Source organism: Eschrichtius robustus, chromosome 15, assembly GCF_028021215.1.
Source record: "Eschrichtius robustus isolate mEscRob2 chromosome 15, mEscRob2.pri, whole genome shotgun sequence".
Taxonomy (NCBI): domain Eukaryota; kingdom Metazoa; phylum Chordata; class Mammalia; order Artiodactyla; family Eschrichtiidae; genus Eschrichtius; species Eschrichtius robustus.
In genome coordinates, this window is record NC_090838.1 from 81,717,549 (window position 1) to 81,861,727 (window position 144,179).

A 144,179-nucleotide genomic window follows, 5' to 3' on the forward strand; every position below is an offset into this window, starting at 1 on the left:
CCATGTGCCCCGCCCTCTTCTGACCTGCATCCCTTCTCCCACATTTGCAGATGAGGACACAGGTTCCTAGAAGGAAAGCAACAGACCAAAGGTCTGTTTGCAGAATTAAAACTGCCTTGCAGATGAACTACCCTGTTTTCACAGCTACCTAGTTTCCACTGGTGACCTTTAAAAATGTAAAACAAACATAGTACCAGATTTATATTTATGTGATCAACTGGTTTTCAAAGCACAGATATCAGTTAATTTTTTCTCTTTGCAACAATTCTATGCAGTAGGCACGGAGCCAAGTCACCAGGCACCAGGCCAGTTAGTGGCTGAGGGCTCAGCTTCTAATCCTTGCTGACGAATACAGTTTTGTTTTTTAAGTATTTTCTTTCCTCATAAGCCCAACATTACAAAGATGTCTTTTAAAAGAAAAATGTTAAGACTTTATTCAAGATATATATCAGGCATTATAACAAAACAGCAGAACTTCAACCTTTGGAATACTGTAATTTTACATCCCTTTGATGCACAGTTCAGTATACTATTTGATTACAGATCGTTCTATGGGGATTACAGCAATAAACTAAGGGCACGTGTACACGGTCACAGTCCAGAATGCCAGCTCTCTGAGTGTGTGCCGTTTGTGAATGAAGCACACATCCTTTACCATTTCCAATACTGTGCAAGGTGAACAACTAGGAAGGTACTCGGTGGTGGTCGTGGTTGACAAGCACTATTATCACAGACACATGGACAGTATACTACAGAGAACACACATTTCAGAGGCCAGCGAAGTGAGCAAGCTATTCACACAAAGCCAGGAGGGATTATGCCTAACTCTCCAGTTTATAAATACAATACCACGTCTCATCTTCTCAGAAACAGAACAGGTGCTCAATAGCAAAGAACCGAAAATTACTACATGAAAAGTACAGACTTTCCAGCTAGCATTTTGTAAACAGCCTGCGTCTGTAAATCAGCCAATGAAAAACATTCAGTTTTATCCTCTAGACAGAACTCCACATCACTACGTGTACACTTTGAGGCATTCACATTTTACGTCAGTCCACACAAATATACAGCTTGTTGGATAAGTAAACATGTTTTGCCAGAAATATGACAGCTGCTCTCAGTTGTACAGTGAGTGTTTTTAAGAGAGAATCCAACTCCCTAACCAACACTTGAAGGAAAAATAGTTACATTAAGACAGCAGTTTGGATACCTTTATATTTTTTAAATCTTAAATGAGAAATAATACAGCATGTCTGAGAGTAGAGTGCTTCAAACTTGTTTTTGGCATAGTTGAGTGCAAACTTCAAAGCCCATACTTGTTAAAACTCTCCCTTGTAAAATGGTGAAAATATAGTTTGTTCACAATAGGATTTTAATCTCTGCTGCTAAAGGCATTTATTATTTTGGCAAAAAAAAAAAATTGCTAAAAAGCTGCTTAATAAGTTAAGCTTTTCTTGCTTTTGTTTCTGATAATTCTGGGTACTCCCAATGACAGGTAAATACATTTTAAAGCATATATTTTTCCTCTGTCTGAAACTATTCAGTGAGCTTGAAGAAAACAGGTTTTCTGTCTTCCCTAAGGGGTTTAGGTATTGGTGGGTATGGGGCACAGACAATGAACAGACAGCCTCTGTTTGCCCTCTGAACCACAAATTTGCTTTTAGGTTTATTTTCCTAAATCCTTTTGTAAATTACAAAGTCACCTTCAGAGGCACTGTGGGGAAAAGGGATTTAAATATGCACATCTGGTAACAATCAACTTCAAGTAAAACCCTCTCCGTGGTGGCTAAGATCCAACCAATGTGTCACCAGCAGAGACTGATGTTTGTTTGCGTAGCTCAGTCTTTAACTGGGCCTGTTTATAGCTGATTGACAGTAGGTTCTATGCGGTACATAACACTCTCTAGTGTTCAGGGCCTATCTATGAACAAACACAATCCGAGTATTATAAGTAACTGGGTTGTGACCACTGCATGCATCACACTGAAAGGAAACACCAACTCTAAGCGTAAGTATATGAGTCCTACATTTAGGCTCAGCTCTACCAGGGGAGAGCAGCTGCCTCAGACCAAAATGCTATTTAAACCAGATTCTTCTTTTCAGATAAAATTCTCAATCTAAGCAGGGAGTCCCCTCAGACAGTGATTTGTTCTCTTCCTAAGCGATGGCGGGCTTGTACGAAGTGTGAGAGCCCACGAGCGTGCGACATCTCTCTCGTTCACATTCTGCACAGGCCAGGAAGGGAACAGAGGGCATGAGCCAGAGCTGCCCCTGAGCTGAGGAGCAAGTCACAGCCATGAAGATCTCAACCTCTGAAACCTCTCTAGAACCCGGCGTTTGGATTGTTACCCAGGTGTCTCAGGTGTACTTCACCGCGTATCTGAAGCAAAGCATGATCCTAGGGTTGCTTTTGTTTGGGTGGATGGGTTGGTTTTCGCTTAGTGTTTCCTAAAACAAGGCGCTCCCATTGTAGGCTCCTCTACCTGGGGAAATCAGTCACAGCACTGGGTACTATTATGGAGACACAGTCACCGTCAAGCACTTTTGAACCACTCAAAATGATTCCTTACAACAGCTCTGTAAGTCTACATGCCCGAGAGAAGTTTTACCAAGGGCGAGGCTCCTGCCTAGACAATGATAAATCCCCTGTCAGGATTCAGAAGCTCCTAATCCTGGATCCATGGGGGAGACAAGCTTCCTGTGACTTTTCTCTTATTCTAGGCTGTTCCCCTGACTTCGTTACACTCACACCTGTCACTAAAATGTTGCCTCTCTTCATTCTAAACTTCTCTGGTCTGTTGACTGTCTGAAGAATATGGGCCATCGCCCTGCAGGAAAAGGGATGTTGTACTCGAGTTGTATTTGGAAGCGTCATAAGCACATCTGAGACATTCTCTAGAATCAAAATAATTTTTTACACTTCTGCTTTTGCAGTTTTCTTACACATCAGAACCTCTGGCAGCCCTTACAAGTCCACTACATTAAGCCAAAAGCCGTAAATATGTACATCGTAGTCCAAAGTACTAGTACCAAGAACAAAAAAAAGTTAAAAAGAAAATTGCTTTGTCTGCATATACAGGACTAAAAACGAAGTATGCAACCAAGAAATTACAAATGTGCATCCCAGCAGTGGGGGTGATTCTCTTCTATTTCTAAAACACTGCTGTCTGTACGCCGGTCCAGTTGTGGAAAACTGCTGACCCCCGGCACACTACCTTTCCCTTTAGCCTCTCCCCAGCAAAAGAAAGAAAAGGAGGGGGGAAGGGAAACTCTTAAAAGTGGAACAGGGGAGAGAGGAAAGGCCACGTCCGAGGCTGCACGCTCAGTACACCAGCTTGCGGGTTTCTATGTTATTAGTGAATAAATAGCTCTTTAAGGCAGAGAAGAAACATTCTGTGGACCCAGTGCTGTTGGCTCATCTCACTCACGTGGTTTCAGTGGCCGAGGATGAGGTACTTTTCTTCCTGAAGCGAGATCGAAGGATTCTAGGCGGTGCCTGGTAGAGGAAACAGAAAAAGGACCCCTCAATTTGGCATAGCATGGAAGCTTTCGAGGACAGCACCCGGCTGGGTTTGTGTTGAGACTCCAGCTCCTTTGGTCAAACGCACGCATGTGTGAAGAGGCTGGTGCGGCTGGGGGCCCACTCGGAGTGTCCACAGTAGGGATCGGAGTCACAGCCCAGGCATCCCCGTGAAGCTGAGCCATGAGGAGCCCGGCGCCTCCCTCTCCATGTTCTCCTAAGTCCCTGGATCTCCCAAGCGAATGGCTACACAGAAGGATGGCACATCTTGTTTCTGCCTTGAGAGCAAAATGATCTTACCAAGTGACTCAGCAGAAAGACCTCCCCATCTCTTCCCTTGGGAACCAGCCTCGCGTTACTTGGTACCTGCTTAAAATTTCCATCACCAAATTTCCAGTCCTCTTTCTGGAGGTGAAATCCCTTCATGCACAGCAAACCATACAACAGAGGAAACACTGCCTTTAAGTATGAAGGGTTCCACCTCATCTTCCCTACAAATGACTATCAAGGGACCCCTCCTTCCATGGGACACACAAATCACAGGGGAAGTTACTATCACAATAAAAGAAAAGGGAAACATTTTCTAGCATAGCACTCAAGGGGGTTCACAACTGGCCCCAACTCTCTGTACTCAGCTTCGTTTTCTACACTGCCCTTTCATACCTCCATCCCTTCTGACCAGAGGTCCTTCCTCCCTTCTCTGTCCAAAGTCACTCCTGAGCCCCACCCACATGGCCCACTCACAGCCAGGATCAGCTCCTCGGTCCTCACATTGTTTAGCACGTGACAGGGCATCAGAGGACTCTGTGCCCACGGGGGGAGCGTGCCTGCTCTGTGCACTGTGTCCCCTGCCACACTGTGACTTCCTGGGAGCAGGGCCAAGTTCACCACCGTTTCCCAGCAAGGAGCTTGGTGCCCAGCGGGCACACGGAAGGGAGGCGGAAGAGACAGAAGCAGGACCGGAAGGCTCTGGCCTTCCACATCCTGAGTCCTCACGCTACACCTTTGCGACTAGGAAATGTTTACCAGCCACCTCTGGACACAGTAAGAAAAGAATCGGTGAAACCTCTGTTTTAGGGATCTGCCTCAAGCAGTTTAACCATAAACAGTAAAGCAGCTTGCGCAGCTGTACAAAAACAAAAGCAAAAAGGCACAAAGCCTCAGGACCTAGAATGGTTCTGGCACCTTCTCTGCCCTCCGGGAAGGAGGTCAGCCTTTCCATGCACTGCCTCACCTGAGTCTCACAAGGGTCTCTGCTCTGTGGGCAGGGGGACTCCCAACTTGCCTCAGATGGACTCTCAGGCCGCAGTGTTCAGCAGGAGGGGAAGGAGGGGAGATGTGATGGGACAGAGAGGAAGACTCTGGGGTCCCCCGATTCTGCGGGCCCTGCACCCGAGCCCAAGGCTGGTGACCCTGCACAGAGCAAGGCCCTGAGGCTCTAGGCTTGGCCCTCCTGCTGCCAAAACTCCATCTGCATCTACAGCTGGCAAGAGTACACAGATCAAGTGTATTGTTTTGGTCATTTTGAAGGGCTGTGCCCCTTCTGTAACATTTTATGAACATCTGTGTTGTACCAGGCACTACGCTGTGTCATGGAGATACAGGGATGAACACGCTTTATTTATAAAGACTTGTCATATAACACATTCTGAGTTTTTCTTCCTCCAAAACGCTCATTTGGTTGCTTTTCATTCACACATCACCTTAGGTTGGTAGTTGGGTTTTTTTGTTTGTTTTTGTTTTTAATCTCTAGGCACTATCTCACCTCTCCTATTTCCAAATAAAAGTAGTAGGGTCTTTTTTACCCCTTGGCAAGTAGCTGGACGCTACCTAGTGGCTTGTCCTGCCTGTTTGATGGAGGGAGGTCTCCCCACCCCAGGCACTCAGGAGATGTTGGGTGCCCCAAGAGATGCCGCTCCCAGGAGCCCCAGTTCTCCAGGGCAGAGCCCTTTGTGCAAACACACGCTCCACCCCGCAGCCCCCAACACCGTGTACCTCCACGGGGAACTCCGTCCTTCGAGGTGCTTTATACTTGTATATGAAATCCAGCAGGTCTTCCTCCTCCTCATCGGAAAACGCCAATGGGTTTTGGACCTGGTGAGGCTCCCACGCCTTCACACCACCCTCATTCACATCCCCCTCAACCACTGAATGTCCATTTACAATCTATGCAGAGGAGACAAAGTACAGCGAGGTGGGATCAGTGTAGAAAGGAGCGAAGAAGGGCACGCAAGGTCAAAGTTAGGCACACAGCACGGCAAGCCAGGCCGGTTAGGAGAGCCGAGGCCCCGGTATCCTCCAGCGGTACTGCAGAGGATCCAGGATCATTGCAACTGTGAGACTGGTCAGGCGCTGTGCATGGGAACGAGCACAGTCTTCAGAATCTACTGATAAGCTACCAGGGGAGGTGGGGACAGCGCTGCCTTAACTGAGACATGTTTAACCCTGCATTTTAGAGCTGTGAGGCCATACCAGAAGAATGCTCCGGGGAAGAATCTCTAGAAAAGATGGTGGCAGTGACCTCTGGAGAGGAATAGCACAGTTTTCTATAATACAAACCAGCAATGCTGACAGTGCCTTAATTACACTTGCACATTCAGCTCCAAGCATTCTTTAAGAGACAGGATGTAAAATGCCAGGAAGCCTTCAAAGAGAACCTTAAGCAAAACTATGTAGGTTTTTCATTTCAAAGGCTAAGTCCTAGAGAAGCAAAGGAGCCTAGTGGAAGGAGAATCTAGCAGCAGTCTTCCCCTCAAAAACGACAGCAGGATTCCTGTTTTGGTCTGCCGTGACTAATCCACAGGGAAAGCACCAGAATGGATTCGTGTCACTGACTGCACGGTATTTCTGCAATGTTCAATGCTGAGCATATTCCATGTCATCTGGCCATGTGGTCCTATCTCAGTCGAGATATAAAATGCTTCCTGCCCATACCCAGTTTATCTGACACCCAGAGACACATCTTTCTAGGCTTCGTATATTGTTTTTACCTAGAATCACAGAATGCACAGCCAGGGGGCCCTCAGATCACCTGGTCCAGCCACCCCGAGGCCTGCAGATAAAAACCAGAGCTCTTTCTGGGACACCCTGCTACTTCTCCCAAAAACATTTTCAGCCACCAAACGTGTTCTCTCTATCAAAAGGGGAATAACGGCACCCGGTGTGGGCTTAGTAAAACTAACCTAATCTTGAGCCGCTTTCCCGGTCATTGCTGCTATACTCCCAACAGCCGGCAGGAGGCAGCACGAGAGCAGGGCTGTCTTAACCACGGATTTCAAAGCTGAATTGTAGGCCGGGAGCAACCTGCTCAGACAGCACCTGAGTAAGAGCCAAGCCCGAGATCATTAAACTTCCTTTGCGTTTTTTGCTCCAGTGCGTCCCCCAGCCTGTCTCCTCCGGGTTTAGGTTCCCTCTGGTCCCTTCCCCTGGCCACATCAGCTGCATCCTTAGGACCGAGGAACATGAAGGCTGGCAACTCCAGGGAGCCCTCCCTGAATGCTCCGGGCCTGCCTGCCTCTCTACTCCCAGCGGGGCTTGGAATGTGTACCACATGGCTTGTGCCGCGCACCCTGGTTCTCCTGTCCGTCAGTCTCACTGCCTCAGCCCCACAGAAAGCATCCTGAGGTATGGCTGATCCTCCTCGGCCCGTCTGAGCACCTGACCCCGGGGTTGTACCCACAGTGGCTGCTCGCCCACTAACCGAGGTGGAGACCTGACATCATCTCAGAGGGCTTGGCTCTTGTCCCAGATCAGAACTCGACACCTATCACAAGGACATTCCTTCTGGACACCTGACAGGAGGAAAAAGAGACAGGCCAGCCCAGGCCCGAAAGCTCTCAGACGAGGCCAGAAACTGCAGAAACAGCCTGGCCAGCTCCGTCCGCCCCAGCACAGAACCCCAAATCCTGAGAACGGGCTAGGGGACTGGTGTGAGTCTGTGCCTCTGCACACGTGGTTCCCTCTAAATCCGGGACCAGGGCTTTCTCTGTACTGATCACTCTGGGGTTCAGAGGGCAGCCCAGAGTCACCAAAACATCCTCAGGCATCGAACAATTCAGCCTGCTCACAGGGTCTGAAGTCACTGAGACTCAGCAATGAACTCACACATTACCAAAATAATAATAATAACAACAACAACAACAACGACTATCTCAGGACTGAAACAAAAATGGCTTTGAGTTTGTTCTCCACTGCATCCTTGAGCATGGACTAAAGGGTAGAAAAGAAGTGACCCTCTGGCCCACTGGGAGTGATGGATCAAGGGGAACCCAGATATCCAGGCAGGAATAGAAAACAATCATTCAACCTCAGCAGAGGTGGGGAGCAAAGGAAGTTAGTGTGGGCAGCTTGGGGGCTGGAAGTAGCTTCGGATGGAAGCCACAGAGAGAACCTGCTAAAAAGAGAAGAATCCAGGAAGCCACAGAGAGAGCCTGCTAAAAAGAGAAGAATCCTACTGGTCGCTGTGTTCATGGAGGGGTTTTGCCAAGAATGTTGTTTGTAATGTTCCGCCTGACTCTCGGGACCCGTGAGAATAACCACTGTGGACAAGCTGAGCCTCTGAGCCTCTGGTTGGCTACCGTGTTGTGACACTGAATCTCTTACCTGCGTTTCCCTCTTTGCACTGGCTGCCAGGAAGCCCAGCATCTTGGACAGTCTGTGACTTTGTGACATGCACTTAAACTTTTCTTCTCACTCTGACTCCATCCTACCTGCCTATTCCCTTTCTCTCAAGCTTCATTTTTCTTAGTTGATTCAATGTATCATCTGTATTTCCACAACCAGACTTAAATCCTTTGTGGAACAGGGAGGAGTATAAATGAAGATATAAACCCCACAGAACCTGGTCCCACCAAGATGGGCACCAGGACGAAGATGAGTGGCTGGGCAGAAAATTCGATGGTGGGCCTCCTCAGCACTCCTCTCCCTGTAGATCCAAATAGAATTGGTGACTGAATAGGTTCTCACCCAAAAGGGTACTGCTGCCCACATCTTAATACTCGGATGGCTCCTGAAGACAACCTGTATGAGGAGCATCTCATGCAAGGTCATGGCCACAACCACCTCCAAATCTCAAGGAACGGCAGCCAAGGCCTTGAGCCCGCAGAGCTGACCATGGTGCCTGAGGCTGCGCGGCCTCTAGGAAAGGACAGGGGTCAGCAGGGGAGTGAGTGTGTGGCCTTGACTGACGTTCTGTATTAGCAAACGTGTCTACAGCAGGCTAGGAAGCAGCTGCACCTCTTCCCTCCGTGGAGAGGCCAGGGAGGGAGAAACTCCCAACCCTCCAAGGCCGAGCTGATCCTTCTGCAGGAGCCCCGGGCCTCCCCGTCCCACCAGTGCAGCAAACACCCCGGGTTAGCAAACACTCCCCCGCAGCACACGTTAGTGGGAGCCGTTAATGAAAGTCAGCAAAGGCATCTGGAGGAGGGCACGCCCATCTGGAACACTCACATCAGCGTCCCCGACAGCCACCGAGGAGAGAGAAGAGAATATTCTGTTAGGGAAGGACCTCTGGGGATGAGACTCACACACACGTGTGAGCGTTCGTGCACACACACAGGTATACACACATGGACACATGCTCACTCTCTGCCTGCGCTCCAAACCTCTGACGGCTCCGGCTGCAGAGGAAAGAAACTGCCCCGGGGCCACCCTCAAGAAAGATGCAATTCTCTCTTTCTTTTAATAGAGAGGATAAAAGGAGATGACTCTGCTTTTTATATGTCCCATGCACTTGATTCTTTTTTAAAAAAGGAAAAAAAACCCCACCTCTATGACTAATTTCAAGCAGTAATAGAATTCACTTTTCAGTTCTATAGAACATCAAGGCAGGTAGAGAGAAAAGAGGGGAGAAAGGGCGGTAGGTAAGAGCGGGAGAGAGAGAATAACAGAAGCACAAAAAGAGACAGATGTGCAGGAGACAACAGGAAACGATTAACAGATGGGCAGGAATGGAGCAGAATGCTCTCCTGGGGCCTGAGACGCACAGACGGAAATCATTTCGGGGGACCAGGAGGGCCCCTCTGACCAAAGCGTCTGTGACCCCCTGAAATCCTCTCTCCCAGCATCACTGCCCCAGCCCCGGGTGTGAGACCAACCTCCCCCGACACCATCTGCTGACACTTCACACTCAGCACCCTTCACCCGCAGAAAACGGGTCAGAGCTGGAAGGGCCCCAGGGACATCGAGCTCAAGCCACCGCCCCCCCCCCCTTTACAGAGTAGGAGACTGAGGCCTGGAGAGCCAAGGGGTTTTCCCACCATCACAGAGGGAAATGGTGTGGACAAATCACTAGCTGCTTCCTGGCAAGAAGACCTTAGGGAGACGGGGAAGAACTCCAGGGCCCTGGGTGTCAAGAGGGCCCAGAAAGGCAGGGCTGGGGCAAAGGCTCCCAGATCACAACTCTGAGCAGGGCCACCCCAGCCGGAGGCCTCCACCGAGCCCCACCTGCTGTCCGGTCCCCAAAAAGCCCCCATCCCCGCAGCTCCCAGGAAGACCGAACTCTACTCAGTTCCCACAATCAGCTGTAATTCTATTTAAACGTACTGGAAAGGCAGCCTCTGATTATGAAACCACCAGGTGTCATGGGGAGGGCGAGGGCTTCCCCAAGCAGAGAGCAGCACAGAGCAGGCCCACGAGGCAAGAACGGAGGAGAAGGCAGCTCTCCTCTCCCTGGTCCCCCAAGTGACAAGGTCCCGGAAGGAGAGGCTCTCTGAATGGCTCATGGAATTTACAAACTCAAAATTGTAAAGGGTGACTAGATAGAAATAACCATAATTGCCTGGGACACTGTGGTTGTTTCCCACGAACTAGTACGCCCAGCAGGCCCGAGTCTTGGCCACTAGTGCTGGAAACAGCTGCGTGCAGCCCCTCCGTTTCTTTTATCCTTGCTGAGCATATATACACTCCTCTGTTCCAGCACGATGCTGGTCTCCACAGCCCTGCTCAGGACTCCTTGGACCATCTGTCCTCATTAGGTTTATGGCCTCCAAAACCCCCATGTCTTCTACAGACCTTTGAAAACCTTAGCACTGAAAAGTCTTAAAACTGAAGAAATAAAGGGAAAACAGGACACTTCTCAGAACGCAGCTCCACGTCCTCCTGCCCTCCACCGATATGGGAGGCACGAGCCACGTCTCAGTGGCACCAGGGCTGGGGGCACAGGCAACAAGGGCGCCAGGCGTGCTTCTCTCCTCCCCTCACACCAGCCAGCAGCTGCAGGCCAGGGGCGGCCCCTCTCGCCTTCTAAGCCAAAGGCAGCTCCTTCATTGGGGGGAGCAAAGGGGGCTGGGTTAGCCCAGCACCATCTCTGGTCCCTCGCGTGTCTAGTTAAGGTCAGGGAAAGCGCAGGAGCAGGTCGGGAGAGAACAATGCGCTAAGCCATCACCCACACCCAGGGAGGGTGGCAGCAGGGGCCTGCCCGGGCTGGGGAGAGCCCAGGCCCCTCCCCTCCCTGAGGTCTCCTGGCTGTAACAGTAATCATCATCACCACCCTTCAAAAAGTCCTTTCACAGACATTTTCACAACAGCACAGTGAACTGGGAAAGCGGGGATCTTTATCTCTATTTGAAGCAAATCAAGGCTTTGAGTGGTTAGCTGATTCGCACATAGTTACACAGCTGGTAAATGGCAAAGCAGGACCAGGGCTCCCTTGGCTGCTCAAGGACCGAAACCCCTGCGGCTCCATCACTTCAGAGGAGCTGGGTAAGTGCCTGTGTCATCATCACCCAGAGCACAAGGAACTATGACCCTGGGATGGTTTTAAAATAGCTCCACACGTTCTTTGACGCTCCTCCCTTCAAGAGGTGGAGATGAATTCCCCTCCCCTTGAGTGTGGGCTGGACTTAATGACTCACTTCCAGCAAACAGAATAAGGCAGAAGTGGTGGTGTGTGACTTCTGACCAGGTCCTAAAAGGTACTGTGGCTTCCTGCTTGCCCTCTCTCTCCTGCATCACTCACTCTGGGTGAAGCCAGCTGCCATGTTGTAAGGATGCTCAAGCAGCCCCAGAGAGGCCCATGTGGTGAGGATCTGAGGCCTCCAGCCAACAGTCACAAGACAGCCATCTTCAGTCAAGCCTTCAGATGGCTGCAGCCCTGGCCGACATCCAGACCAGAACTCTTGAGAGTCCCTGAGCCAGACCACCCAGTGAAGCCACTCCCAAACGTCTAGCCTGGCTTCGCTGTAAATTAATCCATGTTTGCTGTTTTAAGGAGTTAACCTCCTGACTCCACCCCCAGACCCTGCAGCTGAAAGGGAGCCCCCAGGTCTGACACCAGCTCATGGTTAGAGCCTTCTCCCGAGGCGAGTCCCTCACGCTGCAGAGATGCTGGCTGTCTACTCACCTTTCCGGGTCCTGCAGGAGAAGCAGCAGGTACACACTGTGGGGATGGGGGCACCATCAGTGATAGCCCCCAGTTGACAGGAACCAGCCCCAGGCAAACCGGGAGGTCCCAGGGAGGTGTGGGGATCCCAGTGTATTCAATACAGGGGTCCCAGGAATGTGGGTCTCTGTAGAGACACCGAGGTGGGGGAGGGGATCATTCCAGATCCAGCTTCCTCTCGGGTGCTAGAAAATGACCTTGCCTGGCCCACAGAGGTCAGTCCTTGCGTCCCGCAGCCCAAGGGAAGGCAGGGGACGACGTCCAAGTTTCCTCTGAGAAATAACTCCAACTGTGCCTGCCCAGACGCCCCTCCTCTCTCTGTCTCCCAGTTCAGAATGACCTGCAGGAAACTGACCGCTGAACCCTCAAAGTGCTCAAACGGCTAATTGGCTGCTACCTTACACAGTCTATTGGTTTTGGTGCACATCTGGGCCTTGGTATACAGTAGGTGCTCACTAAATACAAGCTGTCTCCAAGTTCATGGAAGGCAAGGATCATTTTTTCAACTCCCTTGTACCCTTCCCGGGGTTCCGTGCCAGACTTTCCATAAATGGCGTCTGACAAAATGCCTCCCAGTCCATTCTGCAGGGTGGGCGATGCAAACTGCATAGTGTTATTTTACACCAGTGGGCCTATATTTTTATTTTACATAAATTGTTATATAATATCTTATTCTGTTTTGTACTTTTTTCACTAGGCCTCGTGTTTTCAAACTCTACCTGTATGTACACTGAAACTGTTGCTTCCGACACTGCACACAACTCCACCGGGTGCAGCTACCGCGTCTTGCCCATCCTCTCCCAGCCTGCCTGCAACAGGTGCCACCCACCAGGGCTTGCAAATAACCTTGACTGCTCTCCTCACAAGCCTAAGATGTAGGCTGGATAGGGATTCTTGTGCCTTTCCTCCAGAGGAAACCTGAAGCGAATTGAGCTCGTTTTCTGTGCCAAGGTCAAATCCTCTGATAGCAGCCGCCTGGGGTATCATTCTGAGGAAGGTTCTGAGGCTGAATCTAGGCCCAGAGGGAACAAGTGTGGTGACTGCTTGGTGACGTCTGCCTCGCTGTGTTGCATTTACCGTCTCTGCACAGGCCCAGGGTCACTCAGCCAGGATGGAAGCCCAGACTGGGGGCCGTTTCCCCGACCCGACCATGCCTGGTGTCCGAGGCTGGGCGCTGGGAGGGCACACAAAGCTGGGCCTCCTTTGGCTGACTTCCTCCCAGGCACCCGGACCCTCCACTCTGGGGTTACGACAGCCCCAGAGCCTCTGATCTGGGTGCTTTTGCCCCACGCCCAGACCCTGGGCCATCTTTCACTGGTCTTTCTTTCTGAGATGACTTTTATTTTAGGCCCAGAACAGCCAGGGCGAGGGCCAATGGTCCCTACCCTCCCTGCTAGGTCAGCACCTCCCTTGCTGGCCCCCTGAAATCACAGGCGCCATGGCCAAGGGCAGGCAGTGAGGAGAGCAGGTCGTGTGGCAGCACAGCAGGCTCTCTGGTTCTCTGCGAACTCCACCTGCTTGGCCTGCACACCTGCAACCAGAGCGCTGCCCCTGCCCCCCGGGGCATGGCAGAGGAACGGAGGGCGGCAGGGTCAGAACCAAACAAATCAGCCCAAATCCGCTTCCATCTATTGATTGTCTGGGAAGATGTTCAAAGCCCAGGGGATGCCTCCCATCGCCTTTTTTTTTTTTCCGTATTGAAGTATAGTTGACTTACAATATTATATTAGTTTCAGACAATATTATATTAGCTTCAGGTGTACAGGTGCAGTAATTCAGTATTTTTATAGATCATACTCTGTATACAGATACTATAAATAATAATGGCTATACTCCTGTGCTGTGCATTGCATCCTTGTAGCCTATCTATTTGATATCTGGTAGTTTGTAGCTCTTAACCCTCTCCACCCATTTTACCCCTCCCCGACACCACTCTCCCCTCTGGCAACCACCGGTCTGTTCTCAGTATCTCTGAGTCTGTTTCTGTTTTGTTATATTCATTTGTTTGTTTCATTTTTTAGATTCCACATATAAATGAAAACATACAGTATTTGTCTTTCTCTGTCTGACTTATTTCACTAAGCATAATTACCCTCAGGTCCATCCATGTTGTCACAAATGGCAAAATTTCATTCCTTTTTATGGCTGAGTAATATCCATCACCTTTTAGATCCTACCAAACCTCTCTCTTTCCTAGTTCTGAAGCTGCCACGAATAATCCACCAAGGGGAGGTGTAGGCAGGAGGCCTGGATTCCAGTCCTGTGTGGCCTTGGCACAGTGTGTGACCTCTCTGAGCCTACTTCCTCTGCTTCGTTCACCTCTATAATGACAATATAGACTCTAAGAGGGAAAGGGACTGTAGGACCAGCTAGGCCCACTTCCTAGCCAAAGCAGGAATCCCTCCCTAGAGCTTTGGTGTATGACTATTTGACTTTGATTTGGGCCCTTCCAATGTCAGGAATCTCACTACCTCACAAGGCAGCCCATTTCTGTCCTGGATACTTCCATATTATAAAGTGCTTCCGTAGGTGAGTTAGATATCAACAAGAACAATAATAGCAGCAGCTACTACCTAGAGTGCCAGGCATGACCCTAAGCACCTTTACATGGATTATTTCGGTTGAATCCTCACAACAACCCTACAAATGGGGCTGTCATTCCCTGTGTTCAGATAAAGAATCTGCAGTGCAGAGAGGATAAACAGCTTGCCCAGGCCACAAAGCTAGTAAGTGGCTACCCCCTTGGAACTTTACCCCACTGGTTCCAGCTCTGCCCACTGAGCCTCACGGAATTGGGGCCCTTTTTCTTCCAATGACAGCTTTCACTTGAGGCTTCGTAGCCAGTAAGCTGACCGAGGGTGGAGGCGATATCTGATTGCATTTCACATCCCTATTTCTGCGACAGCGCCCAGGAGGTCAGAAGCGGTAGATGTTCAAGGAAACCTGATGGCCAGCAGGTGAGTGGAGAGAAGGCACTGGCCTAGGAGTCAGGGGGCCACAGGAGAATGCCACCAGTGGGTGACCCTGGTGACAGCTCCCTTCCTTGGGCCTTTGTCTCTTCATTGGTAAAATCAGAGGATCAGACTGAGTGATCCCCAAGGTCCCCTCCTGCCTGGCCTTTTGGGATTCCACACTAAGTTCCCCTGGCACAGGGACAGGGTCCCCCTACCTGAGGTGGACCTCACCCCCATGGCCAAGCCTCCACCTCCCCAACCCTGCTAGGGTTAAAATCTCTCCCTTCCAACAGAAAAGCCACATTCTTCAATCCTGGGGCCGGGGGTAGAGAGGCCACTCCTGAGAGGGTTGGAACCTGGCAGACGCTGGGCCGGGCCCTGAGCCGTTCTCCTTCCCCTGGAGGGGAGCATGGGCTGTCATTCCCAGGGCAGTGGTGAGGCTCCCTCTTTCCCATCCACGTCTTAGACCCTCAAGTCAGGTGGGGCCTGGAAGGACCCCAGGCGCAGGACTGAGGTGCCCCTGTAGGCTGCACCTCACAGCACACACTGTAGGTCTAGGTGGCCTGGATGTCCCTGTTTCTACATTTAAGGGCAGACTAGCCACCTGCACGGGTCACAGCCAGAGATTCCAACAGTGGCCCAGTTTCAGCCCCCAGGCTCAGTTTCCCACCAAGGTGGAGGGGCGGAGGTGATGTTCCAGAACGATCCCCTGCAGCCCTCTCCCCATCACCCTCCTGCTGGCAGCAGCAGTGCTCAGCTCCTGAGAGCCAAGTCCCCGTAACCTTCCCAAGGCACAGGCTGGGAAACCCTGAGTCCTGGTCCAACTCCCTACTGAATCCCCTGGCGGGGGCGCCCAGGACTCTGCACTTTTAAACAAAGTTCCAGGTCAATCCTGGCCCAGGTACCCCTCTACCAGGGGTAGACATCGAGGTAGAGGTGTGGTTTCCGTAAAGCCCTGGCCTCCACAGGAATTAGACCCCAGAGCTAGTGCGGCCTTTGCGTGTGGTGGCCGAGGTTATGCATGGGGCATGGGGGCTCAGGGAGGGGAGGAGGTGGTAGAGCGAGAGACAGGCCAGGAAATACCACGCAGGGAAAAGGGATACCGTGCTGTAAGCCCGGGCTGGGTGGGAGGAGACGCTCAGGGGCTCACGACAGGTAAGCCCTCCTGGGAGTGCAGGGTCAGAGAAGAAGAACATAGAGAAAGCTGCCCTGGCCCAGGTCCAGCTGGGCCTGTCGCCTCTAGGCTTGGTCCAGGTACTACTACGCAACCCCCCCCAACCCCCCAGATAATCAGATGGAGGAGATGGGGCCCTTTGGTGCACCTAACCCTGTCCCCCATCAGAGTCCCCGAGGCCAGCCCTCTGTCCTGGCCCAAGCGGTGCTCTGCCCCTTGTCTGGCCTGGCACGGTCTGATGGACGTCTGTATGGGTGGCGAGTCCTCGGGGCAAGGGCCCTAGGGGGGCCTGGGTCTCTCCCCACGAAAGCAAGGCCTACGAGGTGGAAAAGAGGGGAAGGGAAGTGACACCTACCTGAGCTGCCAGCGCTCTCAGAAGCACTCCTGGACATCTTAGGCTGGCCATGCTTGCCGCTGGCCCGCCCGGGCCCCGGTGGCGGGGGGCCTGAGGGAGCAGGGGCGCCGTCTCCCCTGATGGTGGAGAGGTCCTGCATGCTGAAGCTCCGGAGTCTCTCTGATAAGGCACCCTGTCCCTGGACACAACACAGGACGGGGCACACGTCAGAGGCCTGCCCCACAGACCAGGGCAGCCGTGGCGGGCGAACGCAACCGAGGCCAAGAGGGGGCTCCGACAGTCAGCAAGGTGGAGGCCAGTCCTCTGGAATACTCTGCAGAGGGCCAGCTACCTGGTGTACTTGCAGGGAACACTGAGGGGGTCCAGGCCCAGAATGTTCTAGGGCCTCCTGTGGGCTCAGGAATTGTTCTTCTGGCTCCAGTCTCCTTCCTCTCCTTCAGACGCCCCCCACGATAAGCCAGAGCCTCAGCCAGACTCAGGGCCGAGGAAACAACTGCTGCCTTTGGTTCCTACTCTCCAGGGCTTGTCTGCGGCTTCTCAGGCTTTACATAAAGAAAAATCCTTATAGAGCTATATTTTGCTCAGTTCCCAGGACACAAGAATCTGGCTGGAATATCAGAACTTAATAATCTATGTGCTCAGTCCTTACTCTTTTCAAAGGAAATAAAATGCAGACAGTATTTTTTAACTGTATGACAACAGCCATTTCTTTTATCTGTTCACATGACTGTTCATCAGTCACACTGACTGCCACTGTCACATTTGAGCTTCATAAAATACCCAAAGGTAATGAATCAGGAAGGAAAAAGATGATATTAAAAAAAAACACACACGCAACAAAACACTGTTGACTGTAACCATTTCTTATTCTGAAGGAGCCACAGAAGCTGTCTCAGGGGGAAACTATTCTTTTGTTTAGGAAAGCAAGATCAATCCATTATACTTATGAAAGGGAAGGGCCTCGCTGTCTGGATGAGAGAATCTGTCAAAGTGAAAGGATTATCAGGAAGGCACAGGGATGAGAGCATTGCTTTAGGTGTGCCTCAGGGGCTGGAGGGGGAGACTCGTGTTTGGGGGAGAAGGAAACCTGAGGGCGGAGGGGCTGGTAAGGAGACGTGGATTATTGAGAACTGGGCTGGGATTTGGAGCAAGAGGTGACAGGCAAGTAACCACTAGGCAAATTGATAAACTTGGGTATCTTCAGAAATACTCGTGGGCATGCAGACTTCCCATAGGTACATGGGATGCATGGATGGGGGGGCGGAGGTATTTTATTTGAATAATGAAGGAAAGAGTAGTCCTAGAGGGCTAGAGGACGTGGGGACCACAGGCACCGCAGATAGAACAGAACCAACAAATCAGCACAACATCAGCAAGAGCAGCTAACAAGGGCTCTGGGCTGGGGGGTGGGATTGATGAAACCAACAAGGGCCATGACAGCATTTGTAAGAGGCTTTCAGAGATGGCAGAAGGGTTTGGAGATTTTTTTTCACTTTACTTAAATAGTAATGAAAATGAGCCAACAAAGCACAGTAATTCACTGAAGTAACTTTAGCAAAAGAGTCAGTTAGCTAAAGGAGCAAACGCAGAATGAGTTCATTAGAGGCAACGGGGAAAACAAAGGAGCTTGCAGACAGTTTTAGAAAAAATGTCAGAATGAAACAAAGATGCATTAAAATGTGAAAATGATAAGTTCTCAACCTACCAAAGATACTTAAAAAACCATGTCTCCAGGAAACTAACAATGGCAGAAAGAAAACTATTTAAATAATCAAATATATTGGGGCTTCCCTGGTGGCGCAGTGGTTGACAATCTGCCTGCCAATGCAGGGGACACGGGTTCGAGCCCCGGTCTGGGAAGATCCCACATGCCGCAGAGCAACTAGGCCCGTGAGCCACAACTACTGAGCCTGCGCGTCTGGAGCCTGTGCTCCGCAACAAGAGAGGCCGCAATGGTGAGAGGCCCGCGCACCGTGATGAAGAGTGGCCCCCGCTTGCCACAACTAGAGAAAGCCCTCGCACAGAAACGAAGACCCAACACAGCCAAAAATAAATATAAAAATAAATAAATAAATAAAAAGATTACTATAAAAAAAATCAAATATATTTACAGGACTTCCCTGGTGGCACAGTGGTTAAGATTCCACCTGCCAATACAGGGGACACGGGTTTGATCCCTGGTCCGGGAAGATCCCACATGTTGCGGAGCAACTAAGCCTGTGTGCCATAACTACTGAGCCCACACGCCACAACTACTGAAGCCTGTGCACCCTAGAGCCCACGTGCCGCAACTACTGAGCCTGCGTGCTGCAACAACTGAAGCCCGTGTGCCTAGAGCCTGTGCTCAGCAACAAACAAGGGGAACTGCTGCAATGAGAAGCCCACGCACCGCAACGAACAGTAACCCCTGCTCACTGCAACTAGAGAAAGCCCACGTGAAGCAACGAAGACCCAACGCAGCCAAAAATAAAAATAAATTTTAAAATAAATAAATAAAATAAAATAAAATGTATGTATATACAACTAGAATTCTAAATCCAGGCAAAGGGGTGTTTGGAGGGCATTATGTGAGAAAGGCAGAAATCTCCCTGGTTGCCTCAGATACAGCTCCTGAACAATGGTGGGCAAGGGGTTTGAGGCTTCACCTTCTAGACATAACAGCTGGATGGTCTTTGCCAAGAAAATGAGGGGGGAGACCAGCTCCCCAGTATAATCCCCTCCAAATCCATCAGCCAATGACCCATGATTATTCTACTCAGAAACATTCAAGATGACATCTAGGAACTTCCCTAGTGGTCCAGTGATTAAGACTCCGTGCTTCCACTACAGGGGGCACGGGTTCAATCCCTGGTCGGGGAACTAAGATCCCACATGCTGTGTGGGGCAGCCAAAAGAAAAAAAAAAGATCACTTCTGGGCAAAAAAACTAGGAGGGGCTTCATGATTCTAAGTCCAAATAAATGGTGGCAGACTAACTCCTTCCTTGGGTCTGCCAGCTCTTACAAAGGCTCAGCAATGTGTCTGAGGAAAAGAGGCAGCAGGCATCACACAGGTCCATGACCATTTCAGCAAAGCACTCAATTCCAGTCCCAGAAGCCAGCCGGCCTGCTCCAGTATCACTAGTATCATGAAGACTGGAAGTGGCAGAGGTTAGGAAAGAAAAGGAGATAATAATAGCTCAGTATCGACTGAGTCCTGTCTCAGAAGAAACCACGGCAGCATGGATACAGGCTCTTGAAAACAAATTAGCCCGTACCCGTCAAAACAATCTGAGATGGTTCAGAACAATACAGCCCTTTCATCTGTGAACCTCTCAGCCCTGCTCAGTCTCTACTGCAAACCTCATCTCCATTCACTTTCCACAAACCTTATTCCACCGGCCAATTCAGCTCTGCTCTGAGAATCTTCATTTTGTTATTCTGGGAACAGCCAAGAGTGGTTCTCTGGTATTCTGCAAAATTGGGTTCCTTATTTTTGGGAAAATAAATTTGGACTCCCTAAATTTGGAAAAGCTTAAAAACATATTCTGTAATTCAATGAGCCACATATTAAAAGCTTTGAGAAGTTGTAGTGTTTTGGGTTGTTTGACTCAGCATATCCCAAATGTATTTGACCACAGTGGGACAGACTGTTAGTTGACCATCCAAAAGTCATTCCCAATTCCGTTCTCGAAGTGGTGAGAAAAAAACAGATTTCCCAAACTCCCTCCTAGCTATTATGCATGGCCATGTGATGCAGTTCTGGCCAATGGGAGGTAAGGGGAAACCTGCTAAGGGATTTCTGGGAAAGATATTTTCTCTCTCTCACATGCAGAAGGAGAAAGGCCTGACCCTGCTCCCTGCTTTCTGCCTTTGAGTGTGGGAACTGCCACCTTGTGACAAGGAGACTCACAGAGACATCCACCCGGAGCCTTGGCATCACTAAGTCACTGGAATACTGACAGTGCCCATTTACTCCTAGACTTCTTGTGAATAATTCTCATCAATTACAAGACATACATTTTTTCACCTCTGAAAACTAGGGAGGGTCTTACAATTGCTGTTCCCTTGTCCTTGTTGGCACTGCCTACACATGAATGCACTTGGTTGTTATTCCCAAAGGCATGACCAGACGATGGAAACTCCTGACTGTTCACTGTTAACAAACCATTTAAGACCCAATTGGGACTTCCCTGGTGGCGCAGTGGTTAAGACTCCGCCCCTCCAATGCAGGGGGCTCGGGTTCAATCCCTGGTCAGGGAACTAAGATCCCACATGCCGTGCGGTGCAGCCAAAAGATAAAAAAAAAAAAAAGACCCACTTGAAGAAGGAATCTGAGTCTAGGTTGCCTAAAACACGTTCCACTGACACCTTCAAGTAAGATGAAGAAAGTGGCAACATCAGAACTGGCAGAATGGGTATCAGCAGCATGGATGAAAATCTCAGAGACAAAATCTCTGCATCACCAACGCTCTAGAAAGCACAGAGAGCGATGTGGCCTCCTCATAAACGGATACTGATGAACGGAGTTGAAAAGTGATTCAGAAGAACCAGATTCTGAAAGTGAAGGTTAGAAAGACTTCAATCAATTTATTGTGCCTATATCCTTTATTGCATGTACAAAAGTGACACACAGAAAAATCTATGCCTAAAGACTCCAAAAGAGTCTTTTTAATAAGTAGAAGTAGATGGGACTTCCCTGGTGGTCCAGTGGTTAAGAATCTACCTTCCAATGCAGGGGATACGAATTTGATCCCTGGTTGGGGAACTAAGATCCCACATGCCACGGGGCAACTGAGCCCATGGGCACTCTAGAGCCCAGCCTCATGGGACCAGAAAGGAACACATCCACAGCCTTCCATGAAAACTAATCTCCTACTTGTATTGTCATACTTTGACCTCTTTATTCCCCACAGTATTATGAGCATGGTCTACCCAGTTTTGTTGTGGCTGCTTGTTTACATGCTGTTTGTTTTAAAAGACTCATCTTGCTTTTTTCTGGGCACGTCAACAACATATGGCCCAGTGGCCCTCTCAGCTGGGCTCCTAGAGCCCCAGAAATCCCACAGAAGTATCTTGGGGGCAAGGGAGGGGAATCTATTCCTGATTACTTTAATCTTTTCTTTTTCCTGGCTAAAACTCTTAGAAAATTGGACTTTAAGAAGTAAACTGTGGGGACTTCCCTCGTGGCACAGTGGTTAAGAATCCGCCTGCCAATGCAGGGGACACGGGTTCGAGCCCTGGTCCGGGAAGATCCCACATGCCCCAGAGCAACTAAGCCCGTGCACCACAACTACTGAGCCTGCGCTCTAGTGCCTGCATGCCGCAACTACTGAGCCCACGTGCTGCAACTACTGAAGCCTATGCACTTAGAGCCTGTGCTCTGCAACAAGAGAAGCCACCACAATGAGAAGCCCGCTCACCGCAACGAAGAGTAGCCCCCGCTCACCGCAACCAGAGAAAGCTTGCGTGCAGGAACAAAGACCCAACGCAGCCAAAAATAAATAAATAAAAGTAAATTAAAAAAAAAAGTAAACTGTGTCACTGAATTTTCTATTAATCTGAGATCTTTTTTGTATTTCAATTTTAATTTTATTGATGTAGTCTTTCATTTGTATTTAATTACTACATTTTTCTAATTTTATAGATGGATTCAAGATATAAACCTTAGGGACTCATATGTACTTTTTTTTTTCATATGTACTTTTATGTACATATTTATATGTATATGTACTATAAATATATTTTTTTTATTTTCACAATTAATTTTTATTGGAGTACAGTTGATTTGCAATGCTGTGAATCTGAGAACTTTTAACTCCTAATCCTTCCCCCAGTTTGTAAGGAATAAGAAATCCATGTAGCTAACACACAGCAAATTTTCTACATTTTGATGCTTTTCTTAGTCAGAGGAGGGAGTGTATTCCTGGGAAAACCCAGACCTTTAAAAAGCTGATATTCTAAGTAAAACAATTTACCACCAATAGAATACCTGCCATTAGGGCCCACAGAACCCCGATTCAACAGTTACTAAGTTTGGTTGCAAGCCCTTCACGAGGTCCTCTTTTCCAGAGGGACACACAGGGGAAGGGACACCAGTGACAGGGACACAAGTGACAGGAGGGGGCTCCAGCAGAGCACAAAGTTTAGCCCACCTCACCTCACATGGTTTCTACTGCCTTCAACTGATAACAATGAGAATGAAGACAAAAGTGTGAGTCAGGCAATTGATAACAAAGCCGCCAGCATAACCACATTTCCCACTGGTGATTCAAATATTTGAAAAAAAAAAAAAAAAAGAGTTAGTACTTCCTTCTAAATTCCCACAGGGTTCCCACCTCGCTAACACAGTTAACCTCTACAGCTATACATGCTCCACATCAAGGCCAAGCAGGCTCCTTCTCAACATGCTGGAGGAAGGCAAGGGCCTCGTTCGTGACATAGAATTGGATTAACAAACAAAAGAGAGAGAAAGAATCCTTCCCACCATGGCATCAATCGTCAAATTCAATTCATTCTCCAGGCATGAAACAAACAAACCAAAAAACCAAATAAGTTAATTGCATGTTAGATGCTACCAAATCAACACAATAAGAGGCTCTGGGAGGAGGCTGGCTGGGCCTCGGCTCTGGGATTAACGCACATGTACACACACGGCTGTCGGGAGGAGAGACACCTGGCTCCGATCCAGACCATGGGCTGGTGGGCACAGGTGGCTGTTGGCCTCCCTTCCCGAAGGGATCAGTTTGGAGTTAGTCACATCTCTCAGCGGGGTTACCTGCCCTTCTCTGAGGTCCAAAGAGGAGACAAAAGGAAAGAATCCAACCACCTGATAAAGGGGAAAAGAAAAAAAAAAAAAAAGCCATGGGCACCAAACCGACAAAATGGGTTGAAGGGCGCCATGCTGCCCTGGCCTCCTACAAGTCACTCATTCACTCACTCACTTCTTCATTCCTTCATTCGCAGCCAACGCTGATGGAGTGTTCCTGAAGCTCTGAGTGAAGCCCCGCAGGGGAAACAAACATGAATAGGAAACATGACACGGTTCCTGCTCCCAAGGTTCTCACGGTCTGGCTGAGGCATCGAGACACAAACGCGTACAAGACAGCAAATGACAGACGACAAAACATGCGACAGAAGTTCAGGGGACAGAGACAGAGCACTGTTGGCTAGAATACCCGGGGAGGCCTCGTCCAAGAGCTCAGACTTGAGCGAGGCAAGGGCTGCACCATCAGAAAGAGAGGGAAGGACACTGTGGCCAGAGAGTGGTTGGAGCCAAGGTGTGAGAGTGGAAAACCCGGGTGCATTTGGGAAACTGAGATTGAACCAGTCTGAGGAGAAGAGGCTCGGGTGTTGGTGAGGAGTGGGAGATCAGTCTGGAAAAACTGTATTTTGCCTCAACTTGGACTTCCATGAGAGCTCCACTGAAGGTTTCTGGGTAGTGAGCAAAGTGAAGACAGTGGGATTTTAGAGTCATGAGAACATTCTGGACACACTGCGTGGCACACATGGAGAACGGCCCCTGGTATCTGCTCTGCCTTCCTTCCTCAGGTTGGAGGTGGGCACGTGGATGTCTGCAATAAAGACCGGAAGTGCCCTTAATGGGAGATGAAGTGCAAAAATGAACATTAACTGGTGAGGGAAGGCCGGGTGGGAACACTGGCCAACACCTGAGGCCAGGCTGGATCTGAGGTGCTGACAGCAGCTGCCGAGGACATGAGGACCTGGATCTGGGAAGTGACAGGGCTGTGCAGCACAATGACAGCACACAGATGAGCAGAGTCCCTGTAAAGCAGAGCAGGGCCTGGTCATCTGAGTCAGGCCAGCACCCAGGTGATGGGGTTCGGGGGTCACTGGGAAGGACTCCACCCGCAGCAGCTGTCCAGCCCTCATGTGTAGAAGGCCGCCAGTGAGATGCAGCTGGAAGCTCTGCTTGGTCCACGCTTCCTCCTTGGAGAGGCCAGGCCCTGAGGGGAGGTTAAAGTGGTGGCAGATCTCTCTTCAAGGAGCAGGAGTGGGGTAGGGGACCCAAAGGTGAGGCATCCACAAGACAAATTTGCTCAGTGAAAAGTGGAGCTACATTTACAACTTCCCACTTTATCACAGTGATGACGCTTTGTGTGTTTATTTGTTTTGCTTTTCAATATCCTAATTTCTTTTTTCTTTTTATTGAAGTACAGCTGATTTACAGTGTTATATTAGGACACAGTGATAAAGCTTTAAAGAAACTATCTTTAGTCTCTTAAGGTAACTTGCAACCCACCACCTGCATTTAAGCGTGGCCCCAGCCTTGCCTCAAGGCAAAGTGGGAGCCTGCCTTGGGGGCAGTTGCTGGCTGTCTTTTGCATATGAATGTACCTTCTTAACTCCTAGAGGTGTCCCAGATAAAACTGTTAGAAGAGCAGGCAGACAACCTTAAAAGCACCCTGGGCTGTGACTGGCTCTAGAATTCTCAGTGGCAGACAGGCATCCCTCAGGCTCTCAGCCGTGGGGCCTCAGGGCCTGGGGGTGTGATCCAAGCAGAATGTGGTCAGGAATTGTCAGTTCAGTGTGTGTGGAGGTGGGGGGGGGGGGCCATGGGGGTGTCTGGAGTGATGCAGGAACACAGGACTGGGAACTGGAGTATCCATCTCAGCCCAGCTCAGCATCTAACAGCAGCATGACCTTGGGCAGCATCTAACAGCAGCATGACCTTGGGCAGCATCTAACAGCAGCACGACCTTGGGCAGCATCTAACAGCAGCATGACCTTGGGCAGCATCTAACAGCAGCATGACCTTGGGCAGCCGCTCAGCACTGGGATCTCAGTGTCCTCCCCTGTGAAGTAAGTGCACCTAAGGCTCCTTCCTGTTCGTTCTCTCTCTCTCTCTCTCTCTTTCTCGGTGGGGACTGGGGCAGGGGCTCACGTGTTATATAGACGCTGCCACTCAGACACTGCTCACCTCAAGGCTGAGCAGGAGGCGGAAGTCGGGCCCAGAGCAATGAGGGACCTGAGGCCCAGGGTGGGAGAGTGGCTTGCCCAGGGCCACACAGCACAGGCAAGGTGGACAGGGAGGGACAAGGGCACAGGCAACGCCCCAACTGTGCCCAAGCTACCGCACCACAGAGAAAAGACGGGAAGAGATACACACAAGCAGGAGACAGCCTCGTCTCCACAAGAGTCCGGATTGTAAACAACTTCCCAATGCCAGCATCGGACTTGTTTCTCTTATTGGTTCAACAGTGAGTGAAGATCATGATCAACCTTAGAGAGCAAACTGACACAGGAGAAGTGACTAACAGGTAGCCTCAGCATGAGCTCTGCCTCCTGGGAAGTCTCTACGGACATCGACTCATGACTATTTTGTGGCAAAAACCATTATCATGCCCATTTTGCAGGTGAAGAGACTGAGGCTCATAGAGGTGCAATAGCAAGTGGGGGAGCTGGACTTTTTTTTTTTTTTTTTTTGGCCAGGCCGCGTGGCATGTGGGATCTTAATTCCCTGACCAGGGATCGAACCTGTACCCCCTTCATTGGAAGCACAGAATCTTAACCACTGGACCGCCAGGGAAGTCCTGGAGCTGGGATTTTTTTAACCTGGGTCTGCATATTTCCAAAGCCCATACTTGTTGCTAAGCATTGCTCTCCTGGCTGTGACAGCTAAAAATATGAACAGCCATCCTTCATTCCTTTACCATTTACTGTGCACCTAGTAGGGGTGCAGATAAGACATGGCTATAAATGACTACAAGAGGGCCACTGGGGTGCCATGAAGTGAGAGACCAGTTCCACCAGGAATCTAAGGAGGCTGCTGTGACGGAGGTGGCTCTTGACCTTGAAGGGTGGACAGGATTTCAAACAGGTGGGAACAGGGGCAGATGAACTAGCATCAGTAGAGGCAGGAAAGAGAAAATTCTAGAAACAGCAGAGTTGCTATTTCTAGAACAGCACTGAAGGTGGTGCTGTAAGTACAGTATACAAGAACCAGAAAGGTCAGGAGAGACTAGACAGGAAGGCTGGGATCAGGGCCAAATGCACAGGCCTCAAACAGGAAGGGAGAGTGGCAGTGACCCCTTGAGTGGCTACTGCAATAGTCCAAGCTAGAAGGGAGGGTGCCTGGAAGAGGGCCTGGAAGGAAGGAAGGAAGGGGTATCAAATGGGCAGGACTTGAAGAGTCAATCGGAGGAAGGAGGAGCATCAAAGATGACTGAGATTTGGAGCTTGGGGTCCAGAGAGGATGGTGATTTTGTCATCATCAGAAATTTGGGACACAAGAGGAGGGACAGATTTGGAGTTAGAGAGATGCTGACTGAAGGTACCAGGAGACAGGGAGGAGATGTTCAGAGAACCAGAAATGCTGGACTTGAGACCTGGGAGAGAAGCCGATCTGGGAACCAGGAGCATCAGGTGGTGACAGCTGAAGGTAAGGGAAAGGATGAGGTGGCTCTGGGATGGAGAGGAGAGCAAGGTGGGGCCCTGGAGAATTCCCCCCAACACTGAGGGAGTGAGGGGAGGAGGGAGGGAGAGACAGGAGACAGGATTCAGGGAGGAGGAGGTGACCGAGAAGGAAGGTGCATCGCCACAGCCAAGAAATAGCTCTTCCCACTCATGTTGATCCTAAAAGTGCTTTCTCAGACCTCCCAGGTTCAACCAGCCTCTTCTCAGAGGTCAGGCAGGCAGGTGGGCTTCCCTCTTTCCACTGGGACCCTCGATGCATCCAGTTACATATGATCTCCACAGGCAAACTTGGAACAGAGATTGGGCAAGTAATATCAGACCAGCAACTCCGCGTGAGTGCCAGCCCTTCTGCTGACTTGTGAGACTGAGTCTCTTGCTTGTTTTAATCCACCTCACCATCTATGGAGTGGAGTAAGGTGAGGTAACATTCCAAGTAGAAACGTCGGGAGGAAGACAGGGTGTTGAGTAGCAAAGGCGAGTGTGGTAGAACCACAGTGGACAAGGCTTGCTTGGTGCTGCTTCAGGTTGTTTCGGAAATAAGCTCCAGTGCAAGCTGATTTGTCTGGGAGGGAAGTATTCCCTACCCTCTACCTAAATTTTTTCAGCAGGTTGTCCATAACAGTTTATGTAGTCTTGGTGATTAAATGGTTGCCATGGTGAACTCTAAATATTATTTTTTTAAAATTTACATTAGAAACACTGCCCAAAGATGCTCTTTGAAAGGTTTTTTTAGTTTTGTTTTGTTTTTTAATTATTTAATTATTTATTTATTTATTTTTGGCTGTGTTGGGTCTTTGTTTCTGTGCGAGGGCTTTCTCTTAGTTGCAGCAAGTGGGGGCCACTCTTCATCGCGGTGCGTGGGCCTCTCACTGTCGCGGCCTCTCTTGTTGCGGAGCACAGGCTCCAGACGAGCAGGCTCAGTAATTGTGGCTCACGGGCCTAGTTGCTCTGCGGCATGTGGGATCTTCTCAGACCAGGGCTCGAACCCGTGTCCCCTGCACTGGCAGGCAGATTCTCAACCACTGCGCCACCAGGGAAGCCCTAAATATTAATTTTATGTCACACAGTCCTTGGCTAAAACAGAAGAAAGAGGGCTAACTTGACATAAGCTAGCGCAGAGGCTGGGAAATGTTCCTCTGAGGGGTGAAGGGACAAGCATGAAACTTCCTGGAGTCCTCAGCCACTTAGATTCAGCACACACAAGTGTGCGAAGCCAGACAAGGGAGACACAGGGACCCAGAAGGGACAGCAGTCTTCTCTTCTGCCTTGGAAATACATTCAAAGCATGAGTGGATACAGGGAGGTTTTATAAAAAGAAAATTAACACCTGCCCTCTGATTAATCGTAAACAGGTAGTTTTTGCTTTTGTCTTTTGTGGGGGTTTTTGGCAAGAAAAAAAAAACAAAGGCAAAGGCAAACAACTCCAGTCTGGTCAGAAGCCCCAAATCACTAGGCTTATGAACTTTCCAGAATGAGCTTCTGGTTCCAAGAATAAAGTTCCATGTCGTTTGAAAGCAGTATTTTTATTCAAGCAAGAAGTTTAGATAAAGCAGTGATGGATAAAAAATAAGGATCAGAGGGAGAGGACATTTTTTAAAACTATTTATGCTGAACTGTTTAAAGAGTTTGCTTTTAAAGCAAAATTGAGTGGGAATTTTTTTTTTTAATGAGTGGGGAAACACTATAATTTATCTCTCTGTGATTGTGCCTAGATGTTCAGATGCTAGGGCTATAACCAAGGCTTGGCTATACCCTGGTGGCCACTGACCATAACTGCAGGCAAAGTACCTGAGCTTTGGCTGGCAAGTCAGCAAAGTGGAGGTCATGGTGTGAAAGCAGAGCCGGACCAGGGGAGAAGATGAAGAAATGAAAGATCCACCATGGGCAATGCTATAGGCTGAGTCTCCATCTCCCTGTTTTCCTCGTGAACCTCATATACAGAGGCCCCAAAGGGCTGAGTGGGTAAGGGAGGGGCCCTTGTCAAAGCAGAGCACTGCAGGCAAGAAGATGGAAATAAGGCAAAGGAGAACCCAAGAGGCTAAACAGAGGGCTTGGGACAGCGTTGCCCAAGAGAACTTTCTGCAATGGTGGGAACGTTCTATCCCTGTGTCAGCCACAAGCCACACTGGCTGCTGAGGACTTGAAAGGGGGTGAGTAAAGACAGAGGAATTGCATATTAAAATTTACTTAATTTCAATTAATTTAAATTTAAATAGCCACACATGGCAAGTGCCTACCATTTTGGGCGGAGCAGGATTGGAGGCATCAAAAAGTTTATTCTTCAGATCAATCAACAAGGTTTAATGAGTGCAAAACACCAGAGAAGTTAGCAAAGTTTGGTTTTTGGTTTTGGGTTTTTTCTAAGCAAGAAACAAAGGAAAAGAGTCCAGAGTCACTCATGGCCAGAAGCTCACAATCTAACAGGAAATACTAGATTCTAGGGGGGAAAAATCCCACACGCAATCTGGGGAAGAAGCATCCCTAATTCACAGAATGCCAGCTCTACCTAGACCAGCTGTCTTAAACAGGTGACTTTAATAACGCTATTGGCAGCAGTGGAACTGTTCTAGGGATAGGGATCTCCAGGGAAAGTAAAAGGGCATTATTTTTCAAGTTATGAGACAGGTAAAAAGCAAGATTGGTTTACCAGGCCTGAGAAGTGGGCAGGTGGAAGAGACCTAGGATATGGTTCAAATGTCAAGGGGAATAAGGTGGCCTGGATACCTCACAGTTTTTTGGAAGATTTTTTTGATGTGGACCATTTTGCAAGTCTTTATTGAATTTATTACAATATTCCTTCTGTTTTTTTTTTTTTTTTATGTTTTGATTTTTTTGGCCACGGGGCACGTGGGATCTTGGTTCCCCGACCAGGGATTGAACCCACACCCCCTGCGTTGGAAGGCGTAGTCTTAACCACTTGACCGCCAGGGAAGTCAGTTTTAAAACTACCTGACAGTTTTAAAACTCTGGATCAATTGGTTTTTCTCACTATTGTTTCTCTTCCCGTGAGAATGTGTTTTGCTTAACTAATGAGTTTCTAGAGCATTATTTTTAAAAAGAGAGAGATTTCCAATTCTAGTCTTAAAAAGACGTGGGGCTCAATTTTCCCTCTGGGTGGAATTACTGGCTGGGAACCAGCTAATATCTAAGCTCAGAGCCAGCCAAGAGACTAGGGACACTTAGAAAGAAGGTACTAGCGAAGTGTGTCCCTAGGAAGGAGACAGAGCAGCTTTTGCTGAAAGAAAAAATGCATCCATCACTACTTCCTGGGGACAAGGATTAGACCTTGGGGAAAACTGGGGGGGTGGGCTGGGGGTTAATAGGCCTGGGGAGAAATTTCCAACGTGTAATTTTGTTTGTTTGTTTTAGCTTTTCTATTCTAAGATAAAACATTAACATTAATAACAACTTATATTTGTACAGTGATATGGTTTACAAAGCTTCTTCACACTTCATGATGATCCAAAAACCCTGCAAACTTTCATTTTTTTAGAGAAAGGGCTCAGGGCTCAAGGTTATAAGGAAAAAAAGAATTAACTAAAAGTGTAGGCAGAAGATCTTTCATTCTTCTGGTTAAGCTCTGCAGTTTCCTCCTGGGGAGCCATCAAAGGATGGAAAGTAGAGCAGATGAGGAAGGAGTGACCCTCCTCATCCGGTCACCTGGTCCCAGCCTCCCTTCAATCTGTCTGAACTCAGAGAGAGGCTCTCACTCACCTCACCCTCTCTCCTGCAACTGTTTGGCTAAATGCAGTGGATATTTACAGTGAGAACTGATTTGTAGGTTGAGGGTGTTTTCTGGGAGGAGACAGGCAGGGTCCAAGAGATGTAAAATGGAACCATGAGTAGGGCGACCATAAATCCCGGTTTGCTTGGAACAGACCTAGTTTCTACCTGTTGTTCCAGCATAATAATTACAGCACCGTTTCACTCTCAGATGTGTCCTGTTTGAACATTATATGGTCACCCTAGCCACTGTGACCAGGCAGAGTGTCTTTTTTTCACAAAATTGCTTTGATTGTTCCCCTGGGGTAATCGACAAGGTTGTTCTGGACTCAGCTTTCTCATTCTCAAGGTTAATGCTTCTAAGGAGCTAAATCTGCATCCCAGGAATGTTAAAGAAGTTAACTGTTTTAACCCTAATCACCTGTGGTGTATGGTTCTGGATGGGCCCTCAGGCAATGACCTGTAAAGAGTTGGCTGTTTATTTTATTTATTTATTTTTTAAAATATATTTATTTATTTTGCTTATTTATTTTTGGCTGTGTTGGGTCTTTGTTGCTGCACGAAGGCTTTCTCTAGTTGCGGTGAGCGGGGACTTCTCTTCATTGCGGTGCAAGGGCTTCTCATCGAGCTGGCTTCTCTTTGTTGGGGAGCAAGGGCTCTAGGCACAGGAGCTTCAGTAGTTGTGGCACACAGGCTCAGTAGTTGTGGCTTGCTGGCTCTAGAGCGCAGGCTCAGTAGTTGTGGCGCACAGGCTTAGTTGCTCCGCGGCATGTGGGATCTTCCTGGACCAGGGCTCGAACCCGTGTCCCCTGCATTGGCAGGGGGATTCTTAACCACTGAGCCACCAGGGAAGTCCGAGTTGGCTGTTTAAAAATCATCTGGGGAACTTGTTAAAAATAGAGATTCAAGGGCTCACTGCCTGAGATTCTGATTCAGCATATCTGAGAATCTGTTTAAAAATGAAAAACAAAGCTTCCCAGGTGGTTTGGATACTAAAGCCAGATTTGAACCCAGTGATGACTTATCATCCTTTGGCCGCGGCCTGGAGTGGTCCATTGTTACTATGGAAACCACTGATCTGTCCCTCAGCCAGGTTGAATTTTACTTCTTCTTTTTCTTTTCTTTTTTTTTTTTAAGTACACATCTGTTTCAAAAACAGAGGGTGTCGGGAACCAGCTGCAAGCTTACACAGTTCTTGCAGCTTAAAGCATGGCAAAGCCCTGCTTAATTCTTGACAGGACCCGAAAGAGTTATTAGAGAAGATATGAGTCTTGGCCCGTGAGGTTGCTTGCGGTTCCTCTAACTATAGTTTGTCCTTGGCATGTTTCGGTAATCACAGTCTGTTCTCACGCATGTTTATATTCTGGTTCGCAGAATGTTTTGTACTATAACTTCAACATTAAGGAAATACTGTCTGATGATTCTGTCTTGTGATTTTAACAAAAACATGTATTGCCTACTGCAATCTATAAAAAGAGTTTTGATGGGAGATAAAGTGTGTGTGTGCTTGTACACCACCCTCCTGACCCCGTCTCTTCTTAATCCCCTCACCTGCTCTCAGGACTTGTTCCTCAGTCTTACAGCGACTGACAAGTGGCGCCCGAACAGGGACCTGAGTACGTGGGCTGTTGAGAGGGACCCCGGAGATACTTCGCGTGCACGCATAAGGTAAATGAGATTGCGCGGGGGGATGTTTTACAGGTAGTTTTTCTTTCTGTTTTATTCTCATCAGGAGTAAAAATGGGGCAAACTGGATCTAAGGAACGACAACTGTTTGTTCAGCTACTGTACTCTATGTTATCCATTTGGGGCGTTAAGGTTATGCATAAACAGCTTGATCGTTTTCTTCATTTTGTGCAGGAAATTTGTCCATGGTTCCCGGAAGGAGGAACTGTTAATATTCAAACATGGGAAAAAATAGGTCAGCAATTGAAAACTTTCTATTCACTTCATGGACCTTCTAAGGTTCCTGTAGATACTTTTTCACTTTGGAATTTGATAAGGGACTGTCTTGACCCAACTCATGAGATTCAGAAGTTATTCAAAGCAGCGTCTTTACGCCGCTCTCCTTCTGCTCCTCAGTTACAAAATTTGTCTGAGGAACCTGAGCCTGTCTCTCCTACTGCGCCTCCCTTTTTGGCGAACATGCCATCCTCAGAGTCCCTGGAGGATGATGATAAATTATCCTCAGAGGATGAGGCTGAACTAGAGGAAGAGGCTGCACGATATCACAATCCTGATTTTGATGATGGCATTTTTGCAGCCCTTAAGAATGCACCTGGGCTTCCCTGGTGGCGCAGTGGTTGAAAATCTGCCTGCCAATGCAGGAGACACGGGTTCGAGCCCTGGTCTGGGAAGATCCCACATGCCGCGGAGCAACTAGCCCCGTGAGCCACAACTACTGAGCCTGCGCGTCTGGAGCCTGTGCTCCGCAACGAGAGAGGCCGCGATAGTGAGAGGCCCGCGCACCGCGATGAAGAGTGGCCCCCGCTTGCCGCAACTAGAGAAAGCCCTCGCACAGAAACGAAGACCCAACACAGCCAAAAATAAATAATAAATAAATAATACATAAAAATTAAAAAAAAAAAAAAAAAAGAATGCACCTGCGGGATCTGAAAACTTCCCTATATTAGATAAAACTTCATTTACTGCTCTAGCCCAAGCTTTAACTTGGGTAAAACATTTACATGATGTTACTCAAGATGCTTGCCTAGCGCCTGCTGCGAATTCTTCTGGTTTTTCCTTGCCAGCAAAAGTTCCTGATGAGCTTCCCTCAGTGGCTCTGGGGTCTATGTCTGTTTCTTCTACTTCCTCTCTGCCTGTGAGTCTTCTCCACTCCAAACTGCTTTATTTCAAGCTTCTAAGCAGGGGGAAGATATATCTTCTTTGGGGTTTAAAATAAAGAAGGGGGAATATACCACAACCCTGCACAATTTATTGCGACGTTCTTTATATACTTTAAATTTTTTTAACGTAGATAAGCAAGGACAGACAGCTGCAGAAAGATTTTGGCATCCTCGTGCCTTGCCTTTTGCTGAAGTCCGTTGGCGGGATCCTCTTACTAATCAATGGAATGGTCCAGATCCTGTATTAATATGGGGACGAGGGCATGTTTGTGTGTTTCCTAGGGACGCTGAGGATCCTCGTCGGGTGCCTGAGCGCCTGGTGAGATTCTATGGATCTGGACCAAATGGAGAACTCCCTTCCCTGCATTATGGATCCGGACCTGATGGTGAATTCCCTCCCCCGCCATATGAAGAGAATGGGACTCGACAACATCCTGTTAGGAATTTAACCGCTTTTGTTACGGCTTGTGTTCCATCACCCTATGCTATTCTTACTGGTTCTGTGTACGTTTTCGAAAAAAAAGGGTTTTATGACATACGTCGTGTTAATTGTAATTTGACAAATTGTATAACCACGGGGGAGTCCAATCGGGGATTTCTTCTTGTTCATCAGCCTCCCTTTGTTATGCTCCCTGTAAATGTTGCAAGTCCTTAGTATTCTAATTCAGGTTTGCAGGTCAAACATGAACTTCCCCTTCTTTTACAATGGCCCGAGTGATCTTGGGGGCTACTTATAGCTGGAATTACAGCGCTCATTGCAGTTATCGCTTCTGTAGCTGCTTCTGCTACTGCGCGGACTCAAAGTATCCATACTGCCGCATTTGTGAATAACTTAGCCACTAATGTCTCTAATGCGTTGGGAACTCAGGACTCTATGGATAGAAAATTAGAAAGTCGTGTTAATGCATTGGAAGAAGTTGCTCTCATTCTTGGAGACCAATTAGCTGCTTTAAAAACTGCCTTTTCTATGCATTGTCATGCAGAATTTTCTGCAATCTGTGTAACCGCTAAGCCATATAATCATTCGCAATGGCCTTGGCCTCAGATTAAGAATCATTTACTGGGAATTTGGTCTCATTCCAATCTATCCCTTGATATTGTTCGCTTACATGAGGATATCACAAATATCCAGCATGCAGCTCCCCTAGACGTAAATCCAGTGGAAATTGCTCGAGACATATTTACCCAGATTACACGTACTTTTGCCCCGAGTTCTCTTATTAACCTCCTTTATCCTATAATTGTTATTGGTACTTTAATATTATTGTGTATTTGTTGTTTTCCAGTCCTCCTGCGAACTGACTTACGAGCAGTTGCAGAACTCCGAGTCGGACTCTACCACCTCACTTTAAAAAACAAGGAAGGGGGACATGTTGGGAACCAGCTGCAAGCTGACACAGTCCTTGCAGCTTAAAGCATGGCAAAGTCCTGCTTAATTCTTGACAGGACCCGAAAGAGTTATTAGAGAAGATATGAGTCTTGGCCCGTGAGGTTGCTTGCGGTTTCTCTAACTATAGTTTGTCCTTGGCATGTTTCGGTAATCACAGTCTGTTCTCACGCATGTTTATATTCTGGTTCGCAGAATGTTTTGTACTATAACTTCAACATTAAGGAAATACTGTCTGATGATTCTGTCTTGTGATTTTAACAAAAACATGTATTGCCTACTGCAATCTATAAAAAGAGTTTTGATGGGAGATAAAGTGTGTGTGTGCTTGTACACCACCCTCCTGACCCCGTCTCTTCTTAATCCCCTCACCTGCTCTCAGGACTTGTTCCTCAGTCTAACAGCGACTGACAAGAGAGCATTATTTTGGGGAAAGAAGAGTGTTTTCTCTCTCAAGATATTTAGAGAGGAAATGCAAATTTCCCACAAGGCAGAAAATTTTCTTGTCTGAAACCAAATTCAGCAGATAGCAGGCGTCCCTCACTACTTTAGCCCAACTAGAAAGAACTAATGAGCAGTTATTTTCTGAGGCAAGTTTCAGACTATCTAGAGCTTCCTTCAGGTTAGTTGTAAGGTGCCCGGCTGGAGGCCTAGGCTCACGGGCTTCCCTGGTGGTCAGAGGGACTGGCAGTGACTGGCCAAGACGGTATCAAGACTCAGGAGGCTCCAGCTTGAGGCAGACCTGGAAAAGGATGGCCCTACAGAATTACCATAAGAATATAATTTACACACAGGGCTGAGTGGCCTGGTGACCCGTACTGAGCCGCCCTGATAAATATACCACATTGATGTTCTACAACTGAGCTGAGAAAAGAGCAGTAACCTATCTTCCTTCAGGTGCAGAAGCAAAGAAGATGGGGTGGAGAGAGGGCCTGGGAGCCTTCTGTAGCTTTATGTGGCAAAGTTAGCCTGATGAATTCAGAACTTAGCAATTCTGAGTTCTCTTTTCTTTCAGCTTAAACACAAAAGCCTAAAACGATTGCACCTCAAACAGAAGGATCTTGGAATTCACTGCTCTTTGTAAATCCTGATACATCTCCTCCAGATACCAAAGCGGAATTTCCCCTCCAATGATAATCATTGGGATTCATCGCTTTGCCAGCTACTGTTGTACCTAAGGTGGACAGGGACCCTCCAGGTACCAGCGGAACACTTCACTATGGTTCTGTGTTACAGAAGCACCTGGTCCTTCTCTGAAATAGGAATCACTCCCCTTTGGTTCTCCTGTCTCCCCGCCAGCCTTTGTCTGCAGAACTCCTTGACTTTATGTGGAAGGTGCTTTTCAAACTCCCAGCCCTGTGTGCTAAGTTTTTCTCCCAGAAATGCTCCTAAAGTGCCTCTCCCTGGTTCAGGGCCCAGAAAACCCAGCTCAGTCCCCTGACCCAACTGGCTATCAACACCCTCCATCCGGGTGGGAGGGAGGGAGACGCAAGAGGGAAGCGATATGGGAACATATGTATATGTATAACTGATTCACTTTGTTATAAAGCAGAAACTAACACACCATTGTAAAGCAATTATACTCCAATAAAGATGTTAAAAAACAAACAAAAAAACAAACAAACAAAGAAAACACCCTCCATCCCACCATCCACCGGGAGCCCATGGATCATGAAAATCTGTATTAATCGTCCTCTTCCAAACCCTTTCACAGCTCTACCCTCTCTTTCCCCCAAACCCTCACATCGCCACCCAGGACTCATAGCTTCCCTTTGCTAATACAGCTCACCTCCCAACCATCGTATCTCTCCAGACATAAGCGTAACTGCCTTTCCTCCACCGTCAGCCAACTGTAGACCCCTACTCTACCTTTGGATTTGGAGGAAGGTGTTGTCACCAGGAAACACTAGGGCAACCTGCTGAATTTGCTCTGAGAGTAAACATCTACCAATTTAATTTTTCAGGGCTGAGCACATAACGAGAAGCTGACAAAACGACAAGGAGAATGTGATGGGAGAGGAGGCTGGGAAGGAACACGGAGGGCCTTTGAACAGGGCTGGGTGGAAAAAAGAAGGAAGTAATTGCTTATATCACAATATCCCACAAGAACAGTATTTATTTCAAACCTCCTCTACCTCTAGTTACTGCTGCTACACATATCATTGTCCTCCACCTTTGAACCACTCAACTTATTCTAGGACCCTGGGTTCCTTCCCCTGGATCTGTGGGGCCACGTGAGCATGGAGTGCACCCACTCACTCAGGTAATAAGTCTCTGCACCTGTCTATTTAGGTGACTCTCCCAGGGCACCCTAGGAAATTGCAGAGAAGAGCTCCCTCCCCTCCCCTTCTCTCTTCTCTGCATCCAAGGATTACACTCCAAGTACTTTAGAGGTTCTTAACATGAGACCCACAGATGAGCTTCAGGGGCTCTGGGAACCTCTCAATATTGCATAAATCATTTGTGTGTGTGGGTGTGCAGTTTTCTGGGGGCAAGATTCACCCTTTTTCCCCTCAGATTTTCAATGGGACCCCAAAAAGGATGAGGAAGCTGATTGGTCCTTAGCCTGTCTCTGGGCAAGTTACAGCCATGGTGGTCAGGTCCCAGCATGGTACCTTGGAAGCAGCCATCACCGCCGCCGTGGCCGCCACGTTCAAGCCTCGCTTCCCAAAGTGCACAAGGGCGTCATAACTTCGGTCTTTTGCTTGGACCAGGCAATCATCGATTTCCTGTCAAAGGAAACCAGAGGCACACTGAGTTGGAAAGCTCAAATAAATCTCTGTTTTTTCTCCCTTCTCCTGAGTGCTGAGCTTCGGGGCTTGCCCAATCACTGATTCTCTCTGGCATTGCCATTAACTGGCTGTCAGACCTGGGCAAGTACTTAGCCTCTATTCACGGTTCTGTCTTCTGAAAAATGAGGACCCTGGTGGCACCTAACTTGTGGAGCAAGGTGAGGATTACATACGATCATTCCAGGAAAGCACCTGACACAGTGGCTGGTTTCAATAACCAACAACCATTGTCATCTTCCTTATCTCAAGGAGGTCAGGCCCCGGCAGCTCTGAAATTCTATTATTCCATAGCTATTTCATACAATATCCAAATCCCTCCCCATGTATATATCGATGGGAGGGATTAGGACGTAGAAAGAAATAGGTGTTATTTTTGTTGATAGAGAAGATCATTTTACAGATAACAAAATAAAAGCAGAAATTAGAAGTCATCTAGCATCACACCACAAGGTAAAGGTGAGGTGGGAAAGAGGATTGACATCTACTTCAGGGACCAAGACCAAGTAAGATATTGGTTTAGTTCAAATTTGAATCAATGCTGGCTCATTCTTTTTGTTTGTTTGGTTTGGGTTGGGTTGTTGTTGTCACTGTTTTAAGAAAACAGCTGTTGTGTAATCACAGGAGCTCATTGCAGAGTTCAGTCAATGACACTTGGCCTCCATTTCATTTGAAGTTCAGCACATCGGTGCACTTCCTTCGCTTTGAGGCATGCAGGTGGGCAGTCAACCCCCTGCCTTGTCCTTGTTTAAGCTTCTTCAGGAAGTCACAACACTAAGTTTCCATTGTGACCCCTGGCTGACTCCAGAAGTGATGCTTGGCAGCTCTTAAGGGTCAGTCACCTTCATTTCAATGGAAATTACAGTGGCAGCTTCAGGGTAAGTCCAGTGTTTGGAGAAAGGGAAGTAGGAAGAATAGAGATTTGATAACCAGGTCGAGACAGGGATTACCATTCCTCAAAATCCACCCGCTGAGACGGGAAGTGTGTCCTAGTTCCTAAACGGATTCTCAGAAACATCTACAGTAGGCTGCTCATCCAACCGATATACTCAAAGGCTTCCCCTGGAAGTCCAAAGTATCCAACTTTCAGAAGCAATAGAAATGAATATATCAAGCTACCAACAGTGCTCCTAATTCACACTGTAGAATCCTACCACACAATCAGTTTAGAAAGTCATATACTATCATTAATGAATTATACAATGTTGGACCCAGTAATCCCACTCCTGAGAATTTATTCTAAGATAAGAAGCCAACAGAAGGAACTATATACTATGTGTGGTGATTGTCGTGGGTCATTAGGAAGACCAAGTGAAAAAGGATGATATGCCATGGTGTCTAAGATCTCAGAAGATAAATATTGCATCTGCTCAGCTTTTTTGTTGTTGCTTTTTGATTTGGAGTGGTTTTTTGTTTTGTTTTTTAATGTACGCTTAAAATTTTATTTTAAAGAAACGTTTCACAGACTGGATTGAACTTAAAAAAGGAGCTACCAAACGAATTAATAAGACAGAGGTCATGTTTATTTTAGTGGTCTCGGCATCTACTATTGTATGAAATCTTAAGAAAACAATGGAACAATCCATTGAAAGCAAATCCGGCAAACTAGGTTCAGTGGAGATGTTAAACAAAAAATAATTTTATAGACAGTGACATTATCTTATAAGTAGCTTAAATTTCTTTTCAAGAGGTGTAAGTTGTAATTCCTCCTTGAATCCTTAGTTATTGTTGACCCCTTCCTGCAATTTCTCCCTATCTTATTTTTTCCATCTCTGACAATAGGCAAACCTACATTTTCATTTCAAGGATGTATGTGAAGTACTTTGAAGCGAAGCAAACACAAAAGATAAACAGCATGAAACAAATTATTATGACTATTCTCATTAATACTTATTGACTGATAATTACTGAAGAAGCAGGTATTTCATTGGTAGCATACATTTTATCATTGAACAATAAAGCAAACGTACTAGAAATTTATTATATTCCAGTCTCTGTTAGCAGCTATCTGGGTACAAGTTCAAATCATTTAATCTCTCTAGGCTTCAACTCTCCTGTTTATGTTAAGTTTTTGAAGTATTTCAATAGTCTACGTAAAAATCCTATCTGCAAAAGGATAGGGGCTGAGCCTGATAAAAGGAAGGAAATTCAGTTTGGGGAGTTGAATTATGAGTGAACCTTTTCTGTTTTTTATTTCAATGTATGGAAATGTTTTACAATAAATAATGATGAATAATATCCTTTTGAGAATTTCACCACTATTTCTAAACAGGTCATAAAAATAGACTTAAAAAAGAAAGATTAGAAGGAACAAATGTTGGAGGGGGAAAATAAGAGTCAATTGAGAGTCTCCTGCAATAAAACAATCTGCCTTTTTTTTTTTTAAATCACTTTAAAAAAATTTTTCACTCGCTGGAAGGAGTGCAAGGCAGAGCAACATAAATTACCTTTTCTTTTGAAGACAGCGTGGGATGTACAAACTTCCTATAGAGGAGGCTGGAGCCTTTTGTGTAGGGAGACAGCAGCCAGGCTACAAATGCTATTTTCAGTTCATAATAGAATGGAAACCTGGAGAGAGATGAGAAAATACACATTCCATTAGGTTCTCGGCAACTCCGCCCTGAGACTTTGAAACATGAGACCTGGGGGCATAGACACCTCTCCTGCCTGCACACGGCCGCCTGGCCCCCAGATTCCCATGAAGGTGTATGCACACACAAGCACATCCAAGGCACAAGCCCAAGGCCTCTTGAAAGCCAGTTCATTTTTTTCTTTTTTTTTTTTCTCTTTGTCCATACAGCTCAGCTTGTGAGATCTTAGTTCCCCAACCAGGGATTGAACCTGGACCCTCAACAGTGAAAGCACTGAGTCCTAACCACTGGACTGCCAGGGAATTCCCAAAGCCGGTTCGTGTTTTCTTTTGCTGTCAAGCAAGCCAGGGACCTGGGGTCTCTCCAGCAATCACCCTATGATCGTGCTTGACAACAGCTGGAGCTTCCTTCCGAGCTCTGCTCATTTCGGTTGGAGCCAGGGCTCCTGTAGGCCCAGATGCCACAACCAGCCGTGCCCAGTTTCCCGGTCGTTCACTCTTCACTGGAGGCCAAGAAGGATTTTCAGTAGGGTGGAGCTGACAAAGAATCGCCAGACTAAGAATGAAAGCCTCCCCTCCTTGGCTACCTTCTTAGTCCCCAAAGAGGCAGGGATGGGAGCCCAACTCTTGCCAGGAAAGAGGACGCTACTCACCCTGCTCAAATCAACAGCAGGCTGGCGGGGAGGGGGGGAGGGATCAATTAGGAGTTTGCGGTTAATATATACACACTACTATATATAAAATAGATACCAACAATGACCTACTGTATAACACAGGGAACTATACTTAACATTTTGTAACAACCCATAAGAGAAAAGAATCTGAAAAAAATATATATATATATATAACTGAATCACTTTGCTTACACATGAAACAAACACATCATTGTAAACCAACTACACTTCAACTAAAAAAATTAAATTTAATTAAAAAAACCAACAGCAGGCAAAAAGGTCTTGATCTTTTTGGTGCCAAAAGAAAGAAGCGTTCAGGGGCTTCCCTGGTGGTGCGGTGGTTGAGAGTCTGCCTGCCAATGCAGGGGATGCGGGTTCGAGCCCTGGTCTGGGAGGATCCCACATGCCGCGGAGCAACTGGGCCCGTGAGCCACAACTACTGAGCCTGCGCGTCTGGAGCCTGTGCTCCGCAACAAGAGAGGCCGCGATAGTGAGAGGCCCGCGCATCGCGATGAAGAGTGGTCCCCGTTTGCCGCAGCTAGAGGAAGCCCTCGCACAGAAACGAAGACCCAACACAGCCAAAAATAAATAATAAATAAAAATTAAAAAAAAAAAAAAAAGAAAGAAGAGTTCAGGGTACAGATAACACACGATTCTGAAGTTTAAAGTCCTGCATGCCATTCGTTTATGCATCCCATAAACACTCACCCGGCACCCATAAGCGGCAGCTGGTGCTGAGCACCAAGGAGACAATGGGGAGCAAAGAAGGCCTGACCCCTGCTCTCTTGGAGCTTCCAGTATAGCGGGAAACATAGACAAGGTTCTGGCGTCCTTGGAACTGGTAGTCCAGTCAAGGAAACAGAGATTGCTCAAAGCATCACAATTAACATAGAATAGCAACCTGAGACAAGTGCCATCACGGGCCTCTGCTAACCCATGTGGTGCCTCTGCACGTGTGAGGAAAAGCCAAGTCCTTCAGCTGGATGCAGTCCTGAGAGCACATGGCTTGCAAGCAGGGCTTCATCCGAATTTCAGCTCCACTCGCCTCCTTGGCCAGATATCTTGTGCTATGAACAACCTGTGCAACCATACTTGGCAGGCTGGATGGGTATTAACCATATTTTTAAACTTTCTGTACTCTGATGCTTTGACATCTTGGGACCTTGCTGACTCTGGAGAGACTGCCTCTCCCATGGAAACCACAATACAGTCTCTTGCCCACACTTCCTGCCTCTGCTTCCTGATCAGCCCCGTGCTTCCCCATGTGGCTCTGCGCAGCGGGCTGTACCTCTAGGGATCTGTGAATATAACGAACTTATTCCTTCATGATAGTCATTTCTGTGTCTGCATGTCTTACCAGACCTGAAAACAAAGTCTGGGTACCATCAAAACAGATGCGATGAGGGAAAGTGACACCTGGGCTAGTCTGAGGAATCAGAAAAGTAAACCCCTCTCAGGCATCCTTCCTGATAAGAGAGCCAAAACAAAGAGCAATTTCTAGCAAGTCACTTCAGAGCCCTTTACCTCTCAGGTCACTCCAATCAGCGGCTCCACCCCCTCCTCCTTTCCTCATCCTAGTTCACTGCCCTCTGCTTCTGGCAGGCCCTTCCTGAACATTCCCTTAGCAACTAAAGGACACTTCCACGTCAAGATTGTTTAATGTTTCACAGCCAGAAAAGGGAAGGAGCTGAAGGAAGAGAGGTGTGATTCTCCCATAATTGAACACTCTGGTGATGAACAATGAAGGAAGTTTTGTCTGGAAAACAAGTATCTGTCAGCCCCGAGGGACAAATGAACCTGCAAAGCTCAGGTATCAACCCAAGATTCACGGATAATCCCAGGGGGTTCTGTCACACTGTTGCTCTTTTGTTTATTACGTAAAAGACGGGTTTTTAAAAAAAATAGGTCATGCGTGCACATAGTTGAAAAAATTCTAGAAGTCCCAAAGCGTATATAGCAGAGTCTCCTTCCCATCCTGGATGCTTTTCCAAAAGCATAAACATCACCAGTTTCTTGTGCATCCTTCCAGAAGTGGACTAGGGCTAAGATAGACAATTGTGTGGGTATATATGACTCCCGTAATGTCCCCCATGCTCACCTAGTGGCATTCTCTGCACCCCTCCTACACCTTGCTTCCCCCGACCGCACACACACGATTAACAGTACACTTTGGGGATTTTTTTTTTTTTGGCTGCACCGCGTGGCTTGCGGGATCTTAGTTCCCCAACCGGGGATCGAACCCGGGCCCTGGAAGTGAAAGCGCGGAGTCCTAACCACTGGACCGCCAGGGAATTCCCCAGGCCTCACCCTTCTTTTTTTTTTTTTTTGAATTTTTGAATTTTATTTCATTTATTTTTTTATACAGCAGGTTCTTATTAGTCACTCTTTTTTTTTTTAAATTAATTAATGAATTTATTTATTTTTGGCTGTGTTGGGTCTTCATTTCTGTGCGAGGGCTTTCTCCAGTTGTGGCAAGTGGGGGCCACTCTTCATCGCAGTGCGCGGGCCTCTCACTATCGCAGCCTCTCTTGTTGCGGAGCACAGGCTCCAGACGCGCAGGCTCAGTAGTTGTGGCTCACAGGCCTAGTTGCTCCGCAGCATGCGGGATCTTCCCAGACCAGGGCTCGAACCCATGTCACCTGCATTAGCAGGCAGACCCTCAACCACTGCGCCACCAGGGGAGCCCCTAGTCACTCTTCTTAATGGCTGTGTATGGGGGCATGAGCATCTACCCAGACCCCCATGAATGGATATTTACAAAGGTTACAATCTTTGGCTACTACAACAGAGCTGCAGTGAATCTCCTGGAGCATGCTTCTTTACGTACCTATGCTAACGTGCCTTTAGGAAAATGCCCAGAAGTGGAATTTCTGCGGGCATCTGATTTACAGATAGAGGTTGTACTTCTGTGCAAACATAGGTACAAGAGTTTGATTCCCCACAGTCACATCCCCACAGTGTAGGACCAACCCTAAGAGCCTGCCCCAGGCTGGGCGGGGGTGTGGGGGGGTGAACATTAGATCCTGAGCAATCCTTCTGGGCTGCCAGAGACCCTTTATTCTCTGGCCAGCCTGCTACTGAAACTCCTGTTCTTCAGGATCTTTCCCAGGTGCCCCATCCATGCTGACGCAGCCTTTGAAAACCTTCCTGCCTCCTAACCTTCTGGCTTCACCTCCCAAACCTTCTCTTGTCAGGCGGGCAAAGCATCTCCAATGACCAATTGGGGTAGCAGACTTCACTTGGTGGTCCCCTGGCATCTCTAGACCAGGACACAGAGGGCTCCTCTGTATTCCCCTGTCCACTTTGGGTGATGGGGCTTCCTTTGAAGCGAAATCAACCAGTTGTAGAAGAATCACAATGGAATGGGTTTGTTCCTTGGGCAGAAAGCCGACATGAATATCCAGAGAAGAAAAAAGGAAGAGGTTACAGCCTGCTAATTCTCAACCTTTCCAGGACTTTGGTTAAAAGTAGGCTCCTTTAGAGTCTTTTCTTAGTAGCAAAACTCGAATCTCAAGACTGCCTCCTACTGTTAGCAATCACTACGTTTTCTTTCAATTTCTCTCCTCAAGCTTTTTTCCTGCCCCGGTTTCTACTCAAAGATAACCACTAGCTTATTGATTGATTCATTCAATTGAATGAATTGGGAAAATTCTATTGAAAAGCTGTGAGGTGAAAGGTCTGTGCTGAGCAGTTCAGGGAAGCCAAAGGGAAAGGTCTGTGCTAAGCAGTTCAGGGAAACCAAAGCTAGGTTAGGCATGTCCTCGCCCTTAGGGGTTTATCACCTAGCAGGAGAGCGGAAACCAACAGGTGACCCCATAATGTGCAATGTGGTACGGAACAATGTCTTAGTGAGGATCAAGAGCCTTGCTTCTCTCCAAATCTCCATCCACCACTCACAAACATCCACTTCATAATTCTTACTGTGTACCTGGCATCAGCTCAACCTTGGTAGGCCCAAAGCAAATCTCTCAGAAGTCTCTACACATTACTCTCTGGTGGGTGAGGGCCCTCTCCCCTTTGCAGATTCAAGTGAGGAAATGACCTTAGGACTGAGTGGGCCTCAAGTTTTAGTCTAAGTTGCCAGTGACTGTCGGTAAGGCATGCGGGCCACCTGAGAAGGTCCCTGGGGATGCCAGCTGCCCTGTGGTATCAAAAGAAGCTGAGAGCTCCTGCTGAAATCTAAAGCCTCACGCCACAGAACATAAGTGGGAAAACTCCCTACCTCTCTAGTGTGGAACGAGATATCCTGGGTAGGAGTAAAGGCTGTGTATCTTAGCCAGGACAGGAAAGGAAGACGGGAAGAGCGTGGACGGAGGGAGGCTAGACAGACAGACAGACAGACAGACACACACACACACACACACACACACACACTACAGCGGAAAAAAGAATCCTGCCCCTAAGCCACCAACATAGAAGAATAGAAGACAAGAAGAGGCACCTACTTCACAGCAGAAGAAAAGTATGAGATGGGAGGAGAGAGAGATGTACTCCACACCTGTGCCTCACTGGGACTGGCAACGCCCCAAGGTGAGCTTCCTTCCCAGAAGGCTGCTTAGAGGTGCTGACTCTCACTAAACCACCTAGCACCCACATGAAATTGCACACAGTAGGTTCTACAAATATATGGAGATGGTGGAGACACCTCCTCGACCAGCCTCCCTGGGAGGTGCCTCCCCTCCCCTGGTCCTAGACATATTCAAGCAGGTCCCCAGCGGCCTTGTTTGTACTACGTGACCTCTAGGTCACAGCTGACCTAAGCTGGGCCAATCAGATCGTCCACCCTTGGAGAGTGACATTTGGAACTGGGAGACCCTCAGCATGGGCATAACCAGTGCTGAGGGGAGTGACGGGCAGCTGAGGGACAGAAAGTCCCTGAGCTTCAGAGCTGGGGTCCCCGAGGTGGCCGGCTTCTCTCCTTCCAGTTCTTAGTTGTTCAGCTTTCCTTCCATTCCATGATTTACTCCAGGATCTACCAACAAAGTCTCACTGTTTTCTCTTCTTTTCCTTAAGTTAATTAGAGGTGGTCTCTGTTGCTTGCTCGAATGGATCCGGGGCCTCAATAACCCGTGGCCCATGGGCCAAATCCATGGTGACAACCTACGTTAGTAAATAAAGTTTTACTGGAATACAGCCATGCCCACTCATTTACATACTGTCTACGGCTGCTTTCGTGCTACAATGGTAGAGTTGAGCACTTGTGAGAAAGACCGTATGGCTCTCAAAACCTAAACTATTTCCTATCTGGACCTCTACAGAAAGAGTTTGCTGATGCCTGGGTTAAAAGTCTCAGCCTCCCACCTCAAGACCCAGTGTTTCGAACGCTGAAGTGCACGTTATATCTACTGCCTCTGGAATCATCACACCAGGACCAGGCTCTTGCCATGCATCACAAGAGCCTCCAGGTTGGGCTACTCAGATTCTGTGTTTCCCAGAGGCCTTGGGGTATCTTGACTCTACCAACACAATCACCACCAACCAAGTCAACTCCCAGCCATTGTAACGCCATCCCAGCCTTCATTCAAGAAGTGAAGGACCCTGCACATTCCGTAAGGATAAGCCCTTGAACTGCCCTGACCTTGAGGACGTGTTTGAGGAGAAAAGGCCAGATGCAACCATCACATCCAAGGCATACGCAGAGCACTGGGGTGCATGGGGCAGGTGTAGTCTCTCTATCCTCCCAATGTAACACCTTCACACTTGAAGGGGTAAGGGTTTTCGAAGAGGGTTGGGCAAGTGATGAAACTGTCAAAAACACATACAATTAATGTGTATAGAAAATTTCTGGAAGAAAACACAACTAACTTTTTTTTTTTGGCCTTGCGGCTTGCGAGATCTTAGTTCCCTGACCAGGGATTGAACCCACGCCCTCAGCAGTGAGAGCGCAGAGCCCAAACTACTGGAGCACCAGGGAATTCCCAAAACACAACTAAGTTTTTAAAATGTATTTATTTTTGGCTGCATTGGGTCATCGTCACCGCGCACAGGCTTTCTCTAGCTGTGGCGAGCGGGGGCTACTCTTTGTTGTGGTGCGCGGGCTTCTCATTGCGGTGGCTTCTCTTGTTGCGAAGCACGGGCTCTAGGCACGCGGGCTCAGTAGTTGTGGCTCACAGGCTCTAGAGCACAGGCTCAGAAGTTGTAGTGCACAAGCTTAGTTGCTCCACGGCATGTGGGATCTTCCCAGACCAGGGATCGAACCCCTGTCCCCTCCAGTGGCAGGTGGATTCTTAACCACTGCGCCACCCAGGAAGTCCCGAAAACACAACTAACTTTTAACAGTGGTACTTCTGGGGAGGGAGCTGAGGGCCTGCGGGAGGAGGGACTTACTTTTTAGTGTATTGTTTCAACTTTATTTTGTCATGTGTATGTAGTATTTTATAGTTTTTAAAAAATTAAATGAAATCACTTACACAAATTGTGAAAAAAGCCACCATCCTATCTCTTCTGTGACCATACACAATTGCTGTCTTCATCTACATAGAAAGTTTTTAAAAGTTACCAATGAAGAGGGAACTGCCCTGGTGGAGGGGTGGAGAGAGCAGGATGGGGATGAGTGAAGAGTGAGGGGAAGAGTATACACGTGAGGGGTGATCTCCAGTCCTGGAAGTAAACAAAAGTTAAAGATGCTTCTAGGAAGCCAGAAGGTGCAGGACTACCCCGCCCCCCTTTCAATTATAAACAGAGCTTAGAGCAGCTGAGTTGGTGTCCATTCCCTGAAAGGGAAAGAGGGCCCTGTGTCTGATGGGTCTATCCCATGCCCATTCTCAGGGTGAGAGGGAGGATGGAGAGGAAGGACTCTCTTAGAAGGAGACCATGATCTGTAATACCTGGAGGTTGGCAGGAAAAGAGAAAGCAGGCTGAGGGCGTGTCCAGGCTGTGAGCTGAGGCAGGCAGGAAAGGGCCCCAACGAACCACTCGCTGCAGAAGCAGAGCCCACGGTGCCAGGAGAGAGGCAAGGGACCCTCACTTTCCACCCACAAACTGCCTGGACAGCGCCAGTTCAGAGGGACCAACGAGGGACCAGATGAGGCCTCCACATGGGTCAGGAAGAGAGGGGGGATTCTACCCATACCTGTACACATGCTCCAAATACCCTAGTTGTCAGATGCCTTCCTGTGGCATGCAGCACATGACCTTGATCCTATGGTCTTCCTCCCCACGTTACCCACAAATATGTTACCTTATGTAGCAAAGGGATTCTACAGATGTAATTAGGGTAATTAATCAGCTGATTTTAAGATAGGGAGATTATACTTGATTACTGAGGTGGGTCTAATCTAATTATCTGAGACTTTAAAAGCAAATGCAGAGATCTTTCTCTGGCTGGTAACAGAAGAAGATGGAGATGACACGCCATTGTCGGCCTGAAGATGACAGGGTGGCACACGTCAAGGAAATGGGGACCTCAGTCCTACAGCCACAAGGAACTGAATTCTGCCAACAACCTGAATGAGCCTGGAAGTGGAATCTCCCCAGAGCCTCCAGATAAGAGCCTAGGCTGACCCACACCCTGGTTTTGGCCTTGTGAGCTCCTCACCAGAGTTCTCAGTTGACTACACCTGGACTTCTAACTCACAGAAACTGTGAAATAATAAATTTGTATTGTTTTAAGCTGCTAAGTTTGTGGTAATCTGTTACTGCAGCAACAGAAAAGTAATACACTGGGACTTCCCTGGTGGTCCAGTGGTTAAGAATCCACCTTCCAATGCAGGGGACGTGGGTTCGATCCCTGGTCGGGGAATTAAGATCCCACATGCCGAGGGGCAACTAAGCCCACGCGCCACAACTACTGAGCCCACGCATCACAAACTACAGAACCCACACACCACAACTAGAGAGAAGCCCACACGCCGCAGCGAAAGATCCCACATGCCGCAGTGAAGATCCTGCAACCAAGACCTGACGCAGCCAAAAATAAATAAATAAACAAAAATTCAATTAAAAAAAAAAGTCATACATCTCCCAAAATCAAAATCAAATCAATCCCAGAGACAGTTGTTGAGCACTTACTAGGCACGAGACTAAAATTCCAGGGCCATGGGTAAAACATATTCCAGCTACCCCAGGGAACAGCATATCCATCATCAGGCAGGATTTCCACCCAGGAAAGAGCAGCAAGGCTGAAATGCCAGAATCCCCCGGGAAAGAGCTCATGAGACTAACGCTCTCTCCGCTTTGTTCGTGATAAGGGAAAGGAGGACAGCAGGAGGCCACCTGGCACCAGACAGAAGGAGGGCATCATTAAGAAGGCTGCACGACATGAAGTGCTGGCCACGCTCTTTAATCGACTATACAATCCTCACTGGGTCTGGCCTGTTCTCCTCATCTCTGCAGGACAGACAGGAACCTCCCCACTGTAGCTCTGCACAAAATGAGGTCCACCTCCTAGTGCCAGCCTCTGAGGTCTGGGGAAGACAAAAAAATGGCTCAGCAGAGTTCCGTCTCGAGTCCTGGAGACTCAGCCCCGTCTTCAGTCTGTTGTTTATCTGGGCACAGGACAGGGCAGAATGGCACAAGCATATTGAATTAGGTAATCCAGATTCCTTCCTTCCAGCTTAAGGCCATAATAGCTGAGACATCTATCTCTCCCAGTAGAGATGAAAGCCAGGCTCCTTCAGGGGAAAAACTACACACTGAGGTCATTAAGGCCACTGACCCAAGACAGGATTCAGTGAAGTAGTGTTCAGAGAAGTGGATGTCTTTGATCTAGGACATCCCAGAGGGTAAGTCCAGGCTAATCTTTTTTGGGGTAAGAACTTTTTCTTTTCCCAAAATGGAAATATCTTTATTATTTTCCCTGATGAAACCTGATCATGGTAAAACATTCATACAACACAGCAAATGTGAAACTGACCCCATGATCCCAAGTTGCAGAAATAACCTTTGCTAACCGACAAGTATTTTCCACACTATTTTTAGTACACATTCACATGTGCACAAACTCAGACCCTTTAGATACAAACAGGATACTGTATATTATTCACAGCCTCTTTCAGCTAAGACACAATATATGAATACAAACACCTAGCTTATGACTTTCACTTGGTCCATTGCTGTAATAGCTGCATTGTTCATGAGAGAGAAAAAGCTGTCCATCGAAAGGGGACTGATTAAATAAATTATGATCCATCTATACCATGAAATTCTATGTGGCCTTTAAAAAAGTAGGTAGATCTATTTATGCTTATGTCAAAGTATTTCAAAAATAAATTTAAGAAACAAAGAGAGAACTGTTAGGTATACTACGGTACTATTGTTTTAAAAAAAGGAAAAGAAGTATGTGTATATGTGTGTACGTATACACACACATACATTTTTTACAAGTATATACAATTGTGAAAAGCAGTAATGGTGAGAGTGAATGGTGTAGGGGAGAAACTTAGTTCTATTGCACACTTTTGTGTACTGTTTTTCTCCTTTTTATTTTTTTTAACATATGAATGCTTCTTTACCAACTCCATTAATTGAGGAATTGTGTTTATCTTGCCCATCATTATATCATTGTAAGAACGATACCTGCTCTTATATGGTCATTCAATAAATATTTACTTGAAGAACAATTTTACAGACTAATTGATTTGAAATGTTCTAGTTAGCATTCCTGCACCTGCTTCTCTGTGCTGATAAGGTTTGAGACTGCTTTCAGACCTTCCCACCTCTCTCCCGACACTTGGCAACATCTTTCCTGGAAAAGTCCCAATTCCTGGAGTACTTACCAACAAAGGAAGATGTCGGTGAATGTCTCTGCTGTGGTGAAAAGCGCAAATATAATCCAGTACATCATCCATTTGACCTGTTGAAAGAGAAAGCAACAAAGCTAGCAGAAAAGGTCAAGGACGAATGGCTGCCAGCTTGAAGAGAACAGGCCCCGACAGTGGATGCTGAGCTGTGTCCAGGCAGAGTGGCCTGCATTGGTAACCCCTTTTCCTGTCTTTCCCCAGGTTGGTCCAGTTCTACTCCAGACCTTGGGGCTGGGGGCAAACAGGCTGTTTCCACAACTGACCCAGGCTCAAGCTCTAAGTAGACTTTAGGTGGCCTTCAATAGCCCTCAGGTGAGCCAGGGAGACCTGAAGACCAGCAGTGACTCAGGTTTCAGTCAGGTCATTTGCCCAGGACTAACACCAGGTGAATAAAGTTTTCAAGCCTCCACAGAGACACACCCTGGAATAAACTTTAACCTGGCCAGACTCTCTGATATGGAATGATGGTAATCCTCACTGGTCATTTAAAAACCCTTCCAGGGACTTCCCTGGCGGTCCAGTGGTTAGGACTCCATGCTTCTACTGCAGTGGGCGTGGGTTCAATCCCTGGTCAGGGAACTAAGATCCCGCATGCCATGGTGTGGCAAAAAAACAAAAACAAAAACAAACAAAAAAACCCTTCCATGTGGGAAAGCCCCATAGTCCCTCCCAGAAACTGGATCTTTTCTTTTAATCTCCCCCATGTGACCATCCTTTTCCATTTCTACTGTCTCTCTTCCCCAACTGAGGCCTTGGTCCCCTCTCTCCTGAACTACTGCAGGGGTCTCCTGACTGCTTCCCTGTCTCTTGGCTTTTCCCTCACCAATCCATTCTACAAACTATCCCCATACTAATCTCCCCAAAAGCATGAACTCAACCTATTAATCCTCCATTTAAAATCTTCTAGCCTGCAGCATAAAGTCCAAATTCCTTGGTCTGCTCCTTCTGGCTTTTGGAAATGGTGGGGTAATTTGTATTGGACTAATCCTCTTGCCAATAACAATAATAAACTCTGAACAAAATATTTCATTTTATTGACTGATTGATTGATTGCCTGCCGCTCCACGCCACACGGCTTATAGGATCTTACTTTCCCGACCAGGGGTCGAACCCGCACCCTCAGCAGTGAAAGTGCAGAGTCCTAACCACTGGGTCGCCAGGGAATTCCCTGAATAAAATATTTTAAAACAACTGTTTGAAGGCTAGAAAAGCTATCAGAAGCTGGCAGAAACTGGAAAGGATCCAACTCTTGAAATAAGGGGACCACACCAGAATAAATCCATGTTGATGCAGTTAAGGAAACTCCCTAGCTGGCAAATCATGGGGCAGATAAAACTCCAGAAGAAACCCATAGTCTTATTTGCCTGAGGAAGTGGAAAATAGAGTTTGAGACTGCCAATGATGCTGGAAACTGAAAAGGAAAAATCCCCAGTAAGAGGGAAGCCATAAGGGGGTAGGCCCCCAAATCCACATATAAATTCCTTTCAGTTTCTTGGCTGGCTCCTGAATTGCACAGAATCAGGAAATATTCCAAGGTGACTGAGTAAAATACAGCTGGAAAACTGAGAGTTGAGCAGAGATACAGTTTCTGCCCACTGGAGGAGAAATAGAGCTTGGAGTTCAAGTTCTGCCAAATTAGAGGAGCTTGGTAAACATTTGGGAATTTCCAGTGAAACACCTAAAAGGCCATACCTTAGGAATAAAAATTATACCCTAGGACTAAGAGATTAGCTCTAGGACTAAGAGAAAAACTGAAATACACCTGCCCCAATAAAACGTAAAACCTAGCTGCCATAAGGTCAAGATGATCTGTCAGAATTTAACTGCCTGTGAGAACAAAAATTAACGTTCTTCACAAGAAGGCAATGCAGATCTAGAGTTCCTATGATGTATTATACATAACAGTCCAATAAACAAGAAAAGCTATATATATGAAGAAACAGGAAAACATACTTCATGGTTAAGAGAAAAACTGGTCAATAGAAACAGATCCATATTTGACCTAGATTTTATAATTAGCAAAGACTTTAAAAAGTATAAATGTGTGTTGAGACAACTAGATATTCACATGTGAAAGAATGAAGATGGACTTCTACTTCACACCATATACAAAAAATGAACTTAAAATGGATTAGAGACCTAAATGTAAGAACTCTTACAAGAAAACACAGGAGTAAATTTTTGTGACCTTGGATTAAACAATGTTTTCTTAGATGTGACATCAAAAACACAAGCCATGAAGGAAGAAAACAGATAAATTAGACTTTGTCAAAATTTAAAACTTTTGTACTTCAAAGGATACCATTAAGAAAGTGAAAAGACAACCCACAAAATGGGAAAAAATATTTGCAAATCAATATCTGATATAGTATTTGTGTCCAAATAATAAAGAACTCATACAACTCAATAATAAGACAAAACCCAACTTAAAATGTGCCAAGGGCCCATATCTTTTAGAAAATGAATCAATAATTAATAAATCCAATACCCATTTATGATAAATGGTACAGATACTTTGAAAGTACCTGTTTATTCTGATGTTTTTCTTCCTACATTGTAAGTTCCCTGAGAGTAGAGACCAGTTCTTCTTGCACATCATTATATCTTTTGTACCCAAAACAGTTCTTGGCACATAGTAGGTTCTAGGTGAATATGTTTTAAATGCCTGGATTAGAATGTTGGGTGTTGTGAATGGAAAAGAAAGAACGGTCTCAAAAAGGTTGAGATGGAATATACTTTGGAAAATACTGGTCTAGGTGGCTTTTTGAGAAAACAAAACTAGATAGCTTGCAAAGCAACATATGCTCCCCATGAGATGGATGGCTAGGTATACACGGGATGAAAGGGTCCTGGTGAAGCCAGGGCATGAGTGACTGATAGTTATGGAGCCTCTCACACTAGCAAGAAAGTAAAGAAAGAGTCAATTTAGGGAGAAGAAGCTAAGCTCCATGAGGCAGAGGACAGTCTGAGGGTCCCGGAGGACATCCAAGAAGAATGCCCAACAGGTCTCTGGAAAGGCAAAACTACATTTCAGGATGGGGGTTGGGGCTGAAGACAAAGGTAAGGGAGCCAAGGCAGAGAGGAGGCTGGAAGTGTTAGCCTAAAAGAAGTTTCCATCATGTACTCCTCCACGTTAAAACACTTTCATGCAGAAGGAAGGGTCTGAGAATGACTCACTGAGCTTAACAAGGTAAATGAAATACTGGTGACTCATTCATGGAAACCATAAATAAATTACCTGGAAATGGTTTTCCCCACTAGGCCTCAGAGAAACCAAATGTAAGTTATTTTTCCAAGATTTGAAATAGAACTTGCCAGGTTTGAGGGATTCTACCCAAAATTCCCTGCAAGATGAGGGGGAGCTTGGGTGGGCCGGCATACAAAAAAGAGACAGAAAGTTATTGCTGATTTGCGAGGTTATCACTGGGGGCAACTCTGGAGGGGACAGTTGACAGCATAACTGGGAACTCCCTCTGGACTGGTCAAGCACAGGAATGAGAAGACAGGAGAGCAGTGGTAACCCTAGGCCATAATAAAGGGTGGGAAGCAGAGCTTGTTGACCTTCCATGAGCCACAGAGGCGGGCTGAGACCCCACAGCCCATGAGACCCTGCTCCCAGGGCTCCTGGGAGCCTGCAAAAGGCCTCCCCCATGAGTCATGGAGACAGCAAACTCAGCCACCTCTTAGCCTCGCCTCACCTTTAGCCTCCCCGACGCAGTCACACTAATATTTCTTGAGCCTCTCACACTCCCTCCTGCATCCGGGCCCTGCTTCAGCCTCACGGGGAATTCCCTATGCCAAATGACTGAGGAAGGACAAATGTGAGCCTGGTTGACAGATGAGTCTGCACCATCTGCTGGCACGAGCTCACAGTGGACAACTGTATAGTCAGGGGTGACCTGGAGAGAGTGGGGAAGGAAATTCCCTGCAGGCAGAACTTTGAGCAGCACAGTCAGCCTGGAAGGAGAAATGTCCTGAGCTAATACATTTATACTGTCACCAGGTTTATTAACTGTATTTTCTTATTTTCTGTAGTCTTGATGCTGTGACATCTGGGGTCCTGCTGACTGGAGAGAGACTGCCCCCTCTAGGACTAGCTAATTCTTGAGACATTCTTGCCCCAGAGCAAACATGCAAACTGACCAATCCAGGATCCATACTCCAAACTACCTCCTTTATGGAGCTCTCGTAGGTTGAGCCAATACTTCCCAGCCCTAATCATCCCAGGACCTGGTACCAGATAACTAGAGGCAGCCCCCACACTCCAGAGCCTGCTGAAATTATTCCAACTAGCCAGTTCTAAGCTTGCTTACTCTGCCTTGCCTTGCCTTTCCCACAGAAACCATGATAAAGGTCATTGCCCACATTTTCCCCTCACTTTCCCTCTAACTCCTCACTGACCCTGGTGCTTCTCCATGTGGCCCTGCATGGTGTGCTGTGCCTCCTACTTCCAGGGAACTGTGAGTAAAACCTTCTTCCTCCATGAGCCATTTCTGTGTCTGCATGCCTTACCATACCTGATTAAAACAAATCTGGGATACATTTTAAAACACCAGGTAAGAATTTGGATAGATGATGAGGTACTTGGAAGGGACAAGACTGAGCGATTGGTGTTGAGGTGGTTTGGAAATTATATGAATGGGCCCCCAGAATGCAAATATTTGTGGTTCTTGCTAATGCTCACCAAAAGGTCCTGATGGCAGAGGAGGCTCTTGGTAATCAGGTGGATGAGATGACCAGCCCTATGGATGTCTATGAGCCTTTTACCTCAGCATGATATTGCATGTTCAATGGGCTCATGGACCAGTGGTCATGTAGACAGAGGGAACACATGGACTCAGTAATGTTCATCCCTCTCACCAAGGGCGACCTGGCCATGACCCTGCTCAGACACCAAGTTGCCAGCAGTAGTGACTACGTATCTCTAGGACAGTACCATATCTTAAGGCACCAGCCAGCATCCTGGGAGCGGGCTCATCATAACAAGCCCCTTCCTTCATAGAAAGGGCAGCATAGACTCTTTTCTGGAATATTCATTTAGTGGGTATGTGGACTTGCTTTTCCCACTGCCATGTTTCTGGCAGCCATAGAGCAAGCTGTGGACTCAGTGAGTGCCCTTTTCATTTTGATGTATCCCAACATTGCTTCTGACCAAGGGCTCTCTTTTACAGCAAAAGAAATATGACAATAGGCTGATGTTTTGGGGAATCACTGATCTAATCATGTACCCCAATGCCCTGAGGCAGCTGGCCTTATACAATGCTACAAGAGCTTTGGAGAGTTCCAGAAAAGAACCAGGTGGGAGTCAGCATTCTGTGAGGTGATATGCTGCCCTAGAGAATGCAGTTTCCTCTCTGAACTAGTGACCAACACAAGGTACTGCATCTTAGCCAGAATCTAAAGGTTCAGGGGCCAAGGAAATGAGGGTGGTGTTTCTTATGATTAAGCCTAATGCTAGCTCCTTTTAACTCAAAGTGTGGTTCATGGGCTGGCACCACTGGAAACTCCTAGGAGCTTGTAGAATCTCAGACCCTACTCCAGAGCTAATGGATCAGAACCTGCATTTTAATAAAACTCTCTATTTATTCATATGCATGTTAAAGTTTGAGAATCACTGGTCTAACCCACTCACAACACTTCTGCTTCTCATCCTCAAACCTCTGAGCTCTGCTTTTTAATAACTTTAGTACTCGAAAGATGGATGCTTCCATGAGGGATATAAAATGGTTCTGATGAAGTGGAAGCAGAGACTAGAAGGTCACCTGGCCATTTCAAGACCACCATGCCACTAGGAAATAGATAATAAAGGGACTTATGGGCTTTCATGGGGTGACTGATCCTGCTTATCAAGGGGAACTGGAGTTGCTACTACACAATGTGGCAGGAAGGAGGGTGGATGGAATTTAAGGATCCTCTAGGGGATCCCCTAGTATTGTCTTATTTAGAGGTAAAGTCAATGGATCACTACTACAACCCTACAGAGGTAAGACTACTAAGGCCTCAGATTCCTCAGGAATGAAGATTTAGGCCACACGCCTGGAGAAGAAACCACACTGAAGGCACCGGGGAGCACTGGATGGATGGTGGAAGAGGGAAGTAATAGGAAACGTTGCGAAAGACTTTGGAATGGGTGTCCCGTGGAATGCTAGGTGCTGTCCAGAGCAGCCTTCCGAGTTATCTTAATTCTGCAGGTGTCTTGTTTTACAATGTCTTTGAGCTATTTCGCAACTTTGTAAGTTTCAGAAAACTGATTACAATGCAAATAATTTAGTCTATAGATGTGCCAAAGAATTTTGTCCAATGGAGGTACAATTGGGTCCAATGGCCCTACTTCCCAAGAAATCAGTTGAATATCTATGAACAAATTCATTTAGTCATTCCTCAATGCTTCTATATATCTGTTCTTTGGAGTCTCCTCTGAACTGTTTTTTAACACCTTACTGGTTCTCTCATTACTTAATGAGTTAAGTAAAATTTTCAACATGTGTTAATTTTATATTTGTACAAGAATCATTATTTTACCCTTTTAAAAATCATCTTTTAACAAAAGACATAAATACCAACTATGAACTCATGACCACTTGCCTAAATAAGGACTGTGCCTTCTATCCATTTTCTTCCTTTCTGTGTTATGTATAGATTTAAATATTTTAACTAATTTTATTTTTATTTATTCTCCTTCTCCCCCTAATATAGTATATAGGGTGTATCAGTGATGGTTCACTTGACAATTTAATTTTTAGAGTGTTGAATATAAGGTTAGATCCTGTCAGAGCCGGAGGATACTGGATCTGGAGCTGGACTCAGATGAAGAATTGGATTTAGCAAGCATCAGTAAATGAGTGGCAGAGAATTCTTGTTGGAAGGTTTCTTTTCTTTTTCTTTTTGGCTGAGTTGGGTCTTCGTTGCTGCACGCGTGCTTGCACTAGTTGCGGCAAGTGGGAGCTACTCTTCGTTGCGGTGCGCGGGCTTCTCATTGCGGTGGCTTCTCTTGTTGCGGAGCATGGGCTCTAGGCGCGTTGGCTTCAGTAGTTGTGGCTCACGGGCTCTAGAGCACAGGCTCAGTAGTTGTGGCGCACGGGCTTAGTTGCTCTGGGGCATGTGGGATCTTCCCGGACCAGGGCTCGAACCCGTGTCCCTTGCATTGGCAGGCGGATTCTTAACCACTGTGCCACCAGGGAAGTCCCTGGAAGGTTTTTTGTTTGTTTGTTTGTTTGTTTTAAATATTTATTTATTTATTTATGGCTGTGTTGGGTCTTCGTTTCTGTGCGAGGGCTTTCTCTAGTTGTGGCAAGTGGGGACCACTCTTCATCGCAGTGCGCGGGCCTCTCACTATCGCGGCCTCTCTTGTTGCGGAGCACAGGCTCCAGTTGCGCAGGCTCAGTAATTGTGGCTCACGGGCCCAGCTGCTCCGCGGCATGTGGGCTCTTCCCAGACCAGGGCTCGGACCCGTGTCCCCTGCATTGGCAGGCGGATTCTCAACCACTGCGCCACCAGGGAAGCCCTGGAAGGTTTTTTTTAAAAGCCAAAACCTGGGTAAAAAAGTGGATGTGGATGTTGTGCAGCCCAAGAAGTAACTGTAATATAGATCATTATACTATATATTTTCATATATATAATATACAGGCATACCTCGTTTTACTGCGCTTTTTTTAATGCACTTTGCAGATATTGTGGTGTTTTTTTTTTTTTTTTTTTACAAATTGAAGGTTTATGGTTAAGCAAGTCTATTGGTGCCATTTTCCCCAAAGCATTATCTTTTTTTTTCCCCCCCACCAAGCATCATCTTTTAATAAAGGTGTGTATCATGTTTGTTTAGACATAATGCTACTGCACAATAGACTACAGCATAATGTAAAGACAACTTTTATATGCAGTAGGAAACCAAAAAGTTTGTGTGACTCACTTTTTGGTGATATTCATTTTATTGTTGTGGTCTGAAACCAAACGTGCAGTATCTCTGAGGGTGAGGTGTGTGTGTGTGTGTGTGTGTGTGTGTGTGTGTGTGTGTGTGTGTGTGTGTGTGTGCGCGTGTGTGTATGTATTTTTTTTAAACTACCAGCATCCAAAGCCTTCTCATTTGGAGGGCGTCTCCCAGCATGCAGGTCTTTATGGGAGGCAAGGCCTATTATCCAGGCTTGGAAAAATCAAATGCCCCTATCCAGGGTTTTGAATCTTCATGAAATGTTCCAAAGCCATGGGCAGCTGGCAGCCAGTTCCATGGTGGTGACCTGGGCAGCAGCTTCCTAACCAGACCCTTCCTGAGGTATAAGCTTGGCTGTCACCCAGCCTTCTCAGATCTTCCCCAATTTCTGAGTATCTTTCCCCAGGCTTCTAGTTAATCCTACGAAGTCCCATAAATTCCTTTCTGTATAAGTTTTTGTCTCAAAACCTTGACTAGTGCAGTAAGTTTGGAAAGACATAAAAAGCTATGAACGTCAAGAGCGGTGTTTCTCAAATTGAGGATCTTGTTAAAAATGCCGATTTTTCTTCAGGAGGTCTGGGTAGGGCTTGAAACTCTGCATTTCTAACTAGCTCCTGGGTGATGTCGATAACACCAGTCCACAGACCACACTTTGGGTGTTGAGAACAACAGCACTGAACGTGGGACTTCCCTGGTGGTCCAGTGGTAAAGAATCCGCCTTCCAATGCAGGGGATGCGGGTTCGATCCCTGGTCAGAGAACTAAGATCCCACATGCTGAAGGGCAACTAAGCCCGTGTGCCACAACTACTGAGCCTGCACACCTCAACTAGAGAGCCCATGTGCCACAAACTACAGAGCCCATGTGCTCTGGAGCCCTCGCGCCACAACTAGAGAGAAGCCCGCCCACCGCAACAAAAAAAATCCCACGTGCCGCAACTAAGACCCAACACAGCCAAAAAAATAAAGAAAATAAAGAAATATTAAAAAAAAAAAAAGAAGCATTGAGTGCTTGTAGAGAAGTGGCTGGAAAGTAGGGAGAGCAAGATCAAGAAGGTTCAACACTGTCTAATGGAGTTTGGACTTCATCCTGCAGGTAATAAGCAGCCATGAAAGGATCCAGGGGGAGTAAAATGAATAGATTTCCATTTTTCAAAGGCTTGTAGAAGTGATGTAGACAACAGAGCATGAGATGAGGTACAGGAGGTGGAGGAACCAGTTAGCGGTATGGCAGGCAGAATAACAGCCCCTGCCCCCAAAACGTCCTCGTCCTAATCCCCAGAACCTGTGAGTATATTACATTATAAGACAAATGGGACTTTGCAGTCATTAAGTTAAGGACTTTCAGATGGGAAGATTATCCTGGATTATCCAGGCAGACCCAATGTATTCACATGATCCTTACAAGTGGAGAACCTTTCCTGGTTGCCGTCAGAGGGAGACAGGATTACGGAAGAACGGTGGGAGACGCAATGCTGCTGGTTCTGAAGATGGAGAAGGAGGCTCGAGCCAAGGAATGCAGGTGGCCTCCAGGAACTGGAAAAGGCAAGGAAATGGACTCTCCCCTACAGCCTCCAAAAGGAGGCTTGATTTCAACCCAGTGAGACCCATCCAACTTCTGACCTCCAGAACTGTGAGATAATACATTTGTGGGTTTTTTTTTTTTTTTTTTTTTTTTGGCTGCACCGTGCAGCTTGTGGGATCTTAGATCCCCGACCAGGGATCGAACCTGTGCCTCCTGCAGTGGAAGCCTGGAGTTCTAACCACTGGACCACCAGGGAAGGCCCTCATTTGTGTTCTTTTAAGCCACTAAATTCATGGTAATTTGTTACCGTGGCAATAAAAAAATCAAATACACGGGGCCACTGTGACATTCCAGGGAATGATGATGAGAGCCTCACTGAAGAGAGAGGTAGCACAGAAGGAGAGACCTGGTTTGAAAGATTATAAAGAGGATAGAGAGGAAGGGTCATAGTCACCACCTGGGCGTCTGGGTGGGGATGGGTGGTGAGGAAGGGACAGGAGTTAAAGGAAGTTTCCAGGTTTCTCTCTTGGACAAATGGGTCTGTTGGTCAAAAGGAGGGAAAGAAGTGAGTGTGAATGCGTGTGGGAGAAAGCATGTGAGCACGCACGCAAGTGTGTGAGTTGAGCGCATGTGAAAAAGCGCAGGAAAAGGAGGCAGGTCTCCCTTAATACCACTGGGCACCTTGCTTCCAGTTCCATTTTTACCAAGAAACTGTCTAATCTTAGCTCTCAAGCTTTCCCTCCTGGGAAAAGCACGTGCTCACCGCCAGCACAAACAGTTGCTCTGCTTGTCAGTTATATTTTTCAGTTTAAATTAATGATTGCCGTTCTAGTCATAAACCAGGCTCCTGTGAGTTTAGATACAGCAAAACAATTCACCAGGGTTTGCTCTCTCCCGGATGAGCGGACAGCGTTGAGTTTCTACCCCTGCAAATCGGAGGATCAGACCTTGAACTGCGGTGACCCCTGCTTTGCTTCCTTTCCTGGCACAGCGTCCCCCGTCCCCAGGCTGGAAGCAGTCAGGGAAAGGGTGACCTGGAGGAGGCTGCCCAGGGCTTTCCCCTGGGCGGAGTCCATTAGGAATCATGAGGTTCTGTGCTTGCAACTTAACAGCTATTTATAGTTCACACTCTGAGATTCCTTCACAGACACATGCTGGGGACCCAGCCTCCACAGGAGAACACGCCCCGTCTGGATCCCCTGCTTCGTAGCAAATGCAAGCCAGGCAAGCAGTTCTAGGAAACTCAGAGAGAGGGTGTAGGCAGCTCTAGTTGAGCTGACCTGGAGGTGGCTGGTTTCATCCGAAAGACATCCTGGGAAAGCTGAGAACTTCCAAACCTGCTTTGAATGATTTCTTTGCCTGTGCCTAACTTGCCAAGTGAGCTCTTCTGAGTAAAAGCAGAGCAAAGACCCTTTGTCCCTCACAACACTAGGCGCTAGGATTGTTGATTTCCACCCACTGCTCAGATAAGGAAACCGAGGCTCTTGGAAGTTAAGATTCTTGTCAAGCATTGTGTCAATCAGACGTCAGAGCCAGGACTTGACTTCAGTCTCTTGATGACAAAATCTATATCTTTCGTACTTCGACCTGGGATACTGTCCTCCCTGGGGAGGGACACTCCTCCCTCCCCAGCCACCCCCCACAGGTCTTCATCAATCAAGGTGTGGTCTGAAGGTTCTCCTGCGCAGAGGTGCCCAGCACATTTAGGGCTGTGACTGGGGCACCCAAATCACCCAACAGTAATACAATCCTCCCACCAGTAAGTACTCCTAATCCCCTGCCCGTGTGTTCAGGCCTCTGCAAGGTGCAGTGGGAAACAGTCATAGGACGATGGTAACTCCTGCCCTCTAAAAGCTTACAAAGCAACAGGGCTTAAACAGTGGGGTGTTCAAATCACAGAACCGGCACGGGGATCAGAATTGCTGGGCAGGGTCTGCTGGACTTTAGGACCTGTGCTCCTGCCCCCAATGCCAGACTGTCTCCCAGTAATGCTGCTTTCCAGTCCAGACAAGGAAACTGAGGTTCAGAGAGATGAAGTCACTCTTCCAAGGCCATAGAGTGGCCTATGGCCACTGGGGGCCTCCTATTCCAGGTGCCATTTCCTCTTGCCAGGCCTCCCCGCTCTGCTCACTTCCACACTCTAGTTCTAAAGAGGAGGTCTAGCCGGGAGAGGACTCCTGGGTCACACTCAGCAGGTCGCCGTACTGCCCTGCTCCCAGTACCCACCAAAGAGGGCATCTGCGCCCCGCCCCTGCACTTCATGCCCAGCTTCCCCCATCTAACCCCATCACCACCACCACCCCGCCCCCCAAAAGTGCTACTTACATATTCTTTAATGTCCTTCGATTTCACAGCCTTGTAGGAAGAATATGCAGGGTAAAGGGTGCCAAATATTAGCCTGGAGGGGAGAGAGAGGGGAAAAAAAGAGAAATGTGATTTTCATTCATCCTATTTGATGGAAAATGTCATCTTCGATGCAAGAAGCATCCTCCAAGCTACAGAAAATGCTGCTGTGAGGCTTGATTAATTTTTCTGAATGCCCTGGCAAATGTCCCATGGCTGGGACATGCTTAGGAACCTCTATGTCCTGTTACAGCTCCACACCCACCTCCTTCAATCTGTCATTTGGCAACACAGCAGGGTGGTTTGAGGTCATGAAGCCAAAAATGGGGCCATCCTCTGGAAAGGCCGAAATTATATCTGGGGAGCAAGATAAGACAGCTAAGGGGACAAACGAGTAGTCTGAAAGGAAGCAAGAAATTTAAGAGAGAGAGGGATGGCCACAGTGCCAAAGACACAGGCAGCTTGGGGAAGCCCACTGGATTCTGTCACAAGCCAGCTCAGAGAGGGGGGGGGGGTCTCCCCAACACCCCCATGCTGTCCCGCCCCCTAAGCAGTATTCTCAGATACCAGGGAGAGTCTTCCTTCCTCTGTGAGCCCTTCCTGACCTCAGCATCCCCTGAAGATGAGGTTCCTCTCCTGTTCTTCACTGCCACTCCCTGGACAGTCCCCTTTCTTAGCCCTTATCCATACCACGTGCAATGGTTTATTCAATGTCTGTCTCTCCCACAAGACTTTTAAGTTCCACAAAGTCGAGGATGGTGTCTATCTCGCTCACGTAACCACACCCCCTGGGCCTGGTAAGTGCTCAGTAAATATATGTTCACTCTGGGAAGTTTCAGAGAGTGGTGAAGCAAAGGCCAGAGCCATCCAGGGGACACTCGTGACCTTGGGACTGAGGTCTCAGCAGCAAGGGGATGCCAGACAGCACTGGTCTGATTCAGCAAAGCCTTGGGCACAACTCCACAGGCGCCAGAGAAATAAACACACTGTCCTTTGGCACAGATGTCCTGCTTATTAGCCACATCTGCCAGGGTGGTGTCTAGCCCCTGCCCTGAGGCAGCGTGTGAGCAGCAGAAGAGACAGGTGGAAAATGCATCTCGACCCAGTGGCCCACGGATCTGCTCCTCCGTGAACCCCAGTGGCCAACAACATCTCCTGAGCGGTCACAGAGGTGGGAAGCATGGGCACCCAGGCAAGGGAGGTCAGTGCTCCGTCCGTCTGCTGGACTTGCATGTGAAGTGGCTGCCAGCATCCCCCCACCTGGTTCCCTTTTGACAGCACAGGAACAGCAAGACGAATTTGCTTTCCAGTCTCTAAAAGCTCTGAAACACAGACATGGAAGGGAGCAGACTCAGTATTTCACTGCCCAGGGGAGGGAGAATGGGATGAAAATGGCAAGCTCTTCTAAATCTATTTTGGAAAACAGAAGTAACAAATGAAGCAGGTCCAAGCCAAAGGGGCTTGGGACTTATGTCCATTCAGACTGAGTCCCCCTGACAAGGCCCTTCTCCTTCCTGGCCTCCCAGACCCCCCTCCCTTAGCTCCGGACCCTAAGGCCAGCAGCTGTCCCCCAGTGAGCCGGGCTCACAAGCTCACAATCTGTGACTTCCTGCTGTCTCGCTCTTCTGCCTGAATTTTAGTGCATGATCTTCCCACAACCCTTTTTTTCCCCCCTGAGAAAGTCTCACTAATCCTTTAAGACCCATCTCAAAAGAGCCACTTCTGTGAGTCTTTGATCACGTGTCCCTCAGAATTTTCTTGACACTTGTTAAGTCTATTACAGTCCTTATGTAGTAGTTTTAATTTAAAAAAAAATTAAAAATAATGATATTAATATCACTGAGTACTCACTAATGCCAGGCACTGCTCTACAGCCTGTATATTCTCTCAATTCTCTCAACGCCCATACGGGATAAGAATTCTTACTACTCCATTTTACAGACTAGGGACTAGGTACTGAGGCCCAAAGAGACACAACAGCCAGGAGCCGAGCTGGGATGTGACCTGGGTAGCCTGACGACAGGCTTACTGTCTTCTCCCAGGGCTGCCTGGGCTGGTTGAGTCAGACCATCCAGGCCTGGGTGATTAGTGGGGTCCCTAGCACCTCACACAGCCCTTGCCCAAGTGGGTGCCGGACAAATGTCTGATGGGTGAATAAATGTCAAACAATTGCAATCTCTCTCCAAGGAACCAGCCCACTTGAGAGATTCACATAACTCTCTCTACAAGGTCAAGAGGAAAGTGGTAGAATTCTTAGAAAGATCTAATGCTGCTTAAGAGCTCAAGGTTGGCTCAAGAGCGGGAAGGGAAGGCTTGAGTGCCATTCTTTTCTTTTTTTTTTTTAATTTTATTTATTTATGTATATATGTATGTATGTATGTATGTATGTGTGTATTGGCTGCGTCGGGTCTTCCTTGCTGCGCGCGGGCTTTCTCTAGTTGTGGCGAGCAGGGGCTACTCCTTATCGTGGTGCGCAGGCTTCTCATTGCGGTGGCTTCTTTTGTTGCGGAGCACGCGCTCTAGGCGCGCAGGCTTCAGTAGTTATGGCATGCGGGCTCAGTAGTTGTGGCTCACGGGCTCTAGAGCGCAGGCTCAGTAGTTGTGGCGCACGGGCTTAGTTGCTCCGTGGCATGTGGGATCTTCCTGGACCAGGGCTCAAACCCGTGTCTCCTGCATTGGCAGGCGGATTCTTAACCACTGCGCCATCAGGGAAGCCCTTGAGTGCCATTCTTTAGAGGGGAGACGGGGCTCTGTGCTAATACACTCCTCCCAGTCTTCTGTGAACAAAGCCTTGCCCGGCGCCTCAGAGCCGCAGAGCTCTGCACCCACCCTCCCTCTGCCCACTGCCATTTACTGCTACCCAGAAGGCCCCTCCCCAACTTACTGCCTCCATCTGTCTGCCTGCTGCATTCCTCCTATCTTTGCCCTAATTCCTCCTACTGCTCCAAATTAGGGGTCTTCAGCCGGGTTGCCTCTCCCACCTCCTCCACAGCTGCAGTGGAGGGACCATGAGCCTCATGTGAATTCTACCCTGTAAGGCAGTGGTTCCCAACTGGGGGTGATTTAGCTGCCTGGGGGACATCTGGGCAACGTCTGGAAAGTGGCTGTCACAGCTGAGAGAAAGCTATTGGTATCTAGTGGGTGGAGACCAGGGACGCTGCTAAACGTGCTACAACATACAGCAGCCCCAGTAAAGCACCATCTAGTCCACAGCATCAGAAGTGCCGAGGCGGAGAAATCCTGGTCTAGGGTGATGTTTCCCGGTCCTTGGGTCCTGGGCCCTTCACCCAACCATCACGGGCAATCTGCCCCAAGAGTTTTTTTCAAAGTGCCCAGAGTCCCAGGCAGACAGCAAATGCAGTCCAAAATGGCAAAGACCATACACCTACCCCATTGGCCAATGTCAGGAAAATGCAACTCTGAAGCTACTTATCAACTTCTGACCGAGGAACAGAGGTATTGCTCACAGGAATTAACGGTTAACTGTGGCACTAGTTATCGTCATCGAGAAGGACTGCCCACCGTTCCCCGGAGCCTGGAGTGACTGCAGGGGAGCAACTGTTGGCCTAGGGCTCAGCTACAAGCTGTGGCACCACCGTCACCAACTGGGGCCAAGACTTTTGTAAACCATGAAACGACAGTATCTTCCACAGTCTTCTCAGGCATCTTAGTGTTGGGCCAACATTTCCCAATGCCAAGTTATCTTGAAAATTAAAAAAAAATCAATACTAGCAATATTTTTTTCTGAAATTAATTTTTAAACGTAAAACAACAGGTCTATTTGTACAGTTGTTCATGTTATGATAAAACAAATTGAATTTAAGAAACGGTACACCATAAGAGCAGAAAGTAAGATCTACCCCAGCTTGGAGAGGTCTCTGTAGTGTAGTGAATAGGGTATGGGGTTTCGAGGTTGTCTGACAGACTGAATTCAAATTACGGCTCATGCTATGGTAACATGGTGATTTGGCATAGGTTTTATGCTCTCTCAATCTCAATTTCTTTATGTGTAAAAAGGGGAAGAACAATAACTATATCATGGTTTGTTGTATGGATTAAATGAGCCTGAAGAAAAAAAAAAGAAAAAAAAGAAATGGTACACCACATAGGGGCTACCAGAATACTGAATTTCTTGACCTGGATGGTAGTTATGCAGAGTTTTGCTTTATAATCATAAATGTATATTAAACTGTACACATATGTTCTATGTACTTTTCTGTGTGTACATGTTATATATAATTTTTATTAAATAATGTGCCATATTAAAAAAAAGAATTTTCTAACAAATGCTGGAGAGGGTGTGGAGGAAAGGGAACCCTCCTACACTGTTGGTGGGAATGTAAATTGGTACAGCTACTATGGAGAACAGTATAGAGGTTCCTCAAAAAACTAAAAATAGAGTTGTCATATGATCCAACAATCCCACTCCTATGCATATATCCGGACAAAACTATAATTCGAAAAGTTACATGCACCCCTATGTTCATAGCAGCACTATTTACAGTAGCCAAGACATGGAAGCAACCTAAATGTCCACTGACAGATAAATGGATAAAGAAGATGTGGTACATATATGCAATGGAATACTACTCAGCCGTAACAAAGAATGAAATAATGCCATTTGCAGCAACATGGATGGACCTAAAGATTAACATACTAAGTGAAGTAAGTCAGAAAAAGAAAAACAAATACCGTATGATATCACTTGAATGTGGAATCTAAAATATGACACAAATGAACTTATTTACAAAACAGAAACGACTCACAGTCATAGATAACAGACTTGTGGTTGCCAAGGGGGAGAGGAGGTAGGAGAGGGATGGGCTGGGACCTCAGGATTAGTAGACGTAAACTATTATAATATATATAGAACGGATAAACAACAAGGTCCTACTGCATAGCACAGGGCACTATATTCAATATCCTGGGATAAACCATAATGGAAAAGAATATGAAAAAGTATATATATATAATACACATATGTATGTGTCTGAGTCACTTTGCTGTACACCAGAAACTAACACAACATTGTAAATCAACTCTACTTCAATAAAAAATATTAAAAAAATGAATTTTCACAAAAGGTCTTCCAAGTCATGAAGGTACATTGTTTCCTCTGAACATTAAAAGGTATTAAAATTTACATTGATTACATTTTGTGCTTTTTGTTCTTAGTAACATAAAAATATAGAATTTCTTTTTTTTTTTTTTTTGAAGATGGTAAGGCAGACTTTATTATCGACATAAGTATAGGGATCACTGTAAAGGGATTTTACAGGGGGGTGGGGAGAAAGACCAGGCTCAACTCCAAATACAGCATGGGCGAGGGGGAATTTATAGCCAAGGAGCACGGTGGGGGTCAGTGGATGGAAAATTACTAAGAGGAAACATCAGGGATGAGGGGTATTCTGGCTAAACCAATCTAACCGATTCTTGCTGAAGACAAGCCAGGGTGATCAGACATCACTGGGCGGGGAAGCGGGGTGGAGGACAAAGAACCTCATCAGACATCTTGGGTGATCAGATATGGGCGCAGGGTGGAGGTTCTTGCTAAAACCAGATTTTACAACAAACTACACGGATGGGCCTAGGAGACGGTTCAGGAACCTGACGAAAGTTTGGGCAAGCAAAGAATTTTTGTCAGTCTCCTTTCTTGTTCAAGGAAAGAAAAGACATTCTTCTTTCCTCTGAATAATACAAGTCCATTTCCTCATTCAGTTGTCTTTTGTTCATTACAGACCGGCTGAATCACCTACTGGAACTTGGTAGTAGAGGATATTTGCTGGGTGGTGCTAGCAGTCAGGCATTTAACGAGGGGAGTTGTTATTCCTTTCCAAGTGAACAATATGCTCTTTTCTTTCAGCTTGAATGACATGATACCTGCTCCAAGTAGGGCCTAGGGGCTTCTCTTCATTCTCTAGTTAATCTCCAAGGAGGTATAATTTCATAAGAAGAGAGATGGGAGGTCTGTTGAAAGCCTGACCGAGCCCCACCTAGGGCTGGGCTCACCAAGCCCAAGGGCAGCAGCCACTGGAAGTGGAGGGTCCCAGAGGGTGAGCCCGCACCCGATTCCATCTCAGCCGAGTCTACAGGTTCCCCTTAACACTCGGTCGCCCCTGCCTCTGCCAGCTCCACCATTTCCCAGCCCTGCTGGGGGGCCCCAGGGCTGGCAGCAATGCTCGCTCAGCATTGATGCAAAAAATATACAATTTCTAATTACTGTCCTCTGTAGGTTTTTTCCTGAGAGTTTATGAATCAATTTTGATTTATTTCTATGAGAATTAATTTCCAAGACCATTTTCACTCTCTAACAGAAGGGTACTCCTCGGTTCTTGAGCTCCTTTTGGCATTCCAATAAATATGCTACAATTTTTAATATGGGAAAACTTAAAACGTGAGAGATATATTTGAAGTCTCCTATATACTCTTTCCTCATACATTTCTCTCCCTCCTTCCCCCAAACAAGCACCATCTTGAATTTGGTGCTTATCATTCTCACCATGTTTTTATCAACTACATAAGCCATGCCTAAACAACAAAAAAATTATTTATATCTATTTAAACATTATATAAATGGAATCACACTATATGTATTCCACTGAAATATTTTCACTCAAACTTGTTTTTGAAATTTTTTAAAAGATATTTATTTATTTTATTTATTTTTTTGGCTGTGTCAGGTCTTAGTTGCAGCACGCAGGATCTTTCATCGTGGCGTGCGGGCTTCTCTCTAGTTGTGGCACATGGGTTTTCTCTCTCTAGTTGTGGTGCGCAGGCTCCAGAGCACGTGGGTTCTGTAGTTTGCAGCACGCAGGCTCTCTTGTTGAGGCACGCGAGCTCAGAAGTTATGGCACGTGGGCTTAGGTGGCACGTGGTACATGGGATCTTAGTTCCCCAACCAGGGATCAAACCCGCATCCCCTGCGTTGGAAGGCAGATTCTTTACCACTGGACCACCAGAGAAGTCCCTGAAGTTTTTTTTTTTTTTTTGGCCACGCTGCGCGGCTTGCAGGATCTTAGTTCCCTGACCATAGTTTGAACCCGCACACTCAGCAGTGAAAGCACGGAGTCCTAACCACTGGACCACCAGGGAATTCCCAGTTTTTGACATTTTTTTTTTTAATTAGTCAAGCGTATATGTATATAATCGGAAAATATACAGTTGACCCTTGAATAATGTGAAGGTTAGGGATGCCAAACCCCTGCACAGTCAAAAATCCATGTATAACTTTTGATTCCCCCCAAACTTTACTACGAATAGCCTACTGATGACCAGAAGCTTTACCAATACCGTAAAAAATAAACACATATTTTGTATGTATTATATACTGTATTCTTACAATAAAGTAAGCTAGAGAAAAGAAAATGTTATTAAGAAAATTGTAAGGAAGAGAAAATACATTTAGAGTACTGTACTGTGTTTATCAATACCATAAGTTTATGTCATCTGTTTACAAGATGAATCGTCTGTCAGTACCTACATCAATATTGTCTTATATGATACAAAACACTGTAGATGTTATGTGTATTACTAACACTAGGCATCAAAAATGAAAAGGTAATAAGAAAAAGAAATTCATATTTATTTACAGGTATAATGATTTGTACATTGATAATGAAGAAGCAACAATGTGATTGTTTTATGGTAGCCCAGTGTGATAGATAGAATTGCTTCACGGTGGCCTACCCTATACACTAATGAATGAATTGTTAGAAAGTTGTTATGGCATACGGTATTACATTAATATGCTTTTTTAAAAAATTTATTTATTTTTGGCTGCATTGGGTCTTTGTTGCTGCGCGCAGGCTTTCTCTAGTTGTGTTGAGCAGGGGCTACTCTTCGTGGTGGTGGGCGGGCTTCTCATTGGGGTGGCTTCTCTTGTTGTGGAGCACGGGCTCTAGGGGTGCGGGTTTCAGTATTGTGGCACACAGGCTCAGTAGCTGTGGCTCGTGGGCTCTACAGTGCAGGCTCAGTAGTTGTGGTGCACGGGCTTAGTTGCTCCACGGCACGTGGGATCTTCCCCGACCAGGGATCGAACCCATGTCCCCTGCATTGGCAGGCGGATTCTTAACCACTGCACCACCAGGGAACTCCAACAGTAATATTCTTAATACAGGATTGGAAACATTGTTACATTAAAAAAACCCACTTATCTGTGATGATAGGGTGATACATAATTTCTCCAATTATGAGAGAGAGAGGCATACTGCATGATAATGTAATTATTTGAAAGCAAAGTTATAAAACAGTAAGAAAACTAACACATTATTAATTTATATTAAATATCACACCTTATTTGAGGATAGACTACTATCTACATATATTTTATGCGTTCATGACATAGCTTTTTGTTAACTTTTTCAATATTTCTAAGGCTACATGGTTTGTGAGTTTTTTCAAATTGTTGCAAATCCCCCAAAATTTTCCAATATATTTATTGAAAAAAATTTGCATATAAGTGGCCCTGTGCACTTCAAACCCATGTTGTTCAAGTGTCACCTGTAATTCATATTTTTATATTAGACGTGTGTATTATAATTTTTTTTTTTTTTTTTTACTGAAGGGGTTAACAGTCATAGTTCATTGAACCAGCCTTTCATTAACAGATGTTTAAGTTTTTTTCCTGTAATGATTTTAAAATATGTATACAAATTCTTTTTTTTTTTGGCATTCGTTTTTTCGAAAGGTGAAGCTTAATTTAGGTCCCCTTGAATGTGGGCCAGACTTGGTGATTCACCTCCAAAGAACAGACTAAGGTGGAAATGGCAGTGTGTGACTTCTGAGACTTATGTCATACAAGACACTGTGGCTTCACCCCTCTCAGATTATTTTCTGTGCAGGACATCAGCTACCGTGTTGCAAGGACACGCAATCAGCCCTGGAGAGGAAGTGAATCTCTCATCAAAATCCAGCGCCAATGTGCCTGTCAAGTGAGGGAGCCATCCGGGATGTGGATCCTTCAGCTCTAGTGAAGCCCTCAGATAACTGCAGCCCCCATATAACTTAACCACAGCCTAATGAAAAAAGCTTGAGCTGAACCATCCTGCTGAAGTTTCCTCAAATTCCTGACCCACAGAAGCCATGTGAGATAATAAATGTTTACTGTAGGTTTAACCAGCTAACTTTTTAGGTATTTTGTTGTGTAGCAATAGATACCTAATATGCTTCTTAGTTTTTATTGTTATAAATATTGCTGTAAAGAAATCTGTGTGTGTGTTTGTGTGTATTTACATATTGGCACTCTCGTATGAATATATTTGTGGGATAAATTTCTGGATATAGAATTATTGAGTCAAGGGGTTTACATCCTAAACATTTTGATACACTTTGACACATTTTCTCCCCCAAAGTGGATAAATTTGTGCCTCCTTTTGCCAGTTTTTGAAATTTTGATCCAGGTTGAGACTTGTCTTTCTAGATCATTTCTAACCTCTGTATACTAATTCATTATATGAATATATTACGGTTTATTTATTCATTCTATTGATGCATATTTCCAAGTTGTCACTATTACAGACAGGGCTGGAACAAACATTCTTATACACGTCTCCCTGCGCACATGTGAGACTTTCTCTAGGGTTTACACACAGTGTGGAACTGCTGGGTCACAGGGCATAGCATCTTCCTCCAGACAATGCAAAACCACTCCCCAGAGAGGTTGTACCAGTTTTTACTCTTTCCTGCAGTGTAAACGAGTTCTGATGCTCCCCATTCTTGCCAAATTAACACAGTCAGATTTAAAAATTTTTGCCAGTCTGATTGACGTGAAACAGTATATCATGTTTGTTTTAATTTGCATTTCCTCAATTACAAGTGAAGTTGATCAACATTTTATGCCTTTTGGCCATTTGGCCCCCTTAACTGAATTATTTATATCCCTTCCGTCTCCCCCCCACCCAATTAGGTTATTCATCTTTTTCTTACCGATTTTTAGGACTTCTTTGTGAATTCTGGGTATAAATTATGCCTTGGACATATGCATTGCAAACATCTTTTCCCAATAAAAAGCTCTTTTAACTTTGCTGTGGTGTCTTCTGTTGTACAGAAGTTTTAAATTTTATATGATAAATGCATCAATCTTTTCCTTTATAGCTTGTTTTTTTAATATCTTGTTGAGGAAATCTGGTCACATACATCTTCTCATAAAAGAGTTTAATGTTTGCTTTTTCACTATTAGGTTTTAATTCATCTGGAACTTATCTTTATGTATGTTATGAGTTAGGGATTCAACTTTACTCTTTTCTGTACAGATCCCAACTGTCCAAATAACATTTACTGAATTCTTTCCTACTGATTTTCAATTCTACCATCACTTGTAACGTTTTCTAACGTGTATAGTATCATTTCAGCTCCCCATTCTGTTACCCTGGTCTACCGACTAGCCATGCACCTATACCACAGTGTATTAATTTCCATAGCTTTATAATAAATCCTGATATTCTTAAAACTGTCTTGCCTATTCTTAGCCTTTGTTTTTCTATATGAATGTCATGACAGCTTGTCAAGTTCCATGAAAAACCTTATCTGCATTTTGATTGCGAGTACACTGAAGTTACAGATTTACTTGGGAAGAATCACCATCTTTATCAGGTTTCCTCTTCATGAACACGGTCTCTTCTACTGAGTCCTCTTTAATGTCTTTTCACGATATGCTACAAATTTCTCTATAAATATCTTGGGCATGTTTCACTTTCTTTATTCTTAAGAACTTCAGGGGGGTTCTGGTGGTATTGTGCATTTTTAAAATTAGATTTTCTTGGGACTTCCCTGGTGGTCCAGTGGTTAAGAATCCGCCTTCCAGTGCAGGGGATGTGGATTTGATCCCTGGTCAGGGAACTAAGATCCCACATGCCGTGGGGCAACTAAGCCCACACGCCGCAAGTACTGAGCCCGCGCGCCACAACGAAAGATCCCACATGCTGCAACTAAGACCTGACGCAGCCATAAATAAATAAATAAATATTAAAAAATAAAAAATAAATTTAAAAAATAAATTAGATTTTCTCTTGGTTATTAATGGTAGAGAGGAATGCTCTTGGTTTTCCATGTTGATCTCAGAACCACCCAACTTGCTGCAATCAAAAGCATCTGGAGTCCCAAATGCATTACACTCCATGAAAGAAGCCAAACCCCAAAGCCAACATGCTGTATGATTCCATTTATATGTTATCCTGAAAAAGGAAAGTTTACAGGGGCCAAAAACTGATCAGCGGTTGCCAGGACTAGAGACGGTGGGAGGGTTGACTACAAAGGAGAATGAAAGAAGTTTGGAAAATTATGGAACTTTCCTGCATCTTGATTATGGTGGTGACTACATAACTGTACGCATTTATCAAAACTCAGAATTCAAGCTCACACTTAAAGCACTCATACTGAAAAGGGTAGATTTTACTAATTACATCTCAATAAGCTTGACCTTAAAAAGAAAAAGCATTTGGAAGAATCCACACTCACAAGTATAAGCGTGTGTGTGTGTGTGTGTGTGTGTGTGTGTGTGTGTGTGTGTGTGTGTGTGTGTGTATAGTTGTCTCCAAAAATGCATAAAGCTGACCAGGCATTAGCCCCCAAGCTCCGAGACAACTTCCTGATATCATGTCACACCATGTGTGACAAAACAAGGATTCACAAAAAACATAATACACCTCCTGTAAATACTATAGCTCTGAAAGGACTGTCTTAGATGTACTATGGGCCTGGGTTCTAAATGCAACTGAGCAAGCCTGACCTTTACTGTGCTGCTGTACGGAGCCTCCTTACTCACAGTCGTCATTCAGAAACTTAAGCTGGGCAGCTTCTCGGGCTGGGTGCACAGCTCAAGGTTCCCATGGCACAGCAAGCCACCTAGGCTTTGGTTGCCATGGGTCCCAACCCTCGGGCCTCTGCTTCTGCTTACCCACAGTGACCTTCTAAAAGGCTAGAGGGAGAAAATAGGAAAACGGCAAAACTGGCCCACTGTGCACTTTGGCTCCGTGGAGATTATATTACTATGATTTATAAGCTACTATTTATTTATTGAGTGTTCATTATGTGCCACGAACTGTGCAGACTTCTTTATAAGCATCATCACTTTTCATCTTCATATGGCCCCATGAGACAGAAATTGTTTTCCTTATAATACAGATGAGGAAACTGGAGCTTAGTTAAATCAAATAATTGAGTTTCACAGCTGTTCGGGGGAGGGGGTCAGACTCAAACCCAGATCTATCTGACTCTACTGCCTTCTTGATTTGACCTCAGTGCATGGCTCAGAGCCTGCAGTGGCCCCTGAATGAATGAATGAATGAATGAATGAGGACCAGGAGAGAGGGAGGAAGAATGTTGCCTGCTTCCTTGCCCAAGAGAATTCCACTCTGGCCCTGCATTATATATTTGCTGACACCAGGTGACAGTATAATTACAGGGTTCCAAGCACACAAACTTCACACAAACGAGGTTCTCTCTCCGCCCAAGCTGATCTCGGCAGAACAGAAACAAACCACGTCCTTCTTTCTCACCTTGACACATGATTCTGCTGACCCCTGTCTGTAGACTCTTTCTTTTCAGTGTGTTTCAAGCCCTACTCCTCTCTGCAGACTTGGGACAACGATCACATACAAAACTCCTCCTGGGGGAACCCCCCTCACAAACATCTCATTCACTTATTTGCTCCTTTGATCCACACCACAACCCTCTGAGATAACCGGGGTTCTTTCTGCAGTTAATGAAAAACTGAGGTTCAGAGTGGTTCAGGGACCTGCCAAAGGCCCCTTCCCTATCCAACAAGACTCAAACCCAGGCCTCCTGCCCTCAAGTCCAGGACCATTCTACAGCCCACATCGCCCTAGCACAGAGAGGGGTTTATTGCTTATGTAGGGCTGTGTGTAATGTGTGTGTGGCAAAAATCCGAATTTGAAATTCGGATTTACTCCCAAATCCACTTTAGAAAAGCACAAAACAGAACAAACATGCTGCAAATTTTCAGTTCATGCTGTTAAGCGTTAAACTCTCAAATCCAATTTAGAAAAGCACAAAACAGAACAGGCTGCAAATTTTCAATTCATGTTGTTAAGCGTTAAACTCTGCAATCCAACCCACTTATATCCTGCTCAAGTATCAGTTTGAATATTTTTTTAAAATCTAAATTGTAGAGATTTCTATTCTTAAGAAATCCAGAGGCTGAGCTTCGGCATTGGACCTGAGTCTGAATCCAGCTCCATCACTGACTAGCTATGGGACTGTGAGTGTTTATTAACTCCTCTGAACCAGTTTCCTTGAGTATAGAAGAGAAAAACACCTACATTCAACAGCCACTGCACAGATTAAACAAGGAGACTATAGGTAAGGATTTAACATCCCAGAGACACTGTAGAGGAATGACAAATCCTAGTTCCCTTTCCTTCTACAGAAATAGTCACTGCGAATGCCAAATCTTTTAGGCACAAAACAGCTTTCATCTGATCATTAAGTATTAATTGAGCATCTACTATGTGCCCTGGGCCCTCTGGTAGGGAAGGCAGCCCGCAAACAGATAATTATACAAATAACTGATTAATGACAACTAATGTGTTGAATCTTGCTGAATGTGTTTGGAAGGGAAGAACAGATTTGCTTTACAATGACTGTCCTGTGGCCACCCATCTGCCAGCCTGTGTTGCCTCCCAGGATCTGAGAACCAGACACCTGACCCTCAGCCAGAGGGTCCCCTGGTAAAGGGTTATGGCTTTCTCCTCCTGGTGGACTTTCTCTAAAGCCCCCTGCAAGGAATATACTTGGTGAGAGGAAAGGACTGATGGGCCTTCCTGTCTGTACCACGAAAGGGGAGGTGGGGGAATAAGCCTGAGGGGTGCTTTGAGCTGGACTTGGGGTGGTAGCTGTGGAGTACCTGCGGGATTTTCTGGGGACTTGTCTGCTCAGCTCATGCCCCTCCCGGCTCCCACGTGGCAGATGCTGGTGTTACCCTGCCCAGCTTGGAGGTCTACACAAGGTGCACGCGCCCATCCGAGGAGGGTGTCAAAGGGCTCCAGGGAAGGGAGGGGAACAGGACAAACCTTTACTGATGCCCACCAGGTGCTGCACCAGGCACTGATCCCCACAGCAGTCAGGTGAAGTCGAGACTACTATACCCTTTTTCCACAGGCGGTACCTGGGACTTAAGAGGTTACATTCATTCATTCAACAGATATTCATTCAGTACACACTCGGTGCCAAATTCTGAGTCTAACACAAGGTCACACAGCTGCTAAGTGGGTGAGCTGGATTCAAAGAGTCTTCGTGGCTTCAAACCCTTTGCTCTTTCCAATCCAAGTGATACCTCAAGAAGGCAAGAGATTTTACCCTCAGGGTGATCACAAAGTGGTTGGAGTGCCAGGTGTAGCAGAATAAGATAGTTAGCAGGGCAAAGCTGTGTGTACTAAATATTGAAGGAAAAGCCTATGATGATGGGCCCAAGAGCCTCCTTCATTAGACTGTGAGCTCTCTGAGGGCGGGGACTGGGCCTTCGCCATCTCAGCATCTCCAGCGCTGGGCACAGAGTGGGTGAAACACGCAACAACATGGGTGAAATTCAAATGCATTATGCTAAGTGAAAGAAGCCAGACTCAAAAGGCTACCTGCTGCTTGACTCCATTTACGTGACATTCTGAAAAAGACAAAACTATTAGAGATAGAAACAGATGCATTGCCAGAGGCTGGGGTTGGGGGGAGAAGTTGACTTCAAAGGGGCATGGGGAGATTTTTGGATGTGATGGAACTGTCCTATATTTATACTGTGATAAAGTTTGCATAATTTCTTTTTTTTTTTTTTTTAGTTGTAGCATGAGGACTTCTTAGTTGCGGCATGCTGACTTTTAGTCGCGGCACGCGTGCGGGATCTAGTTCCCTGACCAGGGATCGAACCTGGGCCCCTTGCATTGGGAGCGTGGAGTCTTACCCACTGGACCACCAGGGAGGTCCCATGGTTACATGATTGTATGCATTTGTCAAAGCTCACAGAACTACACGATAAAAAGGGTAAACTTCACTGTATACAAATTATACTCTAATTTTTTTTAATGGGGAAAAAAGAGAAAAAGAGAATGAACATAAAAGGCTGAAGTAGGTTTACAGTGAAGCTAATGAAGCTTAAGCTTCAAGACCCCTCAACTGCATGGGTCCTGGAAGGGGTCCTAGCAACGTGCTCATCAAATTTTTTATGACTTTTTCAGAGAAAGCACCTTCCCTCCATTGTAAAGGCTTCAGGCTCCATGAAACCTAGATCCACTCCTGAATAAAAGTACAAGAACAGATCAAAAAAAAGAAGACGGGTGGGCTCCCAAGAAGTTGGACTCAAGTGGGACCCTAGAGAAAGGCAAGACCTGGTTCCGGCAGAGAGAGAGGTAGGGAAGACCACCCATGGGGCAGAACCAGCATGGACACAAGTGCAGGGGTTTCCCAAGGTTCCCCATGGCCACACGGGCACCAGGAACCTGGAGGTCCTACACTTACGTTCACCACCCAAGTGCACGTGTCATGGTGTGATCTCCTCAGCCATGCCAAGCCATTCAAGGCAGGTAGACAGTTGTGACCTAACAGGATGTGAAAATTCTGGATGCTGGTGAGCTGGTGTAACAAGCTTTTATCATTCTTCTGGCTCCCCACACAGCAAAGACCCCCACCACCTAGTGGAGGGAAGCTTTCACATTATATACCTGAAACTGAAAATGGTTGATGTTCACTTTTCTAGTCTCCCTTGCAGCAGGGATGTGGGCCTGTGGTAGACACACCTGCCCAGGTATGAACCCAGGTCCCTCCAACCCTCTCACTCAGCTATACTGAGGCGGCTGCTTCATCCTGACAATCCTGCGATACTAGGTGAACAAATACAGCCAAATGAGGCTGGTCTTGTGGGTGGAGTTACTGATTTCTGTATGGTTAAAGTCAGCCAAGTTAACTGAATAGAACGGAGCTCAGATTTTAAAATGGTTCTGTCTCTATGTATATGTATATGTACACATATACATATATACATATGTACACATATATACATATACACATATGTGTACATATGTATATATGTATATGTGTATATATATACTTTAAAATCTAATTATATACGTTAGATAAAAAAGCTCTGGAGATTGATTGCACAACAACATGAATATACTTAAGATTACTGAACTTAAAACAACTTAAAAATGGTTAAGATGGTAAATTTTGTTATGTGTCTTTTACAATTAAAATAAATAAATGTATGATGTTTATGAATCCCCCCCAAAAAAATCTTTGCACACCTGAAAATTTTATAAAAACAGAATATACTGAGTATAGGCCATTGGCTCATTTAATCCATAAATGGTTCATTCTAACAAATTTAGAAGAAAACAAAATTTATAATTTTTCAAGTTACATCTGTTCTGCTTCATGGTACAATGCTATTTATTGAATTTTCCTGAAATTGTCAAACAAAATAAAATTTACCAATTTTAGAAGGCACTGTAAACCCATCTCAATTCATTATAAAGGATATAATGACATTTAAGATGAATGAAAATTAGCAAGCAATGCAAATATGTATTTTTGAAATGGTTCTGGTTGTAGAGGGGAAAAAAAAGCCTGTATATTACATTCTAGCCAGAAGTTTCACTATTAAGTATGTTCGTGCTATTGATACCTTATATATATATATATATATATATATATATTTTTTTTTTATACCTTGATTTGCTCCGGAAAAGATCTGAGGTGACTTGGTTATAAACTGTGTGGCTCATAAGAAATTACCACGATTCCAGGTCACTGGGCTTGTCAGCAGGAAGGATCGAGCAGCTAACAAAATCACTGTTGTCATCTCACCCAAAGCGGGAGGAGCCAGAGGAAGGCAAATCACATCCAGGCCTGACTCACCTGCTCATGGAAGAGCGGAGATTGTCTGCAGCAGGGATGTTTGGCCGGTGCCCAGAATACCTCCCTAATGAGACCACAGAAGTCCGAGAAAAGGAAACAAGGTGGAAAACAGCCAGGTTTCCTCCAGTGAGTGCAATTTAAATTTTGAGAGGAGGCTCTCCAGCACATGTCTCAACGGTGAGGGAGTTATGTTAATTATGAGGGACAGTCAGGGCACAAAGGCAGCTCCTGAGCTGGCCAGCCTGGGGAAGCCTGGGGCAGCCTGGGGAAGCCTGGGGCAGTGAGGCAGCACCCCCGTCATCGGGAACACCTGTCCTACGGCTGATGTAAGTCAGCCCACGGCTCCCCTGGGAGAAGGCCAGCGAGTGCCTTGCCGAGGGGCCGTGCTGGCTGCACAACTCCTGGGGACCCAGCCGTCAAGTGCAAATGGGCCCTGAGAGAGGAAGGCGAGACCCTGGTGTGGGTAACAACATTTTAGTTTTGATGCTCGGAAAGGTAATCCTTGGTACTGCCCTAAAAGGTGTGGTGGAATACTGCTTAAGAGTTAAGAAGTTGAAATACACTAAATAGATTGCTTTGTTTAGAAAAGAAAGCTAATTCCTCTCAACTACACAGAATGAGAACTGCTTCTGAACATCTGTCCCATTTGCTTTCGCAGATCTGAAGAGAATGGATAAAACTAGGTCACTAAGGAGAGAAAAATTCCAACACAAAATAACAGAAAGAGCTGGCTTTGAGGATGGTGATGTAAGAAATTTTGTTCGATTCAGAATGAAAACAATACACTTTCTTTCCATTTGTTGTGAGCCCCAAATGGCCATGATCACAGAGCAGGCATAAGGGAAAGTCCTGGTGAGGGATGGCCTGTTATCCAGGGAATCAACACCAAGAAGGACTGCTTCACATTTTGGAAAAAAGTTAACATCACATAATAAGCAGTGTCAATTACTGAGCATGGCTCTAAGGAAGTAGGCATGATTCTAATCTCCATTTCTCACACTGAATATGAGGATCAGAGAATTTAAGTAATCAGGCCAAGGTCACACAGCGAGTCCATGTCAGGGCTGAAACTAGAACGTGAGATTACAAAGCCGTGGTGCTAAACTGATATCCTGACTTTTCTGACAGCACAAAATCAGTAAAATATTTTGATCACATATTACCTGTATGATGATGAATCCTCAGGCTTTGCTGAGGAACTCTTTTTAAGTCATCATGAGGGCTGGTTTGTCTAAAACGAGAATATCTAATACATAAGCCCGCTTCCCAAGGCTCTTGCAAACGGTAACACGACTTGGGTTCTGCTGAAAGCAAAGGGAAGCGTGAGGGACCGTGTGGATCCCACCACATTGTGGGTCTACCCCTCCTCCTCAGGATCCCCACCCCCTATCCCAGGGAGTGTGTGCCACACGCCCTTCTGACACGCAGACCCAGTGCCTGCTCCGTGTCCAGCACTGCACTGCAAACCACCCACCCGATCTCCTCCCATGCTCATGACATCCGGAGGCTTTTCCTGTCCACGGAGCTGGTCAGCGCCTGTGAACGGGGGATGTGGCCTGGCTATAAAGTTGCTTGAACCCTTATCTGCGCATGGAAGGGGTGACAACATTGGAGGCTTTGGGGCTCAGGGACCTCAGTGCTGGTCTGTGCTGCACCATGCACCGGACAACGGTCCTTGGACAAGCACCCAGGAGACTCACTGGTTTTATCGCCTCTGCACAACAGGGTGTCCCCACAGGGGCTGGTAGTTCAGTCAAATGGTATGATACACAAGAAAATACTTTGAAAAGAAACGCTGCACAGATCTGTGAAAGGGAGCTCTGTGCAGAGGACCGTGGTGTCCCTCTACCAAGAGGGGTAAAGCAGGAGCCACCGTGGGAGTTATCCAGTCAGTCCTGGGTGAGGCTGGGTCAAGCCCTTGTGCCTGCAAGCCCCTCCCTGGGGCCTGGGTGGGGAAGTGGACACTAACATTTCCAACACGTATTTTTTTGGGAGGCGTGGGGAGGGTTGCCACTGTCTCAGTGGAATGCTAAAAGCCCCCTACCCTGACCTGTTGCTTCGTTTTGGCTGTGTGACACCAGGGAAATGCCTCTTCCCAGAAGGTTCTGGGGGTCTCAGAGGACACCTGAGGTCCGGCCTGCGTCCCTCCCAAAATAGAGAGGGAACACGATGGACTACTTCACACCACTCCCTCTCCCTGTGTGCATTTGACCAAGAAGGCTTCACTATAAATGGTACAGGTTGGCCCAAACTTCAGCACCGGTAGGATCTTACCTCGCACCCCTGCCCTGACTGGTCTGTGGAGAAATGTGCCTGGACTGAGGCGTCCCTGGAGGTATCCCTGGGGGATAGTCTATCCTGGGAGGTATAACTAAAGGAACCGGAAGCCTGTGATGTAGTGTGGGGTAGTTCTATGGCTCCTTTGCCATGGCAGCAGGTAGAGCAGGCAAGTTGCTTTTGAGGGTAGGTTGGTTAGTTGGTTGGTTGGTTGGTTGGTTGGTTGGTTGGTTGGTTGGTTTGGGGAGCAGTGGAATCCTAGCAACAGGAGGGGTTTGGAGCACACAGCGCCGGGTAAAGGTGTCTGGTCCGGGGCAAGATCCGTAACAGCCAGCGCCCAGGACGACATCTCTGGGCGCCTGTGGGCTGAAGCGGGGTGCAGCACAGGGGAAGGGCTCCCAGCTGGGCTTCAGGAACCACGGTTCTAGGCTCGGCTCTGATCCCAACCAGAGGGGTGATCTTGGGCCATCACACCATCTCTCCCCGGACCTCGGTCTCCTCATTCGTCCATTCAGAAATCACTGACCTACTGACATGGTACCTATTGTATGACCTGGTACAGCAGGTGTCCAGCACTGCTCTGCTGCTGACGAGCCAGCAGTGAACAGATGGGGAGAGCACCCTGTTGAGTTCTGGGGCACCCCCTCCCCCAGCTCAGGCATTCTTTCACCCCATGACTGCAGGCTGACCCAGCTCCAGCCCCGGCCTCTGCTCGGCCGCTTGCACCTTGTGGACACCGCTGAGCATGAACTGTCCCCTTGTCACCACCCCCCGCTCCACTCTGCATCCTGAGATAGAGTGAGGACGTCAGCAAACACCCAAACGGCGGTGATAAGCAAACAAGCAAAGCTGCTACAAGGCCATCAGGACAGAGGTGGACAGTCACCCCTCGCCGTGGTGGATTCCTGGAAATTGCCGCGGGAAGTAAAGTGGTCAAAAGGGGATCGTGTTTTTGCTGTATCTCTTTGTCACCAGCAGATGGGAATCATGGGTCAGCAAGGCAGAGTGCTGACACAGCTTTCCTTCGGATGCATGGGAAACAAAGAATGGACAGACTGGGGTGGAAAACAGGAAAATACAGCTGCGTTTTAGTCTGTGGATGTGCAGGTGAGCAAGCGATGAGGCAAAGCTGGGCTGACAAGAAATGACACCTTTCTTGATGGGGCGATTCCACTGCTCCAAAAACTGCCATGGCTCCCTACTGCCCACGGGAAACTGCTTGCCTTGGCATTGAGGGCCTCCACCATCCAGCCAGGCCCACCCCACCAGCCTCATGCGCCTCTGCTAACTCCTGTGCACACATCGTGCGTTTCTGCCACTGTGCTCTGCCATCATTCTCTTTGCCTGGAAGGTTCTTCCCCATCTCTGTCTGCCAAAATCCTTTGCATCGCATTAGACACCTTGGCACTATTGACATTTGGAGCCAGGTAGTTCTTTGTTCGGGGCGGGGGGCTGTCCTGGGCATTGAAGGATGTTCAGCAGTATCCCTGGGCTCTACCCACTAGATGCCAGTAGCATTCCCTCCATCCCGGGTGTGACAATCAAAAACATCTCTAGATACTGTCAAATGTCCCCTGGGGGCAAAAGAGCCCCTGGTTGAGAACCACCGTTTTACACCCAGATCCAGTGTTACTCTTTTCATGAAACCCTTCACTGAGCTTCTTAGAAGGAGGATTATATCATACATGTGTGCCTTCCACACCCTTTGTAATATTCTATTAGCATTTAACATAGCCTCCTTTTAGCTTGATTTATGTGTGCTTATATCACCCCTCCTTATTAGGCCATAAATTCCCTGAGAGCAAAGACCACCTTTTGTTCATCTTCTACAAGCCATTCGATACCTACTGGCCTAGTGAAACTCAACCACCGGGTTTAACCTGCTTACTGTTAACACAAACATAACTTTTGTTTACGTTTATTGTAGAAAAAATAAGACAGAAAACAATAAAACAGGGACTCCCCTGGCGGCCCAGTGGTTAAGACTCTGAGCTTCCACTGCAGGGGGGGCACAGGTTCGATCCCTGGTCAGGGAACTAAGATCCCACAAAAAAAAAAAAAAAAAAAAAAAAAAAAATCAAAATCACCCAGAATCCCACCATCCAGCAATAACGGTAGTTAAAAAACTGCTATACTGAGTATGTCCCTCCATTACTGGTATACCAATAAAATACTGGTACGTGTCCCTCCAATTTTTTCTATGCAAGAAGAGTCCAGGGGAAGTATCTGCAGCAGAGGCAGCATTTCACAGCCAGACTGTCAGGGCCACGAGGGGCCCTTAAGGTCACATGGTCCAGCCCCAGCAGACACTTGGATCTCCAGGATGCTACTCCTGACTCTGTTGGAACCCCTGCATGTGTGGGAACTTGCAATCACCCAAAGCAGTCTGGTCTACCTTGGACCCCTCTAAGGAGCTCTTTCTTCTGCTGACCTGAAACCTGTCACCTGGGAGCTTCCATTCCTCGGCCCAGTCCAAATTCTACCTCTTTAGCCCAACTGATCTACTCACTCAGTTTCCCACTGACAGGGTGTCGATCCAGCCCTCCTTCCTCCCCTCTGAGAATACTCACTCTCAAACACCGGGGTGGGCCCCAGCAGCCAGGTTCATACTACACGACCTCCCTCTGACCCTGAACAGGCAGGGTCTAGCTCCCAGGGTTTGGCACCGGGACTGAGAAACGTTGAGTTAGCAGTTTCTGCTGGATACTTAGACTAAAGAGATACAAACTCAGGAGTGGGGACTGTCATTGTAGGTGCCCATGTTTGGCCCTATATGGATGAAAAGTAGAAACCTGGAGAGAGAGACAGAGTCAGAGAGAGAGCAGCACAGATGTACACACAAACACACACACACGCAGAGAAAATGAAGCAGATGTGGCCAGAGAAGCAGAGGTGTGAGACCAGGGTCTGGGGGAGGGGGAGGAAGTGAGAACAGCAGGCTTTCCAACAGCATCCAGCCCAGGTGCTTGGACCCTATAGAGTCCAGCTGCAACTCCCTGCCTCTTTACAATGAATTCCCCTTTTTGGATCATGCTAAGTCCAGTTGGTTTTTATTATTTATTTATTTTTAAAAACACGATTTATTTATTTATTTATATTTTGTGGCTGCGTTGGGTCTTAGTTGCGGCATGTGGGATCTTTTGTTGCGGCGCGTGGGCTTCTCTCTAGTTGTGGCATGGGCTCAGTAGCTGTGGCCCGAGGGCTTAGTTGTCCCGCAGCATGTGGGATCTTAGTTCCCTGACCAGGGATCGGTCCCGCATCTCCTGCGTTGGAAGGCAGATTCTTAACCACTGGACCACCAGGGAAGTCCCCCAGTTGGTCTTTATCTATCCTGGTTCATGCAAAAACAAAAACAAAAACAAAAACAAAAACAAAAAAACAGAAAGGGAAAGCAGCCTTGACTAAGACACAGCCTCTGACAACTGATGGCTGAAAGCTCAGGTCCCCTTAACCTTCTTCTCTCCAACATGAACTCACGTCCACTGGGGCTGACGGAGGCCTCCCTGGTGGTAGATTATGCATCCATGTGCACAAAGCCCTTCACACCTCAGTACCACCAACAAACCCAATTATGATGGTACCAAAAGGTGAGGCTTTAGTTCCTGAGCTGAGAGAGCCAGAAATCCAGTCGAGCAGTACCTACCCAAAGTGTATGTTTGTGTAAGAATTCACATCACCCCAACTAAACACCAGCACCCACAGTGAGGGTCTAAGGCCGGAGAAGCTGGGAGCTGTCCAACTTCTCCATCTGGTTCCCTTTGAAGCCGCTTCGAAGCACCTCGCAGAGCAGACCTCAGCCCCAGCAGAAAGCACAACAGACTTTCCTAGCAGCGCATGGCCCTGTCCTTCCCAGGAGCAGATAATGGCAGCTGGCTTACAGCGCCCTTTCTTCCAGCCCTTGCCAGAGCCAGGAGAAAAACCACCCCCAAATACCGAGAAGGGCAGGGGCTCTGGAGCAGACAGACAGATTCTCATCTCATCTCTACCACTTACTGGCTTTACGACTCTGATTAAGCTATGTGACTTCTCTAAGTTTCAGTTCCCTCATCTACAAAAATAAGAAATCACAACAGTTCCCATTGTAAGGATTAAATGAAACGAGAATTTTAAAGGGACCAGAGTATTAAAACAAGAGAGTTTTAACACTCACCAGGTGTTAGCTTCCCATCTCCCTTCTTGTTCATACTAAATGGTTTAATTAATTTTTTTCAGTTTACTAAGTGACAATATAATGTCAGTTTAAAAACATAATCTATGAGAGATCATCCTCAGCTGGAAAATAAAAACTTGATTAGGACTCATTTTATTTTTTAAGTGTCCTCGAAATGGCACCAATTCCAAAAGTACGTCAGCAAAAATAAGCAATACCAGCAGAGTATACTTAATACTTCAACAGATGTACACGGGCAAGAGGCTGCAAGTTCAGTTTCCAGGCAGGTCCGATTTCCTATCAGGCAAATGAATGACTTCTTGGAACCCACCTTTGCTCCTGGGCTTAACCGGCCAGGAGGCCCCACGCAGATGAATGCATAGTAGTAGAAACCTCCCCACACCGTGATGGCAACAAATGTTTCATCCTCGTTCCATTTTCCTTTAATGTCCAGTGGGCTTTATAAAGCCGACAGGCTTCCTGAAGCTTGAGTTCCTCACTAATGGATGTGTGGCCAATGCACTGCTGCCTGGAGCCCCCTAACCACAGGTCAGCAAGCAGCTTCTTTCGCTGCTTCGGAAAGCTGTGCAGGAGGCTCTCGAGTCTTGGAAAGGGCAGCTGTGCTGATAGCGCTGGCCCTTGCCACTGAGGGCCAAGGTCCAGGCCGCGGGCTGCAGAGCAACAGGCTTTTCTCCACGCAGGGGCTCCTAACACAGGAAAAGTTGCCGCTCCCTCCAGATGGAAGGCATAGACAATTAAGAGGCTATCAGTGCTTCATTTTTTTTTGCCTCCGTCTTCTTTAAGAATTTACAAACCCAATCATCAAAAACTGCAGATGGGAGTAGAGATTGGTACAATCTTTCTGGGAGGCAACTTGCCCTTATCTCTCAAATCTTTACAGCTTTGCTACCCTCTGACCTAGTAATTGTACTCCTGGGAATCCATCCAAAAGAAATCATCAGCGGCAAACAAAGATTAAGGCACAAATACACTCCATGGCTTTTGACTATATAAGAAATTGAAAATAATATAGATGTCCAACAATTTAAAAAAAGGAATTGACTGTACAATTTTAAAAGGTCACCAAAATCCTGTTTAGAAATCTTTTGGACACGAGGATATATTAATATATTAATGTTAACGGGAAAGGAAGGTACACAGTGTAACTCCAACCACACAAAATTTCTGTATTCAAAAAGTCCTAAGGATTCCTCCAGATGCACCTCTGTCATGGAATTCTGAGTGGTGTTAAACTGTCTTCTTTATCCTTTCCTTTTCTCCCTCATCCTATTGCCCAGAGTAGCATTTGATCCTTTATCCATCACTGTCATGATATAAAGATGAGTGGGACGGTCCCAGACATCACCAAGTTCAAGTCTAGCTGGATGACACTCAATCAGATCATCACACCCACAACTGCGCTCTGTGATCTGAGGCTGGGCCACTAAATTAGCACAAGATGCTCCAGGAGATGTTAAAAGATGAGTAGGGGGTTGGTAAATTGGAGAGGAAGGAGGGGACATTCCAGGAGGGGAGAAAACATGAGCAAACCCCAGAAGCAGGAGTGAGCATTGTGGGTTCGGGGCTACAAGGTGCTCAGTGCAGCTGGGACCAGGCTAGCTGGGCACAGGCTGGGAGGGGGCTGTCACTCCCCAGAGTGCCTTCTGCCAGGGTCACTCCAAAGGCTGAGGGGAGAAGGGAAAACTAAAGAGGAAAGTGGCAAGGCACGTGACTGAAAATACGAAGTAGGATGAACTCTACCTCCTCACACAGTGCTTGGCACCCAGAAGGTATGAATGAGTGAATGAATGAATGAATGGCTCAGGGGCAGAGAGGAGGTTAAAGAAGCAATTTACAACCAAGACTGTTAGGAAACCAGTGAGTCGGCGTTCCCCCTCTTTGGAAGGTGGGTAAAAGATCCATTCATACATACGCCCTGTGGTCTCCCAGGACTCAAATAAATATTCCAGTAGAACAAAGGAACAATTCCTGTAAAACCATTAGCAACCAAGCCTTAGATTTCACGGGAAAGAACGATGCATGTACCCAAATTCACCACAGCACCAACCAGATGAAGGTGAATCTACTCTGGCCAAGAGGAAGAAACACAGAAGCCACTGCAATGCCCTTCTCTCCCCCTCTGAGCCCAGAACCCATCCTTCAGGCTTGGAAGCCCAAACTCTGTGGTTTCATGCGTAATCACAGACTCTCAGGGGCAGCGGCTTTAAAGGCTACTGCCCCACCCCCAAAAGGAAAAAACGCACCGTGTCAATCCCTCTGCACCAGCAAGCTCCTCCCCTCCCCCTGCCTCGGCCAACAAGGGTTCCTAATAATTAGTGCGCACAAACCCGGAACGGGGCCCTGCAACGTTGCGGGACTGCTCCGTTATGAAGTTCATTATGAAAGGAAACAAAAGCCATTTTTCCCCCCACGGATCACACCAGTAACATGAAAACAGGGCGCTCTGGGACAGACACTGGCACAGCCGCGCCGCGCGTTCGCCTCTCTCATAAGGACCACCCACCCTCCCGGTACGTACCAAGGACCCTGCCTCCAGCCAGAACTGATTCAACCAGCGCTGGCTCCCAGCTGGGCCTCTCAGATTTCCTCCCCAGGAATTTAGAATCAGAGAGCTGAGAGGTCTGCGGGTTACTGAAAATGAGGACTGTAAACTAGCAGCTCTGGGGTGGCCACGTCTGGCCAGATGCTCACCAGAGCAGAAATGGATGTCTGCAGAGACAAAAAGAAGCATGGAACACAGAGAAGCAGAGACAGTATTTCATGCTAAGAGAGACAGACGTGCTGTATAAGGGCAGAGCTGAGTCTCTTTTTTTAGCTAATCATTGTTACCTAAAACAGGCACGTAGTAAGGAGGTGGATAGATGCTGGTTCAGTGAATTAAGAGAGAGGCAGAGACAGAGGGAGCAGCTCTCGGGGTTCTCTCCATGCTCAGCTCCTGGTCTGGACTCTTGCACCTCATGTTCCAGGAGCTGCCCCAGCATCCTTCCCATAAATGTCCTCTCTTGCTTAAGCAGATCTAAAGCAGATTTCTGTTACTTGCAACCAAAGAGTCTCACTGAGACACCCCAAGACTGCCTGGGACCCCTGCCCCCTTCGTCTCGCAGAGCATCCCTTACACTCCTGTGTGCACAGATCCGGCAAGCCCAGTGTCCACACCAGCCCCGCCACTCCCCTCCCTAGCCTCCTCCTCCTCCTCCCCCAATCTCCAACAGCCTGTCAGCATTTCCTCTTGGATCAAATACCCCCACTCAAACCCAATTTCCCTATGTCAGTGGCTCTTAAACGTGAGGGTGCATCAGAATTCCTCAGTGGGCTTGTTAAAGCACAGACTGCTGGGCCACGCCCAGAGCGTCTGAGTCTGTAGGTCTGAGGTAGGGCCCAAGTCTGCCTTTCTAGCAAGTTCCCAGGTAGTGCTGCTGCTGGTCCGGGGAACACACTGTGAAGACCACTGCCCTGTTTCCGTCTGAGATACCGCCACCTGCCCTGTTCAGATAACCTCCTTCTCTCCCTTGGAACCCACATCTCAGGCCTGTTTCCTCTGCAGTGACTCTTCTACTCAGCCCTTTCTTATTCATCTCATGACACTGGCCCTTCTCATTTCACTCCTGGAGGACTGTGAGAACCTTCTGACCTGCTTCCCTTCCCTTTGCCCTGACCCAAAATGGTCCACCTTGCGCATCATGGCCAGATCCATCCTCAGGACACTCTCCTGCCATAACCTCTGGCTATTAGGAATACAGCTGCTATGAACATCTGAGTAAAGCCTTTGTGTGGACATATGTTTTCATATCTCTTGGGTAAATACTTAGGAGTGAAACTGCTGTGATAGATGATAAGTATGCTTAACTTAATAAGAAACTGCCAAACTGTTTTCTAAAGTGTCCGAACCATTTTGCATTCCCTCCCTGCTCAGAACCTCTCAATGACTCCATACAGAGTAGTAACCTTTTTCCAGAATCCTGGGCTCAGCTTTCCAGGATCCTGCAATCTGGCCCAACTTGCCGATCCAGCCAAACCCAACACACCACATGCGTTCTCACGTGGCCCTCATCACGTTCACCCTGCGTCCCGTTCCCTCTAAATCAAGTCCCACCTCTTCTGTGAGACTTTTCCCACCCACCCTCATCTAAAAAGCACAGAGGGCTCTCTTCCTGAAACACAGAATAGACAAAAACAGTCAAGTAAAGACAATCTAGTTCCTCATTTTCCCACCTTTGCTTGAAAAATGTGATCATAATAAAATATTACCAGTTGGTCTGCATTGTTACCTAGTCTTTATCCATTCATCAAAAAAAAAAAAAGGACTGATGGATTTTTATGTAAAACAATCTACAGTTTCAATTCTAAAAAAAAAAAAAAAAATCTACAGTACCACATTGGCAACATTTTTCCATACATTAGAGACAAACAGTTACTATAACTTTATCAAATGAAGGAAGAAAATGCATGTCCCTCCCTCTTGCTAAGGGTCATGTGATCTTCTACAAACCGGTGGCTGGGAGTTCTCCTAACAGACCTCAAAGAACACTAATAGAAACAGTTATTTGTTCTTACTTGTGTTACTTATTCAGAGCCTAGGGCCGAGAACCGTACAACAAAATTCTGATAGGGCCTCTCTCACTGCCGGTTAGCATGGGAATCAGCACTCCCTGTGTGAAAGCCATTCGATGACACATCTCAAAAGCCTTTCAAAGACTCACACCTGTTTATCCATAATTCCACTAGTATAAGGAAAAGATCTGAAAAACAAAGGCGAACTATACCATTCCCTACAAACACACACACAGGCATACACGCACGCACACACGCACACACACACACACATACACAAACTCAGAAACAAATGAAATGTCTCACAGAGGCACGGCTCTCACATTCATGTATTTATTTCTTGTCATTCATGCCAAAAAGGATGTACTATACAATTAACTGTGCTCAACTTACTAGAATGGATACAGCCATTAAAAATGATATTTACAAAATGTCTTAAACAGCACAGAACTGTTTAGAGCATCATGTTTAGGGGAAAAGTAGAATACAAAATTGTTACTATGTATAATCACAGCTACATATTTTTACAAATTAAGTTCACAAGTGGAAAACTACCAGAGAGATTCTCTACAATGTTATCGGCAGTTGGGGTGGGCTGGTAGAAACAGTAATAACTTTTCCTTTCTATTGTTAGGTGTTTCCAATTAATGATGAGCTCATTTTTAAAAAATATATCTTAAAATAAATATAGAAACCAAACCGGGCACGGGTGTCAGGTGTTCCCTATCAGATAGCTCGGAGAAAATCACCTGTTCTTGATAGAAACGTGTATCCGATTACAAGAACAAAAGGCAGACAAATGCAGAGAACGCAGGACGGACTGGGCAGACCTTTGTTTTCAGCCAGTGCAGGCTGCTAAGAATCTCTTAGATGCAAGATTCAAAGGCAAACAATGCAAGTGGTGACAGCCCTGCTACTCAATTTGACAGGATTACAGAAAAAAGGGGAAAACACATGTGATGTAGGAAAGGCACTTTCAAGTATGACCAAACACAGATCGTGGTGTTTTAAACGGTTGGCTATAGAGGAATAACATTTCTCCTCATGGTTCCAGAACCTCCCGGGTCTGCTTAACAAGTTCACCCTGCTAGCCTGGAAGGGCGGGACTGCAGACAGCTGGTCTGAGGACCTGAACTGCAGCCCGAACTCTGTCACTCACCAATGTAGCCCTCGGCTCTTGTTGTCCTCATCTGTAAAATGGGAGGGTCTTGGTAGAGATGCTTTCGGTTGTTAAGTAACAGAAACTGACAAAGCTGGAGTGAGCAACCAAGGGAATTTGTGGGGAGGACACTGGGGTAGAGCCAGAACCCCAGGGCAGCTGGGCTTTGTTAGTGTCTAGAAACAGGGACTGAAGAGCCTGGGAAACCATGCAGTGTTTCTGGCACCTCTGTGTTTTCTGAACGTCTCCTGTCACTCTTCCTGGCCCACCTTCCACATGCTCTTCATGGCAGAACACAGCCTGCACACCTCCTCACGCTTACTTATTACGGCTCCTGCCTCTTGAATAATTGGTGTTTTAGCTCAGGCTACCATAACAACATACTACAGACTGAGGGCTGAAACCACAGAAATTTATTCTCCCACAGTTCTGGAGGCTCAGAGTCCAAGATCAGGGTACTGGCATGGCTGGGTTCTGGTGAGGACTTACAGATGTCCAAGTTTCTCTCTGTGTCCTCCCATGGCAGAGACAGAGAAAGACAGAGGCAGAGAGAGACAGAGAGAGAGAGAGGAGAGACAGGGCTCTCTGGTGTCTCTTCTTACAAGGTCACTAATCCCATCATGGGGGCTCCACCCTTGTGACCTCACCTAAACCTAATTATCTCCCAAAGGTCCCACCTCCAAATACCTTCGCATTGGAGGTTAAGGCTTCAACATATAAATTGGGGGGAAACACAATCCAGTCCATGGCAACTGGCTGCCTCTGAATCTCACTTCCATGTTGCCAAGAGAGGGAAAACAGAATTGGTTCAGTCTGAGTCAGGTGTCCACCTCTGATCCAATCAGCCATAGCCAGGTGGAGAGGACAGGTCATCCAGCACAAACCTGGCTGCCCGGAGCCTATCCTGATCTCCAGGCCTGTCTGTACCTTGTCACCTGAATGAAAAGCCATAGGGCAGCAAGTCAAGAAGTATTCCTCTTGGTCAATATTGCCCACAAAACTCAACACTCATGGAGGATAAAGGTCATTTCTCTCTTACCCACCACCACCTCTTCATGCCTGTAACAGAAGCAGGCACACAGACAATGTTCAATGCCTGGATGTTGTTTTTTTGGATAAACGGGGCTACACTTACTGAGAGAAGGATAAAGAGTCTGTGCTCCAAAGCTATACACAGACATATCATCACCTTCTCGGAGCCAGAGTATGCTTTCCACCCTAAAGGTCAAGAAGATTTCCCTTCTAGTCAACCTTTCTTCTTTTTAATCTTTCCCAGACAAAGAAAATGATCACCTATCATTGCATAGAAAGTCCTCTATATGTATGTTGAGTAACAGCAATGTATAAAGTGTATAGAGCAGAAAAGGGAGCAAAAGACAGACTGTCTACCTTCAAGGACTGAGACCTGAGCCCAAGAGACAAGCCATCAACACAGGCAAAATAAAAAAAAAAAAAATTATGAGTTAAGAAATAAGAAAACACGTGAGATGTCTCAGGACAGCTGGGAAGGATATTGCCCAATGACTGGTGTTAGCGAGCTGAATGTGCTTTGAGGTTGCAGGACAGAGAACCCACTTTAGTTTAAAATGGTCCAGGAAGAAAAAGTAGGCATTAAAGATGGGTGGGATATAGCTTGGTGGGGGGGGGGGGCAGGGGTATGGCCTTCAGGTGTGTGGTAGCAGTGACTCAAGTCAAAGCATGGAAAACACATGACATGTGTAGGGATGGTCATGGGGAACAGTGAAAAATAAGGTCGTTTAGAAGTACTGATACATTATTATGGAGGGCCCTGAACATCAGTGCAAAATTCTAGACTGGATTATGGAATGACTGTGAGCACTGGAAACAGACAAGCACCTGGAGCCTGCACAGGTCCTCTGGACAATCATGCCAGGCAGCCCTTGCTTCTTCTTACGACAGAGAGACCAGCAGGGGACTATAGGTTTTTCAAGGTGCTGCTATAACCAAGTCCCATAAACTTGATGGCTTAAAATAACAGAAATTTATTCTCTCACAGCTCTGGAGGCTAGAAGTCTGAAATCAAGGTATCAGCAGGCCCATGTTCCCTCCAAAGGCTCAAAGGGAGAATCCTTGGTTGTCTTTTCCTAGTTTCTAGTGGTTGCCAGCAATTCTTGGTGTTCCTTGGACGGCAGAGGCATCGCTCCAAAATGCCTCAATTGTCACATGGTATTCTTCCTGCATGTCTCAGTCTGTGTCCAAACTTCCTTCTTCTTATAAGGACACCAGTCACTGGATTAGAGCCAACCCCAAGCCAGTGTGAACTCATCCTAACTTGATTACATTTGCAAAGACTCTATTCCCAAATAAAGTCACATTCTGAGGTCTTGGGTGGACATGAACCTTGGGGGACACTATTCATGTCAGTGCAGACACTGAGTAACTCTCACACTTATGTGCTGGTTCCAGAAGCTAACAGCCATGTAAGCAACTGTTCCCTGATCCTGCATTGGATGCACTGCTGTGACAGATGTCACCAAAGGAGGAGTCCCCTCGTCAGGACAAGATAAAGCTAGATGATTTCCAAAAATCCTTCCAATTATACACATGTGGGGTTCAAGGTCCTGTCAATTATTTCTGTTCTACTGATTTACCAATTCAGTCCTCTCTTTCCATTCCCACTGCCAAGACTCTGGTTCAACCCTTATTGCTTCAAACTTGACATCGATATAACTGTTTTCACATCACTCCCCCCTTATAAAAACCTTCACTGGCTCACTCCTGCCTCAAAGCAAAGTCCTGTACTTTGACCTCAAACTGACCTTTCCCACCTGAACTCCCCAGACATCATGACGTGAATTCTCAACTCAAGCCAGTCTGGTCCTTCAAACACAACTGGCACATTCTCACCCCTACACCTTACCCGATGTCAGCTGGCATGGGCCTCCCTCCCTGCAGAAGGGAATCCAAACTGCATGCGGAAGACCATTCATTCCTCTTTCACAGTACTGGGGACCAGCCAGCCCAGCGCACAGTACTTTGGAATCTCCGTTTTAGTGCACCCTTACTCTCTCACTGCCTTCCACTGCTTTTTTTTTTTTAATAAATTTATTTGTTTTATTTATTTATTTTTGACTGTGTTGAGTCTTCGTTGCTGCGTGCGGCTTTCTCCAGTTGCAGAGAGCGGGATCTACTCTTCGTTGCGGTGCACGGGCTCTAGGCGCGTGGGCTTCAGTAGTTGTGGCTTGCGGGATCTAGGGCGCAGGCTCAGTAGTTGTGGCGCACGGGCTCAGTTGCTCCGTGGCATGTGGGATCTTCCCTGACCAGGGCTCGAAGCCATGTACCCTGCATTGGCAGGCGGATTCTTAACCACTGGGCCAACAGGGAAGCTCCTGGCCTTCCACCATTAACGATCATTTCCGACAAAGGGGATGCAGCAACACTGAAGCAACGACAAAGCAAATGCTGTGAAATCAGACAGATCCAGTGGATCTAACAATTAAGAACTGGGCAAATTCCTTAACCTTTCTAAACCGCAGACTGCTCATCTGTAAAATGGAAATAATACTACGTACCTATCCCATCAGACTACTGTCAGGATTAAGTGAAATAATGTACGCACACCGCCAATGCAACATCTGACATGGAGTATAAATATGTGCCAATAGCAGTACTCACTTGTATTACAGTAAAATGGACCCAAGTTTTGCCTTTAGGTCTGGGAACAAAGCGCAGATCTGTGACCCTCCAGCACCGAGCAGCACACTGTCAACGACTACTCAGATGACATACGTAGCAGGACCCCTGTGAGCATTTGGCTACCCCCCCCCCACTTCATTTTATGAATGGGGAGACTGGTACGTGTGGGTGGAGGCAGTTCCTGAGGGTCCTGCCTTTTCCTTCCTGGGTCTCCTGTCCTCAACAACTCCTCACCATAAACATCACAGACCCTGCAGGGCCCCTGAGACTCCGGAGAGAGGCTGAGAGGCTGTGAGAAGGTCTACCTTGCTCAGAGCAGCTGGCACTCCTAGGAGATGTAAATGGTGGGACGGTGTGAACAACCAGGGAACCTGCATGTCAGGAGGTTCAGCCCGACCCCACTCGATTTTACAGAGAGGAAGAGGAGCTCTGAGAGAGAAGCCCAAGGTCACACAGCCCATCAGGGGTAGAGCTGGGGCCAGAATCTACACCCCCAAGGCCCACCCAGTCCTGGGCCAGGTGGCACTGCTGGCAGCACCATGCTTCTCTGGGTCCAGCTCCACCACTAACTTGCTGGGGAACCTGGGGCAGGCTACCTAGCCCTCTGGGCTTCAGCTTTATCATTTGGGAAAGAAGTAGTAATGCCCGCCTTGTATGACTGCTGTATTAATAACATCACGGAGCCTTACATGAGAAGTGCCGTGACGGCGAAGACTCCGTTTCGCCTCAGTGGTGGCCCAGCACGCAGCCCCCAGTAGCGTCGCACTAGATACGAGATGACTGAGTGAACTTGCTGAATGAATGAACGAGGAACAGGATGGCACAATATCTGCCACATATTAGGTACTCAGTCAAGTGTTTTCCATTATTGTGGGTACTAATCCTTGGTGGATATTTGCCTTCATCTTGATACAGGATGCAGAGGCTCTCTGGGTCCTCTCCGCAGCCCCATGTAGCCCCTGTGCTTCGGAGAAGCTGACCATATCCCCAGATCCAGGGTGGGTCTTGGCTGGTGTAAGTCATTCTACACATCCCATCCCCCTGCCATAGGGATTGGCTCAGGGACAGGTGTGTGACTAAAATCAGGAGAGCAAGATGCTTGCTAGGAACTTCTGGGAAAGAAGCCTTCTTGTGTCCCATAGAAGATGCTCTCCTTTTTGGAGAGACGCCCTTTTCCTGCTAGACGCCGATGAGAAATTCACCCCCCCAGAAGCTGCTGGCAATCATCTTGTGTCCACAAGGGGAGCCAGCCTTAACATGAGTGCAGGGGAGAGACCAAGAGAACCTGCTGGACTGGTGCTGATTCTGGGTCACTGCCATTCTAGACTTTTAAGTTATGTGAACCAGCATGAGTTGTATTTTTTTTCTTGGAACCAAAAGAATTCTAACTGCTATACCTTTGAACCTCAAAAATGAAGAATCAAAAGGAGACCATTATTTCCAATAGTATCAGACAAGAGACTCTGACTTACCCTGCCATTGACAACAACTAAAAATTCTAGATTTAAAGAAATTGTAAATTTTTTTACTAAGTGGTCAAGTTTGGTATCACCAATCATGGGACAGCCTGACATTCTGTCCTCTTGACAGAAGGCAGTGGGAGGTGCACCTCATCATCTACACAATGTAGACACAATGACCTGAGTCTCATCATGAGGACAAGTCTGAGAAGTCCAGAACGTCTACATCACAGTCGGCCTAGACTCTTCATAAAGTTGGGGGGCGGGGTGTGCAGGTGCTGTTCTACGTTGATCAAAAGATGCGACAGCCAGATTCAATGTATGAACTTTGACTGGATCCAAATAGAAACAAGAAAAAATAAATAAAGGATTTTTGTTTAATTGGGGTTAATTTGAGTACGGACCACATGAAGCTGTGACTGGATGAAGCCGTGGAATGAGAGTTGATTTTCTTAGGTATGGAAATGATTGTTGATTGTACAGAACAGTGAATGGTTCCCAAAGCAAGATCCACAGACTCCAGGGAGACACCAAAACCCTTTCCAGGGGTTGCTGGGACCCTGTCAGAGGGTTCATGAGGTTGAAACAATTTTAATAATAATACTAAAACATATGCCTTTTTCACTGTGTTGAACTTGCACTGATGGTGTAAGAACAATAAGGGGTAAAACCGCTGCCTTTGCACGAATCAAGGCAATGGCACTAAACTTTACCAGTAGTCATTGTATTCTTCACCGTGATGCAGTAGGGAAAAAAAAAAAAATGCCTGTTTCATTTAAGAATGTCATTGATGATATAGCAGAAATCATCAATTTTATTAAATCTTGACGCTGGAGTACAGGTGTTTTTAATATCTTGTGATGAAATGGGAAGCATGCATTAAGTACTGCTGCATACCAAGTATGATGATTGTCTTGAGGAAAAGCCCTTGGGTCGATTATCCACTGTTTTTCAGGGAACAATACAGCTACTTGAATGACTGACAAACAATGGTTATTCAGAGTTGGGTATCTGGCAAGCATGTTTTAGGAAATGGATGAAATGAGCCCATTACTTCAAGAAAAACCAATAGTGTTTGTTGCCAATGATAATATTCAACTTCAAGCTCAAACTAGAATTTTGGAAAATTTTTATCCACTACCATGAAACTGACAGTGTCCCAACACTTAAAAGACTTTCCTGATGGGATTGATGGTGATATTAATGAATGTGAATTTTTGATATTGTATAATGAAATGTGTCAGCATTTAGAAGATCTGCATTTCACTTGGTAAACCAATAGTTTCTAAATGATCAAAGTGTGATGTTACAAATTATGCATGGATAAAAGATCCATGAATTTAAACTATGTGGAAGGAACAGAAGCCATAAAATATGACCAGTTTTGAAACAGAACTAAATAGAATTTCTAAAATAGAATAATTGAAATTTTAAAATCAATGAATATGTTCAGCAGCTGATTAGAGACTGCTAAGGAGATAGACATGAAGAAAATTATTAATAAAGCAGCAGAGACAAAAAAAGGAATCGGAAATAAGAAATGAAGAGATACGGAAGACAAAGTAAGAACACCTAACATATATCTAATGAGAGTACCAGAAAAAGACGAAAAAAGGAATGGAGTGCAAAAGTAGTGTTGTTAACTATCAATAAATTTGAAAAATTACTAAGATGAATGAACTCCTAAACTAATATTAACTCAAGAAAATAGAGAAAATCTATAATCATTAAAGAAATCGAATAGGTAGGTTAAATTTTTCCCACAGAAAAAACACCTGTCCCTGATAATTTTACTGGTAAGGTCACGTATTTTACACGCAAGAAAGAAATCCAATCTTACACAAACTATTCCAGGGTATAAAAAAGAGGATATATCCGCCCTCAACGTGGTTTATGAGGCTAGTATAATCTTTATACCCAAACCAGACAAGATAGCACAGCTAATATCACTCACAAACATAGCTTTAAAAAAGAAAAAAGACTAAACTAAATATTAACAAACTGAATCTTAGGTTGTTCTAACAACAACAACAAAAACACAACTTTATAAGCAAATTTTGTTTATCCAGGAAGGTAAAATTGTTTAATGGCAAAACTAATTAATACAATTTGCCACTTAACAAATTAAAGGCCAAAAAAAAACCCCATTATCATCTCAATGGAAGCATTAGCTAAAATACAGTATCATTCATTACAAAAACTCTCAACAAACTAGGACGAGAAGAAAACTTAGTGATAAAGTATATTTCTGAAAACCCTACAGCAAGCACAATACTTTATGGGAAAATGTTGAAGCATTCCTTTTTAAACCAGGAAAAGACAAGAAGATCTGCCTTCACCTCTTTTAGTCATCTTGTACTAGAGATCTTAACCAGGACAGTAAGAGGAAGGGAAAAAAAGGAATTACTGGAAAGACACAACACTGTGCTATTCTCAGATGGCATGACTCTATCTGCAAAGCCCAAAAGAATCTATAGTGTGGCAAGGATGCATTGTTCTAACAAACAGCTGGAAGACTAAAATTTTAATAAGATACCAAATACACTGGCATCAACGAACATCAAGTAACTGGGAATAAATCTAACAAATGATGCACAAGACATTTACAGTAAAAATTATAAAATTATATTGAAAATCATTAAAGAAGATCTAAATTAATATAGATAGATGCCATGTATATGTATACATATATGTATATGGATTGGAACAGTCAATATCTTAAGAACATCAGTGTTATTCCAATCAGACTCCCAACAGATTTTTGAGTGAGTGAGTGTGTGTGTGTGTGTGTGTGTGTGTGTGTGTGTGTGTGTCTGTGTTGTAATATATAATTCTAGATAATTCTAAACATGTATATGGAAGAGAAAGGGCTAAGGCGCTTTTGAAGGTGGGGGGACTTGCCAGGCCAGATTCCAAGAATTTTCATAAGGTTATGGTAATTAAAACAGTGTACAGGGCCAGAAAAACTGTTCAATGGAACAGCATAAAGAGCCCAGAATAGACTTACACATCCAGGGAAACTTAATTTATGACAGGGCTGGACATTGCAGATGTAAAGAGAAAGGACATACTTTATAATAAACGGTGCTAGGACAATTGGTTTTCCTTATGGAAAAAAAATTCTGGAGTCCTACTCCACATCATATACCAAAATCATCTCAAAATGGATTAAGAAATTAAATGTGAATGAAAAAAACTATAAAACTGCTAGCTAGGAGCAATATAGGAGAATAGCTTCATGATTTCAGAATACCTTCATGATTAGGTAAGGTTTTCCTAGGACACAAAAAGTATAAACTATAAATGAAAAAAACGGATAAATCCATTGCACTAATATTAAGAACTTCTGTTTATCAAAACACACCATAAAGAAAATGAAAAAATAAACCAGGGACTGGGAGAAAACATGTGTAATGCATAGTGACAGAAGATTAGCATCTGAAGTATTTAAAGAACTCCTACAAATCAGTAAGATAAGGACAAGAGAAAAATTGGCAAGACTTGAACAGGTTCTTCACAGGAGAGAGAACATGAATGGGCAATAAACATATGAAAAGATGCTCAATCTCATTAGTATTCAGGGAAATGCAAATTAAAACTATAAGGAGATTCCATTCTGTACCCACCAGACTGGCAAAACATCTCAAGTGTGACAATAGCAAGTGATGGTAAAGACATGGTGCAACTGAAATTGTATATGTTGCTGGAGAAAAACGATTTTGGATAGCAATTTATTTATTTATTATTATTTTTTTAATATTTATTTATTTATTTATTCATCGTGGGCCGCGTTGGGTCTTTGCTGCTGCACGCGGGCCCTCTCCAGCTGCGGCGAGCGGGGGCTACCCCTCGCAGCGGCGCACGGGCTTCTCACTGCAGTGGCCTCTCCCGTTGCGGAGCACGGGCTCCAGGCGCGCAGGCCTCAGCAGTTGTGGCACTCAGGCTCAGTAGTTGTGGCGCACGGGCCCAGCCGCCCCATGGCATGCGGGATCCTCCCAGACCAGGGCTCGAACCCGTGTCCCCTGCATTGGCAGGCGGATTCTCAACCACTGCGCCACCAGGGAAGTCCCTGGATAGCAATTTATGATGAACAAAATGTGGAGGGGACTCGGCAGGCCAAATATCAAGAATTTTCATAAAAGTTATGGTAATTAAGACAGTGTGGTCCTGGTGCAGGGTCAGACAAATTGATTAATGGAACAGAATAAAGAGCCCAGAAACAGACCCACACATCTATGAAACTTAATTTATGTTATTTGGTCAAGTGAAAGATGCATATACCCTATGCCTCAGCCATTCCATTCCTAAAGAAATGTGTGCACCAGTGCGCCAGGAATCACATATAAGAATGTTCATTGCGGAAGTCTTTTCTTTTCAAGAGCAAGAGAAAAACAAAAATTAGAAAGAACCCAAATGTCTGTAAACAGTGGTATATTGATACAATGAAGGTAATGTTCTATTTCTTACACTGGTTGGTGAGTAAAGGAGTATTCATTGTATTATTATCCATTACTGTATGCCCTAACCACTTCTTTGTAATCTTTTCTATTGATGCAATAATTAATTTTTACAAATCAAGGAGAGTCTGGAAATGGAGACAAAATGAGATGTTAGAACATCAGAGTGTTCTTTTTTTTTTTTTTTGGCCACACCGGATCAAACCTGCACCCTCGGTAGTGAAAGCAAGGAGTCCTAACCACTGGACCGCCAGGGAATTCCCCCAGAGTGTTCTTTCTTTAGGCTCTTCTTAACTCCCCTCAGCTTGGTGGCAGCAGGGCCAACAGCCATGGGTTTAATGGGCTGAATAATGGTCCCCAAAGATGTCCAGGTCCTAATCCCCAGAATCTATGAATATTACCTGATATAGCAAAAGAGACTTTGCAGATGTGATTAAATTAAGGATTTTGAGATGGGAAGATTATCCTGGATTATCTAGGTGGGCCCTAAATGTTATCACAAATGTCCTTCTAAGAGAGAGGTAGAGGAAGATATAAAGACAGAAGAGAAGGCAATGTGACCATGGAAGCACAGACTGGAGAGATGCGGCCATAAGCCAAGAGCCAACAGACACTCCAGAAGCAAAACATGGATTCTCCACGGAGCTTCCAGAATGAAACACTTCTGCTAACACCTTGGTTTCAGCCCCCAAAAACTCTTTTCAGACTTCAGGCCTCCAGATCTGTAAGAGACTAAATTTCTGTTTTAAGCCACTAACTGTGTGGTTCTCTCTTCCAGCAGCAACAGTAGACTAATACAGTGGATAAGGATGCTCAGCTTTACCCACCTCTTTGTCCCTGATTGTATTCACGCAGCACATCCTCTCCTCTGCCTCCTCTTCTTTCTCAACATTGGCTGCCACAGTGTCTCCCAGGCAGAGATACAGCAGTGGTTTAATCTCCTTTCATACATCAGATGTACCACTTCCCCTGTGAAAGGGCTCCTCCCTACAATTTCCAACCAAAGCCAGAAAAGTCGTTCACACACACCCACAAAATAGCCACCCAACGGAAAGAACTCTGGCCAGGCAGGAAGGACACTGGAATCCAAGTCCAAGTTCCCCACTGACTGGCTATGTGAACTCAGAAACTTCTCAAAGATGCAATTGGAATTCATTCATCTTTCTATCCCTGGTGCCCAGTGCGTGCTTGGCACAAAGCAAATGGTCAATAAATGGGCAGTTGATCAATGAATGAATCAATCAAGCAATGAATCAATCAATCTCGAACAAGGATAGAAGGCCTACCCACTGAAAAACAGAATCTTTCCAGCAACTCTTCTCTCCCTTCCTCCACTATAATAAGGGAAAAGATTAAAATCCTAGAGTTTCAGAGTTGGAAGGTCTTAGGGTTGGAAGCCAGGGGCTCATTGCCTCACTTTAGCACCAATGACTAGAAAACTCTTCCTTCTATCATGACAAGAATTTGTCTTCTAATCGCCCACTGGTCCTAGTCCAAGCCTCTAACCACATAAAACAAACCTCTTTCTTCCACATCAAAACACTTTCAGAAATTGGAGACTTGGCCTCAAGTCCTGGCCTAGCCGATCATGTTACTGACCTTGATGAATGATCTAAAACTAAACCCTCATGTCCCATCTTCCTTGTCTGTCAACAAGAGCCTGAAATCACTAAGAGCCCCTCTAGCTCCAAGAAGCAGGGTGGAAAACATCACCCCCTTGGTGTTCAATCCCTCATCATTTCAAACTATCCATTGGGTTTTAAATTTTAATACTTTATTTTTTACTTTTAGAATTGCTTCTTTTCCCATGGACCCATTCCTCTCCCTGCTCCAGCCCGGCATCTGCTATTTTCTTATATGTTCTTTACTTTTTCATTTTAGAAAGATTTATTCTAAGGTCTCTAAGCATTAATAGTTACTCTATATAAATAACATACAATTAATATAGGTATGCTATTTACCTATTTATTTCTGGAGGGCTAATCCTGCCTTGTAGTGTTTGTTAACTCCTGCTTAGGAGGGCAGTTTGTAAATTTGGAGTATGAATTCATGTGCTTTGGGGCTAATTCCGTATGATGTGTATTGAGAGCTCTTAGAGAGACTGTATTAATTTCTGTCAGATGTCCCAGGAGTAATGCTGGCCCAAGACCAATGTTTATGTTAATCTCTCAGCTAAGGGTACACAGACCGTGCAGAATGTGTTAAACCCCAAATCCAGATGAGGACAGGTCCATAGATGGTTTCAAATTCCCAAGGGAGATTTTCCCTCCACCAAGAACCCTGGGCAAGACAGACAAGCTTCACTGTCATCTCTCAGTGATTGGGGATCTATGCTTTTACTCAGGATTATGCTGCAGAATCGCCCTTCAAGTCTGAACTTTATGCCAGCGTTCAGCTCTGACTTAATACCCCCATAGACTCAAGGCCCCTCTCTTCTTTTTTTTAAACGTAGATTTTATTTATTTATTTATTTTTGGCTGCGTTGGGTCTTCGTTGCTGCACGCGGGCTTTCTCTAGTTGCAGTGAGCGGGGTCTACTCTTCGTTGCGGCGCGCGGGCTTCTCATTGCGGTGGCTTCTCTTGTCGCAGAGCACGGGCTCTAGGCGCACGGGCTTCAGTAGTTGTGGCTCGAGGGCTTCAGTAGTTGTGGCTCCCGGGCTCTAGAGCGCAGGCTCAGTAGTTGTGGCGCACGGGCTTAGTTGCTCCACGGCACGTGGGATCTTCCTGGACCAGGGATCGAACTCGCATCCCCTGCATTGGCAGGCGGATTCTTTTTTTTTTTTTTTTTTAATAAATTTATTTATTTTATTTATTTATTTTTGGCTGCATTGCGTCTTACTTGCTTCACATGGGCTTTATCTAGTTGTGGCGAGCGGGGCCTACTCTTCGCTGCGGTGCATGGGCTTCTCTTTTTTTTTTTTTTTTAAACCAGATTTTGTTTATATTTTATTCAAATCACATTTATTTTAAATTTATTTATTTATTTATTTATGGCTGTGTTGGGTCTTCGTTTCTGTGCGAGGGCTTTCTCCAGTTGCGGCAAGCGGGGGCCACTCTTCATCGCGATGCGAGGGCCTCTCACTATCGCGGCCTCTCTTGTTGCGGAGCACAGGCTCCAGACGCGCAGGCTCAGTAATTGTGGCTCACGGGCCTAGTTGCTCCGCGGCATGTGGGATCTTCCCAGACCAGGGCTCGAACCCGTGTCCCCTGCATTGGCAGGCAGATTCTCAACCACTGCGCCACCAGGGAAGCCCTGGGCTTCTCACTGAGGTGGCTTCTCTTGTTGCAGAGCATGGACTCTAGGCACGCGGGCTCAGTAGTTGTGGCGCACAGGCCTAGCTGCTCCGCAGCATGTGGGATCTTCCTGGACCAGGGCTCGAACCCGTGTCCCCTGCATTGGCAGGCGGACTCCCAACCACTGAGCCACCAGGGAAGCCCGGCAGGCGGATTCTTAACCACTGCGCCACCAGGGAAGTCCAAGGCCCCTCTTTTCTCTATTGAGATATTAAAACCAAGTTAGGCCAGTCCTCCCATGCGGTATATTAAAGATGGCTGTGAACCGTTTGCTACCCAACTCATGGAGAGGTAGTCTAATCCCCCTTTCTTCAAATCTAGGATGGCCTTAGTGACCTACTGTTTGGCCAATAGAATGCAGCAGAAGTATCATCCTGGGACTTCTGAGACCAGCTCATAAAAAGTCTTGCAGTTTCTATTGATGCTTCTTGGATACCCATTCTTGCAGCTCTGAGCTACCATGTAAGAAACTTGACTATCCTGAGGCCTCCATGCTGGAGAAATCACATAGAAAGACCGCATGAAGAGGCCTTGCAACACACAAAAAGAAAGAGACAGCCAGAGCTTCCCTGGTGGCGCAGTGGTTAAGAATCCGCCTGCTAATGCAGGGGACACGGGTTCGAGCCCTGGTCCGGGAAGATCCCACATGCCGCGGAGCAGCTAAGCCCATGCGCCACAACTACTGAGCCTGTGCTCTAGAGCCCGCGAGCCACAACTACTGAGCCCACATGCCACAACTACTGAAGCCTGCGCGCCTAGAGCGCATGCTCCGCAACAAGAGAAGCCACCGCAATGAGAAGGCAGCACACCGCAACGAAGAGTAGCCCCTGCTCGCCGCAACTAGAGAAAGCCCACGCACAGCAACGAAGACCCAACACAGCCAAAAATAAATAAATTAAAATAAATAAATTTTTTTAAAAAAAAGGAAGAGACAGCCAGTCTGCCACTGCCATTTGCATCATCCCAGTTGAGACCCAGACATCATGGAGCAGAAATGAGTTTTGTGTTCGGTGTCCTGTCCAACTTCCTGACCACAGAGCCAGGAGAGACAATAACAAAACGGTTGTTGTTTTAAGCTAAATCTCAGGGTAGCCTGTCGTGCAGCTGCTACAGTACTGGTTTACAGCCTTGCAAAATGATTCCCTCTCTGTTTTGTCTCCTGGCAAATTTACTTACTTAAAAGCTCTGCTATACTTTTAGGGGATCGCTGTTATATTTCATGCAAAATTTTTAGAAAAATGTTCAATTCAGTTTTATTAGGGAGGGGTTTCAGACTATATAGTTTTCTATATTGCCAGAAATAGAAATCAAATCTTTCACTTTACAGATGAGAAAATTGAGGCTTAGAGAGGTTAGGTTACTTGCCATGGTCACAAATCAAGGTTCTACAAACCTAGGTTTAAGAAAGGATCTTCTAACCCCAGAGGGAATACAAAGTCATCATTCGTATACATTTTAAACATGTTCTATGAGCTTAGAACTGCTGGGAAAAACGGCTGTGAACAAGATAAAAGTCTCAAAAGTCATGGAGATCAAATCGTAGTGGAGAGACAGACCAGAAACAAGCAAGCAAAAGAATTAGAAGCATAGTTTCAGGGAGGGACTAAAGCACAGACGTGTGGGTGGGGTGTATCTTGGAGAAGGTGGTCAAAAGATGCCTCTCCTGAAGAGGTGACACGTAAGCAGAGACCTAAACGGAAAGAGGGAAAGGGCCATGCACGATCCAGGGCAGTGTGTTCAGGGCAGAGGGAACAGCAAGTGCAAAGGCCCTTGGGTGGGACAAGCTTGTCGCCTTCTAGGAATAGTGAGGATGATGGAACTGAGTGAGTGAGGGGGGAACAGTACAAGGTGAGGTCAGGGCAGTGGGCAGGGGCCAGGCCTTGCTGAGTCTTGTTGACAATGGTAAGGAGTCTGAATTTTATTCTTAGTGTGATAGGAGTTCTTTAGACAGTTTTGAAACAGCAGGGGAAAGCTAAGTCCTACCTTATGGGTTTTTTTTGAAAATTTTTTCCTTCATTATATTTAATTAATTTATTTATTTATTGAAATATAGTTGATTTACAATGTTGTGTTACTTTCTGGCGTACAGCAAAGTGATTCAGTTATACATATATATATATATATATATATTTATTCTTTTTCATATTCTTTTCCATTACGGTTTATTACAGGATATTGAATATAGTTCCCTGTGCTATACAGTAGGTCCTTATTGTTTATCCATTTTATATTTAGTAGTTTGTATGTTAGCCCCAAACTCCTAACTTATCCGTCCCCCACCCCCTTTCCCCTTTGGTAACCATAAGTTTGTTTTCTATGTAAGACCTATCTCACATTTTTTTTTTTTTCTTTTTTTGGACGTGCCATGCAGCTTGCAGGATCTTAGTTCCCCGACCTGGGACTGAACCCGCACCCACAGCAGTGAAAGCGCCGAGTCCTAACCACTGGACCACCCGGGAATTCCCCTATCTTACATTTTAAACAACGTAGACATTGGAGAGATGGGAGCAGAAGCAGGGAAGACAATTAGGAGAGTTTTGAAATGGTCCAGGAGAGCAATAATTTGGGGTTGGAACAGGGTGGTGGCAGTAGAGGTGGGAGTTGGTCGGGCAGGGAGGGTTTGAAGGTAGGGCTGAGAGGACTCACTTACACTACTGGATTCCACAGCACACAGGGTCTGGCATGAAGCATTTACAGAGCCCACTGCGTCCTGTGACTTCCTCAGGAGGGACATCTAGGGACCAGTGGTTCTTGGCCTCATGGGCTCATGAGAAAAAGTCCTTTCATGTTCCTGTAAACCCACTGTGAGTCCCCGGCATGAGTCAACTGTGTTTCACCAGCTTCTTTCTCATGGTGGGTTGTAACCCACCCTCCTGAATAGCATGAGCTGCTCACCGCAATATTCTGTCTGACAGGCATTGTCTTGGCGGTTTAAACCCCAGCTGTAGCAAAACTAAATTTTACATAGATCACAATTCGGCAGCCCACTTGTGAAAGGTTCGTAGTTGAGCGCTGGGTTGGTGGAATCCAGTTAGGCTATTCAGAACTCATACAACGTCAGGGTTGGGACCTCTCAGAATCAGAGGGATGAACCAAAATCCAGCACAAATGGATGCCTTGGGATTGAATTCCCATTTACAGCCAATAGTGGGAACATTAGGCAAGTCCATTTCTGTTCATTTCACCGGGGAGATGATGACACCCTGAATCCTGACTCAGTGCTTCTCAAGTTTCATGGGGATCTTGTCAAAACGCAGACTCACCAGGCCTCGGGTGGGGCCCCGGATTCTGCATTCCTAACTAGCTCCCGGTGATGCTGATGTCGTTGGTGCACAGACCACTCTTTGAATACAGAGGTCCTGACTCATTCATGAGCCAACATACACTCATCGGGCACTTACTGCCCATGAAGAGCTGAGAGGGAGACTAAGAAACAGATGTGGGAGGTAAATGCACAAACCACCACATCACAAGGTACAAAGTGACAACGCCACACTGGGGACCCAGGAACAGAAATCTTTCTTCAGTTAGGGGACCCGAGGGAGGTTTCCTGGAGGAAGGTAGATGGAGGCAAACGTGGAGAGTGTAAGACAATCGTAGGGCACCTTCAAGGTCTTTATCCATGGAATAGCATCAGTTCTCTACAATTGCTGATTTCTCCTCAAAATTAAGACTTCCTTTTAAAACTCAAAAACAAGATAAAGAACAGAGGTCAAAAGGAGAGTGAGAGATTTTTCTAATATGAAGAGGTAAAGGAATGTGTTAGGACTGTCCCAGTTGCAAGAAGAAGAAAAAAAAAAAAAAACAACCCATCTTACACCAACTTCAACAAAAAAGAACATTTATAGGTTTGCGAAGCTGGTTAGGATTCATTCATTCAACATATATGGTGGTCACTGGGGCTGTTCACAGATGTTCAGTAAGACTGTAATTCTCCACCCACTTGAATTCAGGCTTGGTTATATGATTTTCTTTGGCTGATGAAATGTGAGCAGAAGTGACACGCGTCACTTCCGGTTAGAGGTACTTAAGAGCTGGTGCATGACTCTCCATTTCTCTTTCCCTACCCCAGTGAGCCCTGGTGCCTTGTGCTGCAATGAGAGCGCCCTGAGACAGAGAAGGCTCAGTCAGCCTGGGCCTCTGGTGATGACAATGAGCAGGTTGCCTCTGCCAACCCACAGGGCACGGGCAGCATAAAGCAAGAAATCAACCTCTGTTGTCTCCAGCCACTGGGATGTGAGAGTTGTTACTGCAGCATAGCCCAATCCATCCTCACCACGACAATAAATGCTTAATTAATACAAGCACTATTCCAGGCCTTCGTTCTAGGATATGGGACAGATCAAGGCCTTAAACGAGGAGGTGCAGGAACCGGGGCCTGAGTCACCAGAGTCAAGACTCTGGAGCCAGCTTCCTGCTCTCCATGCCTGTATCTCATCTCTGTTCACCCCTGCTTTGCCATAATTCGCCCCTTTGGCCACCATGCCTTCTCCATGTGCCAGGCAGCCACCAGCAGCCCCACCTTCACATCATTCCAGCTCTGGGTCCCATAGGCAAGGCTCTTCTCTCCCAGCTTCAAATCATGACACCCTGGGGAAGGATCTAGGGGTTCCGTTTGGGCCACAGACCCGCCTCTGGACCAGTCTCTGTGCCCAAGGAAATGTGTCACTAGGCCTGAGTCCCTGCCCACCTCCATGGTTGAGTGGAGGGAGACAGGATGGGGTATGTGACCAGAGGGGAATAGGAAATGCGTTTTGAAGCCCAGAGTACCATCCATAGATCCCTAAAGGAGGTGGAAAGGATGTGAATGCACAAGTACGTGAGAGCAGCCAAGGCAGAATGTAACTGAGCTGCGACTGGCGAAGGGCAAAGGAAAAAGGGAAAATGAGGCACATGTGTGATCACCCTAAGAGGAAAGAAGCAGACTGGAGAGCCACTGGCTGGACAGCTCCCTGTGCTGGCATCAAGGAGGTACCTATGGCCTAGAACTGCCAGGTGACTGACAAAGCCTGGTGGGGGCAGGATGTCAGGAGGGGATGTTAACTCAGGTAAAGGATGCGCCTCCTGTTTACTAATTTAGGGAAGCTTGTTAAAACTCTGACAGTGGGACAGACCTTCTGTGATCAGGAACAGGCCAAGTGTGGGAGAGCAAACACTAAACTTTTAATTTTTTTTTTTTTTGGCCACACCATGCAGTATGTAAGATCTTAGTTCCCGGACCAGGGATCGAATCAGCGCCCCCTGCAGCGGAAGTATGGAGTCTTAAACACTGGACCGCCAGGGAAGTCCTGGGAGAGCAAATACTGAGCCAACATGTGTGCCCCCGTTACCATCCTCCCTGCATGAATAATTCAGGGGTCTCCTTCCCCACTGAGCCCAACTCAGCTTCATACCCCATCTCAAGACAGGTCCCAGGCAGCTCCAATCAATTACAAGAGATAAAACCTACTAGCCATCCTGGTCTAGGTACACATGCCATGCTTGAGGGCCTATAATACCAGATTAACTGTCAAGATTCCTTCAGACACCCCTACTGCGTGCCAGATACTTGGTCCTTTATATTTACTTTTTCTCTAAAATCAAAGGAAAGGCCCTGGGTGCGACTAAAACAACCCAGAGGGAAAACAGTGTGCTTCTAAGTGAAGATGGATGAGATTTGAAAGTTCAGAACAAACCATATGCATGTAACTATCCATCTTCCAATCCATCAGGGCCTTCCCAAGGCCCTGAAGTGAGAGGAAAATACTCTCATGGCCCAAATGCAAACCCCCTCCTGTTCTCGGAAAAATTCCCACAGACACCAAGAATCCTGGTAACCAGCTGGGCATGTGCACAGTTCATTGTTGGCAATAAAATTGCAAAGGTAACATACACTCTGACTACTGCACGGCCAAGTCTACCCCATCCCCAAGCCTCTTGAAATCCCTTGGAAAATACACACACACACACACACACACATACACACACACGACACACATACACAATACAAAATGGCAGCCTCACTAGGTGGCTACTGAGGGTCTGACCCCCCTTCCCTCATTCTTCCCAGGGCTCTTCCTCCCCCCAAACAATATACACTCCAAAGAGGATAGCTTGCTTTAGACGGAAGAGGAAAACTGAGCCATTAATAACCAGGTGAGACCCTCACTTGTCAGCTACCCTTCAAATAAGACACAGCAGGAAGAAGTGCACAAAAGCTACTTCCCAGCAGGCAGGCAGGATTAATAAACAAAGACCAGGGCAGCAGAAGAGCAGCGAAATCTAGGCCGATGTTTTTCACTTCCTTGAAGATACTGCCCCTGTTTATAAATAAACACAGTGTAGGCCGGCTGTGGGACGTGAAGGAAAGGAAGGGGCCCAGAGAAGCACTGGCTCTTGGAACTATTAAGACCTCCAAGATGATGCTGGCCAATAACATTGTATCATAGACCGGGAGCAGGGCCCCAGCGCAGGTGCGAGTTGCCCTTAGGATTCTGCAGGCGGGTCAGACCAGCACTTAGACTAGAACCTAACATCTTTCCTCTCACAATTCAACTGAAACAGTCACCCAGCTCCTACCCTGTACCACACCCAGTGCCAGGAAAGAAATCATCAACTAACCTGAACTCTCCATTAACAGGATCATTTTTCTGCATTCCACTTTTTAAAGCAGGCCTCAAAGAAAGGCAAGTTTATGTTTAAGAGTGTATGTTTTTTTCTTTTTTCCATTTGTGTTGCAACAGTTGAGGAACATCTTGAGGACAACCCACATTCCTTCCAGGCTTCTCTATATGTCCATCCCTGACCCAGGGCACAGAGACTTCACGCTCTAAACAGTCCTAGGACTTAGCTAGATCTTCAGCTATCAACTCAAGACTGTTTTAAACATCAGACTCTACTTTCTAAAAACTAACATTTTTTTAAAGATGTGCAACGTGGAAAAATGGCATTTTTCGGCATAGCTATTGGTTATTTATGAATTAGGACTCTCTTTTTCCCCATGCAGTGAGTTGGAGTTTTGGTCTACTAACCCAGTAAGTGGTGGGAAGCTCTGGATCCATTTAGCCAACATCCTGGGCCTCAGCCAAAATTCTGTCCAGAGACAAAGAGGCAAAACCTGCTCCTTGGAATAAATGCTTCAAAATAGTGCATTCTCCGAAGAAGGCACAGAGCAACCTCTGTGTGCCCGCTCCAATGCACAGTTTGAAATGCTTTCACACCTAGGCCTTGAGTTGTTTGGAAAGAAAACAAAGTATTTTAAAGGAGGCGAGCAGACCAGTCCTAAATGAGCTCCCATGTTTCCTGCAGATATCAACCAGGTTTTAACAAGGCCAACCTTGTTACTGCACTAATATTTCTTCCTTAATTCTTCCTAAGCTAAGCCAAGGGAGTTAGGAGGAAGACAGCTGGCAAGAGAGCAGCGTCTCAAATTGGTTCCCATTCCAAGAGCTTTGCCCAGTGGGCACAAGCCTGTCCCGATGCCCACTAACCTCTGTCCCCAGGGGATAACACTGACCAGCTCCCCTGCTTATCCTAGGGCCTCTGATCTCACTCAACACAACCAACCTTTACTGAGTGCACTTGAGGTGCCAGGTACTTCAAAAAAGAGCCTTGGGAGGGGGCGAGAGGTGGGAGGGGGGAAAAGAACTAGCACCATTGCCCTAAGAACGCTCACAGCCCATGGCAACACAGACAGCCACCATGACAGCTGGCTGTCCCCAGACACCATCAGCTTGTCTTGACGCCTCTGGTTGGAAGGAAGGCGCTCCCTCCGCATCCTCAGAGCACAGTGATAGGTCTTCCTTAAATGTTCTTTGATGTGACAGAGGCTTACGAAACCATGAAAAGATTGCTTATAGGAAAAGGGACCTGTGGACAAAATCATAGGACGCCATACTAGAGGTCTTGAAAGCTTGAAAGAGATCAGTTTAGGTCAAGGACAGGCAGAGGTGGAAAGGGCACTGACCCAAAAATCCAGAGCCTGTGTTCTTCACCAGCTCACCGCGTGTCCTTGGGCAAAGCACACTCCCTCTACAGTTTTACAGATGAGGGGAGGACTGGCTCAGTGGGGTTTTTTTTGTTGTTTTTTTTTAATTTATTTATTTAATTTATTTATTTTTGTCTGCACTGGGTGTTTGTTGCTGTGTGCGTGGGCTTTCTCTAGTTGCGGTGAGGGGGGGGCACTCCTCGCTGCGGTGCGCGGGCCTCTCATTGCAGTGGCTTCTCCCGCTGCAGAGCATGGGCTCTAGAGAGCAGGCTCAGGAGTTGTGTGGCTCACGGGCTTAGTTGCTCTGCGGCATGTGGGATCCTCCCAGACCAGGGCTCGAACCCGTGTCCCCTGCATTGGCAGGCGGATTCTTAACCACTGTGCCACCAAGGAAGCCCTGGCTCAGTGGTTTTTATTAGCAGTAAAACCCATATAGTTTCCAAATTATATTTTATACAGAACCCCAGGATATAAAACAAAGAAAAGGAATCAGGACTGGGAGCCCAGAGCCCACCCACTCAGGCTGAGTTGGCCTTCAGGGAAGCCAGTTGGAAAACTGCAGGAATAATGTCTGAAAGCCCCTTCCAGAGCTCTTACACCCTCTCTCGGAAGACAGGAGGGAACGCTCATTGACTGAATGTCCTCTGTGCTACTTGGCAATTTAGAAATCATGTATCATCGAGATCTTTGCAACAGTAAAGTGAGATTAACTAGTGCTTGTGAACTAGGATCTCCTGTGATCTGAGTTGTGAACTGGGATCTGTTGGCAAGAGGCAGAAGTGGGATTCGAATCAAGGGTTTTCTGACTCCAAACATGGCATTTCTACTCTCTGCTAAGAGGTTTGTGGAAATCTGGGCTGAATCGATAATTTTCTCGAATGGTAAATATAAACATATGTGGCATATATGCCTAGGGAAACACAGCTTGACGAATATACTTCTCAAAATTTTCATTAGCTATCTCTGTATGGGAACAATGTGGATGATTTTCCATCTATTGATCTACATTTTCTAATTTTCCTATAATGAACAGGTATGGTTTACGCAAAACAGGTGCTGCTTATTAAAATGGTTTTAACAACTCACAACTGACACATCCATGTTGGGTTTCTCTACAGAATTAGGGGTTGAAGGGATAGGTCATATCTCTAACCTTTTGGAGTTGACAGTGGGAATAACAACCCCCAAATCTCACAAATTCTCCCTTGGAGCACAGGGTCCTGGGCTGACCTGAGGGGCAGTTCTCATGGTCATTTAAATTCTCTGACATGAAATTCTTCACTTCTGGGGAGTGTGGTTGTTTTAGAAAGTAACTGCTAGTCCCTGAGACCCCACCCAAACATATGTTTCTCCCCTTCACCCCTCTTAGCTGTCTAGTATACAGGGGGTGGGTGCTAATAAAATTAAAGATGGTGACATGGACCCCAGACCAGAAACCCTGGCTCCTCAGTGTTCCAGCCCCAGCCCAGGAGCACCTATAGGGAGTGAGTCCTCCAGCCTGGCCAACTCAACTCTCTGACCCACCCTGAGCCCCACCCCCACAGAGGCCACCTGCAAATCTGACGATCACGGCACTACTTCAGGAGAAAAAAAATACCACCCGGAAGGCAAGACAGGCCTTGATCAGGCATCAGAGGCAGGCACCCAGCCGTGCCAGCCACTTCCCTGGGTTATTCATGCCAGCTCTGCCCGGAGGAATCTTCCAAACATTTAACATGCTTCCTCTAGATACAGCACAAATCCCCAGCAAGTGGCAACAGCTGTGGAGAGGCCCACAAGCAATGAATGACTTGGGGGCCGAGAGGGACATACACTGGCCTTGGGAAGAAAGCCCATAATGGTGGCCAGGAGACAATGCTGAGAATGGCTTCAAAAGGCTACCCTGACCGGCTTCTTTGAAAATCAGGAAAGAAGGGTAGGAGATGGGAGGTGTTCCCAAACGTGGGGAGTGATGGTGCACAATCAACCAGAGTCGGGAGCCCCTCTTTCTCAGACAAAGAAAAAGCCGGAATGGCACCACCGGCTCCCACTCCCCAGAACAATTTCACCCCGGCTCGCCAAGCAGGTGGCAAATCTGTCCTGACTCAGGCAAGGATGGTTAGGAAAGAAGGGGAACTGGAATAGATGGCCATGTCTACCTCCAAAGGAGAACAAATCCACGAGGGAAGGAGCTCTTCAAAGGTCCACTCGGCTCTGGGGCTTGACAGAGCAAAACGCCCCCGCGCCCACCCGCAATGGCTTCACACAGGCCTCACCCCAGATGACTCTGCGCTCTCCCGCAAGGCCTGGCAGGTGTCATCGCCACCGTCAGTGTGGCCATCTGTCACTTGGAAATTTCCCGTGAATTCCCGGAGATGCCCATCTCTATCTCTCCTTCAAACCCCCCGCCCAAGGAATCAGAAAAGGGGACGCGGGGCGGCTACCCCAAGATTCGGATCTGTCCTCCTCCGTCCCACTTGCCTTGGCCGCTGTCAATTTGAGAACCCTAAAAAGGAGGAGTAGTTTTCAACCCCTTTAGGAGCCCTGCCTCCAGCTCTCCGCCCTTCTCCGCGCCGATCCCTCCAGGCAGCGCCCCAGGCTCTTCTGGGCTCTGTCATTTTCACCCGACAAAAGCGTGGCGGCGGGGCGCGGCAACGGGCGACCCCAGGCCAACATTTCTTCCCAAGGAGAGGGACACGTGTCCCCGCGGCGCACTCACTCGGGGCCTCGGCCAAGCCCACCAAGCGGGGGAACAAAGCGGCCGGGCGCGGCTCGACGCGGACCCCAGCGAAGCCCCGTGCGCCCCAGCCCTCGCGGCCCCGCCCGCCGGGCCCCCGCGCCCGGGCCGGGCCCCGCAGGGCAGCAGCCGCGTTCTGTGCCGCCCGCTCGCCCGCGACCTCGGCAGCTACTGTACCTGCTAAATTTAGCGGCCGCCGGGTATTAATAGCCGGAACGACCGGAGCGGGCGCTGCAGGGGCACGCGCAGCCCGGGGGCCGGGGGCCGGAGAAGGAGGGGAAGGAAGGAAGGGACGCGAGGAAGAAGGCCACTTACACCACCAGCCTGGAGATGATCCATGCCACCATGGCGGGGGGCGAGCGGGCGCGGCCCGGCGGCGCGGCGCGTCTCGGCTGCTGGCGGCTGCGGCGCTCCGGGCACGTCTGTCCGCGCACGGCCGCCGCCGCCAGACTGAACGCGCCCGCCGCCCTGCCCGGCGCTGGCGCGTCGGCGCAGCCGCGGCACGTTCCGGCGGCGGCGGCTGCCCCAGCCCCCCGGGGCACGGCGGGCCCGCGGCGATTGGGCGGCGAGCCGGTCGGGCACCAGCGGGACCCGCCCCGCCCCGCTGGCCCCGGGCCCCAGGCTGAATTCGGGAGGTTCCCCTGCGCGCCCTGGTGCCCCCGCCGCTCACAGGGGACCCTGAGGTGGTCCAGTTGGCAGGGCAGAGACCCGGGGGCCGCCCCACCCTCTGTGCTCCAGTGGGGAAACTGAGGCCTGGATCTTGGGAATCTGTCTCCACCTGTTCTGATTGAGATACAGTCATCCCTCGCTCTGATACGGATACTGCACTAGCCTCATAAGGGACTTCACTGTGTCCAGATCTGACCCCTCCAGTTGTCCCCCACAAGGCATTATCTGCATAAGAAACAAATCTGGGCCTGTGTCTCCCCTAGTTAAAATTCTAAAGAGAGTCCCTACAAGATCTTGTCCCTGCCTGCAAACTCATTGCCACCACCGTGCCCCAGATATCCCTCTAGCCCTTTCCACTTGAGGAATTTTGGACTTGGACAAGTGCTGTTCCCTCTCCCCTGTTCATACACTCCATGCCTCAGATAAAGTTTATTGCCTAAGGAAAGCCCTTCCTAGATGGCTGCTCAGTATTTCTGTATCAAAGTGACTCAGGGGTATGATCTGGCTGGGAGGAAGCTAGAAGCTGGAATTGCCTAGTTCCAGTGCCCTGCGGAGCCATTTTGGAGCCTTAGGCAAAAGGGAAGATGTGCATCGTATGCCCGTTTTTTATGTGTTTTTTAAAATATTGCATTGAATGTGATTTATCTTGATTACGGCATTTTGTGGCACTCCCTTACATTTTGCCACTGAGGAGAGTGCCTCACTCTCCACACCCTAATCCTGGTCCTTATTATATAAGTGCTGCCTGGTACATTGTTTCCTTGTGCTCTTGAAAAACTTTTGTCCATTGCTCCTGGCCTTGGTCGCTGCCTTCCTCACCGCCTCCATGGTGCCCTCTCAGAGCACTGTCCTCCTTTGCTGATGCTATGTCATGTATAATTCAGTGTCAGTTGCGAGAGGCACAGGAAAGAGCTAGCTCGAAGCCTTCTTTAAAGGAACCCTGCCCAAGACAGCTTCCTAGCACAGGCAAGGAGACCTCAGACCTTGGCGGAAAGAGGCTGGAAATGTACCTTCAGAGGTAGTAGAGAGAGAGTGGGTGTGATACAGGCTGAAGAAAGACCTTGCCCACAATAAAGGGACAGCAGACAAAACATCCTCTGTGATAAGGGGTCTCCAAAGAACCCCTAAAATACCTGTAATACAGTGGTTGTTGTTTTTAATGCTGTTTTGACCCAGTTTTGAGGCCCATCAGGGACCGGTCAGTTCCCCTTCTTAGGCAGCCAAATAAGTCCACACCCCACCACCTGCTTTATCAGGCTCTCACACAGGCCACCATACGCCTGGCTTATCACCCCAGGGCCAGGTACCAGATGGCCGGGGACAGCTCCTACGCCCTCGAGCCCACTGAAATTATTCAAATTAGCCAATCCTGAACCTGTTTATCCTGCCTTGCTTTTTCCTTCCCGCAGAAACCACAATTTCCCTCTGTCTGTCTGCCTCGTAAGCCACCCCAGTGTTTACAGTGAGTGGCCCTACATGGCATGCCGTGTTCTGTCCAGGGAACCGTGAGCAAAACAAAACTGTAAAACCTTCTGCTTTCTCTCTCCCGATCCAGCCTCACCATACCTTCCCCAAGGTAATATGGTGAAAAGAGTACCTGACAAGAAAAAGCTTGGAATACCTACTAGGCAGATCAGGACAGTACCAAGCAAATAGGACCTTCTTCCATCCCCTCCCCCCAACCCCAGGTCAGAAAATGCTGTTAGTGATGCTGGGTGGGGGGTGGGAGGGAGTTGGGGGAGGGGGAAACTGTGATTCAAAGAAAGCCTTTGGGTGGGAAATTAGAGGAGAAACTGGTCATGTGCTAGTTCTGTGCTGGAGATGCCCCCATTCCTATTAATGAAATTCTCAGGTTTGACTATTGCACACAACTGGACATTTTCATGAATGAAATGAGACTGTTCATGGGATTAAAATATCTGGAAGTCTTTCTGTTATCTGAAGAGGACCAGGAAACTAGTGGGACCAACCAGATTTCACTCAAGGGTTGGGGAAAGAACATGTTCAACACTGCAAAGCATTGACGGACACAGAAGGGGAAAGAACAGAGAGAAGAAAGTTGCTTTTCTATTTCATTCTATCTCTTTCAGGGTAACTGTTACACGTATTACATCTCTCCATCATAGACCCCTTCCAGTTTGTCCTTGACCCTGGAAAACATCAGGCCATGGGATGGATACAGCCTTCTAGACAATGCGACTCTTAAAGCCCTATCAGCTGGTTCACTTTAAGTTATTTTTCACGTGAACTGCTGTTCATGTGGATGCTTATGATCTGTTTTCACCCTGTACCCTTCCCCTTTCTTCTGGAAGATCTCTCCATTTTGCATTGGGGAATGGTTCTACCCACACTCCAATCTTTTTTTTTTTTTTTAACTGAAGTATAGTTGATTTATAACGTTGTGTTAATTTTCCAATCTTTTAAGTGTCATTTTCTCACAGGTCCTTACTACCTCGATTGGCCATGGGTGAGCACTGGACATAAGCTAGACCGAAGTTCTCCCGTAGGATTTTTAAAGTTGAAAATAGGAAAAAGACACTTCTACTTTCAACCATTTATACGAAATTCCAGTCAAGACAAAACCTTTTGCTCTACAAATTCTAGCTGCTTGTACCTGAACTATCAATAGTAACAGAAAATACGTCAGTGTTGCCCAGATGCCAGGAATGGGGGAAGGGAATTGACTGCAAAAGGGCAAGAGGGAACTTTTGGGTGATGAAAAAATTCTATATCCTGATTGTGATGGTAATTACCAACCATATACATTTGTCAAAACTCACCAAACTTTACACTTGAAATTGGCGAATTTTATTTTATGTAATTATATCTCAGTAAAGCTAATCTTTAAAATTAGGAAAAAAAGTTTATAATGTGCTATGTGAGGCTCAGTAGTTCTAGGAAACCATGTTTTTTATTAGTCTTTTTCTTATTGATTGATTTAAAATTTTATATATTAAGAACATAAGTCTTTCAATCCACATTAAAAATGTTTTTTTCCAGTTTGTCGTTTTTTTCCTTCAGACATTGTTCATGGTATTTTTTTCTTTTCAAAGCGTTTGGGGCTTCCCTGGTGGCGCAGTGGTTAAGAATCCGCCTGCCAATGCAGGAGACATGGGTTCAAGCCCTGGTCCAGGAAGATCCCACATGCCACAGAGCAACTAAGCCCGTGCACCACAACTACTGAGCCTGTGCTCTAGAGCCCGTGAGCCACAACTACTGAAGCCCACGTGCCACAACTACTGAAGCCTGCACATCTAGAGCCCGAGCTCTGCAACAAGAGAAGCCACCACAATGAGAAGCCCGTGCACCGTAACGAAGAGTAGCCCCCACTCGACACAACTAAAGAAAGCCCGTGTGCAGCAACGAAGACCTAATGCAGCCAAAAATAAATTTAAAAAAAAAATTTTTGTAATTTAAAAATATTTTTAATTAAAAAAATCTCGCCATGCTTTCTGCTGTTGTGGTTTCAATTTTAATTTCACACCTTTTATCTTATAGTCTACCTGGAATTTATTTTAGTGTATGAGTTAGGTGATTGTCCTGACACTATTCATTGAATAATCCACCATTTTCTCCCTCCCTTACTTTGAAAGACCATCTCTATGATATACTCTAATTGTTATTATATCAGGGTCTATTTCGGGACTCTGTTCTGTTCTGCCCATTCATTCATGAGTTGCTACCAAACAATTTTAATTAATGTAGCTTTTTATAATATATTTTACTATTTGGCAGGGCTAGTCCCTCCACTTATTTCCTGAATTTTTCTTGTTATTCTTGCCATTTATACTTTCATAAGACTTTAGAGTCGTATTATTCATTTCAAGAACTTCTGGTTTTTATTTTTAATTGTTATGAGGTAAGATTTGTCAATTAATTTAGTGAGAATTTTTTTCATTACAATATCTAGCCTTCCTATTTGAAAGCAAGACATCCTAGGCACTTCCAATGCTTCATCTGGAAATGAACAAAAATATAAAGTGATCTGATTCATGGCTTGAGGAAAAACTCATTGTGTTAGACTGTTATGGACCATATAAATAATTTTTTTACTGTATACAATTTTTTGCCTTAAAGATTGATATTGATATGAAAACTCAGCATAAGGTACAGATAAACCAGAAGTGGTTTACCATGAAAAAAAAAAAAAAACTTGAGTTTTAGGGCCTCTAATTTTTTCCCTTTTAAGACCCTAGGCAGGACCCTAGCAATATAGTCACATGATTACATGTGCAAAAGTAAAATATTTTAATTAAGATCTGTTGGGGTGGCTATTTTTCCTACTCCATCTCTCAATCATACTTCTCCTTGTACTATTATCCAAGTGGTCAAAAGCATTTTGGGGAGCTGGCTAAAGTGAAATTGAATTGGGAATACATTTTGTTAGGGTTTGGAGATATAGATTTATGGACTTGCAGTCATTTCCATGTCTAGTTTAAGCTATGGCTACTCTCCACTGGAGGAACGGCTTCCAAGAATCCTCCTACTGTCCTCTGTGCCAACTCACCCAGCTTCAGACACAAGGGTACAGAGCTAAAGATTGGTATGATCATGGTATGAATGTGTCCTACAGCCTTGCCCCTGGAAATGTTTGGATAGTGACAGAGAAATAGGTTTGAAATGTACAGAGCCAAAAATCTAGTCTGTGACTATTCTTCCACTCATTGGCTGTATAAAATTGTAAGTGGAGGATTCAGTTCTCATCAGGGCCAAGACCAGGAGGCAGAGAGAGCTAGGGGCCTGGGAAGTAGATTTATAGGAATAGATCAGCTAAGGCAGAAAGCAGGTCCCTGGCCTCTCTTCAAGCAGTGTTGGGCACCTGCAGCTCCTGCACTTGCTAGGTCAGAGGGTATGGTCTGCTGGCTTAAAGGTTCAGGTTGAGAGGCCATGAGCACAGGAGAATGCAGGGAGTCAGGTATTAGCTCAGTACTTTACTGTTTTATAGCGGAAGTGACGCCATATGACTTCCAAGGCCAGGCCATAAAAGACCATGTAGTTTCTGCCTTACCTGCTACTCATTCTCGGAGGACTGAGCCACCAGGCTCATAAAAGAAATGTGACTACGCTGAGGCCGTATGTAGGTGTTTTAGTTGACAGTCTCAGCTGAGCCCAGCTTCAAGTCATGCCAGCCCAGGCACCAGATATGTGAACACAGAAGCCTTCAGATGTCTCTAGCCCCTAGTCATTAGAGCCACCCCCAGCCACTGGAGTCTTCCCAGCTGAGTTTTCATATATATTGGAGCAGAGACAAGCTATCCCACCGTGTCCAGTCCAAATTCCTGACCCATAGGATACATAAGTGTAACAAAATTGTTGCTGTTTTTTGCCACTAGTTTGCGGTAGTTTGTTACATAGCAATAGACAGATAACCAGAATGCCAAGAAAAGCTCCAGGTGTAGTAGCAAAGTTGGGATTTGAACTCATCTTTCTGATTCTCCAGACCGTGAACTTTCTACTTCACCAGTGGTTCCTGGGAACCAGTGCCCGGCAAGGATAGCATTTTCAGTGAGAAAAATCAAGGTAATATAGTGCATTTTTCATAAAGCTAACATATGCCATTTAAATGACCGTCTCTTATTCTGAGATTGTCTTTTATACCTTTGGGGATCTTAATATGTCCTTTCTTTTATGACATAATGGTGATAGCAATTAGTGGTTGTTATTTTACTAATGTCCTTCCTGGCAAAGTAAAAAGCTACCAAACTAATGTCATTCCCTTCAGTTCCTTTTTTTTTTTTTTTAAGCTTCACTGGTATTTGAAATTCAGAAGTCCAGGGGCCATTGCTCTGTCCTATTCCCTGAGTATCATGGATTCAGAGGTGGATACACAGGAAACTTGACATTGTTGTAGGGTTTCGTGTTTTCTTTGGTTGTTCCCTCTTCCCTTATAGGACTAGCACATATGTTGATTTATAATTTATACCCCACCTGTTTCCAAAAAGGATTCAAGACAGCAAGACAGTTATTCCCCTGGCGTACCCCCAGATTCTTATAATGGTTACTGAGTCAGATGGGGCCCTTCCCCGGGTGCCGACAGGATTCAAACAGCAGAAGTGGGTGGATGAGGAATGATCTTGCGCTATCTCTTGCAGACAGAGCTGCCACATTGCCATTCGGCAGAGCTCAGCAGGGGAAGGCAGAGATTGAGACCAGGGCCCCTCGGCCCTCGTCCTGGCCCAGCCCCCAACTGTGGGCTGGCAGCAGCGGCTTCTTCTGTTTCCTGGCATGTGGTTCTTCAGACGTCCACCTTTAGGCTGTAAAGCTGTGACTTAGGCAACACCTCTTCCCTTCAGGTGACTGGCTGCTGCTGCCAGCCCTCTTTATAAATGATCACCTGCGGTGGGACCCAAAAACTTTTGGGGAGGCTAGTGCAGCAGAGGAATTAAAAGTCTGATCTCTGGAGGAAGAGGGCCCAGATTGAACCCTAGTTCTGCCACTTACTAGGTATGTCATGCCCTTGGGCAAGCTGCCTTACCTTTCTGTGCCTCTGTTTCCTCATATGTAAAGTGGGGATAATAATAATAGTACATACTTCATGAGGTGGTTGTGAGAAGTAAGCACTTAAAACACAGTCTGGGGGCTTCCCTGGTGGTGCAGTGGTTGAGAGTCCGCCTGCCAATGCAGGGGACACGGGTTCGAGCCCTGGTCTGGGAAGATCCCACATGCCACGGAGCAACTAGGCCCGTGAGCCACAACTACTGAGCCTGCGCTACTGGAGCCTGTGCTCTGCAACAAGAGAGGCCGCGACAGTGAGAGGCCCGCGCACCGTGATGAAGAGTGGCCCCCGCTCGCCGCAACTAGAGAAAGCCCTCGCACAGAAACGAAGACCCAACACAGCCAAAAATAAAATAATAAATAAATTTATTAAAAAAAAAAAACACGGTCTGGGAAAGGCAATTTAAAACCACAGTGAGGGGACTTCCCTGGCGGTCCAGTGGTTAAGACTTCACCTCCAAATGCAGGGGCGCGGGTTTGATCCCTGGTCAGGGAGATAAGATCCCACATGCCTCGTGACCAAAAAACCAAAACATAATACAGAAGCAATATTGTAACAGATTCAAGAAAGACTTTAAAAATGGTCCACATCGGGCTTCCCTGGTGGCACAGTGGTTAAGAATCCACCTGCCAGTGCAGGGGACACGGGCTCGAGCCCTGGTCCGGGAAGATCCCACATGCTGAGAAGCAACTAAGCCCGTATGCCACAACTACTGAGCCTGTGCTCTGGAACCCACGAGCCACAACTTCTGAGCCCGCATGCTGCAACTACTGAAGCCCGCACGCTTAGAGCCCGTGCTCCACAACAAGAGAAGCCACTGCAATGAGAAGCCCGCACACCACAACGAAGAGTAGCCCCCGCTCGCCGCAACCAGAGAAAGCCCGCGCACAGCAACAAAGACCCAACGCAGCCAAAAATAAATATAAGTAAATAAATAAATTTTTAAACAATGGTCCACACCAAAAAAATCTTTAAAACTAAAATAAAATAAAACCACAAAGAGATAGCCCACCTACCCAGGAGAATGACTAAAATTAAATAGAACAATACCAAATGCTGAAAGCAAATACTCAAAAGCAAGTGGAACTCTTGTACGTTGTTGATGGGAATGAAAAATGACACAACCACTTTGGAGAACATGTTGGTTGTTTATAAAATGCCAAATGTTTTAAAAATTTCATTCATCAAATAAAATATACACATAAAGTGCATAAATATGAGATGATGCATCAGTCTTTACAAAAAAAGAAAATATATGTTTACCAAATGGCCCAATACACATTTACCTCCTGGGTATCTTACCTAGGAGAAATAAAAACGTATGATCACACAGACTTGTAAACAAATGTTCACAGTAGCATGATTTGTAACAGGTAAAACAGTAAACAACCCAAATGGCCATCAACAGGTGAATGGATAAGCAAAATGTGGTGTATCCATACAATGAAATACTACTCAGTTATAAAAAGGTATGATCTACTGACACACGCAATAACATGGATGAATCTCAAAAAACTTCATGCTGAGAAAAATAAATAAAACCAGCAACAAAAGAATACATACTGTGTTATTCATTTATAGGAAATGCTAGGGAAGACAATTCTAATCTACACTGACAGAAAGCAGATTGATATTTCTATAAGGTGGAGAGAGAAGATTGACTGGGGGAGAGCACAACAGAAATGTTCTCTCTACGTATATTGTGATGGATGTGGCCTAGTATATGTATTTTTAAAAATGCAACCAGGGCTTCCCTGGTGGCGCAGTGGTTGAGAATCTGCCTGCTAATGCAGGGGCCACGGAGCAACTAGGCCCGTGAGCCACAGCTACTGAGCCTGCACGTCTGGAGCCTGTGCTCCGCAACAAGAGAGGCCGCGATAGTGAGAGGCCCGCGCACCGCGATGAAGAGTGGCCCCCGCTCGCTGCAACTGGAGAAAGCCCTCGCACAGAAACGAAGACCCAACACAGCCAAAAATAAATAAATAAAAATAAATTTAAAAAAAACCCAAAACTTTAAAACGCAACCAACCATACACTTAAAATGTATGAATTTTATTATATGGAAATTATACCTCAGTAAATCGATTTTTTTAAATCTACCTCTTTGTATATAATATGATGCTCTAGCTGAAACTTGGGCTAAGGAAGGGAAGACGGTTGTAAAGTTGGGGAGAGTGAGAACGAGGTAGAACCCATGAGCGTGAGCTGAAACCCACAAGATTGGACGGGAAGCCGTGTCCGTCACTCACCACCTCCAACGCTGATGAAGTGTATCCTGCAGGAGAAGCTGGCGTTCCTTGTCACGGAGCCTAGCACACACCTGGCTCAGCAGTCAGGGAAACTGAAGGAAGAAGCAGGGCATGGTGGAGCACTGCAGGCCTGGATGCTGTCCCAGCCACCAAGGTGAGCAGAGAAGCAACAATGTGCAATAAAAGCAACGGCCCTGACTTTCCATGTGTGCGAAATAATATGGCTGCCGCTTCAGCTCTGCCCTCCAAATCTCACGAAAAGTCTCTCGTGGCCCAATTCAGCAGAAACATACAGGGAAGGAAATTCTGGGAAATGCAGTTCAGGCCGGCCAAATTGACACATTACAAAGCCACCCTAAGTTTGCAGTTTCATGACTTAAAGCTGGTAGGTAGTTATGTGAGTGTTCTTACATTATTCTGTCTATTTTTTGTATGCCTGAAATATCTGATGATAGTTTAAATGTCCCTCACAGCTGGGGAATTGTAATCATGTTGGTTATACCTGCCCTTGACCTCTACAGCCTATACATTTAGAGTCATAGATGTGGCCACTGAGACTCTAGGCCACCCAGCCAGCAAAGGGCAGTACTGGGACCCAGGACTGCCTTCCATGCTCTTTCCTCTAGATCAGGCTGTCTTCAGCAAACATGAGTAACTTAAAAGAGGCAGCTGCTACAGTATACTATCTTTTTACTTAATTTTCTTGTTTGACATCTGTCTCTTGTCACTAAAATGTTAACTCCATGAAAACAAGGGCATTTGTTCATTTTGTTCACTGCTGTATTGTTGAATGAATGAATAAATGTTCTAAGAGAATTATGTTTCTCACATCACACAAGAGCTTTGGATACATTCTTGTTTAAACCAACAAGACACCCTCCACACACCCCCTCCAGCCTAAGGCTTCTAAAGTAGCAGCCAATATTCCAGAATCATCATGGTCAGCATACAGCATGGACTTACGGCCCATCTTCATAAAAAAAAGAACAAATCCTAAGGAATTCACTGGCCTCGTTGAGAAGGGCCCAACATCCTGAAGACTGAGTCAGCAGGACTGAGTTGTGTGCCTGAATTGTGTGATTCCAGCAGTGCTCAACTATTGAGCATGAAGACCTAGCCCCTGTGACTTCCCACCAGGATGCCCCAGATAGTCTCCTACTGTTTTATGAATCCCGATGCATCAACTAAGAGAGCTAGGCTGTGCCACAGTAACAAACAACCCCAAGCGCTCCATGGCTTATCACACAAAGTTACTTCTCTCTCATGCCACGTGACAATCACAGGTTGGCTACTCCACAAGTCTTCACTCTGGGACTGAGGCTGACAGAACAGCCACCAATGAAATGTGGCTTGGGAAGGGGTACCCTGGAGAGTCTCACACTGATGATTAAATTTTCTAGTCCAAAAGTGATGAATACCCCCTGAGCTCATATCTCATTGACCCTTTTCTCATGGTCCCACCTTACCACAGAGTAGCTAAGAAGTACAATGCTATCATAGGGCTCAAAGAAAGAAGCTAGAAATAGCCATCACTCCCACCTCAGGACCACCCCCTCCCATGTGCCCAAAACTACTCAGCTCCCCCCTCCCCAGTAATGCCCAGGCTTCTATTATTCTCCTATCTATTAGAAGGCGAAGCTGACCTAGTGTCCTATTCCCTCTGGATCCCGCACTCTGCTCTCCATGGTGATGTCTGACTAAACTGATCAGTTAATTTGGATTCTGTTAATGAGTGCTAATGTTTCACATAGCAGGTTTCTATAGACTGAACCGTGTTCCCCCCAAATTAATATGTTAAATTCCTACCCCCCAATGTGATATACTTGGATATGGGACCTTTAGGAGGTAATTAGATTTAGATGAGGTCATGAGGGTGGGGTGTTCATATGGGATTAGTGCTCTTATAAAAAGAGATACCAGAGAGCTTGTTCTCTCTCTCTTTCTCTCTCTCTATCTCCCACGTGAGGACACAGCAAGAGGGTGACCAGCTGCAAGCCAGGAGGAGAGCTCTCACCAGGGACTGAATCAGCTGGCACATTAATCTTGGACTTCCCAACCTCTGGAACTGTGAGAAATAAATTCCTGTTGTTTAAGCCACCTAGTCCATGGCATTTCTGTTATAGCAGCCCAAGCTTCGAGGTCTTCAAGGTAAGAGCCCAGCATTTTAAAAAGGGCTACCTGGAGACAAAAACTTCAACTCAGGCATGGAGGGAAGCTCTTTGGGGGTAACAGTTCAGGGTCCATGGGACCTCTGAGGCCCCTGAACTCATCCCACACAAGTTTAGATACGCCTGGTAAGATACATGCTAGACAAGCAATGTGGATTAAGCAATGTGGACTGTACTGAGAGAATTTTCAGGGTTCTGCCTGCACAACTAGTGAGCCATTGACCTTGGAACAAATTACAACCTGTCTGAGCTTCAGGTTTTTGTTTTCCACCAGGAAAGTAGGGGAAATCATCTTTGCCCCACTTACCTGATAATATTGTTATGAGGCTCAAATGAAACTGCCCCGTAAAGTCTTTAATATGATTCCAATTATTCCCACGAGATGTTTATTCATTCCTAGAATGGAAAGGAAAACAAGATCACAGATGGACATAAAGGTGTGCAAAGGGCCAACTATTCCCATCAAAGACTTTCTGACTGCTGAGGACTCCCAGATGCTGAGGGATATTCACCAACAGCCAACTACAGGCGTACCAAGCCCCAAGTACTGATTCTCTGCGATGAGAACCGTGACGCCCACACGCACAGCCCAGACTCCCCACAGCTCAGCTGTGGAAGAGTGGGGTTTGGATCCACAGCACATTCCCTCTTGTAGGTGGATTTTAATATTGCTTCCCCCACTGCCGGCTTTCTCTCCATGGCACACAACATAGCAGCATCTGCCTAGCACTTATCCTGGCTGTGTTCAATGTCAGAAGACCCTTTTCTCATCACCCTGGACTCTTCTACATCTTATAAGATCCTGTCTGGAGCAAACCTGATCACTCCCTGCTTTGTTTCTCCTGAAGTTTTGTTCACACCTAGCAGGGAGTAGTGAAATGCCTTGTATTTCATTACACATCTTTTAATCCCAGCAGACTGGGAGATTCAAGAGAACATAGGCCTGGCTTATCCATCCATGGTTTTTGGCTCCTTGGCTCATGACCCAATGGTAGGCATATGGCAGGTGTTACATATAAGCTTGTTGAATGAATGAACGAATCAATCAATCAAAACCACTAGACAAACTCCCAGACTATGCTTACTTTACCAGAGCTGTATTTCTCTTACTGTGCCTCTCTGATATTTGTGTCTGCATGGAGGTGGTAGCCACACAGAAGGCTGAAGACAGATGGCCCAGCAGCCCCAAACTTCTATCCTCCCAGGTTGGCAGTCCCAGAAGACAAAGAATCTCTATTCCCTCGTATCCAACCCAGAGAAGAGGCTGATTGCTCTTCTCACCACATCCCCAGCTTCTACCCAAACTCTTTAGCTTCCAGACGTCTTTCTAGAGTGTTAACAGTCTCACTGATGACCATCTAAAGAGTTCATTTACTACTTCACAAAGCTGATGTTATAGATTGAATGTTTGTGTGTCATGTCACCCCCTGCCCCCCTGTCACCCACCACAAATTCATATGTCGGAAGCTAATCCCCAATGTGTTGGTATTTGGAGGTGGGGCCTTTGGGAGGTGATTAGGTCATGAGGGTGGAGTCTCCATGAATGGGATTAGTGCCCTCAAAAAAGAGCTCCCTCACCTCACCCTTTCTACCAAGTGAGGGCACAGCAAAGTGACTGCTGACTATGAACTAGGAAGTGGGTTCTCACGAGACATGGAATCTGCTGGCATATTGATCTTGGACTTCCCAGCCTCCAGAACTATGAGAGATAAATGTTTGTCAGTTAAGCCACCCAGTCTATGGTATTTTTTCTCCCCCTAAATTTATTTATTTATTTTTGGCTGCGTTGGGTCTTCATTGCTGTGCGCGAGCTCTCTCTAGTTGCGGTGAGTGGAGGCTACTCTTCTTGCAGTGCGCGGGCTTCTCATTGCGTTGGCTTCTCTCGTTGCAGAGCACGGGCTCTAGGCGTGCAGGTTTCAGTACTTGTGGCTTGTGGGCTCTGGAGCGCAGGCTCAGTAGTTGTGGCACATGGGTTTAGTTGCTCCGTGACATATGGGATCTTCCCGGACCAGGGCTCGAACTTGTGTCCCCTGCATTGGCAGCCAGATTCCCAACTACTGCACCACCAGGGAAGTCCCATAGTCTATGGTATTTTGTTGTAGTAACCCGAATGGACTAAGACAGCTGGGCTGGACAAGTGCTGAGCAGAGCTTACTGCCTACCCCTCTTTTCCCAAAGGTCCAGGATCCTCCGGACAAGGGCCTAGAGAGAGTTGATTAGATTTCAGGGTAATGTCCCACAGAGAAATGTGAAGGAAGTTCACACTTCCCTGCAATGCCATTGTTCTAGAAGACCTGGCTGACATGTCCGGAAAAACAAGTAGCTCTCGCTCCACACGTGAGAACTGTGTAGATTATACAAGCAGAGAATTTCCAGACCAGAAGAAACCTGGTTCACCCATCTGACTTCAGGAAACAGAAAATTTAGGCTATCCAGGAAAGAAGAGTCTATCTCAGTAGAAAAAACAACAACAACAATAATGATGATAATGATAAACTACTGCTTTCGGAACCTCAGTTTCTTATCCACAAAATGGTGATCTCCCACAGGGTTATTTACAAGATAATTAAATTAAATGAAGTCACACATATGAAGCAAGTACCAGGGTAGACACAAAGGAAGCACTCCCTAAATTTCTCCTGCTTCCCTGTCGCAACCAGCCTTTATCTCACTGAACTGGAGAATGAAAGTTCATAAATGATCAATTTTTTTTTTTTTGCCACACCGCTCGGCTTGCGGGATCTTAGTTCCCTGACCAGGGATTGAACCCAGGCCCTCAGCAGAGAAAGCATGGAGTCCTAACCACTGGACCACCAGGGAATTCCCCATAAATGATAACTTAAAAGGATACACACACCCCCCACACACCCCCATTTATTCTGGATATTTACATTCTTTACATTCGATGACCAGGTACTATTATTTTAACCAAATAATCTCTTGCTTTTATATTTTAATTGATTTAGTTGAAAACAGTTACTTCAAGTACAAGACCAACATTAATAATTTGAGCTAGCTGAGTGTGTGAAACTTGAAATTCTGGCCTCTGTGGTTAGCTTAATTTTCAGTTTGCCTTCTCTGATTGGTAGACTGGAGAGATTTCTTTCTAGTTATTTTAATTCAGAATTAATTAAAGTCTTTTCTTTTGCTCTCCAGGCAGAAGCAGGTTCTGCAGAAGCTGGGTGAATTGTTACCATAAACTCTAATTAATCCACCCAGAGCCACGCTATTGTGATGGGCGCTGGCTAGCCATGGCACGGGAGAGCGATGCTTGTGGGACACTTGGAGTTGGAGGTAGGAAGCATTTCAACTCAGAGCCAGGAGTACAAGAAAAGGCTGCTTTGTCTGTTCTTACTGTTGAGCTCATTAACGTGGATTACTGTCAGGACAACCGAGCCCCAAATGACAAACTCAGTCGTGCTGCAAGAGCCCTTCAAAAGTCTGCTGTAGAAGCAGGCCTGTATTTCCCCATGGAAACTGATGCTCTGTCCAGAACAGCACTGCCTTCTCTGAGTAGCCCACAATGCTGCTGAGCGTTCCAGCCTGAGTTCTGGAACCCAGGAGCAGAGAGCCTCCGTGTAGGAGGTAGGGAGACATTGCTGGTGCAATTCTTCTCTTTTCCAGGGCACAGGTTGCTGCTGTTGACCCCAGAAACTCTGTGTAAATGTTGTTTGGTGTTTTTTTTCTTTTTTTGCTTTTTTGGCCGAGCCTCGCAGCTTGTGGGATCTTAGTCGCCTGACCAGGGATGGAACATGATGTGTCCCTGCAGTGGAAGCGCAGAGTCTTGACCACTGGACCGCCAGGGAAGTCCCTAAATGCTGTTTTATGTGTGTGCATGCGTGCATCATTCTGGGCAGTGGATCCAAAGCTTTCCCGTGACTCTCAGAGCTGTCACTGACACCTCACCCTTCCCACCCACCCCCACTCCCCCGACCCCCGCCAAAGGTCAGAAGCCCTTGTCTTAGTCCAGACCTTAGAAGGTCTGGCTCCACCTCACCTTCTGTTCTGCCTCTCCTGAGGACTCTCCTCATGGCAGCACACGGCAGCACACACAGACCCCCTCCCCATACTCCCCACTTGAGGTGGGGGCGGTCCTGAGGTCAAAGACTCCCTCAGCCACCTAGAAGTCTTCCCTAAAGCCACTTCCTGGGACCTGTTCTTGCTTCTTTACACTTAGGAACATGTCCAAAAACCCCGACGGCTTCCTTCCTCTAAGTGCGGTCAGCATCATGTTCAAGTGCGAATTCCCAGCCCCTCCCAGTCAAAATATCCGGGGGAGGGCAGGGCTGCCATATCCCCCAAGCGCACTAGGCACAGTGCCTGGGGCCCACGAAAATGTTTTAATCTCTTTTAAAACGAGAAGAAACACAGTCTAGCCTGGAGTAGATTCTTTGTACCAACATCGTGGTAAAATATAACTTTCAGTATTTTTTTTTATGGAGGAAGGTAGACCTGCCCAGGGCCCGTGAAAATCACATGATAACCCTGAGGGGCGGGGCCTGAAACCTGCCTTCTAACCCACTGGCCAAGTGATACTGACGTACCGACCACGCACCATGGTTTTGCCACCTGCATTTAGGTGGCAGCGGTTGGGTGTGGGGGGCAGAATGGGGAACTGAGGGAGGTTTTGGAGGGGGCCTCTGAGCAGACAGACACCACCAGACTGTGGCTCGTTTTAGAGTGTGGCATAGCTAACTGTACAACCTTCCAGGACAGGGGTAAGGACACCCCCCAGAGGGGAGGAGAGAAGCCTGACCTCCAGAGGGCAGCAGGGGTGATGGAGAGGGGCAGGGGAGGGAGGCAAATAGGAGGGGAAAGGACGGGTAGAGCCCCTCCCTCTGCAGAGCCCGGATGCCAGCCACTCCCTCCTCTCCGCCCCCAACCCTCCCCCTTGGCCAAGCCCCTTAGCTGAGTTCTCAATTTCCCTGCACCCGGGCGCTGCAACTACTGAGCCCAAGTGCTCTGGAGCCCACGTGCCGCAACTAGAGAAGCCTCAGCACCGCAGTGAAGAGCCTGGTTGCCGCAACTAAGACCGAACGCAAATAAATAAATAAATATTTTTAAAAAAGGAAGGAACCAGTCCTGCCCACACCTTGATTTCAGACTTCTAGCCTCCAGAACCACTGGAGAATAAACTTGAGTTGTCTTAAGCTACCTAGTTTGTGATAATTTTTTACGGCTGTCCTAGGAAACTGATACAGGCAGCTGCCTTCAGAATCTCTGGGGAGGTGCCTTTGTTTTCTCCCTGTTCTCTGGAGGCTGGGCTCTTCCCGCATCCCTGGCGGGGCTCGGGGTGGGAATCACAGTCATGTGAGCAAAGCATACAGGGCCATGGGTTTGTAACAGCCAGCCACAGGGACGCCCTGTGAAAGTAGCCCTGTGCAAAGTCCAGGCTAGGGCCCAGGGCCAGGAGGCAGTCCGCAGCGCAGTTGCCCCCTCTCTATAGTAGAGATGATAAAATGAGCCAGTGTGGAGGTAACATTAGTGAATGAGCAGAAGTTTACTAAAAATAGGCAAGGCTGGGTGCTGGGGAGACAATGAGGAGGCAAAAGCACTTGGAGGTTATGATCCAGTTCTTATTAATAATGTAATGATGAAAACTACCATTTACTGAGCACTTAGCATGCCAGGAAGCACGCCACGCACTTTACAAACAATGTCTCGTTTTAGCCTCTCATCAGGCCGTTGGACGTAAATAATGTGCCCAAGGTCAAAAAGCTAGTAGGTAACAGAGAAGGGCAGATAAGACATGTGCCCATAAAAAGAAAGGAAGAAACAACAGAGCTGAAGGACATGATTTAGCAGGAGAGGCAACACTCAGTGTAGAAAAACATGTAAAATAGTGACAAAATTAATTCCAACCTCATGGGTTGTTCTGAAGCCTGAGGGGCTAATATTTCAAAGGATTTTTTCTTAAGCGTCTAGCATAGTGTAAGCTCTCAATAAATATTAGGTATTCTAACTATTATTAAAATGGGTAGGGCAGAGAGCCAGAACCTTCCAGATGGAAAGATTATCTAAGGAAAAGTAGAGATGCAGGAGTGGGTATATTTTATTCTGGAGCCAGGTGTTTACACTGAACATGGAGATGAAGAAAACAGACATATGTGTGGCTAAATAAAATAAAAGGCATTGGGAAAGTGTTCTGTTGTCTCCTGAGCTGGAGGGTCCTGACAGTTGCTGGGAGACAGGTGGGCAGAAGGCAGATGTTAACAGGTGGCAGGCCCTTCCCTACCTCCCCAACCCTGGGCCAAACTGTTGAACTATTTTGCCCCCAGGACTTCATCACGGGATTCTGTCTGAAAAAGGGACTCTGATTCCGAGCTTTGCCCCTCCGAGTCCTGTGATGTGCAAACATCACGTCACCTCTCTGAGCTTCCGTGTCCCCAGTGTGAACTGGGGATAATACTAGCAGCTATCTTCCGGGATGGTCATTCAATGCATGTCAAGAGCATAGGACAGCGCTGACGCCTAGCGCTAGCAAAACCAAAAGGATTCTGCTGCCACCTTATAGAGGAGGAAACTGCTGACCAGAGACAGGAAGTGACTCCTTGAGGCTTTTTTTTTTTTTTAATGCAACAAATTTTATTTAGCATAGTCAGTCCCAGCATTCAGCACAAAAAGAGTTTACAGAGGATAGAAAGTCATTAATAAAAGCCAGTCTTTACCAAAAGAAAACAGAAAATATATTATTGATTCAAAATATTTTACACTTGAATGATAAACTGCAATAACTTATTCTGGGCACCTACTGATATAAGAGAAAGGAAGAGAAGAAAAGAATGCTTTAGAAGAGCTCAATCTCCAGCCAGGCTGGCTAGTAGCAAAGCCAAGCCAAAACAACCTTTGACATGTGGGATACACTCCCATAACCCAGACCTACACTTCCTCTATGCACTGGGCTAAGGGCCTCACGAATATAACTCACTCAAGCTCATGACAATCCCAAGAGGGGAAGTGTAAAATTCTCCCATCTTACAGATAAGGAAACTGAGGCCCAAAACTCTTTTTTTTTTTTTAATTCTACTAAATCAATGATTATCCTCAACATCATTTCGAAAAGGAAATGTAGTAGTTGCTTATACACAGACATTTCTAACTGGAGGCCCAAAACTCTTGCCTGAGGGCTCAGAGCTGGTTAGTGGCAGAGTGAGAATGCAAACCCAGGCGGCATGGCACCAGGCTATTAACTTTGCCTCAATCAAGTGACATATCCGTTTGTAATCAGGAGGGTTGGGATATAATTTCAGCGGCAGAGAGAGGTGGCTTGCTGGGCTGTGAGTGGGACAGGCAGACTTGGGGGTGACTTTGTGAAGCAGCCTACTGGGGACAGTGTCTTTCATGACCAAAGCCCCCTTGCCCTTCCTTACCCAGGTGCCCCTTACCCTGAGCTTCCTTCGTGCCCTGGCTTCCACTGGATACCAGCAAGAAGAGCAGCACAGCTATTCAATTCCTGGGTTCAAACCCCAGCTCTACTCCCACGTGCTGACCATGGGCAGGTTATGTAACCTCTCTACCACTCATCCGTAAAATAAGGATGGTTTTCTTGTATTTCCTTTGCTTCATTCTAAGGATTATATCAAACAGTGTCTATAAAGCAAGTGGCACACAGCATTCACTGAATTCTTGTTTCTTCCTCTGCACCCCAGCCTGCTAAGCCCCCTCCTCATCTACACCCCCCACAACCTTCCCTCTAATTGCAGAACCCTGCATCCCTGACTCTTTCCTGCAAACATCCCTCCATCAGATGAGAAAATACGACTCAAATGGAAGTCAGTGGATTCAAACTTAACCGCCACGAACATTTAGAACACGGTTATCTACCAGGCTGGCGGCAAGTGCTTTAAATGTATTTTTCTCATTCTAATCCTGCAATTTCCCGAAGTTTCAGAGACGGTGAGTAACTTGCCCATGGTCACGCAGGAATACAGCGTCAGACAGGACCCAGCAATCTTACTCCCAAGCCCAAACCGACCCGATTTCTCCCAAGACCGTCTCGCCAAGAGGAAGCCCGCCCCGCGTTGTGCGGCCTCGAGAAGGGACGTCTCCGAGACTAGCCTGGGGCTCATGCGCCCCCTGGGGGAGCCTGCGGGGAGGGTGCGAGTAAAGCCACCGACGGGGCTCCGAGGACCCGCTGCCTTCAGCAGGCGCTTGGCTCTTCCCGAGGGACGGCAATTCAGTTAAGTCCCCAAGTTAAACCCAAGTTCAAACCCGGACTGTCCCAACACTTATGCCCTGGGAGGATCTAGAATCGGGAACAGGTGGGTGAGAATTTCAAAACAAGGGAGGTTCCCGGAGGGGCCCGCTTCACAGGGGACAGTCCCTGGCGCTGGTCAGCTGACATCACCTTCACTCCCCGGCGGGTCAGAGGCAGCCAGGTGAGGTGAAAGCTGTTGAGGTCCAACTCAGAAAGTGTCAAAACTTGAGGGGAGTAGGACAATCAACTGTTATATTAGACGAAAGTTGAAGTACGGAGGACCACTTGACAGTCAAAAGGATTCCCGCTTTGGATACAAAATTGCAATTAATGGAAAACTCTGAAGTTTCTGTGTCAAGAATCTGTGATTCTACCACAGGTGCTGCTTTAGGGAAAAGTGCATTTGCGGGGGGGGGGCCTTCTCACACCTGGAGTTAATCTGAGGATGACAGAAGCACATTTGGAGGAAATACTGAGAAAGACGGGGGTGGGCTAGCCTAGCTGAAACTGCACCTCGGATGGGACTTGAACCCACAATCTTACAACTGAAGCTGCACAACGTGTCCCAGGACTTAATGAAGCTCAGGTGCCTTACGTCTCAGTGCAGAAGGAATTCAATGAGAGGCAAAGTGATAGGTAAGAAGTAGATTTTTTAATATCTACTTATTAAAGGGGTTGCAGGAAAATGGGGCACAAGAGGATAGTCATGTCCCAGGTCTCAGACGAGTCTCTGGGACGGGCCACCAGGTGAGGGTCCTTGGCTTCGAGCAGGAAAGAATTCAAGACACAGTAAAGTGAAAGCAGAGGTACACAAATGTAAAATGGATGGCTAGTGGGAAGCAGCTGCATAGCACAGGGAGATCAGCTTGGTGCTCTGTGACCACCTAGAGGGGTGGGATAGGGAGGGTGGGAGGGAGGCTCAAGAGGGAGGGGATATGGGGATATATATATATACACATAGCTGATTCACTTTGGTGTACAACAGAAACTAACACAACATTGTAAAGCAATTATACTCCAATAAAGATAGGAAAAAAAAAAAAAAAAAAAAAAGCAGAGGTACACATTCCAGAGACTGAATGTGGTCTGTCTCAAAAAGCTAGAGGGCCCTGAGGTGTGGAGGGTGGTTAGTTTTTATGCGCTGGGTAATTTCATAGGCTAACGAGTGGGAGGATTATTCCAGCTGTTTCGGGGAAGGGGCAGGGGATTTCCAGGAATTGGGCCACCACCGACTTTCAGCCTTTTATGCTCGGCCTCGGAACTGTCATGGCGCCAGTGGGTGTGTCATTTAGCACATGCTAATATATTACAATGAGCGTATAATGAGGCTCAAAGTCCCCTGGAAGTCTAGTCTTCCGCCATCTTGGGCCTACTTGGTTCTAACCAGTTTTTGTCGTATCCAGTTCTTCTCAATGGCTGTATCATTCTTTTAGTGGTTGTGCCCTGCCCCCTTCCCTCCTGTCTCATAGTGGTTCTCAAAACGTGGTTCCCGACTAGCTGCTTCTGCATCACCTGGGAATTTGTTAAAAATGCAGATGTGGGGACCCCACCCCAGAGCTACTCAATTAGATACTCTATGGGCGGGGCCCAGGAATCTGTGTTTTAACAAACCTTCCTTCTCCACCCCACCCCCACTCCAGCATTCTGATGCAAGCTACAGTTTGAGAACCACTTATCTAGAGTTCGTCTTATTCTGGGTGTTCTTGTCCTCTGAATGTTGATTACATAGCATCGACTTTATTGCTGTTAATATAACAATATAGCATTCATTAATTAGGCACTTATGAGTCAACACGAAAGTGAACAAGAATTCTTCTTTTAGGAGTTCACAATCTGACGGGAAACTTAATTTCAACCCAGACAAACTGTGATCTGCTCTACAGCCAAGGGATAAACACATTAAGGGCACAGAAGAAAGAAGGGATTTATTCCCACTGATAAGCTGAGGGAAAATATTACTGAAACTGTTAGGCACATAGGGTAGGAGGTCCTGGAGAAAGGGAACCAGGCATGGCTTTCTTGAGGTAAGAGAAGCCATTTTTGGCCCAAGCCATTTTGTGATCTAAGCCTGGCTACAATGCTTGCCCCTGAACAGGTCTCAGTAATTAATGACCTTAAGGGAACAAAAGAATGAAGGAACAAATGACTGTTTTCAGGCAAAAGAAGTAACAATAGCAAAGGCAATAAATCAGTTGTAAAGACTCCCAGTTCTGTTTCAATGGCAAAGATTAGCCTGAAGCACTTTCTTGAGCAGTTTTCCCGAATTCAAACCCCACTCCAGCCCACCAGGTCAGCTGGAATCTAAAGAATGACGACGTTGGCTTTTTCTGACTCTCATGACTTCCATCAACTAAAGCTTGGCCTCTGTCAACTTTTTCCCAAATTCTTTGCTGAACTCTCCTCTGCTCAAGCCTCTTCACGAATATGCATAAAACTTCCCCAATTTTGCTGTCTGGGGAGACAACTGCTTTGGGAAAGATCCCTGGTGTTCTTACTTGCTGCAAGTAATAAATCCTCTCTCTTGCTCTTTGGCTTGGTTGTGTCTTTTAGCTCAACACCCACCAAGAGGCAAACCCAGTTTTCAGGTAACAAAACAGTGACACGTGATTTGGATCTTGAAGGCTGTGTGCAATTTCCAGCAGGCAGAGAAGAAGGACTTTATTATTACTTAATAACAGTTCAAATATCCTTAAACTCAGGGTTTTCTTTTATGCTCAACAGAGCAGAAGAGCTGTTATCCTTGATATCTCTTATTTACCCTGTAAGTCAGGCAGCCTCATTTGCTGGTGGCTCTGGATGATAACAGAAAAGAGAAAATATATGATCTTCATTAGTTCACGAGGTCACTAATCACCCAAGGTCATGGCTGGGGACTGTTAACTCAGAGGCCGCTGGTTTTGAGTAGAGCAATAGGTGGAAAGGAGAATTACCTGGTGACAGCAAGAATGCATTGCTGTGTGTAGAGGGTTAGATGCTTGAAATGGGGAAAGAGGAATGGAGAGACATCAACAGAGAGGAGAGGAGAGAAGGAGGAGAAATTGACTGAACTTGGTGGCTACTGAGTAGAGGCCATCAGAAAAGAGGAAGAAGCAATAGTTCAATAGTGCCTATACTTTGCCTCCTAAATTAAATATCAATAAGGCTTTCAACCTGAAAGCTTAAAAGGAAGTTTAAATCAGTGTTTCAGCAGTTTATTTAATACTGCAACATAGAATATTTGGGTCTGGGTCAGAGCTGAGACCCAGGCTGGCTTGAGGAGTCAGGCTGCATCACCCCTCAGAGAGATCAGGGCAGTCTAGCTCCAGGATCAGTCAGGGTCTGATCAGAAAAGAGAAACCACAGACCAGTTTGAACAGGAAAAGTTTAATACAAAGAATTATTCACTATAATCGTGGATTGGAATAACAAAGGATTGGCCAGTAAGAAGCAAAGAGGACTCTAAAAAATATAGCCATAGCAAATACAAGGAGCAGCTGCTACCCCTAGGGCTGCCATGGTGGACAGGATAGCAGGGTTACCGAGAGGCTGCAGCAGCAGAACTTGCTGAGAATCAGTCCTCTAGGGGGCTAGGGAAAGCTGCTCACACTGCGGTGTCACTGGAGACACTCTGCTGCAAAACCACCAGAGGTGGGAGTGCCAGGGAAAGCTGCTAGCCTCTGGGTGCTGCAGGAGCCTGGGGCTGGGGAAGCTGAGCCTGGGGCTGGGGAAGCTGTGCCTGCTGCAGGAACCTGCTGAACAAGCACACTGGAAGGAGGGAGCAAAGCTTTCCTTCTGTGGCGTCTCTCCAGCGCCCTCTACTGACACAGCTTTAAGGCCAGTTGGGAAAGGAAAAATGTTTAAAGGTCCCAGCCCCATTTTCACAGAGCAGTCAAAAAGGGTGAAGTTGGAGCTGGAAAGCAATAAACTGATAACCGGCACACTCTATAACTATCTTAGAATGTTCAGAACACTGAAAAACAGTATCCTTTGATTTGCATGGGGCTCACATTGCATTAGGAAACAGCTTAAATTTGTCTAAATTGGAATTTAGGCAGATGGAGACCTGCCTGATAAGTACCTGGCTATGAGTGCATCAAAAAATGTGTAAAAATTCATTCTCTTTGATCAAGAATTTCTACTTCTAGAGATCCACAATAAGCCAATGCAAAAAAAAAAAAAGTTCATTTCCATGCTTTTTATAAGAGAAAAAAAGTGCTTAAAAGTCTGACAACAGGAGAATGGTTAAATAAATTATGGTGTGTTTACAAGATGGAATATTACGTGGTCATTAAAAATGACATTTTAGGGGCTTCCCTGGTGGCGCAGTGGTTGAGAGTCTGCCTGCCGATGCAGGCGACACAGGTTCGAGCCCTGGTCTGGGAGGATCCCACATGCCGCGGAGCAACTAAGCCCATGCGCCACAACTACTGAGCCTGTGCGTCTGGAGCCTGTGCTCCGCAACGGGAGAGGCTGCGAAAGTGAGAGGCCCGCGCACCGCGATGAAGAGTGGCCCCCGCTTGCCGCAACTGGAGAAAGCCCTCGCACAGAAATGAAGACCCAACCCAGCCAAAAATAAATAAATAAATAAATAAATTTATTTTAAAAAAAAGACATTTTAAAACAATTTTTAATGAAATGGGAAAATACTCATGATGTAAAAAGAGAAAAAGGAGTCAAATAATGTTTCTGTAGTATATTCCCAATTGTGTTAAAATAAAAAAGGTGTGTTTGTGTATAATGAAACAGAAGGAAATTATAATAGTGTTTATCCCTGGATAGTGATTAATTTTTCATTTCTTCATATTTATTTATATTTTCTATATTTCTTAGACTGAGCATGTGTTACTTTTATAATTAAAAGAAAATCTATGATACATTTTAAACAATATGCACATCTCCAGCATTCAGTAGCAGGAGGAAAGCTTGACTTCACAGTGCCTTATGGAAGCTTACATTCAAGATCTGATTCCCCTCCAGGAGCACAGACATTTAACTGTTTATTTACAACACCACTGGGGTGGGGGTGGGGGTCTATTTCTGCCCTTCTCATTTCCTTTCCACATCTCTCTTGAATCTTTCCTCTCTTTGTGAAAGAGGAGAGAGACAGAACAAAATTATGCAGCAGTATGGTATTCATAAAACTGCGCCTGACAGCCAACAGCAGGGCATTTTGGTTTACTTATTAACTGCAGAAGCCCCCTCCCTCCTCAAAACCTCCCTCCTGCTTTGCTAGATATTTACCAATTCATTCACATTCAATGTTCCCTCTGAAACAATCCCTGGGATAAGATGAAATTCCTTTTGTTCTCAGATTTTCAATTGCCAGATCAGCGTTCCAGAATCTTGTTTTTTTTGTTTTTTTTTTCTTCAGAATCTTGTTTTTTAACAGACCTCAATTATAGTAAAAGAAGTGCATGCAACATAATAATAACAAAAAAATCTAATGTTCACGTTGACTAATAAAGAGTACTAATCAATATCCATTTTAATAGCTTCCTATATAATAAAAGGAATTGCACTGTCATAGGACACTTTTAATAAATCACTGAGTGACAAACTCCTTCCTCTTCTCATGAGTCCGAGGAAAAGTCAGCAATTTAATGACAGGTATCACTGAGGAAATAATGGGAGAGGAAGAAGAATGCGAAAGCTGAGAGGAGGGGTGTTGTAATTAACCAGTATGCGCCCCCCTCCCAACACACACACACACACACACACACACACACACACACACACACACACACACATGCTCTCGAAAGGAGATGAAAGGAGATAAAAATTCCCTCTGGCCTGTGGAATAGAAGACAGCAAGAGAGGAAGCAAGAGAACTGATGGTTTCCCACCTAGATCCAAATGAAATGGAAAACAGTAGTTTAGAGGTGTCTAGTGGGACTTTCAGCAATGATGGGAACAGTCTGTATCTGCACCAGCCAATGCAGTAGCCACTAGACACATGTGACTAGTGTGACTGAGGCAGTGAGTTTTACATTTTACTTAATTTAAAATATTTATTTATTTATTTATTTTATTTCTTAATCTTTATTTTATATTGGAGTATAGTTGATTTACAATGTTGTGTTAGTTTCAGGTGTACAGCAAAGTGACTCATTTATACATATACACATATCTATTCTTTTTCAGATTCTTTTCCCATATAGGTTATCACAGAGTATTGAGTAGAGTTCCCTGTGCTATACAGTGGGTTCTTGTTGATTATCTATTTTATATACAGTAGTATGTATATGTTAATCTCAACCCCCTAATTTATCCCTCCCCCAGATTGTACTTAATTTAAATTAATTTAAAATTAAACACCCACACGTGGCTAGTGGTTACCATCTGGGCAGCCCAGAAAGAGATGCAGTAAGTTTGGAGATCTGAGATCAGAAGAGCTCTGTTCCCTCTTTCTCTCCAGAACTCTGGTACCTTGCAGCAGTTTCTCAAGCCTTCATGCAGTAGCAGCCATAGAGTAAAAATGGCTGAGTGGGATGCCAGGGGCACAGAGGTCCTGGCACAGCCTCACCTAACTTCCCATGGCTCTGAAGTGGCATGGGGGAACAGCCAGCCACACGTTCCTGAGCCCCCCTCCCCCAGAAGGTACAGAAGTTAGGTAAAAAGAAAGGAATGCTAACCTCCAGGGTCACTCGGTCTTAAGGAGGGGATGCTGCCTTACAAAGTGGCGTGAGCTCCGTGACCGTGGCCACATGAGGACACCGCCAGGGGCTGGAAGACTTACTTTACGGATAATGTGGTGCTTCCCAGCTGTTCCCTCTCTCGGGGACAGTGGCAATTGTGGTGAACTGGAGAGTAGAGACCCTTCTCTGATTCTCAGGGCTCTCTGTCAGCATTTTGGGGTGCCATGACACCCCCGCAGGGGCAGGGGGAGGGGTGAAACCGAGGAGGACCCTGTGGGGCTCCTGAGCATGGAAGCCTTTTTTTTTTTTTTTTTTTTTAAATTTTATTTATTTGTTTATTTATTTATGGCTGTGTTGGGTCTTCGTTTCTGTGCGAGGGCTTTCTCTAGTTGCGGCAAGTGGGGGCCACTCTTCATCGCGGTGCGCGGGCCTCTCACTGTCGCGGCCTCTCTTGTTGCGGAGCACAAGCTCCAGACGCGCAGGCTCAGTAACTGTGGCTCACGGGCTTAGTTGCTCCGCGGCATGTGGGATCTTCCCAGACCAGGGCTCGAACCCGTGTCCCCTGCATCGGCAGGCAGACTCTCAACCACCGCGCCACCAGGGAAGCCCTGGAAACCTTTTTTGTCCCCTGCTTCTTTCTTTTTTTTTTTTGTCCCCTGTTTCTTGTAGGCGAGACACCAGCCTCCATGACCTTCCCTGAGTTCCAAATGGCAGATTCAAACAATTGCTAATCAAGGGAAGAGCAGCCAAGAAACCACCTGAGGCAAGATTAAAGGGACCAGAGAAGCTCATCAAGATTAGGAGACCCACCACCTGACACCCTGTACACACCCTAATCTTGTCAGCAACCCCGCCCTTGAACTAGTGCTATAAAACTCCTCATTAAGGACTTCCCTGGCAGTTCCATGGTTAAGCCTCTGTGCTTCTAATACAGGGGGCACGGGTTTGATCCCTGGTTGGGGACCTATGATCCCACATGCCGAGTGGCCAAAAAAAAACAAAAACAAAAACAAGATTCCTTATCAAATCCTCCTGGGTGAGGACACATAGTTTTCAAGGGCAGGAGCCCACTGTGTCCCCCTTTGCCTGGCAAAGCAATAAAGCTAACCTTTTCTGCTTCACCCAAAACTCCATCTCCGAGATTCGATTTGGCACCGGTGCACAGAGAAGCTGAGCTTTCAGCATCAGGGGGAGGGGCCCAACAGTGCCCAAGATGGATTTTTGTAGGAAGGATGAAGTCGTAGAGTCAGAATTAACTTGATTTAAGGAAAGTAAATTTAGCAAACTAAGATTCATACCCAATATATTTGTTTAGTTGTGTAGCTCCCTCTTTCTTACCTCTCTTCTCTTAAAAGTGGTTTACTGGGGCTTACCTGGTGGCGCAGTGGTTAAGAATCCGCCTTCCAATCCAGGGGGCACGGGTTCAAGCCCTGGTCCGGGAAGATCCCACATGCTGCAGAGCAACTAAGCCCTTGCGCCACAACTACTGAGCCCGCATGCCACAATTACTGAAGCCCACGCACCTAGAGCCCATACTCCGCAACAAGAGAAGCCACCTCAACGAGAAGCCTGCGCACTGCAACGAAGAGTAGCCCCTGCTCACTGCAACTAGAGAAAGGCCACATGCAGCAACGAAGACAAACGCAGCCAAAAAATAAATGAAATTTTAAAAAATAAAAATAAAATAAAATAAAATAGCCAGGGCATGGAAGCAACCTAAATGTCCATCAACAGAGGAATGGATAAAGAAGATGTGGTATGTATATACAATGGCATATTACTCAGCCGTAAAAAAGAACGAAATTATGCCATTTGCAGCAACATGGATGGAGCTAGATATTGTCATACAGGGTGAAGTAAGTCAGAAAGAGAAAGACAAATATATAATATTGTTTATATGTGGAGTCTAGAAAAATGGTTCAGATGAACTTATTTGCAAAGCAGAAATAGAGTCACAGATGTAGAAAACAAACTTATGGTTATCAAGGGGGGAAGGAGAGGTGGCATGAATTGGGAGATTGGGATTGACATATATACACTACTATATATAAAATAGATAACTAATGAGAACCTACTCATTAGCACAGGGAACTCTACTCAGTGCTCTGTGGTGACCTAATGGGAAGGAAATCTAAAAAAGAGTGGATATATGTATATGTATAACGGATTCATTTTGCTGTACAGCAGAAACTAACACAACATTGTAAAACAACTATACTCATACTCCAATTAAAAAAAAGAAAAAAAAGGATTCCTTTTTTGACCATGTGTTATTTAGAAGGATGTTGTTTAATCTCCAAATATTTGGGGATTTTTCCAGATATCTTGTTGTTATTGGTTTCTAGTTTAATTCCATTGTGGTCTGAGCAGATATTGTATGGTTTCCATTCTATTAACCTTGTTAAGGTGTGTTTTGTGGCCCAGAATATGGTCTATCTTGGTGAATATAATACATTTTTTACTTTTTATTATGTGGAAAGAATAGTATAATGAGTTATATTTTCATCACTCAGCTTCAACAGTTATCCACACATGGCCAATCTTATTGCATCACTGATTTCTCCCAGCCATTGTAAAGCAAATTTTAGATGATATCATTTTATCCATAAGTACTTCAATATATATCACAATGTAGTCATCACCTTTGACAATGTGGTCCCTTGGAGTTCAACAAAATCAGCGTGTGCCCATTGATAGCCATTGATATCCTGCCTTGACCACCCCTACCCCCAACATGCCCTCTCCCTTGGCCAAAGCTAGATCAATTTAATTTGACTGTTTGCGATGAGAAGACTCCAGAAGCCAATGATGTGAACATGCCTTTAGGCAGCTACTTTGGATGGGCAAAGGGACACTGTTGCAGTTGGCAGTCTGAATCCAGCT

The 144,179-nt window shown here is 46.3% G+C and overlaps 1 protein-coding gene and 1 non-coding gene across 4 annotated transcripts; both read right to left on the reverse strand.

The window, feature by feature from the left end:
- Positions 1-429: 429 nt before the first annotated feature.
- REEP1 (receptor accessory protein 1) lies at positions 430-115,332 on the reverse strand. 3 transcript variants are annotated; one of them, XM_068564378.1, is made up of 9 exons: positions 115,219-115,332; positions 62,319-62,391; positions 50,523-50,599; positions 39,990-40,110; positions 37,369-37,482; positions 16,384-16,561; positions 11,862-11,897; positions 5,516-5,667; positions 430-3,496 (listed from the first exon to the last, which is right to left on the reverse strand). In XM_068564378.1, the coding sequence occupies exons 1-9, from the start codon at positions 115,248-115,250 to the stop codon at positions 3,425-3,427; spliced, it is 855 nt and encodes a 284-aa protein (XP_068420479.1). In that variant the 5' UTR covers positions 115,251-115,332; the 3' UTR covers positions 430-3,424. The 3 variants fall into 3 exon arrangements, with proteins under 3 accessions (XP_068420479.1, XP_068420480.1, XP_068420481.1); XM_068564379.1 differs by lacking the exon at positions 5,516-5,667; XM_068564380.1 differs by lacking the exons at positions 5,516-5,667; positions 11,862-11,897.
- Positions 115,333-129,232: 13,900 nt separating this feature from the next.
- On the reverse strand, positions 129,233-129,305 carry TRNAR-UCU (transfer RNA arginine (anticodon UCU)). The gene has a single exon. It is a non-coding gene; the product is annotated as a tRNA-Arg (tRNA).
- Positions 129,306-144,179: the final 14,874 nt, after the last annotated feature.

Coding starts and splice junctions, on each gene's coding strand:
- REEP1 (XM_068564378.1), bottom strand. CDS start 115,250: ATGGTGGCATGGATCATCTCCAGGCTGGTGGT. Junction 40,111..50,522: donor ACCGACATCTTCCTTTGTTG/GTAAGTACTCCA, acceptor ATCTCTCTCCAG/GTTTCCATTCTATTATGAAC. Junction 16,562..37,368: donor CGGTGATGGCTGCTTCCAAG/GTACCATGCTGG, acceptor TGTTGTGTCCAG/GGACAGGGTGCCTTATCAGA.